The sequence below is a fragment of the Argiope bruennichi genome, chromosome 7 (genome assembly GCF_947563725.1).
Source record: "Argiope bruennichi chromosome 7, qqArgBrue1.1, whole genome shotgun sequence".
Taxonomy (NCBI): domain Eukaryota; kingdom Metazoa; phylum Arthropoda; class Arachnida; order Araneae; family Araneidae; genus Argiope; species Argiope bruennichi.
Window position 1 is genome coordinate 84,740,708 of NC_079157.1, and position 144,179 is coordinate 84,884,886.

The following is a 144,179-nucleotide window of genomic DNA, read 5'->3' on the forward strand; positions in this document are numbered from 1 at the left end:
TTTTCGACAGTTAACTGCAAAATGCAATATATTCGGTATTAAATATCTTATCTGCATGCTCTCAACAGTGACTTCTTATCACTCTTGAAATAAAATGAGAATTTTAATTTTAATCCTTCACAAATTTATCTCTATTTATTAGTTCTTACAGAAAAATAATTTGACAATTGTTTTTCCATCTAACAACTTTAAACGAACAATTCTTGTCCATATATATATATACATATATAGTATTTTGTGTGTATTTCGGAAATGGATCTATCGATTTGGATCAAATTTTATACTTAGATAAGGTTGTGCTTTTTAACTTTATCTATATAGATATCTTTTCTGATAAAGCCCAATTTTACATACACAAAAAAACTATATAAATAATTATTCGTCCCTTTTTTTTTTATCTGCTCTCATACTAACAATGTCTTATAGCGCCATCTCGTAAATTGTAGTGGTATTTGCATTGTTGCCGTAGGATGACAACCTACTGGTACCTCAAAATTTTGTGAGATGGGGCAAGATGACATTTCCGAATACGAATATGTTCTACTCACATCCAATAGCAACAATGTAATTATTGTGTTAACCGATTCGAATAACATGTTAAGTTAAGTACATTCATGATTTTGTTTATTTAAATGACCAGTTCATGAGCAGGTAAGATTGAAAAATATTCATATGTCATCAGTGTTGATTTATACTAAATATTCTCGCCAAAAAAACACAATTTTTCATTAAAAAAACTTTCTAGCGAAACTCGGTCTTTCTGGTATTTATTATTAGATACGATGTCTTTCACACTTTTTTGACGTCATTCTCTTGTCAATAATGATAGCAATTTATCATCTCCACTACTAATAAAGGATGAATGTGTGTCTGTCGGTGTTCAACACATCAGTCATCAAATATGATTCAAATATTCTTTGGCACACACCTCGGAGCGATTATTTTTTCTGTGAAATTTAAATCAGAAGTAAAATTCAACCAGGTTCTCCCCATGGCTTGAGCGGGTAATTCGGATTATTTTTCTAATAAGATGCTCTTTCTGCGCAATTTCGTAATTTTATATTAAAAAAAACACAGAAAGTACAGTACTATTTAAGAAAATGTCACCTAATTAAAACGAAGTTGCGAAATAATTATATAGTAAGTGTGAATAGTAAATGTAGGTGTTCAGTTTTTTACTTTCTCTTATAGGAAGTACAGATAATGTATTGAATTTGGTGAAAAAATTGAACTCAAGAGTTTGACTAATTTCTACGTTTCAGATTTTCTACAAAATTTCGGTTCAAAAGTTCAAAAAACACATTTTTTCGCTTTGTGTCTCTCTGTGAATACGATAATTGAAAAACTCTTTGAGCTAGTCAGATAATATTTAATATACTGATTTTAAAATAAGCAATTGGTAGATTTCTATCATGTTTTGAACAGAATCCACGTCTGGAAGGTCCTGGCCTAGGGTTAGCGAGTCTTCCCCGTGATCGAGTCCTGGTTCGGGCACGGTTGTTCTCTTCCTTGTGTTCTCTCTGTGAGGTGCGTGAATGAGCCCCCCTGTAAAAAAGGGTTGTGTAAATGTGTGTGTGTGTGTGTTTGCAACTATCTTCATTTGAGCTAGAAGTCAGACTTCTGCCCTCGGGTGCTCAGGGGTCTTTACCCTCAGAAGCTACTGCACAAAATTTGGCTTAAAATAGTCACACGACAAAAAAAAAAAAAAAGAATCCATTCCCAGGATATTTATAACATCTGGCTTTTCGAGAACAAATCAACCTGATAACTACAAAACGAAAAGAGCTAAGTATATGAAATTTGGTATACAAATTTAACATCTAAAATATAGCTTCTAATCAAATTTTGAACCAAATCTGTCAAAAGGATTGACCGTCTGTATCTCATATTTTCGTCTGTATGCAAACGCAATAACTCAAAACGAAATGACTTAAATGAATGCAATTTCGTATGTTATCTTGTGACTGCAACTGTAATTCCTTGTCTGATTTTGTTTTCAGTCGATTGGTAAAAAGTTGTTAAAAATAGATATTCATGCGCTAAATTCAGCAAAAATATTTAAATTTAAATTAAATATTTATATTTAGTAATTATTGTTCTTTAATGTCATGCATTGTTGATGCCATGTTCTCAATTTTATAAGATGTGGAAACGAAAAATTAGAATTTAATTGGAGCGCATGCACAAAAGTTTCGGGGAGATTTCCCCCGATGTTTTTTGCTGTGTTTAAACCTTTTCTTCTAATAATTACTTGCAATGTTATCAAAATAATCGTCTTCAATCATGGTGCGTTATTCGTAATTCGATATTTATGATTTGCGAACATTTGGTTCCCTGAGATTAAAAGACATTAACATTTTCAATAAAATTTGTCATGTAATGCCTTCTTAATGACTTCTTCGGTAAAATATTGTTAATATTTACATTTTGTTTATTGTTTATGTTGTATTATTTTGAAAGTCTTACATCATTTTTTTATTGCACTGTGCATTTTACTAATTTTCTGCCATTTTCTATAAAACTTCAACTTTGATTTGAAACTTCAATAAATAGAAAAACTTTTTTGCTTAAACTGAGAAGTTAAGAAAAAACTCGGTTAAGCATGTTTTTTTTAATTACAAGTACAGAAAATAATATCATTCAGCGTTGAGCTTTTATACGACATGCTGAATATTTGTTATGAGTTATGCTATTTCTTAAGGATTTTTCTGATTCATCATACAATTCAGTGTTAAGTTTCACTTTCAAAAGGATTTAAATGTAAATAATAATAATTTATTTCATTTCAGTCAATAAATGTACTACTTCTTCTTGCGTATAGCTGACCACCCCGCCGCCACAAAACGTAATAGTATCGACAGGATTTGTTGTGGCCGACTGCTATCTTTGGCATTGTCCCTCCTTGCATTGACCGATTTGCTAAACTGACATTCTCTTCGAGGTAATTGGCCACAAAGTGGTAAATTACTATCCTTCTTCCTTATCTAGAAACTCTCAAATAGTTGGTAAAAAACTGTCAATTTTTGTCAATAAATGTACTACTGAGAGAATTATAAAGCCTTTATTTTACACTGAAATTTTGAATTATATTCAGATAAATATTTTGGGCCTTTTAAATCGAGAAACGTTTCAAAATTCTGCGACCAAATCTAACGGAGTAATGAAGAATATCATTATTTAAAGACAATCAACAATTTTATTACTTTAGGGTACTTAGACTTGAAGAAACTCAGGCTCTGAGGGATGTACTTTCCTCCATGCGGTGAATGAAGCAGTCTAAACTTGTACAATTTTATAGAAGAGTGGTAATGAATTTTTCATAATTCAAACCAGATCTTTTCGTAAAAGAACGGGCATTTTTAAAAATTTGTGTTTCAAGAATATTTTAGGACCGAGAGTCTGTTTTAAAATATAAAATTCGTAATTTATCAGAACATTTATTTGACTCCCACTACATAAAATAATATTATTTAATTCATTTAAGCCGTTGTTTTTATTAACCCATTTTTATGCCTATTACTAATGGTAGCTAATAAGTATAACAATATTAATGGTATGCCTATTATTAATTAGCTGTTAAACTTCGATTAGTTTCGATTTGTTTCTTCAAACTGATGATACCATCACGGAAAGCTCTTGTTGGTTGGTGCTTCTTTTCCGCAATGATTTCTAAATGCACATTGCACCGAAATGGCTGAAGAAACCCGTGCATACACTAATATGCAAAAACTCTTCTCTGTCAAAGTCGTCATTTTTGGATTTCAATATCAGCGATTAGTGAATGTACTGCCATTTGTTGAATAACGATTAAAAACTTGGTATATTTCTCTTTAAATTCATGTATCACTTATTGTGATATATGGTGCAGTTTGTTTCGAAAATATGATTTTTTTATTCGGTTCCATCATTTGTAATTTATTTGCAATTCATTAAACTTCTAATTAAATTTGTAAGAAAATAATTTTGAGGTGCACATTTCTGTCCTCTAAAGTATATATGCCCTATGTCGGCGTCCTGGCCTAGGGGTAGCGCGTCTTCCCCGTGATCTGGTCGTCCCGGTTCGAGGTCTGGTTGTTCCTTATCCTGTGTTCTGTGAAGTGTATGAAAGAGCCCCCCCCCCCTGTAAAAAGGGGTTGTGCAAGCAAGTGTGTGTCATCTTCATATGAGCTAAAGTCAGACTTCTGCCCTTGAACTTCATATTCAAGGCTCCTTACCCTCAGAAGCTGCTACACCCTTCTTTCCCCGATTTCTTACTTGGTTTGAATTGGAGTTCAATCCAAGGAGGATAAGTACTATGTTTCTTAACTCTGGATTAAGTAGGCTATCCCGTGGATCACCAAAGCACAGATAGATATACATTCATTTTTACTATAAGTAGAGATTAAAAATGCAGATTAATTCTTCATTTCTTAGATTAAAAAACACTTTTCTTCTGCTGAAACTGGTATAAATAAAATAGATACAAAAAAGTACCCACATATTGATAATGGCACTTCGAATAAACCCTTCAGCGATGTCTTCACATGAAAATCACGAAAGTAATCACCAATGAAACGAAAACCTGCGATTTCCCGTTACAGATAAGTATGGAGAATATCAGCCATTGTTATCTTTTCCTCGATGTGTTTTACCTTTTGAAAACAGATCCGCAGCAGCACTCAAGAAGATTAGAGTGCTTGAACTCAAGTGCTAGTTAGATAACCGATAGCTCTTAAAGATTAGTAAAATAATGTAATAGCTGTCGGTTAAATTGTTTTTTTTCCTTATTTAATTTGTTATAAATCGCTACTAATAATAAATAAGAAGATATGTATCTCTGTTTGTGTTGACGCTCTACAGGACATATCAATAGACGCAAAGCTTCTAAACTTTACACAAGCCCACTTTGGAAGTAGCAATGTGAACCTTAGATCAATTTTTCTGAAATTTTAGTTAAAATTTAATTATAACAATAAGTGTGATTTCAAAGTTTTCTTTCATAATTGTCACGAAATTTAAGCTCTCAAATTTTATGAAGAATAATGATTTTTACATTATTTCAAAACTTTAAAAAAATTAATGTTAAAAATTTTAATTTCGGCAACTTCTTAAAATTAGTTTTTTTGTCACATTTTCAACGATTGATTGCAAAGAGAATTTCAGGCCTTCCAGTATTCTGTGGTGCAGATTCGAATATTCTAAAGAATAAAAGCATTGATGAAGAAATGAGGATATTCAAAGAAATGATCTCATTTTTATTTTAAACGCTCATTGCTCAATGGTATGGCAAATGGCCAGTTTCAACCATGATTTCTAAAATATTATTTCCTTATAAATTAGAAAATAATAAAAATCTTATCATTACGAACAGTTATTGCATAATGCATAGAGATTCATATTTGAATCATATAGAATAAATGTGTTTTTTTTCCCCTTAAAAAATCCATTAATTGAATCAAATACTTTGCTTTGAATGCTAAGAGTTTTTCATCATTCATCCTGTATAGCCTATGATTATAAGCAGTCTTAATGTAACATCTGAATTAATATCATTTTAAAACAAAAGAAAAGAAATTATTTAGGAGTTAATATAAAAGGTAACATAAAAATTCAAAAGGTTTATTACTTTTATACCATAACATTTAACATTTCTATATACAGTCGCAGATATTTAAGATTGTTGGTCTGTTGTTTTAACACACATCAGGGCATAATCGTATTTTAAATGCAAACATAAGAAAATCTTCATTCCTGCAAAAATAAAATAAAATGAATTAAAAAGTTGCATTTAATCATACAAAAACTGAAAGGTGAGCTAAAAAGTGCGAAATAACCATATGTAAAATATACTGAGTTGAAAGGAACTTAAATATAATATATTTACTTATTTGTATAAAATTGTAAGAAAAAGAAACGGTAATCGTTGTTTATAGTTTCCTTTCTTTTTTACATTAAAAGCTTCAAGTAAACATCTTTTAACTTTATAAAAAGGATACAAGTGGGGTAAAATATATATATATATATATATATATATATATATATATATATATATATATATATATATATATATATATATATGCAAAAATCGTTACTTATTAATATTTTATTAAAAGAAAGCAGTAGATGGGACTAGTTATTTCAATGTAGTTATTGACAGTAGTCTCTGATTTCAGGCAAGTTATGCTAATGGAATGCAACAACTTATAGCAACAACTCGCCTCACTAATCTAGTCTAACTTCGAAGTGAACTAACTAAATTACTCACATTTTGAGCCACGCGAATGAGATTTCGTACATGGTCTTTACATAAAATTTGCATGCAGATATATATATACAGGGTGTCTCAAAAACCTTTACCACGGCTTTTATTCCTTAAATATTGATCGTAGACATATACGGTAAATTACAAGTTGCGTAAAAAAAAGGTACAAAATGCTATGAAATCGATTAAAATTTTCAGGGGATTAAACTTTAAAAAATACAAAATTTAAATTTTTATAGGGACCCAGTACAAAAAAAATCCCAATGAATAAAATGTGCCCCATCCTCTAAGGTCATGTACAAAATTTCACAATTTTATCATGAAAATTCTCAAAGATATGTTAAAACAAAGTTGGAGAAGGAACAATCACAAATTAAAATTCAAATGCTTAAAGCTTCAGTGCAGATGACGCGAAACAGGAAGGCATCATAAGAAAATTAAATATGCTTCATATCTTTAGTTTTAAATGCAAATTTTAAAATCTATGTTTCCTGAAATATACTTTAAAATTTTATATCATGAATTACAAAATTTAATTTAAAAATAGCAGAGGCAGTGAATTTGTAAAGATCTTATGCAATATTTCATTAAAGTAATCTTTCTTTATGTAATCTTTACTTTAAGTTATTATTTCTACACATTTTTAATACTTTCGAACCAATAAACAATAAAATTATTATTTATTTATTTAATCATTACTATCTTTGTTAATTTGTGCACGACCCCTAAAACACGAACATCCGGCATGATTTTTTACCTTTGCGAACTCATATCCAGGCATCGAAAAGTGGTTTAAGTCAGCATTTATGTAGTTTCATATCTTTGAGACTTTTTGTGATAAAATGCTGAAATTTCTTACATGGCCTTATTAGAGGATGCGGCACATTGTACTCACAGGGAATTTTTTGTACGGGGTCAGTATAAAAATTTAAATTTTGTATTTTTTAAAGTTTAATCCCCTGAAAACTTTAATCGATTTCATAGCAATTTGCACCTTTTTATTACGCAACTTGGTAATTTACAGTATATGTCTACGATCAATATTTAAGGAATAAAAGCCACTGTCAAGGTTTTTGAAACACCCTGTGTATATATATATATATATATATATATATATAATTGAGAAATGTAGCAGCTTAGGTAAATGAAATTTGTTTCATAGTTTTAACAGCTAAAGCATAGATTATAATCAAATTTTGAACATCATATGTTAAAGGATTAACTGTCTGTTTGTCTGTATTTTCACAAAAGTGTAACAGCGATAACTCAAAAGGACCAATTATTTAAATTTATGAAATTTGGTGTGTGATATTATGACTTCACTCCTTGACTTGTGTCAAACTTTACTATCAATCGGTTTAAAACAATGACTTACAAAATATGTTTTCGGATTTCTATTACTAATGTATTCAGGCGATAAATCACCAAAATTATCACCAAAGATAGAATGATATAATGCTTCTTCATAACAATTATTCTCAAATGACATACAATTATTAATACACAATTGCGTTTATTAAAGAGTACATCGAAAAATTTCGGACTCCCGCAAGCTGTATTTTAAACCTGCTGTGTTGTTTACCCGCACTTTTTTATATGATCAGATCACATAACTTGACATTTGTATGAAAAATGGAACTGCATGCATTATGATACATCTAAAGATATATTTACTTGATAGATATATTATAGATATACTAAAGATATATTTACTTGATAGATATATTATAGATATACTAAAGATATATTTACTTGATAGATATATTATAGCTATATTAAAGATATATTTACTTGATAGATATATTATAGATATACTTAAGATATATTTACTTGATAGATATATTATAGATATACTAAAGATATATTTACTTGATAGATATATTATAGATATACTAAAGATATATTTACTTGATAGATATATTATAGCTATACTAAAGATATATTTACTTGATAGATATATTATAGCTATACTAAAGATATATTTACTTGATAGATATATTATAGATATACTAAAGATATATTTACTTGATAGATATATTATAGATATACTAAAGATATATTTACTTGATAGATATATTATAGCTATACTAAAGATATATTTACTTGATAGATATATTATAGCTATATTAAAGATATATTTACTTGATAGATATATTATAGATATACTAAAGATATATTTACTTGATAGATATATTATAGATATACTAAAGATATATTTACTTGATAGATATATTATAGATATACTAAAGATATATTTACTTGATAGATATATTATAGATATACTAAAGATATATTTACTTGATAGATATATTATAGATATACTAAAGATATATTTACTTGATAGATATATTATAGATATACTAAAGATATATTTACTTGATAGATATATTATAGATATACTAAAGATATATTTACTTGATAGATATATTATAGATATACTAAAGATAAATTTACTTGATAGATATATTATAGATATACTAAAGATATATTTACTTGATAGATAAAGTACTTGAAGTTCACTTTCACATCTCTTATATTATATACGCAGTTGATTGTTAAGAGAGACTAAGAGGGTGTAGCGTATTTTACTTGCTTTATATGAAGACATGTAATAGTATGTTAGGTGAATTATTGCTCATAAGGAAATTCAGGTGAATTGTAATCTTTTAACGTATTGAACATATTACATAGGGAACAGATTTAAAAAGTGTTATAAAAGAATTTGATGAAATAAATAACATTTCAAATATTTATTAGGAATCGTACAAAACCCCCATTTCTTAGTTTCCAACAAGAGAAGAGAATAATATAATTAAATATTTCAAGGAACAATTAAAGTATTTAAAATTAATATATTGATGTCAATAAAGCTCGTTTCATTAACAAAATTAATTTCTATCTTAAAGAGAAACGTTTTTAAAACTTTAAAGTCACACAAATTCTTTTTTTTTTATATGAATTTGAAAATTTTCAACATTAAAAAAGTTTTGCTTCTAACTGTATATTTCCATCTGCTATATTATATTTGAAGTAAAATTAATAGCTGTCTGTCCAATGGTCTGCCCTGTACCCCGCCAAATAACAAATGCATTCTCACTCATATTCACTTTTACTAATAGCAGCAATTTAATTTTTAAAAATATTTATAATAATTTAATTTAAATGATTTAATAATTAAAATGTTTTAAAGTACTGAAATGAAATAAATTCAAATAAAGAAGAAAATTTCTTCCTATTTTTGTGTTTAACACTTGCACTTTAAGTTTAGGTTCTAAAAGATAATAATTTTAATTAATTAACTATATTTAAAATGAACAAAATATTAAAAATTAATTTTTTTAACGATTAATCCAAGAAATATAAAATGTTACAATAATATAATATTGCTTTATACATTGATTTTGTAGTATTGATTAATTATTTATAATTAATTAATTATTTATTCCAAGTATAATATAATTAAATATCTTGAAATATGTTAATGTAGATTTAGTTAAAAAAATCAAACTTACTTTCTTTTTATTCAAATGAATATAACAGAGCGTCCCACTTAACATCATTATTAAAATGCAAAAAAATGTAAGGATTCCAATAAACATGGGTTTATCTGAAAAATACGAGAATAAGAATTAGAATGAAAAATTTTACTTTAATGCAAATATTAAAAATAATTGATGAATTTTAGAGATATTTTTTCACCAATACGTTTTACTCTATATGTGGGGATCAAGAAAATTATTTTTCGAATGCCTTACTTATATGGATTACTTTTTAACTTTTTCGATGCTAATACAATTGTGGAATAAAATATTCCTAAATGGGTTGCGGAAGTTATTGACTTTTAGCAATTAGCCAAATATTTCTTTTCGATTTCATGTCATCAATAAAATGGAAGAAATTACAAAAAAATCAATATCTTTTGTTTGAATAAGATAAAAAGACATTATTAATCTTTCAGATATAACATAAAATTATTTTTATGTAAAATATAGAAAAATTTAATTTAATTCATTAAATTAAATTAAATTTTTTTAATTTAATTAAGTACAGTTTGTCTGTACTTAGAAATGAATAGTGGTTACAAAGGGAAAATTTTCTCTCTGAAGACATTTTGCAAATATAAATCCACATATTTATCTTTCAAAGCACAAAATCGTTAATCTGTTTAAGTCATCCATACATATAATATTATACGATATTAAACAATATTCATAATACTGTACAATTATTGAATAGTAAATAATATAATATAGTACAATATTATGCCATATTCTGGTGTACTTGGGCTATACAAGAAGTTGAAGGTGAGAACCCATTTTCTTTTGAAAATAGATACAGCAATATAAATTCTTCTGGGGTTTTAAAAATATATTCAATCTAAATTCGAAGAGAATAAATTTAAACAATTACGTGTGTGATGTAAATAATCTAGAATGCTTCATTTTTTTTAAAAAAAATGCTATAAAAATACTTATAGAAAAAAAGAAAAATATTCTGCCGTCAATAAAATAAAAGTTGAACAGTCAGACTCATAATTTTCAAAACAATTTTCTTTAATCTATTAATATTTTTCATCATTTTAAAGATATTATATTATATATATATATATAAGCAACAATTAATGGAGGAATGTTTTCTTATATAGTTTAAAAAAAATTTAACTTACTTGATTCAATCTCAATTTTAGTTTTTACTTCAATATTATCTTCACAAAAAGGACCAACAAATCCTTCATCACATCTGAAAATATTCGTTCAAAAATTAGAATTAAAAAGTAGGATGCTATCGTTCATAAAACTTCCTAAATGTGCAACATTATCATTCTAAAAATGGAAAGTAAAGCTGAAAAGTAAATTAAAATGTCTTTGTAACTCTAGCATTCTTAAATAAAAAAGGTTGTATTGACAATATACAGGATATCTGTGACATAAAATTGGATTTTATAATCGGGGAATCGCATCATTTGCCATAGAAAGAAGGCCACCGTTCATTCACAGAAACATAACTGAAGAAAATACTTCCTGTTGGAGGAACTCCAGTTTTCCGCAGATAGAAGAGTTGGCGCTACTTCGGTGTAGTGTATTTTGGATAAGTCTTTGTGGTGTATTCATCACTAAGAAATATGTATATAGGATTTGGCGCTATATTAGCCACATATCAGCGATTGATTGCCAAAAATATCACCAAAACTCTCTTGCTAATAGACTCTCAAAACTAACGGGAATGTGGTTAATGCATAAGTACCGAGATTCGCCAACAAGGATTTGAAAAGATTTGTTGGTTTTTGGAAAGACTGGAGTGAAAGAGTGAATATAAAGGAAAATTATCAAGGTAGTTAACTCAAAAATTCAAAAAAAAAAAGTATAAATAAATATAAAAATACATGAGCGGAACCACAATCTACAGGGTGGTTATAATTAAACTTCTCCTATAAACAGCCTCATGAAACACAAAAGGGTGGACGAATTGCAACGGAATTTAGTATACAGACTATACACGGGATGCGCTTGCAGAGTTTTGAAGGAAAAAAAAATAGTTCCAAAATGTCCACCAGATGGCGCCTTTTCTGGAAAAACATTAATTTTAATACAAAAAAGTACAAATAAATATAAAAATACAGGAGCGGAAACACAATCAACAGGGTGGTTATAATTAAACTACCCCTATAAACAGCATCATAGAACGCAAACGGGTGGACGGATTGCAACGAAATTTGGCATACGGACTATACACGGGATGGGCTTACAGAGTTTTGAAAAAAAGAATTAGTTCGAAAATGTCCACCAGATGGCGTTTTTTCTGGAAAAACATTAATTTTAACACAAACTACCTAAACGGAATACAGAAACAATATTAACATTTATTAACTTGTTTCTGATCTCTTTGTCCTTGAACCTATCAAGTAAAGGCAAGGGAAAAATAACAGTACGCTGTTTGAGAAAAACAGATCATTTTGTAAAAACAAGAACAGATTAGGACGAAATTGCACAAGAGGAGTCCGGGATGAAGTAGGGAAAGATGCTCCATGTGGCCACCCACATTCACTTGCAAAATTTCAAGTCGATGGACAGTGCGTTCAACAGCAGTTCGTAACTGATCAGTTGTGATGCTTCGCGCATGAAGAGTTATGAAGTTCTTTAAGTCATTCAATGTCGCAATACCGTCGCAACAAGATACCGTCATTATTGCAGCCGGAAACATCGACATAACACATGACGACGACAAACTTTTTTCATCCTAACCTGTTTTGCATAAAGCTTCCTCTTCTTCGCAAGCATGCAAATATCGACATTTTTTTCCTTTTTTTTCAACAGTTTTCCCAGTTTTTACATCTTATTTCTCATCAATAATATTGTTTCTGTATTCCGTTTTGGGCCTTTATTGTGTTAAATTTAATGCTTTTCCGGAAAAGGCGCCCTCTGGTGGACATTTTGAAATTTTTTTTTTCAAAATTCCCTGAGCGCATCTCGTGCGTTGCCTATATAAGGGGAAGTTTAATTATAACCACCCTGTACAATTATTGTAGAGGCCCTGTGACAAGGAACCAGCAATCCGTGCTGGTTCCTTAAGTCTAAGGGATGGTAAAATATTATAGGAAAATCTTTCAATGCATCCATATTCTGAATACTGGTCTATTTCTTCTAAATAATCTATTGTCAACGGATTGCAGCTCATTCTATTTTAAATACTGGTTTCTTACTCTGTGATGTATTTCCTAATAAAAAAACACGGAATCTTTAAAACCGTAAATGTGTCTACAGTATATAATATTAAAAAAATAAATACATATGTGGAAAAATTTAAATATACGGGTTTTTCTATACTATTTTGCATTTCATAATGAGAAAAATATTTAAACATTAAAAATTAAGGAAAAAAGAAAAAAAAATATGTTTTAAGTAAAAAGTATTACAAGTATTCATTCTACTTACTTGCAATAAATCGAATAATCTTCAAATATTTGGCAAGTACCATTTCCGCAAGGGTTTGGATCACACAAACCTGAAAGTGTGCATTTTCAGTTTTAGATGTGACTTTTTATATATAGTTAAATCTTTGACATGTTTTTGGAATTGTGTTAGCTATTTATTTTTCAGATATGTCGCTAGAATTGTTATGAAAAACTTCTACGTTGAGTAAACGGTGAAAAGTGCAAGAAGCTTGATAACATATGACGATGCTTTATACCACAAGAAAACATAAAAAACAAATAGCGAAACACATTAGAAACATATATAGACAGCACTTGTAAAAATTAAAAACACACACGCAATGCGAATTACTAATTACATGACGATACAGAGCAATGGAGCTCAGATTAAAGCTAGAGAGTATTCCTTCGATTTCTTTCTTTCATTCCTTTCAGCTTAAGTAGGTTTTCTAGAAGAATCGCTGGATCTCGACTCCTAATAAAGATAACACAATAATTTTTGTATTTTCCAGAACCTTTATTTTTATCACTGAATGTTCTCTAATATCGGGGTACTCATTAAATAACTATAAACATTTCCCCCTCATTATAAAATTCAATGGGATGATTCAAGAGATTTCCGCTCCTTGAAAAAAGCAGTCTGTTTATAATTAATTTTCAAAAAAAAATTATCCTATAGAAAAAATTTTTACAGAAAAAAAATATGCAAAACAATAAGACAAAAATTCAAACTAATAAGTTTTGAGCATCTACATCATTAATGATAAAACCTAATAAATATACCAGGTGAATTGATATTTTCACATGGAAATAACAGAAAAGTAAATACAATGAGTGAAAATCAGAACCGCATGTAAACTATCAATAAAATTTCAGAATTTACTTATTGCCTTAGAGAACAATTCTTTACAGAAAAAAAAGTCATCTTATTCTCAACTCTTTTCTATTTTTTGGATTTGTAATTATGTATTTTTTTTTATTTGAAGAAAACCTACCCTCCTTTTATTCTGACATTACATAATTCATAAAATTTCTAATTTTTTTCAAACTACCTGTCTACGGCTCTCCATTAGGCCTGCGGTCTTAATTAGTAGCCTACCTTACCTAGACAGAACTTCGACACTGAAAACAGATAAATGGGTTGTTAATTTTAAGAGAAAGAAGCCAAACAATTGCTATTAAAATATTTTGTATTTGTTTTTCATTTTGGAAAATGTATTATGCATTATTGTAACGTGAAATTATGAATTTTTTTTATATGGTAAGGTATTTTAACAAGATTTTCAACATATTTTCATAAATAAAGTCGCGTGTAATTTGTAACATATCCAATAAAACTTCGGGCACAGTTTGTATTTGGCAGTTTCCGTGTTCAAATTCATTAGCATTGCATATGGTTACGAATCTATAATACTACTTTCCTTTGACGTATGTCCAATAGAAAAGAGAAATTAGCAGCGATTTTTAGTGGCTGCTCAATAAATGTCAGATCATACTGACTATTGCGATTATTTGAAAAAAATATTCATAGTGAAAAAGATAAGAATCTTTATATCTCTAATAAGACCCGAGATCTAGAGATTCTTCTGGAAAATTTCATACTCTGTCGGAAAAATATATAAAAGATTAAGCATTCATACTACATTTAATTGTTTTTTAATGTTATTGCATTGCCATGGTGCATATAGTGTTATTGTAATTTAATTAGGATTTTCTGTTTGCTTGTCTATTGTTAATATTGTTACAAATCTGTAACTTTGCTACCCGGCATGAATAGTGTCATCGTGAGAAAGACCGTTGGAAGATCTGTGCTGAGCAGCTGCCGCGTAAATGACCTGAGAGCTTGGCGAGCATTTGGCGACTTGGCGACGAATTTGGCGAGTTTGGCGACTAAATGGATACTACTGGAAAGTTCGAGAACTTTCACGATCCATCCACTAAGACCCGAGATACAGCCAGGTGCGCCCTGATTGGTCTGAAGATTCCAGCCCCGCCTCCCGGAACTATAAAAGACAGACCTCTGAAGCTGGAGAAGTAGTCGTGTGGATCGTCAAAAGTTGTGTGTGTGAGAGTGGTCAGAGTCGCCGATGAGTAAGAGGTCTTGGAGGATTAGACAGCAAGAAAGCTGCTGAACTATAGCAATTAAATGTGCTGCGTCATTACGATTGATCGACGGTATTCTGCTGTATAGAAAAATTTTGTAACAATATCTACTAGTATTATTTTCTGTGAGCACTTCGCCTGTGTTTTTGCTATCTTTTTTGTTTTTCGATGAATAAATTTAGTTTACTCTTATCCAGGTTGTTATAATAGATTGACTGTAGGCCCATAGATGATTTCGTTATAAAACTGAGCTAATTTCAAACCTTAGCCATAGATAATTTTTTTAATTGCACGATGGTTCATTCTCGAATTCGAAAAATCTTATACTATGGAAAGAGAAGAAACATGTTTTTTAAATATGAATCACAATGCAAGGAAAAGTAAAACCCAATTCAAATGAACAATTTTAAATTATGCAGCATTATAAAATTACAATAATGGAACGATTTTAAACAAGATCGCTTTGTAATTAGATTCTAATTTCAAGTTTAATATTTGATGGATTTTAAAGAAGCAACTTAGCTAATAAATAAATAAGATAAACGTACAAATATTTATAAATAAAAAAAATTAATTAAATATTTTCTTTGTCAGCATTTCGTGCGTGTCCATGCAAATTTCATTGATGAAAATTGAAAAATAAATTACCAATGCATGGCTTCTTGTCCATCACAAGGAAGCGATTCTCATCCTTTTTATAACCTGGCTTGCATTGGCAGTAATAATCTCCTTGCGTGTTTATGCAGATTGTGTTATTTGGGCAGTTGTGAATACCTTCAGAGCATTCGTCAATGTCTAAAGTTGTAAAAAAGAAATCAGATTACAATAATTAAATAAAATTAAGCTGCTTCTATACGATGCGTTGAACTATAATTTCACATCTTGATCTCACATTTGTGTCGAATGATTTGTCAATCGCTTAAACTTTATCGCTTTTTAATGCTTTAAGTAACCATATTTGCGAGATTTTGGCGGGAAACGAATTTGCAATTATTGCTATTTCATTGTAACGACTGTCTTGTTACTTTCTTGTATACGTAGAAAGAGAAAGTATTATAATCGTTAAAAAATTCGAACTCGAGATTTCGAGGAGTCTCCATGTTTTAGAGTTCGAAAAACACATTTTTGGAATAAGTCCGTCTGCCTGTCTGTGACAAAGATAACTTAAAAACGCTTTGCGGTAGACGGCTGACATTTGGTATGCGATCTCTACACCAAATGTGTGGCTTTCAATCGAATTTCAACCAAAATTCGTTCAGAGGCAATCTGTCTGCCCGGATATGCGAATATAGCTAAACACGATATCTACAAAATGAAGAGAGCTAGATGCTTAAAATCAGGTACACATATTTAATATCTATAGTTTAGACACCTACCAAATTTTGAGCCAAATCCAATGAGGGGGTGATCATCTGTTGGTCTGTACTATTAAAAACATACAAAGGCAATAACTCATTGACGCAGTGACTTAAATATATTGTAACATTCTCCGTTTCCCAGTACTGATAAGACATTTACAGCCAGCTGTGTCGTCACTGTTACTTACTAAATTCCTCGAGATAGCCAGATGGTGGATCTTTTCACCTGGGTGGTCTTGCATCTGTTCATTAGCGACTACAATGAAAGACCACACGCGGAATTCCTCGTCCAAGAGGTAAAGATAGTACCTTCAAAAAGAAAGGGGTATCCAAACATCTGGATGCTAGATGTTTCTCTTTGTGAAAGGACCTTGCCACGACCCACTGGCGCCGCTGAGAGAGCATATTGCTGAACCCCGATTGGCCGAAAAAGAGCTCAAATGACCAATGTAAATTAAGAGGTGGAGATTGTCGCCGAAATAAAGTACGGATATTTTTTTTGGGGGGGGGAGAAGAAACAAATTGCAGGCGGACTGTTGGACTACGCCCACGAGTTCGGAGTCCGAGAAATAACTGATTTTCAAGAATGCCTTCGACTTTGACTGTTGTGTCTCCTACTACAGGTGTAAATAACTATTTATTTAACCAAGATTAGAACAAGTTGTTCTTTTGTATATATAGGGCTGTAAAATAAAGAATTGTCTGGAAATTCTGCTTCGTTATTCGATCAGTCTAGATCAAGACATTACAATATCAAATTTGGTGTGGTATTTTGTAATTACTAAATATAAAATTTTGAATCAAAGTTTTGTTGCAATCGGTTTGAAAAATCAAATTCAATTTCAGTATGCTATTAACCGCATGCCAAAGATGAATCGTCAAAACACTCGCCAAGGATGACACGACAGATCCAGCAAAAATGTCAAATTGAAGCCAAAGGTTGATATTTCATGATTATTATAAGCCATCTCCCTGGGAGGCATTTTCTGATATAACACTTTTATTAGAGAGGATACAAGAATGTTTTGGAAAGATCATTCACCAAAACATTTTAATTGGTGGTTGAACCAATTAAAACATTGGTTTTAATTTGTTTGTTCAAATAACGATTATTTACGTGGTTAACGATGGTAAAGTGACTCGTGCTATGAAGCCGTTTGCTCATTCAAACAAATAATTTGCAACAAATATTCGAGATTTAATTTGATAAGAATCTAAGAGATCGACAGCCACGGAATTTCTCCAATGAAAATGCCCTTCACTTGACATTCAAAATTTTATGGGTAGAAGTTTCATCACATAGCTGTACAAACTATCTAATATCACAGTTGAAGGGTGTCTGTAGCATAGTCATAAACAAGGAATAATGTAAATGTCTAAAATATGATGTTATTTTAGATATTTAAATTATTTTTTGCAGCACCAGCTTGATATCTAAATTTTGGATTCATAATCAGTTACTATGCATACTCTGAACCGCAAATTTTCTTGAATCACATTAACCCCTTCTAGGGCCGTGGGAAATATATTTCCCACCAAATTTATCAATCTTTGTATGAAATTATGTAGGTTGGCATAAGTTCTGACACATTTTTTTAGAAAGGCAGAAATTTAGATGCTTCAGTTCTTTATCTCATACAAAATAATGTGTCTTGATTTGTTACTTAATTATTAATGAACCAAATGAATTAATGAATCAAATTAAATTTATCTAATAAGCTAAATGAATCCCGTTTCTTATTCTAATTTCAAGCCTAAAAATGTTTTAACATAATATGACTAGAAAAAAATGGCCCTTTAAAGGGTTAAGTCATTAAAGATTGCCATTCTTGAACGGATCATTCAAAATTCATCCAAATAAATGCATGTCCAATATGCGTATCCTCATTATTTGAGAAAACAACCAATATCAACCCTGGAATCTTCAACTATTTGATAGTCAATAGTTTAATAGTTAAATTATTTTTTGATTCTCATATTAAAGCAACTAAAATCAAATTTTAGATTATTGCATATAGTGGGATTCAGGCAAAATGATTTGTCAGAGTCGGAGACAGTTTTATTTTTATATATAGATAACAGATTTTCTTTCAAACACGCAGACAAACGTTGATGAATGTGGTTCCACTTTTCATATTAATTATTCCTTCCTAAGTCCTTTACAAATGAATTTTTTAAGCCGGTAATCTGCTTCCCAGCCTACTGCCATTTTTAAAGCAGAGGCGTTTTTATGATTATCGTCTTATTCATTTCGTTATTGCGTAAATTCTGCTTAGGTGACATAAAAATCAAGCCAACAAGAAGTTATGTGGTATTTCAGATGTGAAAATAAGTAGCTGCCATATAAATAAGGTAATTCTTGGCTCCCTTGGAGTAAATGTTGTCACAGTCGGTTTACCACCCATTCGTCTATACTGAGAAGTATCTCCTTACGTAAACTCCATTGTTCGTATTAAAGTTCATTTATCAAGTTTGTCAGGACCCGTTTTATTTACTTGTATTTGTTCGGTCAGTCAGCTTTTTTTTTCTTATGTATATATAACATGATAGGATGAATTTTCTTTGTTACATGGAAATCAAATGAAAAAAAAAACATATGCGTATTATTCATATTTTATGGATTTCACATTGTTTTAAAATTTTCTCCAATAAAATATTCAGTGAATATTTAAATAAACTTCTACGGTCATTTTGGCTGGTTTCATGTGAGCTTGATTAAATAAATTGCCAAAGTGCCTCAGTTAAGTAATTATTTCTCATCTACTTATTCATTTTCTTAAGTGAAACACTTACTCAAGAAAATAAACATTTAGAAATGCTTGAAATATTACTTGCCTGATTGGTTGTTTTACTTCCTTGAGAATATTTATAGCTGATTTGATCCCAAATACTTCATAGAGTTAAAAAAAGCGCTTCGTTTTCAAATTTCGGTCACCAGTAAAAGTATAATAAAATTAAAAGTAGGCATTTTTCAAAGTCGATAAATAATTCAGTTGCTGTTACTAAATAAAAGTTGTGTGATTGGCAACTGATTAATAATGTAATATCTATTACATATTAATTTAATGGTTATTCCGATTCGTTTTATTTAGACATTGTGATCAGTTGTTATTTTCCGTGTTGTACATACACTCACCTCAGAATTATGCAAGAAAATCATTGTACCAATAAAAATTCCAAACATGTCAATCACTATGGATCCTTCTTTTGGTATTAAATCAGAAAATAGGAATTTTCTACCTACCTTCGCATCTCAGAATGCGTCTCTCTCCTGATACTTTTATTGTAGAATCTATGACTCTGAAACCGGGAGCGCAATCACACTTGTTGTCATAGCAAATGGAACCAGTGCCACAAACTAATTGAAACACGGAACTGGAGCAGAGAGTCAGTTCTTCTTCTATCACTATGAAAATAAATATGCAAAGCTTATCGAACCAAATTAACTAGAATTTAAACAAATTAACTATAGTTTTAACATCATCAAAATGACTAACTAATAATGCAGAATCAACTATTGGTTATAGAAATAAGAGAAATAAACAGTAAATGAGTTCTACCCTTTTATTTTTTCTTATGAGTCCCCATGCTGCGATATAATCAAAGAGTTAAACATTTAATCACTGTGAAATACATTATAGATATCACATTCATAGCGACTCATTTTATTCTAAGCACACTGAATTACTTCAGAAATTTAATACATTGAGTCATCATAATCATTGGTACAGCGATGCAATTAAATAAAAGTAGGTAATGTGTTCCAATCTTCTAAAAATGCTATTTAATTAAAAAAATCCAAGAAGAGGCCTGAAAAATAATTACAGAGAGTTCACTAATTAATTAGAGCCAAGATTTACATTTAGCTATAAATGGAGCACACCGAATAGCAGCATTCTAAGTATATATCAAGAGAACAGTCACTAATCTTCGTCAAAAGTAATTGTTGATGCTACTTTGTGCTACAAATGTTTTACTTGTTTAATTATTTTAATAACAATTTTGAAGGAACATCGTGGAGCTCGACTAGTATAACGTCCCGCTGCCAAAGTTTAATACTTTTAGAAATTTCTCGCCGTATATATATATATATACACATTGGGCATGTCAAATATATTTATTTTCTTTCTTTTCTTGAGAATTTTTATTCAACTTTAAAAGCCGTTTGCTACTATTTCTTGTACCCGTCCAAGATTTTTGATCATCTTTCGAAAGACTTTTGATTGTCTTTCGGATGATTGACATGATTTAATTAAGTTTGGCGAAAAACTGGCATTTTTAAAAAAAATCTTATCTGTTTTGGCGCAGATGCTCTTCTTGGAATGTTTTGGCTATTAAATTGTTACTTGTCACATATTCTATAGCAATATATCCATCGATCGAATTATTGGCTTATCTGAGTTATACCTGAATACATGATTAAAATTTACCTGCTTCTATGTTATCACGATCCAGAAGAAGTCTCGGTGGTAAAATGAGTTGATTTCTCGTTTCAATGAGCTGAAATTTCCAACGCTGAACTTCTGAAGTCGCTCTGAATGAGTCTGGGAGATGAGGGTTAAACTGGAGCCAGACATCGCAAAAAAGAACATCTTCGTCAATTCTTTTAAAAGAAAAAAAATGCACAATATCACATTTTACATTTATTTCAATTTAAGGCACTTCTATAATAATACCATACCATTGGAAAAACAGTCAAATCATAAGAATGGCTAATATGACATTTTTAACAACTAACTATTGGTCTGTGATTAAGATAGAAGGAATCTGTTTGTCATCTTTTCAATGTTCTGCTAAATCAAAATCGCTTATAAGACAAAATAATTCATTATTAGATATTCTGAAAGTTGTCTATACTAGAATTTCTCTACTCTAATCAAATTTATTTTGTTACTTCCAATCATGAATACTTTTCTTCGGTCATTTTTAATCAAATTTCGGAAGATTTTAAAGTGACAGGAAAAATAGTACCAAACTCAGCACAGAAAAAAAAGCATCTCTTTAGTATCGCCTACATTTAATGCTGAACGATTACAATAAATGTTAACTATACAACAAAATTTGCTTTAAAAAATCCACCTTCTGATTATTTAAATATGCAAAAAAAAAAAAAAAAATCCTTTAAAACAATTATTTTTTTTTTATGTTAACATAACCGAGTTTTAAACATAATATGAAAAGATAGAAGGATAGCACATAAGTAAGCACATAAATAAGCACTGATGAATATAATTCTAATGATGAAATAGTATGTAAAATTTCATCTTTCAAACTGGTTGTACTTATAATTTTTCGACAACCTATGCATGCGGATTAAAAAAACGTAACAAAACACCATCTTGTGCCCGGATGCCTATAACACTGAGTTATCTAACTAGTTGGATGCGCACAGGATGAAAAAAAAAGAAAAAAAAGAGAAGAAAATAAAGAAAGAAACGAAAAACCGTCCAGGGAGAATCCCATCGGTGTCAAATCCTACACGGCTGTATTTAATGTTTTAGCGAAGTAATAACTAAATGAAGGGAATAAGAATACTTTAAAACAAATGGTGACAATGTGCTGAACTGACAAATAAATAAGATTACTAATTGAAAAGGGAAAAAAATTGATAAATAACATTGAAAATATCTATATGACATGTATAAACATATAAACAAACATTGTAGAATCAAAAAACTATAGCGTTCGTATGGGTCCTGTGGTTTTGATTTCCTTCTTGGGAACGTGGTTAGTGGTTTCTGGGGGGTATTGCAGTTATGAGGGCATCATTTCAACTGATTTTGACAAGTGACATTTTGGTTTTAGCTATTGTGTGGACTTGAAGAGATCTTGGTATTTATGAATATGAATGGCTATAGCGTGAATCTTGCCACGTGAAAGGGTAATCGATGCAACTTTCCTGTACCATTCTTCCTCGAGACTTGTTTCTGGCTTTCTCATGTGCCATGAGAGAGTCAACAAGCAATCTGTGGCAAGTGAATTAGGTATCCTATCTCCCCCCAGCTACAGAACATCTGTTCTGTTCCCTGATTTTAAAAAATGTGGATGCCCAATAACAGAATTAGCAGAAATATAAAAGTTTCGTAAGAAGAATATATACAAAAATGTCTTTTTTTTTTTTTTTTGGTAATTGTAAATTGTGATTCTTACATACTGACCAGAAAGCAAATAAAGGTAAAGAAATTAGAATTTTTTTTTTCCGACTGAAAGAAATCTAACACATTGAAATCCCTGAAACTATAAATGAGTAAATTTTCTGCCGAATACAATACTTTCGCCTTATGTATTTTATTTCATTTAGTGAAAAAGTTTTTAAAAAATGTAGAAAAAAAAAAAAAAACTCAGCTATCTTTTTTTCCACTCATTTTCAGAATTTGGCGATGTATTTCAAAACAGAAATATTTTAAGTACAATTCTACTTGCCTACGAACTTCGCTGCCTGCACAGCACACACATATTAATGATCATATTTTAAAACCCATAAACTTAAGGCCCTCGTGGATTTTATATTGCAATATAAGCATGATATAAATTATATAAAAATATCACGCATTATTTATAAGTTGAATAATAAGTATCAAGTTATTAATGCATCAAAGTGGAGCTACCGAGCTTGACGAATAATAGTCGTCACATCAGTACTGAGAGTTAAGGTCGAATCCTAAGGATCATCACCGGTCATGTTACAACCAAATACTGCCTTTTCGGGTCTCATCATGGATGTGAAGATAAATCAAAATTAATACGCCTACCCGGAGAAACAATCTCCATACCGGAAGCGGTTGATTCCTATATCTTAAAGGGTCCCAGAGGAAACAAGTCATTTATCACTTATTATTATGGCATTATCAAATGAGAACACTGCTTCTGTTAGTTAAAACTAAATCTGTAACGCTTAAGTTTCATGATTTATTCCAGAAAAATAATTTATGTGTTAAATTGTGACAGGCAATTTTAATGTCAATCCTCAACTTATATATGTGCAAGTTTGGTAGTCCAGAGACAAAAGGTCTGACCTGTAGAGTGCCAACATACACATTCATCTGTAGTATTAATAGTAGAAATCTAAATCATATATATTAAAATAAATTTTTCTTTTTTTGTCTTCTTATAATGGAAGAAAAATCACGCAATTAAATATTTGATGTTCGGATTTTAGTGTAACACTATAATTTAAAATTGAGCATATTTTTTAAAAAAATTGCACAACTTTTAAATTGCTATCATTAAAAAGATGATTTTTTTTATCTTAATGGTATTAAGATCAATTTTGTGCAATAATACTTTTGAAGTTATCGTAGGAAAATGAGAAAATTTCTCATTTACTAATTAATTAAAATTTCAAAAAAATAACTCGTATCAATTCTTTCAAAATATATTGCTACGTTTGACAGCTCTTGCTCTTGACAGCTCTTAGAATAAAGATTACTGAAATCAAGCGTTAAGTTAACCCCTATCTAACCTCTGATTTTTTAAATTTTTTTTTGTATTAAAACAAAATTTTATTTTCATAATTTGGTCTAACTAGAGCAACTAACTCAAGAAATATTTTAATAATATAATCATCGAAATCAACATAACTATCAAAATATTGAATAAACTTACCTATAATTGAAAACATGAGCAAAATCTAAGTTATTAAAAGTTTGCATCATCTGAAAAAAAAAGAGAAATTTTAATAATTTTGGTCTTAATTTAATTCTTTTAAAGTATTGATCACAAAAGATTTATATGATTTAATGATTTTTTCTGAAATTATTATTATAGTTTTTACTTCCATATGTACAAAATTAACAAAGAGATAATTTCGTAATCGTCAAAAAAAAAAAAAAAAATCGAATACGAGATTTTAACGAAACTTCAATTTTTTTAATCATGTCCCCATTTTTGGGTTTTCGTCTATCAATATGTGTATCAGCATGGGGCGCCATCTACCCACACCAACCAAAAGTCGTCAGACTCACTTGACGCAACAGTAATCACACACGCTCGCCATAACGCTTGGCGCTACTGAAATGGGTTCAGGCAATTAGACTCAACAGCTAATAATACATCACCACTTAACAGCCATATCGTTCACCTCACTGGAGGGAGAGTCTGTGGTGAAAGCTTATGAGCCAGTTAACAGCTACGCTATACGAGCAATTGCTTTTGTATTGTGGTCATATTATTCGGCTGCGAACCACAAGGTCCCAGGTTCTATCCTCGCTCGTTTCAATTCGCCACAAACACGATAACTGAAAAACGCTTTCAACTAGAACAGATTATATTTATATGATCTAGTCCAAATGTGTTCATTTTTTTTATCAAATTTTAAAAGAAATTCATTTAAAGGAATTTTTTTTTTCAGAATGCAAGTTAAAATGGTAATTACACCAAATGGAAAGAGATGAATAAAATTTTGCACTCAGATTTAATATTTACAATGTAAATCCACATTAAATGTAGAACCAAATTCATCGAAACGTTATCTGTATTTTCACGAGCACGTAAATACAGTAGTTCATAAATGCAATGATTAAAATACGACATTTGCATGTGATTTTGTGAATATTTCTATAGTACACTATCAAGTTTTGGTTTTAATAGGCCAAAAAAGAGTGGTTATTCTTTGTCAATTTCTCTTTCTATTTGTTTTGCATTGCTTTCTGTGTGAGTCGTTTTACAGGGTTTTTTTGTGTGTGATTGTAGCTAGTTAATATTTAAAATTACAGAGTTTTTTTTTTTTTGCAGCGTAAGGGAGGCTTTTAGTTATTCAAGAACTATAGAAAACACTGGGTGAAATTAGTGTAGTTTTAAATTGCCTATTTCTAAAAGAATGACATATTCATAGCCAGGCATATTGACAAAATGTATGAACAATGCATGAAAAGGGAATTATAGCTATTCACATAAATAGAGCTGCACTCACTCAGCAACAATTTTTTTATTATTATTCTTAGAAATGTCATCTTTTTCCCCATTAAAACTAGAGTTATACGCATAAATAGAGCTGCACTCACTCAGCAACAATTTTTTTATTATTATTCTTAGAAATGTCATCTTTTTTCCCATTAAAACTAGAGTTACACACATAAATAGAGCTGCACTCACTCAGCAACATTTTTTTTAATGTTATTCTTAGAAATGTCATCTTTTTCCCCATTAAAACTAGAGTTATACACATAAATAGAACTGCACTCACTCAGCAACAATTTTTTTATTATTATTCTTAGAAATGTCATCTTTTTTCCCATTAAAACTAGAGTTATACACATAAATAGAGCTGCACTCACTCAGTAACAGGTTTTTTTTTTTTTTTAATATTATTCTCCAAAATTTTATCTTTTTCCGCAGATTCAAATAAATAGAGCTGTATTCACTCAGTAACATGTTTATTTAAATATTATTCTCAGAAAGTTCATCTTTTTCCTCAGTTAGAACTATAGTTATTCACATAATTAGAACTCTATGCACTCAGGAACATGTTTTTTTAATATTATTCTCAGAAATATCATACTTTTCCTAAGTGCTTGTTTCAGTAGTTCAGTATTTTAACCAGATATCAAAATTATGAAAATATTTCAAAATGTTAAAACGCAAAAATAATGTCATCTTATAATGAAATGCAACTCTTCTGACACTGTATCAAATGGCCTACTTAGACTGTATCAATCTATACTATCAAACTATGGTACCGATGCTCAGTAATATTTCCTTATTACTATTTTCAGAGATTTCTATTGCTAAAACATGACAATAAACAGAGCACATGCTAAAAGCAAAAATAATGCCTTTTAACGAAATAGAGCTCAAGGTTTTACTTATGTATAAAATAATTTCAGAAATTATGATATCAATGTTTAGTAGCATTTTTTTATTATTATTTTCGACGACTTCATTTCTTTTCTTTAAAACTACTCCAATTCGCATAACAAGATTATAATAATATTTCAAAGTGCTTCGTCTCAAAAATAGTATAGTTTTATAATAAAACACAGCTCTATATATGTATCAAATACTTCTATAATTTATGATATGGAGTTTCAAATAGCACTTTATTATTTTTGTTCCTTGCAACTTTATACCTTTTTTTTTAATACTTCTCTAGTCAAATGGCAAAATTATGGAAATATTTCAAATGTTAAAATACAAAGTATTGTCGTCTTTGAACACGATATATCCCAACTTATACATTTCACATACTTACAGATGTTATGGCGTCGCGGCTCAGCAATACTTGATTGATATTATTCTCAGCGAATTCATACATTTTCTTCAAGACTGGTAACCTCCGGATCATAAATGTATTGTTACCTAAAAGTTATGCATGATAATCAATGTCAAATGAGTACTATACATAAATAGAAACAACATAAAATCTTTATGCCGGATGTAAGAAAATGACTATCGGAATTTTAGTTGTGTGCGGCAACTCTTGGATATGATACTGTTATGGAATTTCCGGGGTTCGTTTGGATAGTGGGAGTTATATGGTGTGAAGAACGCTCAATCAGCAGTAGAAAATGAAACAACGACCTTTATTCACACGAAGACACACAGGACAGCACAAAGATGACAACTATATACAGCACGCAATTATCTTCAGCCGAGACGTGCAGACAACAGCACACAACAGACTCTAATGCAGACCGTAGCGCACAACTTAATTCAGCACTCACTTGACTCCGTCGCTGCTCCGCTAATCTCTGGAAGGGCAGTTCTTTCTGTCAATTCCGACTACTCTCCGACTCCACTGGTCCACGACTCAATTCACCGTCGGTTCACCACTACTACGACTCCACTGGTCCACGACCACTCTTCTCTGTCGCTTCCGACTACTCAATTCACCACTCGACTCACCACTGGTTCACAACCCAATTCACGACGACGACTCTGGTTCACTCTACTCTGCTCTGCCGCTTCCGACTTCTCAATTCACCGTCCCGGTTCACGACTGCCCGGCAGCTGCGGCTACTTCCTTTTATAGGTCTCAGGAGGCGGGGCTAAACGCCTCTCAACCAATCAGGAACGTTCGAGGCGTATCTCCGTTCCTACTCGACGGATCGGGAAAATTCTCGATATTTCGGGTATAATCTATTTTGGCGCCAAAGTCGCCAAATTCGTCGCCAAATGGTCGCCAAGCTCTGGGACCTCCTATGGCACCCACTATGCTGGGAAGCCGCATCGCAGGTTCGTAACAATACGCTGTAATGACTCAACTCTAGAGTGAATACTGAAAAGACCCATTTCAGTTGACTGCTTATCTCTTTCAGTACGGGCGTGTCGTATATGCATCAACTACGAATTGCTCTCACAGCCGGGCGTACCACCCGTGCATCGCTAAAAGTTGAGCTCAGAGAACGGATATGCATATGTGCATTTGTTGGAATGATTTTTAAAGGCCACTGCTTAGTTTCAGTATCCTGACTTTCAGTTAGCTCATATTCTTCTTCACTTCAATATTGTATTCATCAGCTGTTGCGGGGGAGGGAGTAACCGTAATGTAAATAAACAGATCTGGTTTCTTTAACTTTCGAAAGGATAGAAACATTATCGCATTTCTTGTCTTACTCCGAATTCATTTATTATTATTATTATTTTATATTTGCTATTACGCAAGATATCTTTGAGTTTTACCGTCAGTTCTGCTGCATTTATCTGAGAATTCATATACGTTACGCGTACTTCTATTTTTTTAATGTCTTTGATTTGTTATAAGAAAACGTTATTTATCTTAAGAAGGAAGTCTCGCATTAGGAATAAAGCAGTTAATAGCACAGATAAGAGTGATGATCCATGGTCTAAAGAATTAGAAATAGAGATTTTGAGTGATTCTGATACGGATATTTTATCAGAATCTGAGCTCACTGCGTGCCTGCCTTCTACTCATTTTCATTGTATATTTGAATTCCTTAATATTCGTTTTAAAGTTTAATAATGTATTTTGTCCATTAAAACTTCAGAATAATTTGAATAGGACTTCTGAAAACTATATCGCAGCTTAAATTAGTTTTTTTCAAATATATTTCAATGTAAATTAAAAAGAAAAGACTAATCAATGCCAATTTTAACGTATATGACAGCTGAACCAATAATCTATATAGGTATCAAAAAATACGACTTTCGGAATTAAACTTTAGTTTTTGCGATTTTTTTTTTTCAAAATTATGTTTGGCCGCGCAAACCTCCTGTGGGATGATTCAAGTTGCGTACTCATTTAGAATAGAGATATTCCATCCAGAAAGGGATATACATAACTTTGATCTCTAATAATGACCTTGTAATTACTGGATCCAGTACACATGAGTCCTCCTCTCAACGTTTTCGCCTATTTAGACAATTCTGCATCTTTTTCCTCTCCATCAGCTATACGTATAGCCAGCGGAGTGAGGGATGCGCTTGGAGGAAGGTAGTTAATTCTCTAAGGGCAAGGCAGCCCGTAAGTTAAAATGACCCATTCCCCTACTTCCGCATGTTGCGACGCAGTATGGCGCAATTTACAGCTGAAGATATAATGAAAGGAATATAGAAGAAAGTAGACACAACCTTGAAGGCCTCGATAAGCCGCAAGCGGGAGTTCACTCCGATATCCGAATTCTTTGATGCATTATGGTGCATTTTATGGCTAAAGATATATTGAGGTTAGGATAATGTAGAAAAAGTGAGGCACAACCTTGAAGGCTACCACAGACCGTAAGTAGTAGCGCCTACTCTTCGATTTTCGAATTCTTTGAGGCAGCATGGTGCATTTTACAGCTGAAGATATAGTGAGGATAATGTAGAAGAAAGGAATCACAACCTCGAAGACCTCGATAGGCCGTAAGCGGGAGTTCATTTCAATTTCCAAAATCTTTGATACAGTATGGTGCATTTTACGGCTGAAGATATAGTGAGGATAATGTAGAAGAAAGGAATCACAACCTCGAAGACCTCGATAGGCCGTTAGCGGGAGTTCATTTCAATTTCCAAAATCTTTGATACAGTATGTTGCATTTTACGGCTGAAGATATAGCGAGGATAATGTAGAGGAAAGGAATCACAACCTCGAAGACCTCGATAGGCCGTAAGCGGGAGTTCATTTCAATTTCCAAAATCTTTGATACAGTATGGTGCATTTTACGGCTGAAGATATAGTGAGGATAATGTAGAAGAAAGGAATCACAACCTCGAAGACCTCGATAGGCCGTAAGCGGGAGTTCATTTCAATTTCCAAAATCTTTGATACAGTATGGTGCATTTTACGGCTGAAGATATAGTGAGGATAATGTAGAAGAAAGGAATCACAACCTCGAAGACCTCGATAGGCCGTTAGCGGGAGTTCATTTCAATTTCCAAAATCTTTGATACAGTATGTTGCATTTTACGGCTGAAGATATAGCGAGGATAATGTAGAGGAATGGAATCACAACCTCGAAGACCTCGATAGGCCGTAAGCGGGAGTTCATTTCAATTTCCAAAATCTTTGATACAGTATGGTGCATTTTACGGCTGAAGATATAGTGAGGATAATGTAGAAGAAAGGAAACACAACCTCGAAGACCTCGATAGGCCGTAAGCGGGAGTTCATTTCAATTTCCAAAATCTTTGATACAGTATGGTGCATTTTACGGCTGAAGATATAGTGAGGATAATGTAGAAGAAAGGAATCACAACCTCGAAGACCTCGATAGGCCGTTAGCGGGAGTTCATTTCAATTTCCAAAATCTTTGATACAGTATGGTGCATTTTACGGCTGAAGATATAGTGAGGATAATGTAGAAGAAAGGAATCACAACCTCGAAGACCTCGATAGGCCGTTAGCGGGAGTTCATTTCAATTTCCAAAATCTTTGATAGAGTATGGTGCATTTTACGGCTGAAGATATAGTGAGGATAATGTAGAAGAAAGGAATCACAACCTCGAAGACCTCTATAGGCCGTTAGCGGGAGTTCATTTCAATTTCCAAAATCTTTGATACAGTATGGTGCATTTTACGGCTGAAGATATAGTGAGGATAATGTAGAAGAAAGGAATCACAACCTCGAAGACCTCGATAGGCCGTAAGCGGGAGTTCATTTCAATTTCCAAAATCTTTGATACAGTATGGTGCATTTTACGGCTGAAGATATAGTGAGGATAATGTAGAAGAAAGGAATCACAACCTCGAAGACCTCGATAGGCCGTAAGCGGGAGTTCATTTCAATTTCCAAAATCTTTGATACAGTATGGTGCATTTTACGGCTGAAGATATAATGAGGCTAGAATAATGTAGAAGAAAGGAGGTTCCTAAATTTATATCAACTTCAATATTTTTTATATCCGATTTGGATTGACAGAAAATACATACAACATATTTAATGGCATGTTTTTGTCATTGTCAAGTGAAGGAAGAAGCATGTTTGCTTACCCTAATTTCATTTTTGCATCCAATTTAACATTTTCAAAAAAGTCCACAAGAAGCAATGAGTGGCAGCCTGCATGTCATTCCTTTCTCGCCACCGTACTATATCCACATTCAATGGAGTGCATATCAATGATGAAAAGTATTCCAAAGCGTTCCAAACATTGATTATCACACGGGATACTGTCCCTCACAGCGCAAAACCATTTATGCACTCACGCAAGCTTATGCTTTCTGTCTGGTGGACTAGTCGTCAAGTTTTCACTCTGAGCTGCTACCAAGGAGTCAAACATCAATGTGATCCGGTACTCGTGTAACAGGCAATGCAACAGAAGGAACCAGCATCGGTGAATCTCAAAAATATACTCTTCTTGATTGACAGCGCCCGACCGCATGTCGCGCGAAAGATTAGGGATACCGTACAGCGGCTTATTTAGGAGAATTTGTGCCATCCACCATACTCACCTGAAATTGCACCGTCAGATTATCACCTCTTCCACTCTCTGGACAATAACTTTGATGGAAAAATCCATCAACAATAAAGGATATTTGTGTGAAGCACTCGTGGATTTCTTTGCGTCCAAAACCCACGAGTTTTACCGCAAGAACATTGTACAGCTAGTGACACGTTGGCAAAAGGTGCTGGATGCTGATGGAGATTACATCAAGGACTAAGAATGAGCTACACTTTTTGAAAATTATTTTCTCTTTCGCCATTGAAAACAGAAAGTACATAGCAAAGTGACTATATATTAACTTTCCTTATTAGCAGGCATCAGATACTGAAACTAATTGAGAGAATGAAACCAAGTTTTACATGCATTTTGTGGAAGTCGTGGGGAGATGTACTCAAATTTTAGGCTTTGCTAAATTTAACAATATCAGTGTTCTTTTTTTATCTTCGTTTTAGATATCAAAGTCTTACTTACTGCTCTTGCATGTTTTTGTCATTGTATCATAAGTGAAGGTGGGGGGACATCTACAATCACCAACTCTATCCTTGATTCCAATATAACACAACTGTCCCTGAACGGAACAGGTATCCTTCATCATATTCACACTGCACGGATCTGAAACAAGCACAGAATATCAGAAAAAGACCGATTTGAGAAAAAAAAATGATATGTAGTTTTCAAACACAACTAAATTTCTCTAATTCAATCGATTTTAATTTGTATCCATTGGCGATTCGATATTTTATTTTTCTGATACTTTTAGTTTTACATTAACATAATATAAAAATACCTTCTAAATTCGAATTTATTTTACTTAATTAAAAGTCGAAACCAAAAATAATATAATATTACCTTTATTTCCTAATAATACAACAAGAGAGTATTTTTTTGCCCACCGAGCTTATTATTTTATTTTATTTTAATAGGCAGCTATCGGTTGGCCAATAAATTTTAGTGTGGAAGTTCTCTATCTTTCAAATTTCATATATTTATTATAATTATTTTTGATTAAATATTATTTTATTTTTGACGTTTACTTGCAATTTAAGAAAAGTTATCTTTAATCGCTTTACCTTAGTTTTATCCATGATTCTGAGACATTATTTCTGATACGTAACTGATTTGACTAAATGATAGGTTGGAAATTACTTCTTGCTTCATTGTTTCGTTATCTACATTCGTCATATTCTGTATAAGAAGATTACATACTGCTGCTATTCGCGTGATGCGATATTGCAAAAATTTTTGCAAATCTTCACTACTCCTGGTGTCTGAAATCTAAAGCCACTAAAGTGTATATACATATTATCTTTTATCTTGAAGCGATCAATTCTTGTATATATATTTATTTGATGTATCTCGAAAACGGTTCTAACAATTTAAATCATTTTTTTTTACTTAAATAAGGTTTGGCTTTTTAAGTTTACCTATATAGGTGTTTCTCCTGAAAAAAAAAGGCAATTTTACACACAAAAAACATTTTTTATAGCTAACTTTTTGAGTCTTTTTCTATCTGTTCTCATGCTGACAATGTCACGTAGCGCCATCTCGGACTCGATCTCACCATAGTAAAACTGAGTGTAAATTCAAAAATAAAAGTAATGATAAACTGTAAAATGAATATTCTAATGTAGAAAATTGTTTCGTACAATATGTTAAACTAAGTGCATTCATGATTTTTTTTACTTAAAAGACCAGTTCATAAGTTGGTAAGATGAAAAATATTCCTATGTAATCAGCATGTGATTTGTATATAAATATTTTCTCAAAAAACAGAATTTTACGTTTTTAATAGAGCTAGGATGTTATTAAATTGGTCTCCATTAGAAGAAAATAATATGCACGCAATGAACAGACAACTGAAATATCAGTGTTAGTGGATGCCTGATAATTTAAGGCATCATATCTAAACTATTGAAAGGAAATTAACCGCAACGAATACTCCCTGAGGCAACTAGTATAATAATGAAAAAGGAATTAAATGCTAAACAGTAGAAAATAATTTAAATAAAAATAATTTCTGCTTTTTAAATTATTATTAAAAGTTTCTAAAAACTTTTACTATTTTCCTTTAAAGTCCTTTTAAGAATGTTAACATGTGACATTTTCAGTATTTTTCTTTTCGTTTTTTAGAATAAATATATTATAGTAATTACCGATGCAGCCTTTAATCTTATGATCCATATATCCTAAAGGACAAACACATCTGTACCCATCATGTTTCCAATTATCCACGCACTTCTCTGCTCGTCTGGATTTGCATTCACGCAGCACATCTTCATCAGAGCAGGATTTTACTAAAAAAGGAAATAATTACTTAAAAAGCTTTTATATCAACCATTAAAGTAATCTCAAATGAAAAAAATGATAAATGCAACTGAGATTATCCAACTAAATATAGAGAATTAATATTTCCCCCGATAGATGGCGAAAAATTCTATCTCTTTTGGCATTCGCAGCCAATGACTTTATTCCTGTTGTAGAATAAAACCCGTTTTCGGCTATCAGTTCCATAACGGATTCCACCAGATTATTGCAGATATCTGTAAATAATTTCTTCTTGCAGAACTTTTAAATCCGTTTATTTCAGAAAATTATTCCACTTGCAAGCAACATTTTCACAGAAAGTCTACGAAGCATCGCATATATATCCCCATTATCTCCGCTTGAGATTAACACATTTTAATATCATCAAAAATCACAGGTGAATTATTCATACATGACAGGGAAGTGGACAAACTGGCAATACTAGATTTTGTGAGGTCCTCGCACATATTTAGGGGAGAAGACCTTGAAAATCAATCTCATTATTATTGCTAATTCTCAAGTTACAATTATGCTTTGATTATTTTATAATAGTACTGTACAATGTCTAGTCAGGGTACTTTAAGGCCCTCGACAATTGATATTTTACTGTCCTTCCGCTCTGTAGTTAAGCTACCGAGTATATTATATCATGGAAATTGGGATTTGCCAGCAACCGATCCTTTCTATATGCTGCTTTAATGTGAAGGACAGAAAGAGAAAACACCTTTGGTGTATCAACCAGAGATGTGAAGTTCTACACATTCTTACGCATGGTAAGTGATTTGGTTCTAGGCACCATCTGCCGTCATCGTGGTTGAAGTAAGTCAACCTTGAACCAAAATTTTATTCCGTGCCTGTGATATTTACGGTCTCATATATTAGGATAGTGTGTGTGTGTGTGTGTGTGTGGGTGGGTGGGTGATCTTTTTCCCATTATATTACGAACGTTTTACCCATAAAAAGTAGTCGAGTTATTAAATCCCTGTAGAGTTATTAAATCTAGGAAGGAAAATATACATACATTCACAAGTAATTCCATTTTTGGCGAGTTTGTATTTTCCGGTGCAACTGCATTTGCTATCGCCATCTCTTCTTCTCATTGGGCAGACAACTGATTTTAAGACGCATCTATCTGAAAGAAGAATCATAATACCTTACATTAGGCCAAAAATAACTCAAAAAACCGTAAACGGAAGATATAATAAAAATATGAACCCTATTCACAGTGACATCTCTGAGAAGGTCTCAAAGGCAGCTTCTGAAAAAAAAAAAAAAAAAAATCTGACAAAAAAAAAAATCACGTAAGTAAGTAAGCAGGGAATTCGAGTATTTTCTCGAATTCCCTGCTAGGTAGGAATAATGTTCTTCGAAAATGTTGACCTTGGTGTCCAAAGTCCAGAGTTGGTATATAGTGTTACGAATCTGTAATGTTGCTTCCTAGGACGGTTAGTTCCTTCGTAAAGACCGTTTTACTATAGGATGCTGATCGGATGCTGAATTAATGACACCCGGTCTTGGCGCCGAATTTAGCGACTTTGGAGACAAAATGAATGATACTAGGATTTTTAGGAATTTTGGTTTTAGGACCAATGAGAGGCAAGTTATGTTTGATTCTTTAAGAACCTTCTCTGCCCTGCTCCGGAAACTATAAAAGTCCGGCTGTATAAGCCGAAATCTCTCTTCCTGCTGAGTTCTGTCTGCAGTAATTATTTGCTATCGATTACTACTTGTGAGCTGCTGTTTGTTTCAAGTGTGAGGCTGGATTTTGTGTGTGTATGACTCAGCTGTGTTTCGTCATCTGTGCATTCGCGTCTTCGTGTTAATGAAGGTCATTATTTGTTATTGAGACCTGTTGACTGTGTCACCCACTACAGCAAACCCTTTGAGTTTAGCAGATTTTCCTTAACCAAGATATATTGACGGACTGATCCCTGCAAAATCATCAATCTAAAATCCCTATATAGTCGAGATTCCAATGGTACAAAAGGGCCGACAAGTTCAAACTTTCCAAAGTTTAACCCTCTGGTAAGCTTGTTATTGTTTCATGACTTCTTCATTCTTCTTCATATGTTCTCTAATTCATCCGGGTAGTGTTTCAAATTGTGTATTAATGTGTGATTCGAGATATCTTAATGTTTTCAAACTCTCCTAATAGTTTAGTTTTCCTGATAGACTGATCTGTGTGCCCGAAATAAATTCAACTTGTGTTGTAACAAATTCGTATAGTTAAATAGTAATAGGTTAACTATAGATATCACGCTGTGGGTTCTGAATATGATTTAAATTCAGCATGAACTGTAACGTATTCTATGGTAAAGCAATCAAAGGGGAACTACAAAAAAATGGACTAACTACCTGTACACAAAGTAAATTCAACATGTGTTATAACGTGCTTATACTGTAAAAAATTAGGAAGCAATTTAATTACTGTACTTAAGAATTATATTTGAACAATTTAATATTAAATTAATGAATATTCTATTACTTAATATTAAAAAAATAAGCAACAAAGAATGTTAGATCCTCTTGTCTAAGTTGTATGGGAATTAAATTCAACAAGAGTGGTAACATACAGCCTGAGTAAAAACTTTAAGGCCAGTAAAAATTTTTGAGAAAATGGAAACATATAAACTGAGGAATTAAAATACCATTTGATTGATAATTATTGAGCTTAAATAAAAGTAAAAAAAGTAGAAAATTAATTTGCAAATATTTTACTATTAGAAAATATTACAGAACACACAGATGAATATTTGAGCCTGAGTAAAAACTTTAAGGCCAACAGAGAAAATAACATATAAGAAAAAAATTACAAATTCTTAGAAGGTTGTGTAAGAGCCATTTCTTCGAATTACTTCAAATATTCCTGTTTTCATGGATGAAACGAGTTTTTGACAAAGGGTGGGGTCGGTTTTATACCATTCAACTTCGATAGTAGATTTCAGCTCTGTTGTTGATGTAAAATGTCTCCAATTTGCATAAACTTTTCTTGCTAAGTCACCCCAAAGGTTCTCGATTGGGTTGAGGTCAGGTCATCTAGCTGGCCATTTTACAGTTTCAACATTGTTGACTTGGAACCAATTTTTTGTGCTGTTACTCGAATGGATCGATTCATTGTCTTGCTGATATTTCCAATTTTCTCCAGCAAGACATTCAGCATTTGGCAAAAGATGATTTGTTAGGACATTTTGGTATCCTTGTGAATTCATTCTACCTCTAACGAATGCAATTGAGCCCACACCATTGTAAGCAAAACAGCCCAAGTCATGACAGACCCTCCACCTAATTGGCGCTTGGAGAATATTTCTTTTTCATTTCTTATATCATGCCAATAGAAATTCCAGCCATCTGGTCCATCCAAATTACATTTTTTTTCGTTAGAAAAAATAATTTCTAACCATTGGTTGTCCCAGGGCATGACTTTCTGGTCAAAGTTCAAACGCTCTATTTTGTGTCTCTGCAGTAACTGAGGCTTAGTCAATTTTGCTGTATAAGTGAACCTTCCAGACCTTCTAATTCTGTTATAAATCGTTTTTTGACAAACTTTTAAACCTGTCGTCGGAATCAGTTTCCTGGTTGAGTACTTTCCAGTAGATGCAAGTTGGCAAACTCTTCTTTCATCACGTGAGGACAAAGCTTTAGGTCTTCCCCCAGTATTCTTTTTACCATAATTGGCTTTCAATTTTAAAAAAATTGTTGACTACAGTCTTTGATCTTCCTATCTTTATCGCAATAGCACGACTACTCATTCCTGTTGAAGACAAAGCTTCGATCTGTCCTCTTTCACAATCAGTTAACTTCTTACCCTTCCCCATCTTCACAAAGATAACCAATACTTCGAAGAAACGTATGACAAATATGAAAATTGCAGCGTTGTCACAAGCTAGTAGTTGCAATGGTAATTACACGATTATATTATATTTATTTTTAAAAAATGACTGGTGGCCTTAAAGTTTTTACTCAGGCAGAAATACTAACTTTGTAAATAACCACATGTTTCTCATAATTATGTATTTACAAATTATGTTTATGGCATTTATTTCTTATCAATGAACTTTGATAATTAATATTATTTGAATCCCTTTTATTTCATTTTACATTTTCTCAAAATTTTTTACTGGCCTTAAAGTTTTTACTCAGGCTGTATACTTATTGTAAAGTAATAATGCTGTAACTATTAAAGATGGACGGATCGCACTGTGTATTTTGTATGCCAAATAAATTCAAAATATGTTGTAACATATTTTACGGTAAAGCAATCAAGAAAAACTACAAAGAAATGTCGGAAGTGTAAGTTTTATGCAAAATGAATTCAATATGTATTGTAGCATATTAGAATTGTAAACTAATAACGGAGTAAATATAAAGAAGTTTACAATCAAAAATGAAATAAAATACCTGTCATTGGATCCTTTTCAGCATAATTAGGGTCGCACACGCATTTCTGAATAGAATCAGAAACCCTATAGCACCATCCAAGGAACCCGCAATCTTTATCACATTTATTTTCTTCCCTACGAAGCTCTGAAAAGTCAATTAGAAAATTTGAAAAAACCATTTAAAAGACATTGAATTCAATACAGATTCATTCTGAATAATAAGTTCTTCATAATTTAAGTCTGATGTCTACTAGAGAATTTAGTTTTAATAAAGTTTTCAAACTTCAAAATTGAAGCTTTAAATTAGAAAACAAAATAGTACAAGTCTGTCGGAATTCCTGCGTTAAAAAAGTAAATGATAGACTGAATGTTCTCTTTAACAAAGTTTTATTTTTAATTCTTACAGCTCAAACTGATTATTTGTTAACGAATTTTTTCATTAATGAAGAAAGCCCGATTTACGAAAATGGATAGGCAAATTTGAAAGAGCTTCTTTTAATCTTTTTGAGAGCCCAATGCCTTTAGAAGTCTTGAAAAAGTACAAGACGAAAGCCTGATTTAAGAAAATGGATAGGCAAATTTGAAAGAGTTTCTTTTAATCTTTTTGAGAGCCCTATGCCTTTAGAAGTCTTGAACAAGTACAAGACGAAAGCCTGATTTAAGAAAAGGGATAGGCAAATTTGAAAGAGTTTCTTTTAATCTTTTTGAGAGCCCTATGCCTTTAGAAGTCTTGAACAAGTACAAGACGAAAGCCTGATTTAAGAAAATGGATAGGCAAATTTGAAAGAGTTTCTTTTAATCTTTTTGAGAGCCCAATGCCTTTAGAAGTCTTGAACAAGTACAAGACGAAAGCCTGGTTTAAGAAAATGGATAGGCAAATTTGAAAGAGTTTCTTTTAATCTTTTTGAGAGCCCAATGCCTTTAGAAGTCTTGAACAAGTACAAGACGAAAGCCTGATTTAAGAAAATGGATAGGCAAATTTGAAAGAGTTTCTTTTAATCTTTTTGAGAGCCCAATGCCTTTAGAAGTCTTGAACAAGTACAAGACGAAAGCCTGATTTAAGAAAATGGATAGGCAAATTTGAAAGAGTTTCTTTTAATCTATTGAGAGCCCTATGCCTTTAGAAGTCTTGAACAAGTACAAGACGAAAGCCTGATTTAAGAAAATGGATAGGCAAATTTGAAAGAGTTTCTTTTAATCTTTTTGAGAGCCCTATGCCTTTAGAAGTCTTGAACAAGTACAAGACGAAAGCCTGATTTAAGAAAATGGATAGGCAAATTTGAAAGAGTTTCTTTTAATCTTTTTGAGAGCCCTATGCCTTTAGAAGTCTTGAACAAGTACAAGACGAAAGCCTGATTTAAGAAAATGGATAGGCAAATTTGAAAGAGTTTCTTTTAATCTTTTTGAGAGCCCTAAGCCTTTAGAAGTCTTGAACAAGTACAAGACGAATAAAATTTTGGGAGAAGTAAAAAATTATAATTAAATAAAATTTTATAATAAAACGTTTGCATTTCAAGTTTTCGAATGCATACAAATAGCGAGGCCAATACAAACAAATGAAAAATGTGTTATTTGAGATAAGTCTATAATAATAAAAATAAATATTGTGCTATCTTCTATAAATCTATCTCATTGAATTTTCGAGTTATTTTGCTCAAGTATTCATAAACGGCAGTCCCATTTTTCTGGGAGAGAAATATTAGTTATGGCACTTAGACAAGTGCGCTGACGAACCATGACCGATTTAAATAATTGGCTTCTAAGCGTAAAGGCCCTTGAGAACCCGAGGGCAGAAGTCTGACTTCTAGCTCACATGAAGATGACACTCATACCCACACTTGGACAACCTTTTTTTACAGGGGGGGGGGGACTCTTTCACACACCTAACAGATAGAACACAGGGTAAGGAACAATCGTGCCCGAGCCAGGACTCGAACACGGGACACCCAGATCAAGGGGAAAACGCTGTACGCCTAGGCCAGGACGCCGGCCAACAAATATTTAATACAAATATACAATTACAGATAAAAGACCGCAAGATAAATTTAATTAGTCAAAATATTGTGGCTGTATTATTTCAGTGCTTTAAATGCGAGAAAGTAAAAAGAGATATTTTATAAAATAAGCGTAAAAGTCAAAACAATTCCATTGAAAAAGTACTATCTATTCTAAATATCAAATATAGATGCTTCTTTTTTTGTTATGATACTTACCGCATTCGCCATTTATACGAGTCATTCCTGCTGGACAAGATTTCTTGCAATCTTTTCTTTGACCAGGCAAGAAACAACTGCCATCTATGCAGTGGAGAAGAAATTGTTAAGTATTCTGTGCAATTGTATGAAGATGCATGGATAAGCAGCAGTGATACAAAAAACGTAAAATAGTATTTTTTTTACTATATTAAAATACGTTTTGCATGAAATTATATATATGCATACATTAGTTTTTAGAAATTAGTTACTGTCCTAAGATTAAACCGGACATTCTGTGTAAATAAATTAATTTAAATACACAAATAAAATGCAAACAGATATTTTATAAATTCTCCTTGCTTTGAGAGGATATATGCATCATATAATGATTGACATCATATATCATTTAACAAAACCACACTTTTTCTTTGTATATTAAGGATTTCACACTTTTATCAAAGAAAGTTTGAGAATGTCTTCCAGAAGTAAAACTAAAAATGAAATTATTACCTAGACATTTTCCATTAAGGTAAAATTCGGTATCAGATTTACAAAAACATCTCACTCTGCCGAAATTATTGTCTTCTTCACATCTTGCACCAATAAAGCACTTGTTAAATTCACACAAATCCATGCCTGAAAAATATTAACAGAAAAATAATGTTCAAGTGAATGAATATATAAGAATAGAAACGAGAAATCAGAAAGCTAAAACTACTATTCCTCTTTCAAAAAATATGGTTCATAATTCGAAAAAAAAAAAAAAAATTCTTAATTTATTTTATACATTTACAAAAAAAAAATTAATAAAGAGGACTTGTCTGATAGTATAAGGGGTATCCATCTCTCAGGGTGATCTAGAACAGGAGGATTGCAGGTTCGAGACCTGATTCCACGAAGAACCGTCATGTAAATGGATGTGGCGCACGTTAATCTTTTGGGGCCAAAGTTCCTCCCGCTGATGTGATGTGGAAGTTTGGGGATGGGGGGTGCCAACTCAGGTATCGTCCTCGTCATCTGACTGCGGTTCAAAATTACGAGGTACATTCCAAAAATTAGCCCTTGTGTTGCTTTAAAACAGAACGTTAATATAACTAAACTAAACTAAGCTCAGGGTGATTGTTGCATACACGACATCGCTTATTGCTGAACTTTGATGAAAATCTAATTTTAGATCGCTGTGATTTCGGAATTTTTGAAACTGAAAAAAATTTTACGCTAAATCCATTCAGAGAAAATGTATCAGTCCGGCTGTCTGAGTATAAATTAAGATTGTAACTGCACAACGAAAAGAGCTAGATTCCTAATTTGATGCACACATTTAGCATCGAAAATATAGATACTTATTAAACTTTGAGCCAAATCTGACAAAGAGTTCACTATCTGTTGGTCTGTACTTTCACGAGCATGTAAACATCATAACTCAAAAAACGCCTTGAACCTAAATATTCGAAATCTGCCATGTATTTTATGACTAAAATTGTAATTCTGTAAATGTTGGTTTCAATCGGTTGGAAACAATGTATCTACCACATGAATTCAATTTCGGGTACGTATCTTTAAGATACAAAGGATTAATCGTCAAAAAAGAAAAATGATCGCCAATGACCACACTATAAAGTCAATAAAAATGTTAAATCCATGCCAAAGATCAATATTTCGCCAAAGATTATGATGCAAGGCATTCCTTGTCTTACTCATAATCGAAACCCCCGGGGGGCACCTTGAAATGTTGATGAGATGCTTCCGGCATGGTGGTTGGATCTCGCCACCCTGGAGGGTACGCTAATATGTGGGGGATCTGACTCCTCCCATCGATGACGTGACGTACTTCCTTCGGGGAAGGTTGTACCGTGGACGGTGACTGCCCTTAGGACTCAACCACAGTGCCCGCCAATGTTGCTGTAGCGGCGGTCTGGTCATTCAGTTTTATGGTTTAAATCCGTGTGGTTTCGTGGCGGGTCGGAGAGTTAGATGGTTGACTTACTCGTAATAGACAATTTAATGCAGGGGAGGGATAGCAACTTTATTAGAAAACGTACGAGAAAGTTTTGGGGAGACATTTACCGCTGGTTTTAAAACAAAGTAGTGTAAGGTTACAATTTGTGAAAGTTAACAAATTAGACAAAAAGCGACACTTACTCTCGCATGTTCCGTTCCATATCTTGTAATTTTCATCGCATTTACACATTCCATTGCTGCAGATTTGATTCTCCCGACATTCCACACTGAAGCAAGGATCAATCCCTAAAGAATAAAAAAAAAAATTAATAGAGATGTAGCATCTGTCCTATTTTGTCGTTAGAAGAGAAAGAGATCCCAAACAAAATATAGCTACTTTATGAGCTTTACTAATTCGTAAAAGCCTATAATGTTGGTGGGGTCTATAGTTTGTATTATTTGGCTTATCCCACCTGGTCTACAGTAACATCAAACCAGGTCCATGAACCCGAACGCCTTCAAACAATGTAGCACAGTCTCGCAGTGTACTCATTGCCTCCTAATCGACGAGTCATGAGAAAAGGGCTTAAAATGCAGCTTCTAGAGGTCAAGGACCCAGAGGCACCAAAGGCTGAAGTTTGACTTTGCCTCATGTCTGCATTGCATTTAGCTGTTTTTGTTGTTTCATTTCAACCTATTTTATTAAAATAAACGCCTCCTGACTAATGCGCAAAAGCGCAGATAATTAATAAAATTACAGTATACTTATATAAATCCGTAAATCTCCTTTATAACCATATGTACATATGATGCTAACGTCGAAAGGAAGCTATATTATAGATTTATAACATTTTTTTTATTTAAAATTTCTTTTCTATAATATCCTTTCATAGCAGAAGAGACAGAAGTGTTCAATAGATTCTACAATGTCTGAAATTCACTCCGTATTATAAAATATTTTCTTTTAAGCTTTTCCTCGCTTTGTTTTTCTGGAATCAGCTGTGACATGCTTATTGTTTACAATACCAGGGAAGGCACCAGTCATATCCCTTCAATACAAATTTCCATCAGCCTTTGAGATCTGAAGGTAGTCGGCACCAGAATGCAGTTGCACATGGATACTTCTTTTATATAAGGAATAGTGAAGAAGGCCGCCGCCTGTACTCTTCACTATTTCTATGAGTTATGTCACTAATTGACTTATGTAATCCCCAGTGGAACTTGGACAGCTGTTAGCACAATTACAAATTTAATGACAAATTCTTTCCATGAACTTCTGAAGCTATCCCATGTGAAAAGCTGGCCGCGGTGGCCTGGTGGTAAGGTCTCGGATTCGAACAGGAGGATTTCAAGTACGAGACTCGATTCCACCGAAGAATCAAAGTAAGCGGATCTGGTATACGTTAAATCCGTCGGGCCATCCTGGTGGTGTGGTGTGGTGTGGTGTGGAAGTTTGGAGATGGGAGTGACAGCTCAAGTGTCTTTCTCGTCATCTACCCGCGGTTCAAAATGACCAAATAGCCTTAGTGTTGCTTTAAAACGGGACGTTAATATAACTATACCCGCGTGAAAAATCGATTCGTCAGTGTGAAGTATACCGTTTCTCCCCTGAAGACTCGCTTTACATCCTGAACCTTGCGTTTGAAACAGAAACTGACCCACAATTATAAAACTTGCACCGCTAGATTGGATAGGGTTAATACTGCGATAGTTAAGAATTAATGAAAACCGTTACTTCCAGTTTTAACAGCACCGTGGCAAGTAAGTGAATTCATAAGAATACGCAGTAGATTTTTATAAGCTGGAATGACGAGTTAACTTGGCATCCGAAGCTTTGACAAAACAAATGCATGTCGAAAGTATGTCATGAAATACTTTATAGAAGTTAAATAAAAAAAAAAAGAAATATTTCCGGTTAACCAGTTGACCAGATATTTAAAAAAAAAAATCTTAATTCTTTAAGAAATTACTGTATTTGTGGTTATTAGAAAGAAATAATGCTTTATTACTTATCGCATAATCATGGTACACAACTTACTGAGGCAAATTTTCTTCGAGTAGTCGTAATATGTATTCGCATCACGGCATTTACAAATTCCAACTCCATTTCTGTACTCACATATGCTGACTGCGGAGTTGCATCCGTCTAAGCACCATTTGGCTGTTTCGAAAATAAATAAATAAAAATTGACAACAAAAACAATTTTTGAGAACATGCCAGAGTACATTGAAATGTGTATTTTTTGATAGGCTTATTACTATTTTTATAAATTTTTCATTTATAATTCACTATTATGAAGTATTATGAAATCTTGAGATCAATCTTTTTTCTGATTTCCCAACCATGTGCTTTCACAGAATTTAATGATAAAAGAGTCTGATAGTAGTACAATAATGTAATGTCATCGAGAGTATACAAATTTTCATGCTTACATATGTAAACAAATTTTCAAAAATTTAAAACTAGGATAGCGAAAAATCGATTAAGAATTTCCATCTATTTACGAATTAAGGGGTAATTATTACCTTTAACATATATCAAACAGGAAATATTTTTTATTAAAAATTTCTACTGCTATGAAAACCTTATAAAATCGAATCTCTTTTCAGAAGATTAAGGAAACCTCATCAATTACCGGAAAATGATTATTCCGGATAATTGAAATACATCTCAAGAACTCAAGCCATTCAATTTTTGCGATGCATTCCATAATATGCGATGTCTGTCAGTTATCTTTTCTGATCTTTTTACAACAATTATAAATAAAATATCGAAGATACTACATAATATGCCGGCGTCCTGGCATAGGGGTAGCGCGTCTTCCCCGTGATCTGGGCATCCCGGGTTCGAGTCCCGGTTTGGGCATGGTTGTTCTTCTGTTGTTCTATCTGTGAGATGTGTGAATGTGCCCTCCTGTAAAAAGGGGTTGTGCAAGCGAATGAGTGATGCGTGAGTAGCAAAGTCGTACTCTTGGCCCTAGTTGGCGCTGCTATAAAAAATAAGAGACGTCCCCCTCAGGCTTAAATCGCTGTCTTCGTAACAGCGGGCTTGTCAGTGGCAAGTGCCATAAGAAACAAACAAACTACATAATATTAAAAAATAAAGGCACACATTTAATTACATATTTCTGAAAAGAATGAACTCTTTCTATAATGAAGTGCCCGAAACGCCCGCTCCATTAAATAATACCTACTTTCCGAATACCTCTGAATTATTGAATACATAAGAGGCTCGCATTTTGGTCAGAATGACTCATACTGAGCGAAAGAAGAAAACGACTTTTCAATTGCCGAAATTCTTTCGATCATCATCGGATAAATAATCTTCTTTTGCGTATCAACTTCTTAAGGATTGGAATTATCATAGTGATTTTTCAGCAGAGTTCGAAATTTCTCTTATTTTTGAAACTCTGGCGTTTCAGTATTTTATTTTCAATATTTTTAATTATTATTATAATTATTTAACAAGGCTTTCAACAATCAGAAGATTAAGCCGTACTGCTTTGTTTGGTGACACATTACTTCGAAAAGCTGTTTACAAGATTATCACCAGAATTTTATAAAGTTTCTTATATATATGTTATATTATTATAGCCATGTGGCATCATTTACTATGGTAGATAATCATTACTTGGAAAATTACCAGAAAGTACACAAACCTTTTTTTCCCCCACTTTTTTCCGCCTTTTTAGGTCTGTCCCATTCTTCTTGCTTCTCATCATTTATCTCTTTTCTCTGAATTATTATTATTATTTCATCTTCATCAAGCAAAAGTGTGACAAGAACAGTACATCAACGCATACCTCTATCTATTTTCTACTATTTTGATGTATACATTTTTTTTAATCTTATAAATTTTTCATTTTTAATTTAAAGTTATATCTTTAAGAATTTATATATTATTTAATTTATATATTAACTAGCCGCCTTTGGCGACCAGCCGGTTCACCAATCTTAATGTTCGTTAAAATTTTAATAATTAAATATTTTAGGCAATTCCAACTTCAATAGATTCTTCAGCAAAATATTTTAAAACTTCAAATTTTGATAGTCATATAATTCACTCATAATATTATAAAGGCCTTCAGTCATAACGTGATATGTATCTCACTCATTTTCTGTTACCCCTCGTAGAATTTATGCTTTAAATTAAAGTGTAAATGATTAATCTGCAATTAATATAATAATATTTTTTACTGAAACAAAGCATTTTTTTAATAATATGATTACTGATAATAGAGTCACTGAGCGTTTAAACTTTATGGGCACTAATGAATATCTTTCTTAATTTATGTAATATCTCAAGAATTTGTCAACAAAATTTTCTCAGATTCATCATGAACAGATCGATTAATGAACAATGTTTCATTTTAAATGCATTAAACACTAAGAAAATAAAATGAATCGTTTAAAATAATCGGTCTAAAACAGGTTTATAAAAACTACTTAAAAAACGATGTACTTAAAACTATAAGCATATACAAAAAAATATATAACTAACATAAATACAATTTAATTACAAAAGCATGCAACTAACCTAAAAATAATTTAAATCATTGAAAACAGGTTAAAAAAAACTACTTAAAAAACGATGTACTTAAAACTATAAGCATATACAAAAAATATATGACTAACATAAATACAATTTACTTACAAAAGCATGCAACTAACTTAAAAATAATTTAAATCATCCGTTGAAAGTGGTTGTCATGACAACAATCAGAACAATGCGCATGCGTGAATTTTCTTCGCCAGTTACGGTAACGCAAATGCGTGAATTTTTCTACGCCAGTTGGGGTAACGCAATGCAGATTATACATTTTTAATTTCCTTTATTCTGTGTTATTTTAATTCAAAAGTACTTCAGAATGAATCTGAAACATGGATTATTTAACAATGTTTAATTTTAAATGCATAAAACATTAAGAAAATAAACAGAATCGTTTAAAATAATCCGCCGAAAAATATTAACCCTAGCCTCATTACTGTTGGGAGAAAAAATCTGAAGCCTTACTCATTTGGCGGTGGGGAAAATGGAAGATTTTTTTGGCGGGAAAGTTAGTTTTTAATTAATAATTAAAATTCTAATTAAAATTTCAAAAAAAGGGACCCCAGGTGCACATTCCCGACCTCTAAGGAATACATGTACGAAATATGATAGCTGTAGGTCAAACGGTCTGGCCTGTAGAGCGCCAACACACACACACACACATTGATCTTTATTATAAGTATAGATTTAATTTTTGCTTCGACATTACCCATGAAATAATAGGAATCGATCCCCAAGTTGTACTCCCAAAACAACTTTACGATCAATTAAGTCACAGACATATGAAACTTCGTTGTTTACAGTGTTAATGTTTCAACAATATAATTTTATGTACTAAATCTAATATATAAAAATGAATTTTTATTTGTTCGCATTTTATGCGAGCCGTACAGTTCATCCGATTCCGATAAAACTTTGCCAACTTTTTGCTGGCACTTGCGTACAGGTTATAAGGATAGTACAATTATTATGTGTAGTATATAAAAATAATTTTAGTTTGTTCGTATTTGAAGTGCCACCGTACCATTCATCCAATTACGATAAAACTTTGCCAACTTATTGCTTTGAACTTAGATAATCCATGTTTTTCACATGGCCAGTTGTATGTTGGATGCTCACGAGTCGGACAGTCATGAAATTTATTTGTTGTTGGTGAAGACAGAAAAATAATTAAAAGATATTTTTTACCTTAAAGTTTACTTGAATAATAAAGTCAAAAACAGAATAAATATTATTTATACTTCAAATTTATATATCATTCCATTTCATTGAATATATTTATTGTCGACAAGAAAATAAATTATTATTCTTTGTATCATTCCTAGTTAAGAACGATAACTATTTCAAACGATATTTCCAAAATTATTTCTTCTGAGGCAGCAACTTGTCGGGTACCAGCTAGTATGATATATAATTATATCTATTAAATATGATTAAAAAGACCTGAGAACTGGATAAAATTTTAAAAATTTTTTCAAGAAGTATATATTTTGACTTAAACTAAATAAAAAAACAGTTTACATCATTTAAAACATTTTTTCGATTGACAATGCATACCGGTCTGAAATTATTCGGAAATTAATTATTGCGCCGTAATTAGAATAAATATCTAGTGTATCAAAAAATAAGACTTTTTATTTCTGCATTAGAAAATGTGAGACTAAATAAATTGGGAGAAAAAATCTCTTCATTTAAAAATTTATACAATACAGATTCTTAAAAAAATATAAAAACATATGATCTAAATATTCCTATAGTCAAATCAGAGAGTAAAAATTTTACTTACGGTTACATTTCCCGTTGTTATAATAGTAATTATCATCAAAGCATGAACAAGTTGGTTGCTGTGTGTTGACATCATAAACGCATCCGGCAATTATGTCTCCACACTTGAGAGACTCGCAGCCTTCGATGTATTCGCATTTGTCTCCATAGGTTTTAGGTTTGCAAAAACAGAACTCTGTTTCAGGATCGCATTTACCTCCGTTATAGCAATCAGTATCGTCCCAGCAGTTTTCTGAATAAAAAAGCAAAACAATTCTATACTAAATAAGCAAATATCAATGACAAATTCTCAAGCTCATAGTTTTACTTAATGAATGATTTTACGGTTTTTCTTTTAATTCAGCTTTTTGAAAGAAAAAAAACATTCTACTTAATTATTACAAACCAATGACTAAAATTTGATCACAATAAAATTTTAATTCTTATATCAGAGTATCCGGAAAATCTTATATACGAGTTTTTCATATGCCTTAACTCCAAAAGTGCTAAAATGCCCCACGCGCTTTTTCAGTAAAATCATGATGGACGTCCGAGACGTTTCGATATTATTATGTAATTTCCTCTCCTTTTGTTAGGTGTAATTAATTGATTGGGCAGCCGTGGAGCGTGCTTTGTTCACTAGAGGCCCAATTCCTGGTGGGAGAGCAAAAGATCTCCTGAGAAATCTCTAAGAATATTAGAACGTATAATAGCTTAATAGCCATAAGCAATGAAGGTCTTCTTCTGTATATCAACTTTTTAAAAACACGCGGTGCCGTTACAGTTTTTGAGGGGAGGGAAGGTAGAGAATTGTTCTTTTCTTTGAAAGAGAAACTTGGACATTCCAGTATTCTGAGGCAAATGATATCGAATTATCTCTTGAGAGGAGGGGGAGTTTGAAAAACTGTTCGTGCAAATGATGCCTATCTAAATGTCGGCTGAGGGTTGAGATGTAGTTTTGGTAAAAAAATGAAAAGAAAAAAAAAGAATCTGAGAATATAACTAGAATGGACCTGAAATCTTTCGTGATAACAGTTTGCGATATTATTTCCATTGCACTTGAATTTCATTTCTCGAAATTGGGTAACTTAATTTGAACTGTCATTATTATACTAGGGTTGTTCAAATGAAAAGGTAAGAAACGTCACTGTGGGTATAAAGGAAGACTTTATTCAAAGTATACACCATTGGCCTGAACACAACGATCCCATTGATTAACGAGCCAAAGGATCCTTGTTCCCAGAATTCTGTGGCCGTGACGAGACCCAGTCCTTCACAGCGTCCTGGAGTTCGCCGTTCGAGTTGATGTGCTTCTCTTTTAGTGTTTTTTTCAGGGAACTAAACACATAAAAATCCCAGGGCGACATATCCAGTCTATAGGGTGGATGGTCAAGTCAAGCTGCTTCCTCTTGAATTTGGCCAGCTCCGCGTGTGTAACCCTGGAGACGTGTAGATGCGTGTTATCATTGAACAGAACCACACCCTCCATGAGTAGTCCCGGTCTTTTGTTTTTGATGAACCTGCGTAGTCTTCGGAGTGTCTCACAGTACACGTCAGAGTTAATGGTTCGTCTGTGCTCTAGGAATTAAACAAGTAGCAAACCTTGGACGTCGAAAAAGACGGTGCGCAACACTTTGCCTGCTGACGCAACGTCTTTAAACTTTTTAGGGAGGTGATGACGTATGCTTCCAATGAATGCTGTCTCCCTTTGTCTCTGGCTCGTAGTGATAGCACCAGCTCTCATCACCACCTCCAGGAAAGCGGGGTCTTCATGATACTGAAACAGATGTTGAAATGCTAGCCCTATACGCAGTTCCTTTTCCTGGTCAGCAAGCAGCTTCAGAACCTACTGCGCGCACACCTTCCGATAACGAAACCTGTCGTGAACAATTGTCCACACTGTTCCAACGTTGACATCCACCTTCACCGCCAACATTCGCAATGTGGCGGTGAAGGTGGCCGATCACTTCTAACTAGGTCGTCAAACTTGTCGATGAGATCGACCGTGATGAACGTGTTTGTCCGGCCTGGTCTCGGATCATCAACCAAACTCTCACGGCCTACACGAAAACGGGCATTCCATTTTCTCACTGACTTGTCTAACACAGTATTCCTCGTACGCGGTGACCATCCGGCGATGAATAACGGCCGGTGTAACACTTTCCGCTGTCAGAAATCGGATAACACTGCGTTGCTCCTCAATCGTCGAATTTTGCAATGTGAACGCCATCCTGTCTTTACATGCACTGCCACGTCAAATGGATGGCTCTCTTTATAAGAGCCTGTGCTCTCATCTGCGCATGCGGGAGCCCGCGCATGCTCCGATCTACTCCGGAGACTCCAATCGCATCCCTAGATGTCTCACTACGTTCTCCCATAGTGGCATAGACACATATGCTAACGGTTACGTTGTTACAACATTTCGTACCTTTTCATTTGAACACTTCTTGTAGCTTACCTTAATGCAGATTTGGAGAAGTATGATAGGAAATTCAAAAATTTAATGATATTATCAGATGAGATATGAAAGCAGATTAAAAAGGTCTTCTTTCATCCTAAAAAAGAATTAAGATTGAAAGGACATAAAATTAAATGATCGTAAGAAATGTTGCATTGATAAAGCCCAGCTCAAAAAAGAAATGTACTGATGAAAACAGCGATGAGTCTTCTTATATTAATTTTACTCTCTCTGTAGTAAGCATAAAGAGAAAGTATAGTAACCGTGAAAAAAATATTTTTCGGCATTTTAATGAATCTTTACATGTTGGATCTTCTTAAAGCATAGTGCAAGGGCAAAACATATGTCATCTCGATTTATTCTGATCTGTATGTGTGCACAAGAAAACTCGAAAATGCAAATAGCTTGAACGATGATATTTGGTTTCTGCACTTCACAATCTGCAGATTCTTATAAAAATTTATATCAAATCTCATTTTCTGACCATCTACTTGTGCACACGATGAATAAAAAAAAACTTACAATAATGTAAAGATAAAAATGTAACCTTATAAAAATAAATTTATCATTATAATTGAAATTGTGTATTAAAGTTTGGATAAAGCAAGTAATAAAGGAGTGGATATCAGTTTATTTAAATATTCGCTTATATGTGAATATAATTATTCAGAATCTCACTAACTTACATAAATAAATTCTTCGAGTACACTCTTTGCAGAATCTTTGCATCTCATGCAGATCTTTGTCAAATTTTCGACCCAAAACGTGTGAAAGAGGCTACCAAAGTGCACGCGCATTTTTCTTCATTATATTATGAAGCACAAACGTCTCATACTGCTTCACCAGATGTCGAAATAAGAGACGAGACGCTCATGTTTGGAGACTTCCGGGACTTTGAAGGATCTATCACCTACATTGCCCGAGCACTGTTTTATGTTACAAGATGATAGAAATAGAATAGTAAAGAAGATGATATCTATCTATACTTATAATAAAGCTCAATGTGTGTGTGTGTGTGTGTGTTGGCGCTCTACAGGCCAGGTTATTTGGCATACAGATATCAAATTTGGTACATGTATACCTTAGAGGTCGGGAATGTGCACCTGGGGTCCCTTTTTTTGAAATTTTAATTAGAATTTTAATTATTAATTAAAAACTAACTTTCCCGCCAAAAAATCTTCCATTTTCCCCACCGCCAACTTTTCCGCCAAAAAAATCTTCCATTTTCGCCACCGCCAAATCAGTAAGGCATTCGTTTATTTTTTCTCCCAACAGTAATGAGGCTAGGGTTAGTATTTTTCGGCGGATTATTTCAAACGATTCTGTTTATTTTCTTAATGTTTGATGCATTTAAAATTAAACATTGTTAATGAATCGATCCTTTAGATTCATTCTGAAGTACTTTTGAATTAAAATAAAACAGAATAAAGGAAATTAAAAATGTCTAATCCGCATAGCGTTACCCCAACTGGCGTAGAAAAAAAAATCACGTATTTGCGTTACGTAACTGGCGTTGAAAATTCACGCATTCGCTTTGTGTTCTGAATTCCGCATTCTGTTGACGAATAATTATCAACGGATGCGGACTGGATTTAAATTCTTTTTAGGTTCGTTGCATGCTTTTGTAATTAAAATGTATTTATGTTAGTTATATATTTTTTGTATATGCTTATAGTTTTAAGTGCATCGTTTATTTAAGTAGTTTTTTTAAAACCTGTTTTAAACCGTCTATTTTAAACGATTCGTTTCATTTTCTTAGTGTTTAATGCATTTAAAAGTAAACATTGTTAATTAATCGATCTGCTCATGATGAATCTAAGAAAATTTTGTTGACAAATTCTTGAGATAATACGTAAATTGAAAAAGATATTCTTTAGTGCCCATAAAGTTTAAACGCTGAGTGACTCTATTTTCATTAATCAGATTATAAAAAAATTCTTTGTTTCAGTAAAAAATATTATTATACTAATTGCAGATTAATTCTTTCCACTTTAATTTAAGGCATAAATTCTACGGGTGCTAACAGAAAATGAGAGAGATACATATTACGTTATGACTGAAGGCCTTTATAATATTATGAGTGAATTATATGACTATCAAAATTTGAAGTTTTAAAATATTTTGATAAAGAAGCTATTAAAGTAGGAATTGCATGAAATATTTAAATATAAAAATTTTAACGAACATTAAGATTGGCGAACCGGCTGGTCGACAAATTCTTGAGATATTACATAAATTAAGATATTTTTTAGTTCCCATAAGGTTTAAATGCTCAATAACTCTGTTTTCGTTAATCATGTTATTAAAAAAATTTACATTTATTGACGAACACGAACACACTGATATTCACCGTGACTCTGATTAGATGTTATAAAATCTGAATAGATAAACATAAACGAGTAAACAGCTGTGCGCCGGTTTCTATGGCAACAGAGCTGGAAAGGGAAAAGGAGTTTCTAACACAGAACATCTGCTTTACACAATTTTATAGAATAACTTTTCCCCTTTTTCGTTTCATTTTTTTAAAAAAAATTACTTATTTAATAAGAACACCTGCTTTACCCAATTTTTTAGAATAGTTTTTTCCCCCTCTTCGCTTGCTTTAAAAAAACATCTATACTTATATATAAAGTTCAATGTGTGTGTGTGTGTGTTGGCGCTCCACAGAAAAGACCATTTGACCTACAGCTACCAAATTTGGTACATGTATCTTAGAGGTCGGGAATGTGCACCTAGGGTTCCTTTTTTGAATTTTTAATTAGAATTTTAATTATTAATTAAAAGCTAACTTTCTCGACAAAAAATTATTCATTTTCCCTACCACCAAATGAGTAAGAGTTCAGTTTTTTTTTCCCAACAGTAATGAGGCTAGGCTTAAGATTTTTCGGCTGATTATTTCAAAGGATTCTGTTTATTTTCGTAATGTTTGATGCATTTAAAATTAAACATTGTTAATTAATCGATGTTTCAGATTAATTCTGAAATACTTTTGAATTAAAATAAAACATAATAAAGGAAATAAAAATTTCTAATCTGCATAACGTTACCCCAACTGGCTTAGAAAAACTCACGCATTTGCGTTACCGTAACTAGCGTTGTAAATTCACGCATGCGCATTGTGTTCTGATTGTTGACATGACAACCAATATCAACGGACGATTTAAATTATTTTTAGATTAGTTGCATGCTTTTGTAATTAAAGTGTATTTATGTTAGTTATATATTTTTTGTGTATGCTTATAGTTTTAAGACCATCGTCTTTTAAGTAGTTTTTTTTAACCTGTTTTCAACGGATTATTTTAAACGATTCGTTTTATTTATTTTTTTTAGTGTTTGATGCATTTAAAATTAAACATTGTTAATGAATCAATCTGGTCATGATGAATCTGAGAAAATTTTGTTGACAAATTTTTGAAATATTACATAAATTAAGAAAGATATTCTTTAGTGCCCATAAAGTTTAAACACTCAGTGACTGTTTTCAATAATCATATTACAAAAAAAATATTTTGTTTCAGTAAAAAATATTATTATATTAAATGCAGATAAATCCTTTCCACTTTAATTTAAAGTATGAATTCTATGGGAGCCAACAGAAAATGAGAGAGATACATATTACGTTATGACTGAAGGCGTTTATAATATTATAAGTGAATTATATGTCTATCAAAATTTGAAGTTTTAAAATATTTTGATAAAGAAGCTATTAAAGTAGGAACTGCATAAAATATTTAATTATGAAAATTTTAACGAACATTAAGATTGGCGAACCGGCTGGTCGCCAAAGGCGGCTAGTACTTATAATAAAGCTCAATGTGTGTGTGTGTGTGTGTGTGTGTTGGCGCTCTACAGGCCAGGTCATTTGACATAAAGCTACCAAATTTGGTACATGTATACCTTAGAGGTCGGGAATGTGCACCTGGGGTCCCTTTTTTTGAAATTTTAATTAGAATTTTAATTATTAATTAAAAACTAACTCTCCTGCCAAAAAAATCTTCCATTTTCCCCACCGCCAACTTTCCCGCCAAAATAATCTCTCATTTTCCCCAACGCCAAATGATTTAGGCTTTAGTTCTTTTTTTTCTCCCAACAGTAATGAGGCTAGGGTTAAGATTTTTCGGCGGATTATTTCAAACGATTCTGTTTATTTTCTTAATGTTTTATGCATTTAAAATTAAACACTGTTAATTAATCCATGTTTCAGATTCATTCTGAAGTACTTTTGAATTAAAATAACACAGAATAAAGGAAATTAAAAATGTCTAATCTGCATAGCGTTACCCCAACTGGCGTAGAAAAATTCACGCATTTGCGTTACTGTAAAAGGCGAAGAAAATTCACGCATGCGCACTGTGTTCTGATTGTTGGCATGGCAACCATTATCAACGGACGATTTAAATTACTTTTAGGTTAGTTGTATGCTTTTGTAAGTAAATTGTATTTATGTTAGTTATATATTTTTTGTATATGCTTATAGTTTTAAGTACATCGTTTTTTAAGTAGTTTTTTTAAACCTGTTTTCGACCGATTATTTTAAACGATTCATTTTATTTTCTTAGTGTTTGATGCATTTAAAATGAAACATTGTTAATGAATCAATCTATTCATGATGAATCTGAGAAAATTTTGTTGACAAATTCTTGAGATATTACATAAATTAAGAAAGATATTCTTTAGTGCCCATAAAGTTTAAACGCTCAGTGACTCTATTATCAGTAATCATATTATTAAAAAAAATGCTTTGTTTCAGTAAAAAAATATTATATTAATTGCAGATTAATCCTTTACACTTTAATTTAAAGCATAAATTCTACGAGGGGTAACAGAAAATGAGAGAGATACATATCACGTTATGACTGAAGGCCTTTATAATATTATGAGTGAATTATATGACTATCAAAATTTGAAGTTTTAAAATATTTTGCTGAAGAATCTATTAAAGTTGGAATTGCATAAAATATTTAATTATTAAAATTTTAACGTACATTAAGATTGGCGAACCGGCTGGTCGCCAAAGGCGGCTAGTATTATATAAGTACGCGAGAGCAGAGTTGGAAGATTGAAGGAGAACAGTAAAGAAGGTGCTAGTTTAAGCAAATGATAACAAAAAATTATTGAAGGAGAACAGTGAAGAAGGAGCTAGACTGTCTAAGTACATGGGTTCAGAGGTGGAGGCTAGAAAAAGGACAGTAAAGAAGGTGCTAGACTGTTTAAGTAAACGATAGCAAAAAATGTTGGAAAGAGAACGGCAAACAAGGAATGACATTGTTTAAGTACATGAGAGGAATTAAGGAGAGAAAGAGAGCGGTAAAGAAAGAGTTAGATTGTCTAAATATGCGAAAGCAACGAAGACAGAACACACTTACTAGTCGATTCGAATAATGTTTTCATTTGCCTCTTCATATTTCTACTAACACCATATCATAAATTTCTTCTTTTTTTGTGAAATCTTCAATAGTTTTATTTAGTTACATTTTCAATAGTTACATAGTTACATTTTTAATAGTTTTCAGCTACAGGTAAAATTTAGAGCTAATCGATATTTTAAGAATTTCGAAAACTGCCAATTTTCTGACGATTAAAGTTTCTTTCTTACAGTTGAAAGAAGTTCCCGTTATAGACTCAATTGAGTATATGTCGAACCGTTTTTGTTTTGTTTTTCAGTTCCTCGACAGTTCAATTTTCATGTAGAAAATGGAATATATTTGCATTCGAGGTTTAATTGAATGCAACCGTTCCTGAATTTTCATTTTCTGCTTCTTTATTACAGTAATATCATACGAAAAGTTTCTTCTTTTTGAAATGTTCAACACAATTCTGACCGCTATTAGTTGTAGCTAAAATCTAAAGATGATGGATACCGGAGGGCTTTTGACTTAATACACTTTCTCTACATTTAAATTTTTTCATTGCAAATAGAAGAAATTTTGAATGTGGGCTCAATAAAATGTGTTAAACTATTATTTCTACAATCAAGTATCAGTTAATTGGGATGGAGGAAAATAGATTATTGAGATTGTACTCACTCTTGATCATCTCCTTACTGCGCTGCTATTAAGTATTTCTATCTTTTTTTTTCTCATCTCTTTGTAAACTCTTGAAAAATTATTATAAATTACTTTGCAACTCCAGAAACAGCTTTTAAAATTCGCAAAAACGATTAAAATAAAATACCTACAAATTGTCATTTCAAAGGCAGATGTTTAAAAATAATCTTATAACATTTACTTACCTCTACAAGCTGAATCCCGTGGATCAAATTTCTTATCATAAGGACACTTGCAGATGGCCTTGATACCATCGAAATAGCAAAGACCTCCAGACTCGGCGCATTTCCTGAATTTCCCCCAAAGACACTCTGTGATTATTTCACACTTGTCTCCTTCTATTCCAGATTTGCATTTACAGAATTTTTTTTCTTCCCGCTCAATACATTTGCCTCCAATCCCACATTCATCATCGCTGTCACAGGTTTCTGTGAAAATATTTCAGAAAATTTAGAGTTCAAGGAGTCGGAATTTGTTTGAACATTTAGTTAAACAAAGAAAAATAAGCAAAAGAAACTGCTTTTCTATAAGAATAGCACTCAAAAACTCATTTCCCCCCTCTTTTTTCGACGCCATTTTCAAGGAATTAAAATTTTATGACGCTTTTTTTATCTGAAAAATTCATACGCCAACGCCAAATTGCCAACGGATTCTAACATCCCCCACATTCAATTCAACAAAACAGAGGTGAGAGGAAAGATGAAAGGAGGAGATGTTTACATTTAACAATGAATCGAATTCCAGAAAGGCGCCCATTCTTCCGCGTCTCAACCTTTAATGTGATAGAATCGTCAAAAAGCGGTTATTTCAGGGTACTGAAACGAACGGTATCCCAAAACTGTACCAGAGTAACTAGACATTTGTCCATACTCCCTAAAACATGTACTTGCGTATCATTAATCATTTGCCATTGGAGAACAAAAACAACGAAAGAGTCGAATCTTCACCGGGGTTTTTTTCCCATGTTCTGGCCGTTAGTAGCTGGTATGTGGTTATTGCAGAAGAACCAAAAAATTGATAGTGTGTGTTTTTTTCCAACATTTTTCTCTCACTAGTTTAAAAACCAAATTTAATAAAGAACTTCAATTCTACTAATAATATCACATGCAAAATTTAATTTGATTGGGTTATCATCGTTATAGCGATGACACAAACGCGCATATGAAAGCAGATATTAACAGATTTAATCTGAAATTAGCAACATATCTATATTTTATATGGTAAATTTAAATACCAAATATTATACATTCATCTCTCTTCGTTATATTCAACCATTCGTTATATTCTTTATTATTAGTAAAAATGCGAAGAATTATCTAGTAATGAGTCAGCATATTTCAAAATATGCTATGCAATATTATTGAAATATAACTGCTCTTTTTCTATGTGGGAATAACAGTTTCTACTATATAATTTTGTAGGCTATTAGAAAATATTGCTTAAACTCTTCTTCATCAGTTACATTAACTTAATGGAAGCACAATCTTAATGGAATAATAAATGGAAACTTAATCATATACGTACCAACACATATTTGTTTAGTACCCACATTCATGACTGAAAACCCCTCGTCACAATCACATGTTTTATTTCCGTCATCATCAAAGGAACAATCGCCATTCATCCCACAATCGCATTCTAAAAAATAAAAATGAATTAAATCTGTTCATCTATCGTATAAAACAGAAAATGCATTCATCTGCCTATTAACAAGAGCTCATGAACGTTGAAAAATAATCCCGCGAATTTTGTACATGCTACTCAAAGGTATATATGTAGAGAAAATCTGTTAAAAGTTAATTTATTCTCAAACTATTTAATTAAGTTTAGTTTCGTTATATTAACGTCCCGTTTGAAAGCAACACTAGGGCTATTCAGGGACTCGTCATTTTAAACTGTGGTCAAATGACTGGAGAAACAGGGAAAATGCAAAAACTGCAATGCTGAAAGAGGAACATGCTATTATGACAAAGAGAACCAAGAAGCTGTTTGCGGATACGAGGACAAAAAAGCGCTTGATTCAGTACCTAACAACTGCCTAGGTTATTATTCCACTTAGTCTTTTTCATAGTCATTACTTTCTTTTTCAAATGTATTCATATGTTTTCCATAATTAATGACTAGCCGTATTTGACGATTTCTTATGCATAATATTAACATCAATCATTCTCTAAAAAATATATATTTTAACAATTTTATTGGATTCTCACGATTCCCAGCTTACCCAAAAAGGGGTGTCGAATCTAAAGAAGGAGGGGCGGATAGAGAAGCACTGCAATTTTAATTTAGTTATATTAACTTCTGGTTTTAAAGCAACACTAGGGCTATTTAGGGACGGACCTCGAAATTTTTAACCGCGATCAGAGAACGGAGATGGCACCTGAACTGGCAACATCCGTCTCCAACATTTCGCGCCACACCAATGGGAGGATATTTGGTATCGACGGATTTTAAGTGCACCAGATCCACTTACCCGACGGTTCTTAGGTGGAATCGGGTAGCGAAGCTGAAGCCCTCCGTTTGGACCAGCCCACAATGGCCCCTGTCTGTTTAATTAAGTAAAAAATTTAAGTCCTTTATTATCAATATTTCTCAATGTTTCAAAAAATAACTTTTGAAATACTTATCGCACGAATGAAATGATATTGATTGGAAAGCTATTTTTAATTCTTTGTCGATTTAATTTAAATTTGTAATGCCATATTAAAGAGTTCTCGTATTACCTTTTACCCTCTTCTTGCTCTTCTCTCATGTCATTGCAACATTGCAAGTATGGAGGAAAGGGAAAGCTATTTTCTTTTCTTTATAACTGTGAGAAAATGAGAAATACAACGTCCAGCATCATTCCCGGCCTATTGAGCTGGAGGGTGCATCTACAAACTCGGTAGCAATTTTCACCCACTCTACAGTATATTATTCATCGGCACAGATAAAAAAATATTCTAATTATCCAGTTCGCAAAAAAAATTTCTAAAAAGTGCCATCTTGCAATCCAAAGATCGAATTTCCAGCATACATTGCATGGCAATTGGCTTTTCTCCAGTACCCCGATTTTTGAAACATCCTGCATATACTGCTTTGAATTGTATAAAAACTACCAATGAAAGTAAAATAACTGAATAACTTTTTTTTTATTTTCAAAATCCTATACATAAGAACTTATTTCCAAACATTCGTCAAGTGAGGCGAGAAAACATGAGGGTTGGATTGGGACGAGGAAATAGGTGCTGTCACTTTTTAATCTAATCGAAAAAAATTATAAAAATATATCTAAAAGAAATTTGAAATTTGCAAATATTTCCAAAGATAGAAGTTTTTTAAAAATGAAATTATCGAAATTTTTTCAAAGACAGGCTATCAAATATAGAGTTCCTCAAGGCAAATGTAGAGGTAGTATCAAATGTAGTGTGTATGTAAAAGGTAGTATCAAATGTAGTGTGTATGTAAAAGGTAGTATCAAATGTAGTGTGTATGTAAAAGGTAGTATCAAATGTAGTGTGTATGTAAAAGGTAGTATCAAATGTAGTGTGTATGTAAAAGGTAGTATCAAATGTAGTGTGTATGTGAAAGGTAGTATCAAATGTAGTGTGTATGTGAAAGGTAGTATCAAATGTAGTGTGTATGTGAAAGGTAGTATCAAATGTAGTGTGTATGTGAAAGGTAGTATCAAATGTAGTGTGTATGTGAAAGGTAGTATCAAATGTAGTGTGTATGTGAAAGGTAGTATCAAATGTAGTGTGTATGTAAAAGGTAGTATCAAATGTAGTGTGTATGTAAAAGGTAGTATCAAATGTAGTGTGTATGTAAAAGGTAGTATCAAATGTAGTGTGTATGTAAAAGGTAGTATCAAATGTAGTGTGTATGTAAAAGGTAGTATCAAATGTAGTGTGTATGTAAAAGGTAGTATCAAATGTAGTGTGTATGTAAAAGGTAGTATCAAATGTAGTGTGTATGTAAAAGGTAGTATCAAATGTAGAGTATATGAAAAAAAGCATTTATATGTTGAAAAATGGGGATACCTTGAAGTATTTTACAACACACAAATATCTAGCTGATTGCAATAAAAAAGATACAATTGCTGTAAATCTCTAAAATAGTTCCGTACCACTTCTACCTGCTGACACGACGAGACTTAGAGTCGTTTTAATGAATGTTAAAACTGAGTGCTACAACCTTTTCGTCTTTGTAAAAAATTGAGTGATTAGACAATAAAAGTATTGAAGATTCTAAACAAATGCAAAAGTTATGACTGTATCTTTCTTAAGAACCAAAATCTGAGGGTTCTTCTAGAAAATTCCATTTGATATTACACTCTGTCAGGAGACAATATGAACCCATGGATTGCAAACAAGTTAATCTTTCCTTAGAATTCTGAGCGCCATACGCTTTCGTTAGTACTATAGCTGTTTGATTATTAATGATTTGCTATCTGCTTGTGTTTTTAATTTGTACAAAAGCGGTTCTTTAAATACATCTTGGTTGTTTTTCTGTTATCAGTAATTCTTGTATTCTGAAATATTTGTGGAGCGAAGAATCATTTTCCATAATCTAGCGTGTGAACTAGAATCATCGGAAAATTTCCCATAAGACTACCGGAAGCCATAATGAGAAAATTTGGAGATTTGTTCACAAAAACTAATGAAGGTTTTAATAGGGAAAATATGGTCTATAGATTTTGTTAGAAAACGTGAAAAAAAATATTTAGAAGATTGGTTGTGCTAAGATGAACTTTAACTTAAATGCTGATATCCAAAATATAATATCTAGAAATTGGTGAATCAAGATATCAAATTGTTTTTTCTTTGAATTTACATAAGAGCAGCAACATTTATTTTTAAATTTCATGAAAGTAATATAAGTTTCACTTCAAGTGCTGGTAAAAAAGGGAAACTGGGAAAGTTTTCTCTTAAATGAATAACATATCTTGTGCATTAATTATATCTTTTTTACCTCTACATCTCCCATATTGTACTCGAAAACCTCGGTTGCAGTTGCAGTTTTTCTCGCCATTTTCAAAAAAGCATATACCTTGTGGGCCACAGTCGCATTCTAAAAAAATGAAGGCTAAATAAATTTTTGAACGCAATAAATGCTAAATATCAAAATTTTTCAACAGAATGTCAGATATCTTTCCCAGTGAATAAATTGGCTTTAAAATTTATTTTTATTAATGGCATTTGAAATATATGTTTCTTGGTATGAAATTAATTTTGTATCCGAATTCAAAGAACAGTTTTAAATATTTGAATAAGGTCAATCTAAAAATTTTTTTAAAAGAAAGTAGAACTGTCGGCTAAAGTTAAGGAAACTATCGAAATTGAACTTATAATAAATTTTTAAACTTATTAAACCTGATATATCAGGATTTTTCATAAATTAGAAATTTTCTCAAAAATTACAAATGTTTCAGTTTTACTAAATTTATATCATTAGGTACATAATAAGCACTTATTTTTGGAAAAATGTAAAATTTATTTCATGTCCCCATTTAAATATATATACAATATTTGAGAAATATTAAACTGTTAGTAGAAAATAAAACTTTGATGAAACTTTCTTAAAAATATACAATATATCCTGAGAATGAACTTTATCATTTTTACCTATGCACTTCCCATCCTTTTCTTGATACCCGGCTATGCAGTGGCAGTTTTTCTCACCATATTCAAAATCGCAAATTCCATTTAGACCACAATCGCATTCTACAAAATAATTAATTAAATAAATGAATAAACAGCAATGAATTTTCAAAATCTGTTAAACTGAAATATAAGAATGTTTAGAATATAACACAAAAATCAGATATTCTTCTCCGTAATTAATAGTGCCTTCAATTTTGCAAAATTTTTTCATTGGTATTTTAAATATTAATTTTTTTTAATTTAAAAAATTCATATAATTCCACATTCTAATATGTAGAATATTGGAGTTAATTCAATATTCAACTAACACATCAACTCTATCAATACTGAAACTCCCCAAACACTCGTTCAGCCATACTACAGCAGTTGCCTAAAACTTTTGGATAACTTTTCTTTCCTTTCGTGAAATGTGATTAGTTGAATATCGAAAGCACGTGATTTGTACCTTAGGTACGTTAGCCTGAATGGATTTGTGAGACAGAGATGTTTTTCGGGGTTTCAATATTCTGAGGTATGTGAACTCGAATGATGTTAGGAATAACAGGATTGAAGAAGTTTGAGCAGAAAACAGAAAAATTAAGGCGACTCCTTTTATTAGGCCTAATACAATTTCCGAATTAACAGTACTATATTATTCCTCATAACTTTCTTGGCTGAAGACTTTTTTCCATAAATAATACATAAACGCATGTTTGTTCAAGAGCCAATTGTATTGTATCGGAAAATAAAAAGAGGAATGAATTTATAAATTTTTTAGACTCAAATATCAGAATATTTTGAGTATAACACGGAAATTAGATATTCTTTCCATTTATTAAAATGCTTTTTTTTTTCAAAATTTTTGCAACTGATATTTGAGACACCAGTATATTTTATTAAATATAAAATATATTGCTTATCCACATTCACAGGTTTCGAGTTTAGTTATATCACCATCCCGTTTTAAAGCAACACTAGGGCTATTTTGGGACAGACCTCGTAATTTTCAACCATGGTCAGATGATGAGAACGACACCTGAGATGGCACCCCCTCTCCAAACTTCCAAACCATATCAGCGAAAGGATATTTGGCTACGACGGATTTAGCGTGCACCAGACCCACGTACACGACGGTTCTTCGGTGGAATCGGGTCTCGAACTTAAAACCTTCCAGTTCCGATGCCGAAATTCAACCTCCAGGCTACCGTGGCCCTTCACAGGTCTCGAATGTCTAAATTTAGTCAATGTTCGGCTAATGTATTTGACTTTTAACAGGAATAATAATAATAACAGGAATGATAAATCTCATATTATGATGCTTCACACATCTTGTGAATTGACTTTGTCATTTTACCTTCACAGTTCCCGTTGTCCCGTTGTTTATATCCTTCTTCGCAGACGCATTTTCTCTCACCATATTCGACGAAGCAAACTCCTTTAGGACCACAATTGCATTCTACAAAAAAGTTAAAAACAGTACTGAGTTTTTAAATATAATTTTAAGTGAATTAAAGCCGAAATCAAGACAGCATTTTCTGTGAGTAAAAGCATTTACATTTTTACATTGTTTTGTGATTTAAAAATTTTTTAATAAAACTTTGAATTGAAATCTATATATTGTTAACACGTTAGAATATCAATAAAAAGAGGAGGAAGCTATTTTTGACAGCTCACAGTTTTTTTTTACATTCAAAAGTTATTTTGCATATATCTTGATTAAAGATTAATTTATCCATTTTTCCGTGCATATATGCCATTTGTATACGGTGACGGTTATTCGCAAGAGCATTGTTTCTGTCCATTTTCAAAGCTGCAAATTTCTCTATGATAGCAGCTACATTCTTCATAAAATAAAGACAATTCCAAATTTTTCTAATCCATATTACATAATTAAGATTTTTTCCGAGTAAATAAAAATGATTCATATTTCTAAAATATTGTTAATTCTATTTCAATTACTCATTTGCCTAAAATAAATATAAAATTTTCTTCATATCCAGATTCAAAGATGCCTTTACAAATATTTAAATAGTGTTCATATCTAGGAATTCTTGTTCATACACTGGTGTGCAAAACTCAAATAATAATGTAAATTTTACGCTTGTAGCCATGAAATGGCAGAAAAGGGGTTATTGCGATCAGTACAATTAATGCGCAATTCAGTAGAAAGATGATGTGAATACAAATGTCAGGAATAAAACATCATAGGCGACGTGAGTTTTCGCAAGACGCGGACAGTCGGCTCTCTCAACTCAAGACTACAAGGAAAGAAAGAAAGGTGGAGCAATTAAAGACATTCGCTGTAAGTGCAAGTGAGTTCTATCGTGAAATATGGTTAAAAGAAATCACCTGGACGTCTTCACACGTGGAAGAATGATCGGAAAGCTGGGGGAGGGGCACAGTTTGACCAGTGTAGTTGAAGAATTCGGAATCAACAAAAGTTTCATTTTGCACGGTAGGAAAGCCTTCAAAACCAAAGGTGCAGTTGTTAGAAAGGCTGGTGGTGGTGGTCCTAGGAAAAAACTGATACCGATATATCGTTCTGCAGGCGAAAAGATCCTGATAATCGGCAGGCGCCTATTCACCTCCCCCACCTATGGTGGCCTATTCACCTTCCGTCCTGAACGCTGCATCCCTTGAAAGTTGGCCATCGGTGACATGTTTAGAGTAGTGTAAAGAGCATAAAAACTGGATATCTCATCAATGGAGTCGTGTCCTCTTCACAGATGAGAGTTGTTTCAGTGCCACAAGTAATTCTCAACGCCAGTTGATTTAGAGAGTGTCAGGACACGGTTTCGTCCCAGTAACAGCATGGAAAGAGACCGCTACGGTGGTTCTGGAGTTGTCGTCGATGAGGCATTATGCTGAACGGGCGGACTGAGCTCCATGATTTTGACAGAGGCTCTGTAAACGGAGATCGCTATTGGAAGGAGGGGATCCTTCTCCATCTGCGTCTGTTCCGAGGTGCTATTGGATCAGACTTCGTTTTTGTGGATGGCAATGCACGGCCATACCGAAATGCTGATGTTTCAGCAGCTACTGGAAAGTGAAGATATCACTCGAATGGTTTGGGCAGCATTCTCTCCTGATTTGAATCTCATAGAACATGTGTGGGATATTTTGGGGAGACACCTTGCGGCAAGATTACATCTACCGGGGAACACCCAACAACTGAAACAGATGCTGAGTGAGGAATGGGCACTGTTACCTCAAAAACTGTTGGACAATCTGGTGCTGAGTATGGAGATACGGAGCGAAGCAACCATTGCAATAGTTCAAGTTATCATGTGAGAACATTATTACTTTTTAAATCATTATTTGTCTTAATTAATTTAAGTCATTAACCAGTTTAAACCGGCTTGAAATAATCACGAGACTTCTCTATCGGTCTCTCTCTCTCTCTCTCTCTCTATATATATATATATATATATATATATATATAAATTTTAACTTTTGTTTATAATTTTTTTAGCTGGCAAACAAAATTTTGGAGCTCGACCGAATTCGAGATGAATCAACAGCTATGATGTCATAGTTCTACATCAAACATTTAAAAACGCATCTGCTGTCAAAGAATCACAAGTAATAATAAAGCAATACTGGTAAAAGCATGTCAACATTTTAAAAATGCATCTGCTTTGAAAGAAGCATACATAATAATAATGCAATGCTGGTAAAAGCAAGTAAAAAAAAATACGCGATTAAAATATAATTATGAAAATTGCCATTTATGCTTTCTTCATTGCTTACACGATTTCGAGCTTCAAAACCCGCTAAGCAAAACAACATCATGTTCTCACATGATAATAAAATGATGTTTGCTGAATAACTGAAAGAAAGATGATTATTAAACCAGGATTTACACTCGGCCAGTTATAAGACGGCCAGTTGGCAGCGCATGCGTAGAAAGGCTGAAAAATGCCTTTCGGACGATGATAAGTAATTGTCCAACAGCACACTGTTGTATTGCATTTTTTTTTCTTACTGCGCATGCGTTTGTAGAATTTGAATTGGGGGGGGGGGGGTTGGTGTGAAAAAATCCAGCACTTAACAATGATTAATAACTTTTTTTTGTTGCTGTTGTTCTTTCTGATGTGAGGTTGTGTGGGGGTTTTTTTTAACATTTTTTTCCCATTTTCTTTCTATTGTTTTCCAAATTTACGAATTTTGAATTTAATTTAATTTTTAACTTATTTTAATATGTCTCTTTGTGCAAATATCTATCATCTTAATACGATACGCAATGAAAAAGAAAAATTCATTGACGCCAAAACGGCAATTTATAGCCAAGCATGGAATGCCTGAAGCTATCTTATAAAATAGTGGCAAACATAAATCAGTCTCTATCTGCGCTTACGCTGCTTACTGGTCGAGTGAAAAACCGGCATTATAAATCATTTGCGTATTCTTGAATATGGGATTTGTGGCGGCTTTGGGATAAATGAGGATATAACCTGGGACCTTGTGGTTCGCAGCCGATTAATATGACCACAATACAAAAGCAATCGTTCGGGTAGCGTAGCTGTTAACTGGCTTACATGCTATTCACCACAGACTCTCCCTCCAATGACTCGGAGGTGAGATGAACGATATGGATGTTGAGTGGTGATGTATTAGCCGTTGAATCTAATGCGCCTATATCCATTTGAGAAGCGCCAAGCATTCTGGCTAGCGTGTGTTGGTGAGTGGTTGCTGTTGCGCCAAGTGAGTCTGACGGCTTTGTGTTGCTGCGTCAAGTGAGTCTGACGACTTTAGTTTGATGTGGGTAGATGGCGCCACAACAGCTGTACGAAGGTTGAAGGGTCATCGTCCGAGGTCACCAGTGTAGCGTATTGGTATGAGCGAGAACAGAACCTGGGACCTTGTGGTTCGAAGTCCAGTAAAATGACCACTATACAAAGGCAATTGCTCATGTAGCGTAGCTATTAACTGGCGTATAAGCTTTCACCACAGATTTATTATAATCTCAATCTCTCAAATAACATTGATAAAGACTACCTTATAGTTTCGGTTCCCGTATCTCACAATCTATACTTATATATAAAGCTCAATGTGTGTGTGTGGGTGTGTGTGTGTGTGTGTGTAATTTGGCGGTCTACAGAAAAGACCATTTGACCTAGAGCTACCAAATTTGGTACATGTATACCTTACAGGTCGGGAATGTGCACCTGGTGTCCCTTTTTTTGAATTTGTAATTAGAATTTTAATTAATTATTAAAAACTAACTTTCCCACCAAAAAATCGTTTCATTTTCCCCAACGCCAAATGAGTAAGGCTTCTTCAGTTTTTTCCCCAACAGTAATGAGGCTAGGGTAAACATTTTTCGGTCGATTATTTCAAACGATTCTGTTTATTTTTTTAATGTTTCATGCATTTAAAATTAAACATTGTTAAATAATCGATCTTTCAGATTCATTCTGAAGTACTTTTTAATTAAAATAACACCGAATAAAGGAAATTAAAAATTTCTAATCTGCATAGCGTTACCCCAACTGGCGTAGAAAAATTCACGCGTTTGCGTTACCGTAACTGGCGTTGAAAATTCATGCATGCGCATTGTGTTCTGATTGTTGACAATATTATCAACAGATGATTCTTGATTTAAATTATTTTTAGGTTAGTTGCATGCTTTTGTAATTAAATTGTATTTATGTTAGTTATATATTTTTTGTATATGCTTATAGTTTTAAGTACATCGTTTTTTAAGTAGTTTTTTAAAACCTGTTTTCGACCGATTATTTTAAACAATTCCTTTTATTTTCTTAGTGTTTTATGCATTTAAACATTAATCGATCGATTAATATTTAAATGTATTTAAAACATTGTTAATCAATCGATTAATTAATAACATTGTTAATGAATCGATCTGTTCATGACGAATCCGAGAAAATTTTGTTGACAAATTCTTGAAAAATTAAGAAAGATATTCTTTAGTGCCCATAAAGTTTAAACACTCAGTGACTCTGTTATCAGTAATCATATTCTAAAAAAAAGCTTTGTTTCAGTAAAAAATATTATTATATTAATTGCAGATTCATTCTTTCCACTTTAATTTAAAGCATGAATTCTACGAGAGCTAACAGAAAATGAGAGAGATACATATTACGTTATGACTGAAGGCATTTATAATATTATGAGTAAATTATCAAAATTTGGAGTTTTAAAATATTTTGATGAAGAATCTATTAAAGTAGGAATTGCGTCAAATATTTAATTATTAAAAATTAAACGAACATTAAGATTGGCGAACCGACTGGTTGCCAAAGGCGGCTAGTATATAATAAAATATAAAATAATAAATTGGCTAAAATATATTTAATTTTTCAAAGCAGAAATTTGAGATTTTTGGAAATAATTTACTTACTTAATGATGGCATCAAATTTCCAGTGGCATTAGTATCCTGCTTACTTTGTTTGTAATTGGGAGCACTAGACACATGTTTAAATAAAGTAATGACTGCAATGAAAAAAAGAATGGCTGGTAGTCTCAGTGCTTGCATTCTGGACATGTTTTGCTTAACTACTAATCAAAACAGAATATTTCTAAAATAACATATCTACGCTTTTTGAAAGTAACTTTGCTCTACGTATCATGGCATCACTAAAAAGTAGATAAGTGTCAAGTTAAAATAACTGATTAAAAAATGGCGTTATCAGCTGTTATAGAACGATCAAAGAAATGTAATCTGCTGCTAAAGTTTCACTTTAAGTAGAATGTTAAGTTAAATATTAAGAAAAAAAATCACTACTTATTCGAAAGACCTTGAAGTTATCTTTTGTCAATACAAATTCTTGCTGTTAAGCATAAAACAGGAATATGAACCCTGCAGCATTAAGCAACATAGAAAAAAACCGCTATGATAAAATAAAATCATTTCAATAAAAACTTTTCTTTTTAGGTAAAGAAACGTTTAGTTATTGAAAAGAAGTAAAATTTACATGAGAATACAAATTTGTAAAAATATAAAGCACTCATAAAAAAACTCTAAGAAGATTGGAATTTTTATCACAGATATAATATATTTTAATTTTTAATGTAAATTTAGATGCTTTTTCTTATAATACTTATTTTTTTAGAAAATAGTTTTTAAGACCTCACATTTCTAATGGACCGTAACAGAACATTACTTTCGATTCTTTAGTACATTAAAGAACTGTTCTTTAAAACGTTGTTTTACTTTTAATATTTTCTGCTATTTAGTATTCACGATATGTCATAGTATTTAATTTTAAAATGATGGAATTTTAAAATCAATATTTTCTAAAATCTACTACTAAATATTTCCACTTAGAAAGAACTAGTTTGAATATAAAAGACAATTTATTAGTTTAAATTTTGCATTTGAAATTCTTGCATTATGAACGGAAATATACTATTGTACGAAACAGGCGAAAATTCTATTTCAAGCAAACCAATCCATCGAAAAAAGAGAATGTTAACACTTACTTTGCACGATTCATGCGTAGTATCGTTGCAATTTTTATCGTCTTCAGCCATATTCACTCTAAAATAAAAGTCTCGGGTCACCGGTTGTTGGTCCCGATTCCAAATGAATCAGAACTTTGTTACTTTAAATAATTTTAATCCACATTTTACTTCAAAATAATCTTTATTACAACTCTTAATAACCGTACGTAATTTATATTTTTTCGAACAACAAAATTCTTTCGAATCTTTTCGTTGCCATTTCCAAAACACCAAAAACAAAAAATAAATTAATAAAACGATATTAACTGTTATTTTAAAGTTCCGTATAATTTCCAAGCCACAACAAAACCCTGTTTGCCTTAAATAAAACCGATTTATTGAATTAATATTGTGGATATATCAGAAAATCATAGAAAACTTTGTCTTCCATTTATTTTTTAGAAAATATTATTTATTTCATTTCATACAGACATGTGCTGAAAATCACACTTTTCTGGGTTTGCAGTAATATTTAACTTATTTTTTTAATTTGAGCTTTTGTAAATGTGATGGCAACTCGTTGAGTAAAATGAACTTTTCCCCATGCACGTGTAACGTGCTCGTGCAAGTTAAATTTATTTTTATTTTGAGCGAAATAAATTGTTGAAGAATAAGATTAAAGATATGCAGAACGTTTATAAAGCGGTATTTTTGTTAAAGTTGTACAGGAAGGTTTCAGGAGAATTTACTCAACAGATAATTTCTGTTTCTTTTTTACTTTCCTTCCCTCCAAGTTGGGGATTTTCAAACGACCGTTGTGGTTTTTCTTTTCATCACAATTTCTTCCAATCATCTTTAAGCAGAAGAATCTCCCTTCATCGACAGAAGTATAGATGATCCTCAGATGGCGCTACGTAGCAGAATTGATAATTCATCTATACCTGAGAAAGCGTCGGAAGTAGAAGCAAATAAATTCTTCATTTTGGAAGCTCAAAACGGTAGCCTTCCAAAATTTATCCTAAATCCTTAAAAGAAAATATTTGTCAAAAGGTTACTGCAGCAAAATATATCGCTTAAAACTCAAAATCGACACACAGCTAAAGAATTATGCTATATTCAAGCTTTTATGGGTATTCCAATTAGATCTAAAATATAACTAAAGTACGTTGCCGTGATTTTTACTGGATAACAATAAACAGACTACTGACCTCTGCGATTTGGATGGAAAATTAGAAACAGAAAATAATATCAAAATCTACGAATAAAGATGTTTTGGATCTAGGAGAAACGCAAATAATTCCTCAGAATCTCTATTAGACTCAATTTTTGGTATCATCATTCCAGATTACATTACAGTATGACTAACAAGACAAAGAGGAAATTGGTTGACAATCCAAGGTGCTTTTCTTTTTTGTATAAAACAAAGAAATGTGAGAAAGATACAACATGTGAGAAATGCTGTGGAATATTCTAAGGGAATGATTGCTTTTGTAACACTTCCACTTTTAAATGCATTGATTTCTCGAATATAAAGCGACAAACACTAACTATCCGAAAAGTTTAAGTTTGATGAGCCCTATGCATTGGGAAAAGCTGGAGAACATTTAGATTTTTTAGACTTTTACAGAAATAAATTTTGGCTTATTCTTTTATTTACTGTTGACGCAGGTATATTTAATGACTTTGAAATTTCTTACTGCGTCAGTGGGTAATAAATTTTATTTTAGAATTATATGAAACGTGTTTTTTCCGGGAATTCTTTCGGAGACTTCTTTTCATACGAAAGTAATAGGAGTATTTTTCCCTTTCCGATTTCTCAATAATTTTGAGTTAGGCAATAGGAAAATTTCTTTTTTGAAAGCGTAAGAGCATATCCTTCAATCAATCCACAGTTTGTTTATGCGCGATATTTTGAAAGAAGAATAAAATTAGCAGACGATATTTCCCATTCTAAATAATAAGTTGTTGCCAGAAATTTTTTCCCAAATGATTCTATTATGCAATATTCATTATCGAAATCGTTCTAAAATGTGAAAAAAAAAATCCCACTTTTTCTGAACTTTGAAACATGAAATTTTGAATAAAAGCTGTGACAAACATTTTACACTCTTCCTCGTGTAAAAGAAGTGAAATTTGAATAATAAGGTAAAATAACTTATTAGGAAGTATCTTATAAGTGTCAAAAATATTTTTATTTTAATCTTATTATCTTTATTTTAAATTTTAAATTGAAACACATTTAATGTAAACTTAAGTCTTAATATATTAAGAAAAATTTCTAAAAAGTTGACATAAAAACGAAGATACCATCTACATGCTTGAGAAATTTTTCATATTTCATAATATTTATAACCATGAATTATAAAACACATTAAATATTAAAAAATGAAAATAGGATTTTACTGGCCATTTCATTCATGTAAGAAATGCAGGGAATTTTTTAAAATCGAAAATGAATGAGCACATTGTAAAGAGATTAAGGCAATGTAATCAGAAATAATTTCTTGTATTTTCAATAAAAATTAAAAAATATATTATAAAAGCGATTAAAATTTCAAATTATCTAAAATAGTCCCTTCAGCTTTTTACATTTTTAGAGTATTGCTTTAAGATCCATATTTTGTTAAAACAACTTAAAACAAGAACTTATTATAAGATAGTATTAAAACATTTATGCTTGGAAAGAATTATTACTATTATTATGAATTAAATTATTACATTTTGCAGAAAAATATTAAATATATTTACCAATTAGAATTTTTATAGCGTTAGATTTAAATGCTTATTCTCCATGTTTCCTAAAATACAATTTGCCGTTAAGTAAGCTGTCAAAAATGCGCCTACGTCATGTGCTAGACCTGTGCGGCATGCATGCTTCTATGTAGAGAATTATTCGGATGGTGTTGTTCTTTTTAAATAATTTACCGTAATGTACCCATGTGTGTTTTTTTTCTGTATAGAATAAATGCTTTTAATGTTTTGCAAATGGTCACTGCATAAAGCTCCCATGAGTAGAAATCTAATGAACAGTATTTTTTTTTCGCCGAGAAAACTGTTCTTTTCCCTGTTAAAGCTACGGGGCTTTTTTCTGTTTCTAATCAACAGAATATTACAAGAATCAAAGTTCCAATTTTTTAGTAACATTTAACTGCGTTAGGAACGCAAATACGATTTCAGTTCATTGGAAGCTTTTCTATCTATACTTCACATATTGTGATTTTTATTTTGACTTAAAGATTTTATCAAATTATTTTTCCTTTAATACAGTGATAAAATGTTTAAATTTATAATTGTGTAGTTCTTATTTATATTAAATTACCTAGTTTAACGATCCTTGCTTAGTAGTCAGTCATTTAATTTTGCAACTAAGAAATTTGATACCGACTGCGGATTTGATGCGGCAAATTAGATACCGACAGGAAGAAATCGAATTTTTACAATAGTGAAAATTCAATTTATTCATTATATACAAATCTAAAACAAAAGAGTAAAAATCAGTGTATCAAGAGAAAACAAGTGACATTTAAATGCGTTAATAAATGTAATATTTAATAAATTACCGATTTTAACAAAAAATTTAACTTATTTTCAGATAAATTCTTACATGAAAATCGATCAATACTACAATGAAATTTCAAAACAAATGTTACAATTCCCATCAAACACTCAAAGTATTAAAAAATGCTTTTTTCCAAGTTAAGGACCTCAAACCATTTAGGAATCAGGAACGAACATACAAGTAGATTTTAGCTTTAAATTCGAATGTAGACGAATCCGATTTTAATACACTGAAATTTCTATAAACATAATGTTAAAAAGAACCAGACAAAAATTCCAATTCGTTCATTTCTACTACAATATTTCTAGGGCATGACCCATTTCTAATTTATCTTATCTATACTCCGCAATCAAATTAAAGAAATAAATTCTGATGACTTGCAATTAAATTTTAACTAATAAAATGATTTCAGATAAAGTATTGAAAAAAAATATTAATTAATATTGTGTCTACTTTTAATTTGAATTATAAAATTCTTCAAACAACTTGGAGATTGAAGATATATATCTTCAAACAACTTGGAGATACATTATATATAGTCTTAAATCGGCATACGAATTTGTTAGAACATTAATTCTAGAAAATTTAAAACTTTTGACAAAACAATTATTGGAAAGACGACAAAAATATTTTATAATTAAATAATACACAAGCTTTATTTGCAAATTTAATATACAAAAACTGATCATTTACAAGATTATAACAAAAAATAGAATATTAATACATTGAATTAAGAATCCAGTACAGGTATCAACTTAATTTAAGTTTAACAGATATGAAATTGTATAAAATAGCAATCAGCTTAACAAGAATTCAAAAAGTTTTAAAAGTAAAGTTTTCTTTTAACATAAAATCGATATACTGGAATTGGGAAATTTAATACAAGCATTGTTTCTTAAAATATAATTAAAGAAGCACAACACATTTATATAAATTATAATATAAGAATAGAATGTAATTTGAATATTAAATTTTTGCAATGCACATTTCAACTTTAATATTTCAAATAATTTAGAATAAACATCAAAATTCAATGATTCTGCAAAGCTGATAATTCTGAATCCCTAATTTTCTCGTATTTTATTAATAAAAGAAAGTCATCTACACTACATTATTCACTATTCGTCGCATCCATTCACTTTTTTTCTCAACACATATTTCATTATAATCGCCTACATTTTTTTTAGAATTTTGATTCAATTTAATCATGCTCGAGAATCACTTTCTTCGAAGGCATATTGATCATTGTGGTGATCAGGCACAATGATCAAATGCTTTCGAAGAATCGAATGACATTTTGATTGGCTGGCCGGCCGAGCCAATCAAAGTATCCTCTATCCGCGGCTGTACACATTTAAGTAATACCGAAAGACAAAACTGAGATTTAGAAATTGTGATTTAGTACTTCAAATTTACCATTAATCTTATAACTATTACACATTTATTATTTAAAAAAAATAAATTTAACAAGAATAAAATCCTGATTTAAAAAAATAACTGCAAATGGATACAATGAACCGATACTTATTTAATATAGCTGTAAGGATTATGTTAATATTTTTCTTAGTGTTGAAGTTAGATTTCAATTAATGAACATTGATAGATACCCCGTTTTAAAATTGATGTTATGCATTTTATGTAATTTTATCATATAATTTAAGAAAAATTAAAGTTTCGAAAATCAAATTCAAAATGTAGTCATAAAACATCTTACCAATGCACACTGCTGTTTCATGTGCACAAAGTTTAAGAGAATATTTTCTATTAATATTTTTCAAGCTCAATCTTTAAGAAGGCAAAGCAAGAATGTTTACATTGCAAATTTTGTCTTTTCTTTCATACAGAGTATAGATACATCCCCCTCTAGATAGTAGGAACTATTCAAGTATTTTAAATTAGACAAACATATTCCATATAATATTAAATTTCATTGTTATAAATCTTTCTTTAAAGTCAAAATATTTCTAGAATATTTTGAAATCTTGAGACCACATAACGGACGTTCAGCATAAAACAATATTTCAAAAGCGAATATGAAAATTCTTATGAAAAGCAAAATACATTGATATTAGAACTATACACATACGATCATTAGAGTAAATATATTGAATTTGTGCTAACTCATTTCAGAAGCAAAATGTGAAGTTCTAGAAATGAATGAAATAATGAAATTGTTTTCCCCAGCATTGACATTAAGTACAAAACAAAAATACAGAATTCCAGTTTCATAAAATTTCTTAATAAATTAAAAACTATTCAGAAAACAGTTATCCTAATTCGAAGAAATATGAGCTAATGAGTTGATAATTAGAATTTAAATTTTTAGATTATGTTATTACAACAGATGAAAAGTAATCTTAATAAATCACAAGCGTAAAGATGCATTCTCTATTGACAATGATTGAGAAATGTACCATGAAAATTAAGTCTATTCTTTATTTTATGTAATTACAGTACTATGGCAGTCGTTGGGATCCTGCCTATATTTCTGTATCAGCAACAGTTATGCTTGTTAACTTACCAGAATGTAACAAGAGATTATGGTTGCACATGAAATTCATACATGTGGAAAAGAATTAAACTTTTAGTATTATTGAAAATTGGATTTAGATAAAGAAACAAAATATACTATCAAATTGAAATTTACCGAGATAATTTTTCAGAAATTTATATTGTTTTCAAAAATGCTTGTTTCTAAAGGAGTAGAAAACAAACGTCAACTTTGAAGAAATAAAATGTACCGAAATCTATTAAGTTGGTATATGAATAACAATTTCCAAGTTTTTTTTTAAAGATGAAATATTGATTCATATGCTAAACATGTTCTGAATGATGTACATTCTCTGCTCTTAAATGTTTTTTAAAGTTCAAAGAGAATTACTGCATTAATTGAAAGAATTCTCCAAAAATATATAAATACTCAACACCTTAAAACTGGAAGAATAAAACATTAGGTGTATTGAAATCCTCAAATAATGTTAACTGCATATGTATTCACATTTCCACTATGTAGATCATTGTTAATATTTCGGTACAATACAAGCATTTTGGGTTTGGTCTAATATTATAAACTGCGTATGTTGGATCTCCTTCCAATACTTCATTGTTCCCAATTCCAATATGCACTTGCTGAAGATTCCGGATGTCACCCACTGTATCATTTGATCGTTTCAGTCAAAACAATATCTGTATATATATATTAAATATCTGATTGTCAGTATCTGAAAAGATTAAATATTTGAATTAATATAGATCTAAAAATATCATTAAATACTGAAATAGAAGCGACTTAATTTTGCTCTTTAAATTAATGATTCAAAAGTCTAAAAAAAAGGGAACTGTTTTACCATTTCGTTATTCATAGAAGTGATAATAAAAATTTTAAAATGTAGATTTGCTAATACCTCGCTTTATGTACCTTTTAGTGTTTTGAAAGTGAAATTCATAATTTTAAAAATTGTATTTAAATCATTAGCTAAAAAAAATCGTTCAGAATCTTCCGTTTGTTCTGAAATGTTTCTCTGAGGATGAGAAGTGGCGCGAATAATGAACGCTCAAATAGTCGTCCAGTAGTCACAGTCATTGATTACACGTCTGAATATAATAGGTTATTTGGCTAAGTCCTCAAAAAATTCTCAAAATCATCTTGGGCTCTCTAAACATATGCATTCGTGCAGAGGAAAAAAGCATGACCCAAAGTTCAGCTTGAAAAAAATTTCTTTCATAGGTTTGTAGATGAAATTTTCTTTGATGTCATTTTTAAGTATTTAAATGACTAGCGACCTTACTAATATCAGTATGTCCCGATTACTACGGTTAAAGAAGATTCTAAATTTTAAATACTAATGGCAGTAAGTCTAGTTCGTTTTAAAAAAATGGAGGATGAAAGAAGACACGAAACAAAATTACACGTAAACATCTTTTACCTATCTCGCATATGCGAAGGAAAAGATTTCTGGCCATGCAACGCATCTTTTGTTAATACAAGTAACCAATCTAAAGTAAGAAAAAGTTTGAAAACGAAACTAAAATGAAAACGAAACAAAACAGTTTCGAAATCGCAACTAAAATTTATTACCTATTTAAACTAAAACCAAAACGGAACTTCATAGTATTTAGAGAGCGCAATTGCAGCTACTTCTAAAACACAGATGAATTGATACAAAAGTATTAGAATCAAGTTAATAGGAAAAAAAAAAAAACCAAATAAAAATTTTTTTAATATTTTTTAATAATTTTTTTGGTTTAATTTTTATTTGGTTTTTTTTTTTCCTATTAACTTGATTCTAATACTTTTGTTAATACAACATGCGAGGGACTTTGATTTCTAGAAAGTAATTGTTTAGGTATCTTTACTGCTTCAGGACATATTTTTGAAGGTCCTAAATAAAAGGATTCGCCAATGTCAAATCTTTGAGATTATTATAATTCAGGAACTTACCACGTCCTTGAATGTCATCTTAAGAGAACATCTTCCCCGAATTAAGCACAATGTGTTTTGATGGCTAGAGTATAGAATCGAAAAAGCCATGATACCAAGTTCTGATGGGTTTTTTCCTAGAAAAATGGAATCCATAAGCTGTCTATCCAAAAAAATAAAAAGTACATTTTTATTCATTTGATTGTCAAATCAAATGATTGTATCCAATCTTCATTTATATACGATAATTATAAATCTGCACCACTTACCGAAATCACAACAGTACCATTCTTTCCTGGGCATCCAGACATTCTCTATACATAGAATTTGTAGCTGGAACTATAAAGACCATTCATTCTGCAGCGGGGAGCACCGTTATGGTGCTGTTCAAATTAATGTCGTCACACATTCTTTGCACTGTATGTTGCTGTAGTATCAAATGCATATGATGTTAATTTACGAGACGCTCTGCTTCATTTTGTATAAGCAAAGTGGTGCAAACGGATGTTATCTCAAACTCTTAATGGCACGACTCCAAAACTCATTTCAATTCACATTTGTTCCTTTGTTGACAACAGTATCAGAAGAAACCGCCATGATTCGTCTCTCCTATCATAGATTACACATTTTAAATCTGCATAACTCTGACCTCGTCACTTAGAAGTCACTTGTCTGGAATAAGGAGAGATTATAAACGTTTCTTTCGCCTTCAGTCCACTGTGCAGATTGGGTTTAAGTTCTATAATTTGTGAGTACTAAAGATGAGTCATTTTTGAACTTGGTTTAGTATTTCAAGCTTTTAAAGAACTATCAATTAAATCTGTCGGATCTCCGTACATAATTTAATTTCGAAAAGGTTCCAAATTCCAATATCCGCTTGAAAGCTCCAGATAGTTCTTGTTGAGAAGTGATCATTTCTGTCAATATCTGAAAAAAAAAAAAGTTAAACAATTTGAAGTTACGGATATACAACTACCCATCAAGAATACCATGAAATGCAGAAATATATGCAATTTAGTTTAGATCCTTCAATCTACATCAATAATTTAAAAACGAGAAAAGAATTTGCTTGAGATTTTCATTGATGAAAGGAGATGAAATCGGTTTTAATTAGAAAAATCTCTTGAAGCTCGCATCTGCTCATCTTTCCTTTAAAAATGGAAATATTCGCATTATTTGAAATACCTCCATAAAACAATTCATCTAATCATTTCATTTATTCTATCTAAAAAAGAGACTCCATTTCATTCCCCGAGAGATAGACGTATTCATTTAAAAAAATAAATGGAATACTCAATTTATTAATTTTCCTTTAAACACAATTATTGATTATATACGATATAATTATAAGGTTAATTCGCCAACAAGATCTACAACATGCCTAGACCTAAAATATGAAATTTCTGATTTAAGAACAATTCCATTTTATTTGTCAGATTTCAATTAAAATTTTATAGGATATATTATTTAAATGCTTAAAAAAGAGAATTATGACCTTACCAAAAAGTCTATTAACTTCCGATAGTTGAAGGTTCAAAATATAATTTATTGATTTTTTAAATAATAGTAATTTTTTGGAATGACCACAAACGTATAAGTTTAATGCCAACCACACAGAGACAAAACAAACTCACCTAAAAGTTTTTTTTTTTTTTTGCTTTATCATAAACGTTGGAATAGATCTAAAGTGGTCCTGCCCAAGCAATATTTCAGTAGCGCCGATGACAACACATGCTGACTCCATTCTCAGGCAAACAATTACTTAAATGCCCAAGCATAGGCTCATCAAAAATCAATCTCACGGTATAACATGTATTTTAATTCCTGTAGTTCTTAAGTTGGAAGTATCTGAAAAAAATTGATAAACGTTTCCAAAGAATTATGTTTCACATCTTTTTGTAGTCTCCAGAAATTTTTTTTTCTGTACGAACCAATTATATTTCCAAAATCCATATCGTTTTGTCAGTTTAATACAATTCGAAAACTTACTGTTTCCTTGAATTTCTGATGCTCCAATATCATTTTGCATGTAGATGGATGTTATGGATGTAGATGGATGGCGTGTATATGGAACTGAGAAAATACTGGTGGTAAACGCACTGCGTTTATCAAGCAGAATAGCATTGATGCAGAGTCCTACGTTGTCAAGTCTGAATAATTAACGAAATAAAATGAGTAAATTTTTATAATTCTGATAAATCAAAGGATTGTATTTAACTTTCATTTCATTATGTTAATTATCTGAAATAGCATAACTTACCGATATTACTTCTGTGCCAAACTGAAAACGAAAACGTTTTCTGGGCATCCGGATAGCTGTTATCTATGCTATTTGTCTACGGCTGAAAAAAGCGACTCTACATATGAGAAATGACGTTATGCCATTGTTCCAGTAAACACAAATGCCTATAGTTAAATGCTCCAATAACAATTGTAGGCAGATTGGCTTCGTTGATGATTTCTATATATTTGCATTTCATTTAAATGAGTGAAAAAATTAATGATTTCAACAGAAATTATGTTATATCAGTGAAACAGTTTAAATTAAAGATTTGTAATGTTCCTATTATTTTTATGCAAAGAACTAGCCAAATTCACTCAGCACATTTGTAGAAAATGGCACAGGAAAACAAACGTCATGGTTCTTGCCCCTGCCGTTTTGAAACTGTACCATGTAAAATCCATATAATTGTGGTATTCACGTCGTTTACAAGCAACATGTATGGAATATCCAGATATAATAAATATTTCTTCCACATTCAATCTAGACTTCAACCGTGCAGATTTTAATTAAAGTTACACTTTCAAATTATTTTAAAAGGCATCTAACTGTTAAAGATTACAGTTTTCAGATATATGTGGGTATTATTCTGACGGAAGATCCTTTTGTAAAATAAACTGAACCGATTGTGTCTATTCAGAAAGTGAAGACTACCACCGTTTTTTTTTTTAAATTTTTGAAGTTGAAGACCTACAGAAATGTGATCACGTCGTGGTTTGTTTTAATATACAATAATAAAAATTGGGTTCAAATAGAAGAAACAGCTTTGTCTTAAAGCAGTATTTTATATTATATTTTTTAAGTTCTGTGAAATGAACAATTTTCTTTATATACTTAAGTATAGAGAACTGTGATACGATATTTGTCTAAATAAGTCCAGAAAAGCTTCATTAAGACGTTTTTAACCCGAATACTTAATAAATTAACCTCGAATGCTTACTTAATGCAATTGTTTAAATTTTCCCTATGCCTGTTCTAGCCGATTATTGACTTTGAATTCAAATAAAATTAAAGTTCCCCCGCATTCGATATATGAGGTTATTCAAAATCCCTTTTGATTGTGATACGAAACAAATGAAATTATTTCTAAATGCTGGTAGTTGAGAAGTTCAAACAGACTCGGCTACTATATCAAGAAGAAATTACATTCCTTCTATCGAAAAAAAAAGCTTATTTCAGGATTGACCGATATGCAAGACCGAATCAAACTGTTTTTTATGGGATGCCAAGTTATTACGTCAACTAGAGGAATAGTTAATACATAGAATAACAAAAAACAGTGGCCCACAAGATTACTTGTGCATTAAAGATGCTGATTTTAATTCCAACACCGAGAAAGAAAAGTGGTTAAAAGACCAAAATGCTTCAGAATTAAACATTACGGAAGCATAGCTATTATTGTTCTAGATAGCAAGAAATACTAGCAAAAATTTAAAACAGGATTAAAAGGCAACTTTCAATCGGAGTTCTAAAAATTGAAATAATTTTGGGCGCAATTCCAGTTAGCGATCACCTGCTTCAATGCCTCCGAAAGGAGAATAAGCAAATATTATTAAAAAAATTGTAAATATTTGAAAAGGGCAACAAAAAAATATTTTAATTAAATTTAATGAGGATTATTAGTATTTTTATCGGATTCCGTAACAGATAAGCTTTGGATTTCATATCAGCTAAATCTCGAATGAAACGAAATATGAATTTGAATAGATCCCGCTTCTCAGAAAGTATGTATTAAAATGCTACGAGTCGATTCTTCTTGCATTATACAGAAATTCAGTTATTGATTGCAATTATTACACATTGCATTTATTGACTTGACCTTCGAGTTTTCATTACTAGAGAATTTTTGAAATAATGTCAGGAAACAAATTACAATAGTTGAGTCGATTTACATTTTCATTTCTTGCTTAATCTGTCTGTTGATTTGAGATTATTCTAAAGCAAAATGGGAATTTGTCATTATTATTCAGTCTAATAGCCATCAGAAAAAAAAACCCGTAACAGCTGGTTTAGTGGTTAAAATAAAAGTTATCAACAAAGCCCTTAAATATTAAACCCAGTTTAGTTCTAAATTGCCTAATCATTTTTTTTTCATTATATTTATGCTTCAAGGCAAGGCTTCAAACGCTTCTTACTTTCTATCGAAATATTGTTCCTTGATGTGAAAATAAATTAGGCTGAATTAAAACAAGTATTGCATTTTTGGATAGTACACAATTATAGCACTGTTTTTTCATTTATCATTTTAAATTTTTACAATCCGAACTCAAGCAAACCAGCACATGTTATCTACATCACTAACAAAAGTTCCGAAACAATACACACACACACACACCAAGCCACCACTCCTCCGAAACCTTGCGCATTACCTACCCCCGCCGCCAACACCACTCTCGAAATCGCAATTCATACACACTCACTATCCACACCGCTACAATCACAATTCATACACAATTATCCACACCACTCCAGAAATCACAATTCAGGCATTACCCACGCCGCAGCCATCACCACTCTCGTAATCACAATTCAGGCATTACCCACGCCGCAGCCATCACCACTCTCGTAATCCCAATTTCAGGCATTACCCACGCCGCAGCCATCACCACTCTCGTAATCCCAATTTCAGGCATTACCCACGCCGCCGCCAACGTCACTCTCGTAATCCCAATTTCAGGCATTACCCACGCCGCCGCCAACGTCACTCTCGTAATCCCAATTTCAGGCATTACCCACGCCGCCGCCAACGTCACTCTCGTAATCCCAATTTCAGGCATTACCCACGCCGCCGCCAACGTCACTCTCGTAATCCCAATTTCAGGCATTACCCACGCCGCCGCCAACGTCACTCTCGTAATCCCAATTTCAGGCATTACCAACGCCGCCGCCAACGTCACTCTCGTAATCCCAATTTCAGGCATTACCAACGCCGCCGCCAACGTCACTCTCGTAATCCCAATTTCAGGCATTACCCACGCCGCCGCCAACGTCACTCTCGTAATCCCAATTTCAGGCATTACCCACGCCACCACCAACACCCCATTCGAAACCATTCAGGCATTACCCACGCCACCACCAACACCCCATTCGAAACCATTCAGGCATTACCCACGCCACCACCAACACCCCATTCGAAACCATTCAGGCATTACCCACGCCACCACCAACACCACATTCGAAACCATTCAGGCATTACCCACGCCACCACCAACACCACATTCGAAACAATTCAGGCATTACCCACGCCACCACCAACACCACATTCGAAACAATTCAGGCATTACCCACGCCACCACCAACACCACATTCGAAACAATTCAGGCATTACCCACGCCAACACCAACACCACATTCGAAACAATTCACACACATATTGCACACTCTACCGCCAATACCATCGTCGAAACCACAATTTATGCATTACTCACGCCACCTCCAACATGTCTGAAAATCAGAATTCACGATCATTACCGAAACCGCTGCCAACATCACCCTCGTAAATACAATCCATGCACACAACTTCGTCACGGCTAAACAACTTCGAAACAATTCACACATTATAAAGCCACCATCTACACCTCCAGCCCATGATACACCTAAAGTGTCATCCGCACCGCCAACACGAACTCCAGTCCACAATTCTCATATCGTCATGCAATTATTACTTATGCTGTTAACTCCACAAACTCCCAATTCTCAACATTAAAGACAATATTCGATAATTGGTCGAGCTAATCATTTCTATCCCTAGCCGATGAGGAAGTAACCGATCAAGCTTTCGTATCTCCCATTGTCCATTTCCATATTCGACTGTGTTGTAATTACTGCATACTTTATTCAATGCATAATGCGCCATTGCAGAGATTAGGTGTCAAATACAATACCCAAATAAAGTACATTAATTTTCTACCGTACAATACATCTATGCGTAACACGAGACTTGGAAAAATTTACGCCACTACATAATTTTCTCATTAGCATTATGCATTTCAAACTATGAACAAAACATACGACAGTACCCCTCCCCCTCATTGCGCCAATTAGATCAAATATTTTGCATTGAAATTAACACCAAAACTGAATTTAAAAAAATACTGAACCCAGTGGTTTTTATGCTAGCTTTGATGAGCGGCAGATTTATTAAAGCAAGGAAACAGTCAATAAAACAAGTTGCGTCATTTGTTTGAAAGCATTAACTTTCGAAATTACACAAGATTTTTATACTTTGTACTGCCTTCCCTGACAATTTATAAATTTTAATGTTACATTTATCTCAAAGCGCAACGCCAGCGTGTCCATATATGATCTCTACCAATTCCCGATTATGTCTCGAAATTCTGAACAAATTCGATTCATTGCAATTAAAATGCATTATTAATAAATCAAATTTTCATTAAAGCGCCGTTTGTAATTAATAATTCAACAATGATTTGATTCTTAAATTTAAAAATAAGTATTCAGATGCACGCATCTGGCGTGAGGCATGAAGCACTATTATTAATATTTTTCTTGACATTTTTAAGTTATTATTTCAAAATACACGATCTGAAAATATTTCAAATATAGGTGGTGCTCAGATGGATACAAATATAGATTTACATTTCTAAATTTCAGATAACAGTTTAAATTCTAACATTAATTTAACGAAGTTAGTTTCAGGCGGAAAGTGATAAAAATTCACTTTAACTGAAATGTTATAACAACTAATTTCATGTGTTAGCATGTCTGAAAATACACGATTTGGACGAATAAAGAAAAACCGTAAGAAATGAAATTGAATACTAAGTAAATAGCGCTAGATATAATATACAAGAACTCAAAAATACGAAATATGTTAATGCAATTTAGATTTTCTTCTATTGATATAATATATATTCTATTAATATTAATATAAGTCTAGACGAATGATATCAAAATAAATTGGGAAAACCTATACTACTAATAAAAAGAAATTTAAAGAATAATTTCATTTTTATGTGAAAAAGGATTGCGCAATTAAAGAAAGAGAAACAAAGAATTAGTTCAAACAGCAAGAGAATGTTTGAGGTAACGATCGGCAATTTCAATATGCACTAAGGATTCCAAATACAAATTAACGAGGAGAATTTCATTCCTTCTCTATTTACAAAACAATGCCATTAAACCCTTCGAAGTGATAAAGAAATTAGTTAAAATTTCAATAATTTTTTTTATATTTTTCTGCCCCTATTTATGATAGAATTGAAAAAGTTGACTTATTACTCATTAGGAATTGAATTCAAAAATCGACAAAACCATTTTCAACGCTAAAAAAATTTTCCCTATTTGCTTTTACATTTTTACAATCCAGAAGGAAAGTTTCGTTTCCATCACACATATTTTAATCTTGAAGTTTCCGAAATGTTCTTAGGCATTTAACACTAAATCATTTTTTAAATATAGAATGTATGAAATCCTTCAGTTCTATCGTGCAGGAAATTAATAGCATTAATGCTTGGAGTTTTAAAATATGTACCAATATTTTATTCCTCTTCTTACAAAACTGTTCTTGGATTCGTTAAAATTCTGCCTTGACAATGACATCAAGTTTACACTATAAAATTCCTTTTTAGGTGCAACAACACACAAATCCATCTTTCGATTAAGTATTCAAACTTACTTCGACAATTAATTTCTTCAGTTCAAAAATTTAATTTGTACTACTCAATCTGCGATTTTCCCATATCACAATTCATAAGCAAAAGTTTGAATAACAGCATATAATCAACAAAACTAGATCACGTTATAATATATTGTCTGAAATAAGTAAAAGCGGTATTAGGAAGCAACTACAGGAATTGTAGTAAACAAGTTCGATGAAATTTTCGGTATTAATTAGAAATATACCGAGGAGAAACTATACCGGGATTTAAATAAATGCCCTTTATGAAGAATCCATATTGGGGGTATAGTTGATCTCCAAAGAAAAAATAGCGAAAATTACTGGAATAAAACTGAATAACATTTTGCGTGATTTAGAAAATTCACTTTAATGATTTGAATAATTGTTGTTCCAGAAAAATATTCAACTTCGTTTTTAACTTCAGGGGATTATAATTATTTCCAGGTTACTCTTGCTTTGCGGTTCATTCATTTCTGAGAGTGGACTCGATTGCTCCGTATTCAAATTGCCTTTCGTGTATTTTTAAAATTATTTCGATTATTCAAATCATTAAACCTAAAACTCTAGTATCTTGAAAGAATAAAGAAGAAATATTTACAACTTCTGAATATTCGATGCATGCAATCTCTAAACGGGCGAGATACCACAATTATATAGACATACCTGGTTAGTCTAATGCGATAGAGTAGGAAATGAATAAGAAAATATCTTCCTCATTCATCTAAAAATGGCATGGCGCGGCGTACTGCGATTCATTTGGCGTTCTTTCCTCAAACCAGCCTGGATCCAGTATTACTTCTTCAGTCGAGAAATGAGTAGAGCGAAACTTGCAGAAACTACAGTTTTGATATATATTCAATCCATCACATAATGAGAATCGGGTGTGAAGATGAAGTTGTCACGTCGTTGTAGTCCAAATTATTTTTTGCAGAATGTTGAGCTGGAAAGGAAATTGAGATTAATGTTTGCGTAAATTATAAATTGCTTAAGAATTACTTTTTTCCTTCAATTTTTTTTTTCGAATTGGAACATGGCCATTTTATCTCCATTCACACAGAAAACATATTTTTGCTTCACGAGTATTTCGCATTACGAATAAAATTATGGAACGATATATGCTTGACAAGTGGGATTTCACTGTTTCTCTAAAATTAGGCCACCAATCCGTTGTTTACAATATTAAAAATTCATTCTTGAGTTTATTTAGCTTTACAATAACATATGAAATATAAAAGAATGAATGAATAATTTTTCATGGCACAAGGCTAGAACTGACCAAGCTGCACCAAATGATGATGCAACATCTACGTTAAAACCGGAATAGAATATTAAAATATATGTACATCTCACTGCATGTTAAAACACATGATCTTTTCCTAACATATCAAGATATTATAGTCCTATGATTTTAATAACACTTTACATAAGATGAAGGAAATATAAATGAACTTTCATCCGCAGGACTAAAAATATTTTCGCATAAATACGTTTTAAAAGTTTCTTTTTGGAAAGTTTTGCTTCTTTTACAGGATTTTCCTGCAGTGCCATAGTGAGCTTTTTTTCATACGATAAATATAAATTTGAAATATTATTTACAAGAAATAAATTGTGGTATATAAACACGTTTTGATAATTTTATTTCAAAAGAGTCATCCGTGACGCCCACGGCTTTGAACGAGTTTAAAAAATCTTATGATAATGAAATTGAGATATAAATTTCTCTAATTCTAATTATTTAAGAAAACCACGTCTTTGGAAAAATTCTATTGGCAATAAAGTGGCATTAGAGAATTCTATTTTGAAAAATGTAATAATTTCTTTATGCAATTGTATTTTACAAAGTTATTTAAAAAAATCCCCAAATTCTGCTTCATTCTTAGCAAAGATTTTAATTAAATTTTTTAAAAAATCTGTCTGAGATGCTTATTTGTACCCTTTAAAGTATACATGCACGAAATTTAATCGCTATAGTTCAAAGGGTTCGTTATGGAGAGTGTCGATACATACCTGATCTTTTCTATTAGTAGAATTGTAGATAACTGCATCTTAAAATATTTTCATTGAAGGGAAACGTTGCCTTGCTAATTTTATATTATTTTAATTCTAGGCTGCCACAAGTACATTCATTTAGTTCGTGGATATCAAATCCCTCAGACAAGAATCTATCATTATTGCTAGTTTTACCATAAGGAAGACAAACCCTTTCTATTTTGCTGAAAAAAACGGCGATGTTTTCGAAACTCAAAAAGCTTGAAGTGAGCTTTAGCTAAATTCAGGAAGATTTCACAATGCACCGTTTTACACAGAAATTGAACTACTCGCATAAGTACAGATGTCGATATAGCAAAGTAAAGCAAATTAATTTAGATTAGAAGTAAAATTATCGAAAATTGCGACATTAAATTTTTTCTTCTTTTAACTTTGAAATGAACAGGGATTATTCACAGGAAAATTAAAAATGAAGCTACTAAGGCCTTAGTCGAATGACGAGCTGAATTACGCACATTTCCTGTCTAGGTCTCCTCTAAGGCATTAAAATAAATGATTTTTTAATAGAAGACATACGGAAAAATCGAGGAATTGTAACAACATTAATAGGAGTTCTACGCAAAACTAATATGAATATACATATATATATTATTTTGTTTCCATAAGATTTCTTCAGTTTTATAAAAATTAAAAATTCAGTGAAGTTTTTATATTTCAGATTGGTTCGTTCCGCCGTCTAGTAAAGGATAGTGACATTTAAATAGTAATAGTTTGCACAAGAATTCTTTACAAAGGCAAAAACTCTATTTTCCAAGAAATGAACTCTTTGAATTATTGATAGTAATAAACATTCTCGCAGAAAAAAAAATATTCGGAATTAATATTTCAATACAAAAATTTTCGACTCTTCAATTAATAAAAATTTGTAACTATATTCATTTGTATTCAAATGAATATAGTATTTTGTTACTATATTCATTTGAACTAGAAAAAAACCCATTACTTACCCATTATCATTCAGTCCGGCATCAATGATGATCAAAGTTTAAAAACAAATATGATGCTAATCACTTACAAATATTTAAAATATTCAGAAATACAAAGAACATTAATAAAGAGTATTATCTTTCCAGTTGAAATACATTCAGACATTTTATGCAATTTACAAAATGAGCCTTCAACCTTATACAAGGAATGACAAAATGAAAACTGCCAAATCTTCTAAGTTTTTATCAGTTTCTAAAAGTCTTGAAATTTCTCATAAACACTTCTCTTCTTCCAAGGTGGCAACTCAATAAGCCGATATTAAAAAATGGGTTACAAAATTAGTTATCCAAATTCGAACCCGGAAGAGGCAAATGCAGAATATATAAAAATATTATTATATAAGCAACAATAATTTCGATATATTTAAAAAGAAATCTTTCGAATTTTGCAGAAAATTATCGCAAAGTAAGACAGAGGTGGCCTGTAAAATTTTTATCAATCATATGTGATTATTTTCTGTGCTATTAGCGGTCTTTCACATAAGGGACATTAAAAAGTGATGGCCTAGTAGCGTAGGTGTCAATGAAGATATACCATGATATTGTTTGGCTCCGAATTCTAACTAATATTTTCTGAAATGTTTCGGCAAAACTTCTTTAGATATTTCAAAGAGTACGAAGCTCGTGGACAGATCGGCAGAACGAACCACTTAGTTTTGCTGGTCTTCAGTTCAAGTCTCGAAAATAAGAATTTTTTTAATATTTAATGTCAAACATTTCTATATTCAAGAGAAGTTTTTAAGAGTAAAGGTTACGCACATGCGCAGAATTCATTCCTATTCAAATCATTGTGCTTTTAAACCAAATTGACACCGTCCTAAAACTTTTAGTGGATAATAATAATGAGAGTCTTAGACCACTCAGACGTTCACTGGGTACGAAACTTCGCGTCCTATTCGGCAGAACTAGCCACTTAGTTTTGCTGGTCTTCAATTCGAGTCTTGAAATTGAGAATTTATTCAATATATTTATCTTTTATTTTTTTTTTAAATTTATTTTAGGTATTTTTATTCATTATTCCCATACTTACTAGGAAAAATTAAAAATCCTATACTTCCAAAATAAAATTTAATGTCAAACATTTGTATATTCAAGAGAAGTTTTTAAGAGTCAAGTTCACGAACATGCGCAGAATTCATTCCTGTTCAAAGCATTGTGCGTTTAGACCAGATTGACTCAATGTTAAAATTTCAGTGGATAATCATAATGAGAGTCTTAGACCACTCAGACGCTCTTTTGGTACGAAGCTTCGTGGCCAGATCGGCAGAACGAGCCACTTAGTTTTGCTGGTCTTCAGTTCGAGTCTCGAAAATGAGAATTTTTTCAAAATATTTTTCTTTTATTTTTTTTTAAATTTGTTTTAGGTATTTTTATCCATTATTCCCATACATACTATGAACTATTCCAAATCTTATACTTCTAAAATAATATTTAATGTCAAACATTTCTATATTCTTGTGAAATTTTTAAGAGTCAAGTTCATGCACATGCGCAGAATTCATTCCTATTCAAAGTATTGTGCTTTTAGACCAGATTGACTCAATGTTAAAACTTTTAGTGGATAATCTGTAACGAGAGTGTTAGAACATTCAGACGCTCACCGGGTACGAATCTTCGTGGCCAGGTCGGCAGAACGAGCCACTTAGTTTTGCTGGTCTTCAGTTCGAGTCTCGAAAATGAGAATTTTTTCAAAATATTTTTCTTTTATTTTTTTAAAAATTTATTTTATGTATTTTTATCCATTATTCCCATACTTACTATGAACTATTCCAAATCTTATACTTCTAAAATAAAATTTAATGTCAAACATTTCTAAATTCAAGAGAAATTTTTAAGAGGCAAGTTTACGCACATGCGCAGAATTCATTCCTATTCAAAGCATTGTGCGTTTAGACCAGATTGACTCAATGTTAAAACTTTTAGTGGATAATGATAATGAGAGTCTTAGACCACTCAGACGCTCTTTTGGTACAAAGCTTCGGGGCCAGATCGGCAGAACGAGCCACTTAGTTTTGCTGGTCTTCAGTTCGAGTCTCGAAAATGAGAATTTTTTCAAAATATTTTTCTTTTATTTTTTTTTAAATTTATTTTAGGTATTTATATCCATTATTCCCATGCTTACTATGAACTATTCCAAATCTTATACTTCTAAAATAAAATTTAATGTCAAACATTTCTAAATTCAAGAGAAGTTTTTAAGAGTCAAGTTCACGAACATGCGCAGAATTCATTCTTATTCAAAGCATTGTGCGTTTAGACCAGATTGACTCAATGTTAAAACTTTTAGTGGATAATTATAATGAGAGTCTTAGACCACTCAGACGCTCTTTTGGTAGGAAGCTTCGTGGCCAGATCGGCAGAACGAGCCACTTAGTTTTGCTGGTCTTCAGTTCGAGTCTCGAAAATGAGAATTTTTTCAAAATATTTTTCTTTTATTTTTTTTAAAATTTATTTTAGGTATTTATATCCATTATTCCCATACTTACTATGAACTATTCCAAATCTTATACTTCTAAAATAAAATTTAATGTCAAACATTTCTAAATTCAAGAGAAATTTTTAAGAGTCAAGTTCACGCACATGCGCAGAATTCATTCCTATTCAAAGCATTGTGCGTTTAGACCAGATTGACTCAATGTTAAATTTTTTAGTGGATAATCATAATGAGAGTGTTAGAAGATTCAGATGCTCAGCGGGTACGAATCTTCGTGGCCAGGTCGGCAGAACGAGCCAATTAGTTTTGCTGGTCTTCAATTCGAGTCTCGAAAATGAGAATTTTTTCAAAATATTTTTCTTTTATTTTTTTTAGGTATTTTTATCCATTATTCAAATACTTACTATGAACTATTCCAAATATTATACTTCTAATATAAAATTTAATGTCAAACATTTCTAAATTCAAGAGAAATTTTTAAGAGTCAAGTTCACGCACATGCGCAGAATTCATTCCTATTCAAAGCATATGTGCTTTTAGACCAGATTGACTCAATGTTAAAACTTTTAGTGGATAATCATAATGAGAGAGTTAGAAGATTCTGACGCTCAGCGGGTACGAATCTTCGTGGCCAGGTCGGCAGAACGAGCCAATTAGTTTTGCTGGTCTTCAGTTCGAGTCTCGAAAATGAGAATTTTTTCAAAATATTTTTCTTTTCTTTTTTTTTAAATTTTTTTTAGGTATTTTTATCCATTATTCCCATACTTACTATGAACTATTCCAAATTTTATACTTCTAAAATAAAATTTAATGTCAAACATTTCTAAATTCAAGAGAAATTTTTAAGAATCAAGTTCACGGACATGCGCAGAATTCATTCCTATTCAAAGCATTGTGCGTTTAGACCAGATTGACTCAATGTTAAAACTTTTAGTGGATAATCATAATGAGAGTCTTAGACCACTCAGACGCTATTTGGTACGAAGCTTCGTGGCCAGATCGGCAGAACGTGCCACTTAGTTTTGCTGGTCTTCAGTTCGAGTCTCGAAAACGAGAATTTTTACAAAATATTTTTCTTTTATTTGTTTTTAAATTTATTTTATGTATTTTTATCCATTATTCCCATACTTACTATGAACTATTCCAAATCTTATACTTCTAAAATAAAATTTAATGTCAAACATTTCTAAATTCAAGAGAAATTTTTAAGAGTCAAGTTCACGCACATGCGCAGAATTCATTCCTATTCAAAGCATATGTGCTTTTAGACCAGAGTGACTCAATGTTAAAACTTTTAGTGGATAATCATAATGAGAGTGTTAGAAGATTCAGACGCTCAGCGGGTACGAATCTTCGTGGCCAGGTCGGCAGAACGAGCCAATTAGTTTTGCTGGTCTTCAGTTCGAGTCTCGAAAACGAGAATTTTTACAAAATATTTTTCATTTATTTTTTTTGAAATTTATTTTATGTATTTTTATCCATTATTCCCATACTTACTATGAACTATTCCAAATCTTATACTTCTAAAATAAAATTTAATGTCAAACATTTCTAAATTCAAGGGAAATTTTTAAGAGTCAAATTCACGCACATGCGCAGAATTCATTCCTATTCAAAGCATTGTGTGTTTAGACCAGATTGACTCAATGTTAAAACTTTTAGTGGATAATCATAATGAGAGTCTTAGACCACTCAGACGCTCTTTTGGTACGAAGCTTCGTGGCCAGATCGGCAGAACGAGCCACTTAGTTTTGCTGGTCTTCAGTTCGAGTCTCGAAAATGAGAATTTTTTCAAAATATTTTTCTTTTATTTTTTTAAAATTTATTTTATGTATTTTTATCCATTATTCCCATACTTACTATGAACTATTCCAAATCTTATACTTCTAAAACAAAATTTAATGTCAAACATTTCTAAATTCAAAAGAAATTTTTAAGAGTCGAATTCACGCAGATGAGCAGAATTCATTCCAATTCAAAACATTGTGAGTTTAGACCAGATTGACTCAATGTTAAAACTTTTAGTGGATAATCATAATGAGAGTCTTAGACCACTCAGACGCTCTTTTGGTACGAAGCTTCGTGGCCAGATCGGCAGAACGAGCCACTTAGTTTTGCTGGTCTTCAGTTCGAGTCTCGAAAATGAGAATTTTTTCAAAATATTTTTCTTTTATTTTTTTTTAAATTTATTTTAGGTATTTTTATCCATTATTCCCATACCTACTATGAACTATTCCAAATCTTATACTTCTAAAATAAAATTTAATGTCAAACATTTCTAAATTCAAGAGAAATTTCTAAGAGTCAAGTTCACGCACATGCGCAGAATTCATTCCAATTCAAAGCATTGTGCGTTTAGACCAGATTGACTCAATGTTAAAACTTTTAGTGGATAATCATAATGAGAGTCTTACACCACTCAGACGCTCTTTTGGCACGAAGCTTCGTGGCCAGATCGGCAGAACGAGCCATTTAGTTTTGCTGGTCTTCAGTTCGAGTCTCGAAAATGAGAATTTTTTCAAAATATTTTTCTTTTATTTTTTAAAAATTTATTTTAGGTATTTTTATCCATTATTCCCATACTTACTATGAACTATTCCAAATCTTATACTTCTAAGATAAAATTTAATGTCAAACATTTCTAAATTCAAGAGAAATTTCTAAGAGTCAAGTTCACGCACATGCGCAGAATTCATTCCTATTTAAAGCATTGTGAGTTTAGACCAGATTGACTCAATGTTAAAACTTTTAGTGGATAATCATAATGAGAGTCTTAGACCACTCAGACGCTCTTTTGGTACGAAGCTTTGTGGCCAGATCGGCAGAACGAGCCACTTAGTTTTGCTGGTCTTCAGTTCGAGTCTCGAAAATGAGAATTTTTTCAAAATATTTTTCTTTTATTTTTTTTAAAATTTATTTTAGGTATTTTTATCCATTATTCCCATACCTACTATGAACTATTCCAAATCTTATACTTCTAAAATAAAATTTAATGTCAAACATTTCTAAATTCAAGAGAAATTTCTAAGAGTCAAGTTCACGCACATGCGCAGAATTCATTCCAATTCAAAGCATTGTGCGTTTAGACCAGATTGACTCAATGTTAAAACTTTTAGTGGATAATCATAATGAGAGTCTTACACCACTCAGACGCTCTTTTGGCACGAAGCTTCGTGGCCAGATCGGCAGAACGAGCCATTTAGTTTTGCTGGTCTTCAGTTCGAGTCTCGAAAATGAGAATTTTTTCAAAATATTTTTCTTTTATTTTTTAAAAATTTATTTTAGGTATTTTTATCCATTATTCCCATACTTACTATGAACTATTCCAAATCTTATACTTCTAAGATAAAATTTAATGTCAAACATTTCTAAATTCAAGAGAAATTTCTAAGAGTCAAGTTCACGCACATGCGCAGAATTCATTCCTATTTAAAGCATTGTGAGTTTAGACCAGATTGACTCAATGTTAAAACTTTTAGTGGATAATCATAATGAGAGTCTTAGACCACTCAGACGCTCTTTTGGTACGAAGCTTTGTGGCCAGATCGGCAGAACGAGCCACTTAGTTTTGCTGGTCTTCAGTTCGAGTCTCGAAAATGAGAATTTTTTCAAAATATTTTTCTTTTATTTTTTTTAAAATTTATTTTAGGTATTTTTATCCATTATTCCCATACCTACTATGAACTATTCCAAATCTTATACTTCTAAAATAAAATTTAATGTCAAACATTTCTAAATTCAAGAGAAATTTCTAAGAGTCAAGTTCACGCACATGCGCAGAATTCATTCCAATTCAAAGCATTGTGCGTTTAGACCAGATTGACTCAATGTTAAAACTTTTAGTGGATAATCATAATGAGAGTCTTACACCACTCAGACGCTCTTTTGGCACGAAGCTTCGTGGCCAGATCGGCAGAACGAGCTATTTAGTTTTGCTGGTCTTCAGTTCGAGTCTCGAAAATGAGAATTTTTTCAAAATATTTTTCTTTTATTTTTTTTTAAATTTATTTTAGGTATTTTTATCCATTATTCCCATACTTACTATGAACTATTCCAAATCTTATACTTCTAAAATAAAATTTAATGTCAAACATTTCTAAATTCAAGAGAAATTTTTAAGAGTCAAGTTCACGCACATGCGCAGAATTCATTCCTATTCAAAGCATATGTGCTTTTAGACCAGAGTGACTCAATGTTAAAACTTTTAGTGGATAATCATAATGAGAGTGTTAGAAGATTCAGACGCTCAGCGGGTACGAATCTTCGTGGCCAGGTCGGCAGAACGAGCCAATTAATTTTGCTGGTCTTCAGTTCGAGTCTCGAAAACGAGAATTTTTACAAAATATTTTTCATTTATTTTTTTTGAAATTTATTTTATGTATTTTTATCCATTATTCCCATACTTACTATGAACTATTCCAAATCTTATACTTCTAAAATAAAATTTAATGTCAAACATTTCTAAATTCAAGGGAAATTTTTAAGAGTCAAATTCACGCACATGCGCAGAATTCATTCCTATTCAAAGCATTGTGTGTTTAGACCAGATTGACTCAATGTTAAAACTTTTAGTGGATAATCATAATGAGAGTCTTAGACCACTCAGACGCTCTTTTGGTACGAAGCTTCGTGGCCAGATCGGCAGAACGAGCCACTTAGTTTTGCTGGTCTTCAGTTCGAGTCTCGAAAATGAGAATTTTTTCAAAATATTTTTCTTTTATTTTTTTAAAATTTATTTTATGTATTTTTATCCATTATTCCCATACTTACTATGAACTATTCCAAATCTTATACTTCTAAAACAAAATTTAATGTCAAACATTTCTAAATTCAAAAGAAATTTTTAAGAGTCGAATTCACGCAGATGAGCAGAATTCATTCCAATTCAAAACATTGTGAGTTTAGACCAGATTGACTCAATGTTAAAACTTTTAGTGGATAATCATAATGAGAGTCTTAGACCACTCAGACGCTCTTTTGGTACGAAGCTTCGTGGCCAGATCGGCAGAACGAGCCACTTAGTTTTGCTGGTCTTCAGTTCGAGTCTCGAAAATGAGAATTTTTTCAAAATATTTTTCTTTTATTTTTTTTTAAATTTATTTTAGGTATTTTTATCCATTATTCCCATACCTACTATGAACTATTCCAAATCTTATACTTCTAAAATAAAATTTAATGTCAAACATTTCTAAATTCAAGAGAAATTTCTAAGAGTCAAGTTCACGCACATGCGCAGAATTCATTCCAATTCAAAGCATTGTGCGTTTAGACCAGATTGACTCAATGTTAAAACTTTTAGTGGATAATCATAATGAGAGTCTTACACCACTCAGACGCTCTTTTGGCACGAAGCTTCGTGGCCAGATCGGCAGAACGAGCCATTTAGTTTTGCTGGTCTTCAGTTCGAGTCTCGAAAATGAGAATTTTTTCAAAATATTTTTCTTTTATTTTTTAAAAATTTATTTTAGGTATTTTTATCCATTATTCCCATACTTACTATGAACTATTCCAAATCTTATACTTCTAAGATAAAATTTAATGTCAAACATTTCTAAATTCAAGAGAAATTTCTAAGAGTCAAGTTCACGCACATGCGCAGAATTCATTCCTATTTAAAGCATTGTGAGTTTAGACCAGATTGACTCAATGTTAAAACTTTTAGTGGATAATCATAATGAGAGTCTTAGACCACTCAGACGCTCTTTTGGTACGAAGCTTTGTGGCCAGATCGGCAGAACGAGCCACTTAGTTTTGCTGGTCTTCAGTTCGAGTCTCGAAAATGAGAATTTTTTCAAAATATTTTTCTTTTATTTTTTTTAAAATTTATTTTAGGTATTTTTATCCATTATTCCCATACCTACTATGAACTATTCCAAATCTTATACTTCTAAAATAAAATTTAATGTCAAACATTTCTAAATTCAAGAGAAATTTCTAAGAGTCAAGTTCACGCACATGCGCAGAATTCATTCCAATTCAAAGCATTGTGCGTTTAGACCAGATTGACTCAATGTTAAAACTTTTAGTGGATAATCATAATGAGAGTCTTACACCACTCAGACGCTCTTTTGGCACGAAGCTTCGTGGCCAGATCGGCAGAACGAGCCATTTAGTTTTGCTGGTCTTCAGTTCGAGTCTCGAAAATGAGAATTTTTTCAAAATATTTTTCTTTTATTTTTTTTTAAATTTATTTTAGGTATTTTTATCCATTATTCCCATACTTACTATGAACTATTCCAAATCTTATACTTCTAAAATAAAATTTAATGTCAAACATTTCTAAATTCAAGAGAAATTTTTAAGAGTCAAGTTCACGCACATGCGCAGAATTCATTCCTATTCAAAGCATATGTGCTTTTAGACCAGAGTGACTCAATGTTAAAACTTTTAGTGGATAATCATAATGAGAGTGTTAGAAGATTCAGACGCTCAGCGGGTACGAATCTTCGTGGCCAGGTCGGCAGAACGAGCCAATTAGTTTTGCTGGTCTTCAGTTCGAGTCTCGAAAACGAGAATTTTTACAAAATATTTTTCATTTATTTTTTTTGAAATTTATTTTATGTATTTTTATCCATTATTCCCATACTTACTATGAACTATTCCAAATCTTATACTTCTAAAATAAAATTTAATGTCAAACATTTCTAAATTCAAGGGAAATTTTTAAGAGTCAAATTCACGCACATGCGCAGAATTCATTCCTATTCAAAGCATTGTGTGTTTAGACCAGATTGACTCAATGTTAAAACTTTTAGTGGATAATCATAATGAGAGTCTTAGACCACTCAGACGCTCTTTTGGTACGAAGCTTCGTGGCCAGATCGGCAGAACGAGCCACTTAGTTTTGCTGGTCTTCAGTTCGAGTCTCGAAAATGAGAATTTTTTCAAAATATTTTTCTTTTATTTTTTTAAAATTTATTTTATGTATTTTTATCCATTATTCCCATACTTACTATGAACTATTCCAAATCTTATACTTCTAAAACAAAATTTAATGTCAAACATTTCTAAATTCAAAAGAAATTTTTAAGAGTCGAATTCACGCAGATGAGCAGAATTCATTCCAATTCAAAACATTGTGAGTTTAGACCAGATTGACTCAATGTTAAAACTTTTAGTGGATAATCATAATGAGAGTCTTAGACCACTCAGACGCTCTTTTGGTACGAAGCTTCGTGGCCAGATCGGCAGAACGAGCCACTTAGTTTTGCTGGTCTTCAGTTCGAGTCTCGAAAATGAGAATTTTTTCAAAATATTTTTCTTTTATTTTTTTTTAAATTTATTTTAGGTATTTTTATCCATTATTCCCATACCTACTATGAACTATTCCAAATCTTATACTTCTAAAATAAAATTTAATGTCAAACATTTCTAAATTCAAGAGAAATTTCTAAGAGTCAAGTTCACGCACATGCGCAGAATTCATTCCAATTCAAAGCATTGTGCGTTTAGACCAGATTGACTCAATGTTAAAACTTTTAGTGGATAATCATAATGAGAGTCTTACACCACTCAGACGCTCTTTTGGCACGAAGCTTCGTGGCCAGATCGGCAGAACGAGCCATTTAGTTTTGCTGGTCTTCAGTTCGAGTCTCGAAAATGAGAATTTTTTCAAAATATTTTTCTTTTATTTTTTAAAAATTTATTTTAGGTATTTTTATCCATTATTCCCATACTTACTATGAACTATTCCAAATCTTATACTTCTAAGATAAAATTTAATGTCAAACATTTCTAAATTCAAGAGAAATTTCTAAGAGTCAAGTTCACGCACATGCGCAGAATTCATTCCTATTTAAAGCATTGTGAGTTTAGACCAGATTGACTCAATGTTAAAACTTTTAGTGGATAATCATAATGAGAGTCTTAGACCACTCAGACGCTCTTTTGGTACGAAGCTTTGTGGCCAGATCGGCAGAACGAGCCACTTAGTTTTGCTGGTCTTCAGTTCGAGTCTCGAAAATGAGAATTTTTTCAAAATATTTTTCTTTTATTTTTTTTAAAATTTATTTTAGGTATTTTTATCCATTATTCCCATACCTACTATGAACTATTCCAAATCTTATACTTCTAAAATAAAATTTAATGTCAAACATTTCTAAATTCAAGAGAAATTTCTAAGAGTCAAGTTCACGCACATGCGCAGAATTCATTCCAATTCAAAGCATTGTGCGTTTAGACCAGATTGACTCAATGTTAAAACTTTTAGTGGATAATCATAATGAGAGTCTTACACCACTCAGACGCTCTTTTGGCACGAAGCTTCGTGGCCAGATCGGCAGAACGAGCCATTTAGTTTTGCTGGTCTTCAGTTCGAGTCTCGAAAATGAGAATTTTTTCAAAATATTTTTCTTTTATTTTTTAAAAATTTATTTTAGGTATTTTTATCCATTATTCCCATACTTACTATGAACTATTCCAAATCTTATACTTCTAAGATAAAATTTAATGTCAAACATTTCTAAATTCAAGAGAAATTTCTAAGAGTCAAGTTCACGCACATGCGCAGAATTCATTCCTATTGAAAGCATTGTGTGTTTAGACCAGATTGACTCAATGTTAAAACTTTTAGTGGATAATCATAATGAGAGTCTTAGACCACTCAGACGCTCTTTTGGTACGAAGCTTCGTGGCCAGATCGGCAGAACGAGCCACTTAGTTTTGCTGGTCTTCAGTTCGAGTCTCGAAAATGAGAATTTTTTCAAAATATTTTTCTTTTATTTTTTTAAAATTTATTTTATGTATTTTTATCCATTATTCCCATACTTACTATGAACTATTCCAAATCTTATACTTCTAAAACAAAATTTAATGTCAAACATTTCTAAATTCAAAAGAAATTTTTAAGAGTCTAGTTCACGTACATGCGCAGAATTCATTCCAATTCAAAGCATTGTGCGTTTAGACCAGATTGACTCAATGTTAAAACTTTTAGTGGATAATCATAATGAGAGTCTTAGACCACTCAGACGCTCTTTTGGTACGAAGCTTCGTGGCCAGATCGGCAGAACGAGCTACTTAGTTTTGCTGGTCTTCAGTTCGAGTCTCGAAAACGAGAATTTTTACAAAATATTTTTCTTTTATTTTTTTAAAATTTATTTTAGGTATTTTTATCCATTATTCCCATACTTACTATGAACTATTCCAAATCTTATACTTCTAAAATAAAATTTAATGTCAAACATTTCTAAATTCAAGAGAAATTTTTAAGAGTCAAGTTCACGCACATGCGCAGAATTCATTCCTATTCAAAGCATATGTGCTTTTAGACCAGATTGACTCAATGTTAAAACTTTTAGTGGATAATCATAATGAGAGTGTTAGAAGATTCAGACGCTCAGCGGGTGCGAATCTTCGTGGCCAGGTCGGCAGAACGAGCCAATTAGTTTTGCTGGTCTTCAGTTCGAGTCTCGAAAACGAGAATTTTTACAAAATATTTTTCATTTATTTTTTTTTAAATTTATTTTATGTATTTTTATCCATTATTCCCATACTTACTATGAACTATTCCAAATCTTATACTTCTAAAATAAAATTTAATGTCAAACATTTCTAAATTCAAGGGAAATTTTTAAGAGTCAAATTCACGCAGATGAGCAGAATTCATTCCAATTCAAAACATTGTGAGTTTAGACCAGATTGACTCAATGTTAAAACTTTTAGTGGATAATCATAATGAGAGTCTTAGACCACTCAGACGCTATTTTGGTACGAAGCTTCGTGGCCAGATCGGCAGAACGAGCCACTTAGTTTTGCTGGTCTTCAGTTCGAGTCTCGAAAATAAGAATTTTTTCAAAATATTTTTATTTTATTTTTTTTTAAATTTATTTTAGGTATTTTTATCCATTATTCCCATACTTACTATGAACTATTCCAAATCTTATACTTCTAAAATAAAATTTAATGTCAAACATTTCTAAATTCAAGGGAAATTTTTAAGAGTCAAATTCACGCAGATGAGCAGAATTCATTCCAATTCAAAACATTGTGAGTTTAGACCAGATTGACTCAATGTTAAAACTTTTAGTGGATAATCATAATGAGAGTCTTAGACCACTCAGACGCTCTTTTGGTACGAAGCTTCGTGGCCAGATCGGCAGAACGAGCCACTTAGTTTTGCTGGTCTTCAGTACGAGTCTCGAAAATGAGAATTTTTTCAAAATATTTTTCTTTTATTTTTTTAAAAATTTATTTTAGGTATTTTTTTCCATTATTCCCATACTTACTATGAACTATTCCAAATCTTATACTTCTAAAATAAAATTTAATGTCAAACATTTCTAAATTCAAGAGAAATTTTTAAGAGTCAAGATCACGCACATGCGTAGAATTCTTTCCAATTCAAAGCATTGTGCGTTTAGACCAGATTGACTCAATGTTAAAACTTTTAGTGGATAATCATAATGAGAGTATTAGAAGATTGAGACGCTCAGAGGGTACGAATCTTCGTGGCCAGATCGGCAGAATGAGCCACTTAGTTTTGCTGGTCTTCAGTTCGAGTCTCGAAAATAAGAATTTTTTCAAAATATTTTTCTTTTATTTTTTTTTAAATTTATTTTAGGTATTTTTATCCATTATTCCCATACTTACTATGAACTATTCCAAATCTTATACTTCTAAAATAAAATTTAATGTCAAACATTTCTAAATTCAAGAGAAATTTTTAAGAGTCAAGTTCACGCAAATGCGCAGAATTCATTCCTATTCAAAGCATATGAGCTTTTAGACCAGATTGACTCAATGTTTAAACTTTTAGTGGATAATCATAATGAGAGTGTTAGAAGATTCAGACGCTCAGCGGGTACGAATCTTCGTGGCCAGGTCGGCAGAACGAGCCAATTAGTTTTGCTGGTCTTCAGTTCGAGTCTCGAAAACGAGAATTTTTACAAAATATTTTTCATTTATTTTTTTTAAAATTTATTTTATGTATTTTTATCCATTATTCCCATACTTACTATGAACTATTCCAAATCTTATACTTCTAAAATAAAATTTAATGTCAAACATTTCTAAATTCAAGAGAAATTTTTAAGAGTCAAATTCACGCAGATGCGCAGAATTCATTCCAATTCAAAACATTGTGAGTTTAGACCAGATTGACTCAATGTTAAAACTTTTAGTGGATAATCATAATGAGAGTCTTAGACCACTCAGACGCTCTTTTGGTACGAAGCTTCGTGGCCAGATCGGCAGAACGAGCCACTTAGTTTTGCTGGTCTTCAGTTCGAGTCTCGAAAACGAGAATTTTTACAAAATAGTTTCATTTTATTTTTTTAAAATTTATTTTATGTATTTTTATCCATTATTCCCATACTTACTATGAACTATTCCAAATCTTATACTTCTAAAATAAAATTTAATGTCAAACATTTCTAAATTCAAGAGAAATTTCTAAGAGTCAAGTTCACGCACATGCGCAGAATTCATTCCAATTCAAAGCATTGTGCGTTTAGACCAGATTGACTCAATGTTAAAACTTTTAGTGGATAATCATAATGAGAGTCTTACACCACTCAGACGCTCTTTTGGCACGAAGCTTCGTGGCCAGATCGGCAGAACGAGCCATTTAGTTTTGCTGGTCTTCAGTTCGAGTCTCGAAAATGAGAATTTTTTCAAAATATTTTTCTTTTATTTTTTAAAAATTTATTTTAGGTATTTTTATCCATTATTCCCATACTTACTATGAACTATTCCAAATCTTATACTTCTAAGATAAAATTTAATGTCAAACATTTCTAAATTCAAGAGAAATTTCTAAGAGTCAAGTTCACGCACATGCGCAGAATTCATTCCTATTGAAAGCATTGTGTGTTTAGACCAGATTGACTCAATGTTAAAACTTTCAGTGGATAATCATTATGAGAGTCTTAGACCACTCAGACGCTCTTTTGGTACGAAGCTTCGTGGCCAGATCGGCAGAACGAGCCACTTAGTTTTGCTGGTCTTCAGTTCGAGTCTCGAAAATGAGAATTTTTTCAAAATATTTTTCTTTTATTTTTTTAAAATTTATTTTATGTATTTTTATCCATTATTCCCATACTTACTATGAACTATTCCAAATCTTATACTTCTAAAATAAAATTTAATGTCAAACATTTCTAAATTCAAGAGAAATTTTTAAGAGTCAAGTTAACGTACATGCGCAGAATTCATTCCAATTCAAAACATTGTGCGTTTAGACCAGATTGACTCAATGTTAAAACTTTTAGTGGATAATCATAATGAGAATCTTAGACCACTCAGACGCTCTTTTGGCACGAAACTTCGTGGCCAGATCGGCAGAACGAGCCATTTACTTTTGCTGGTCTTCAGTTCGAGTCTCAAAAATGAGAATTTTTTCAAAATATTTTTCTTTTATTTTTTTTAAAATTTATTTTAGGTATTTTTATCCATTATTCCCATACTTACTATGAACTATTCCAAATCTTATACTTCTAAAATAAAATTTAATGTCAAACATTTCTAAATTCAAGAGAAATTTTTAAGAGTCAAGTTCACGCACATGCGCAGAATTCATTCCTATTCAAAGCATATGTGCTTTTAGACCAGATTGACTCAATGTTAAAACTTTTAGTGGATAATCATAATGAGAGTGTTAGAAGATTCAGACGCTCAGCGGGTGCGAATCTTCGTGGCCAGGTCGGCAGAACGAGTCAATTAGTTTTGCTGGTCTTCAGTTCGAGTCTCGAAAACGAGAAGTTTTACAAAATATTTTTCATTTATTTTTTTTTAAATTTATTTTATGTATTTTTATCCATTATTCCCATACTTACTATGAACTATTCCAAATCTTATACTTCTAAAATAAAATTTAATGTCAAACATTTCTAAATTCAAGGGAAATTTTTAAGAGTCAAATTCACGCAGATGAGCAGAATTCATTCCAATTCAAAACATTGTGAGTTTAGACCAGATTGACTCAATGTTAAAACTTTTAGTGGATAATCATAATGAGAGTCTTAGACCACTCAGACGCTATTTTGGTACGAAGCTTCGTGGCCAGATCGGCAGAACGAGCCACTTAGTTTTGCTGGTCTTCAGTTCGAGTCTCGAAAATGAGAATTTTTTCAAAATATTTTTCTTTTATTTTTTTTAGGTATTTTTATCCATTATTCCCATACTTACTATGAACTATTCCAAATCTTATACTTCTAAAATAAAATTTAATGTCAAACATTTCTAAATTCAAGAGAAATTTCTAAGAGTCAAGTTCACGCACATGCGCAGAATTCATTCCAATTCAAAGCATTGTGCGTTTAGACCAGATTGACTCAATGTTAAAACTTTTAGTGGATAATCATAATGAGAGTCTTACACCACTCAGACGCTCTTTTGGCACGAAGCTTCGTGGCCAGATCGGCAGAACGAGCCATTTAGTTTTGCTGGTCTTCAGTTCGAGTCTCGAAAATGAGAATTTTTTCAAAATATTTTTCTTTTATTTTTTTAAAATTTATTTTATGTATTTTTATCCATTATTCCCATACTTACTATGAACTATTCCAAATCTTATACTTCTAAAATAAAATTTAATGTCAAACATTTCTAAATTCAAGAGAAATTTTTAAGAGTCAAGTTAACGTACATGCGCAGAATTCATTCCAATTCAAAACATTGTGCGTTAAGACCAGATTGACTCAATGTTAAAACTTTTAGTGGATAATCATAATGAGAATCTTAGACCACTCAGACGCTCTTTTGGCACGAAACTTCGTGGCCAGATCGGCAGAACGAGCCATTTACTTTTGCTGGTCTTCAGTTCGAGTCTCAAAAATGAGAATTTTTTCAAAATATTTTTCTTTTATTTTTTTTAAAATTTATTTTAGGTATTTTTATCCATTATTCCCATACTTACTATGAACTATTCCAAATCTTATACTTCTAAAATAAAATTTAATGTCAAACATTTCTAAATTCAAGAGAAATTTTTAAGAGTCAAGTTCACGCACATGCGCAGAATTCATTCCTATTCAAAGCATATGTGCTTTTAGACCAGATTGATTCAATGTTAAAACTTTTATTGGATAATCATAATGAGAGTGTTAGAAGATTCAGACGCTCAGCGGGTACGAATCTTCGTGGCCAGGTCGGCAGAACGAGCCAATTAGTTTTGCTGGTCTTCAGTTCGAGTCTCGAAAACGAGAATTTTTACAAAATATTTTTCTTTTATTTTTTTAAAATTTATTTTAGGTATTTTTATCCATTATTCCCATACTTACTATGAACTATTCCAAATCTTATACTTCTAAAATAAAATTTAATGTCAAACATTTCTAAATTCAAGAGAAATTTTTAAGAGTCAAGTTCACGCACATGCGCAGAATTCATTCCTATTCAAAGCATATGTGCTTTTAGACCAGATTGACTCAATGTTAAAACTTTTAGTGGATAATCATAATGAGAGTGTTAGAAGATTCAGACGCTCAGCGGGTGCGAATCTTCGTGGCCAGGTCGGCAGAACGAGTCAATTAGTTTTGCTGGTCTTCAGTTCGAGTCTCGAAAACGAGAAGTTTTACAAAATATTTTTCATTTATTTTTTTTAAATTTATTTTATGTATTTTTATCCATTATTCCCATACTTACTATGAACTATTCCAAATCTTATACTTCTAAAATAAAATTTAATGTCAAACATTTCTAAATTCAAGGGAAATTTTTAAGAGTCAAATTCACGCAGATGAGCAGAATTCATTCCAATTCAAAACATTGTGAGTTTAGACCAGATTGACTCAATGTTAAAACTTTTAGTGGATAATCATAATGAGAGTCTTAGACCACTCAGACGCTATTTTGGTACGAAGCTTCGTGGCCAGATCGGCAGAACGAGCCACTTAGTTTTGCTGGTCTTCAGTTCGAGTCTCGAAAATAAGAATTTTTTCAAAATATTTTTCTTTTATTTTTTTTTAATTTATTTTAGGTATTTTTATCCATTATTCCCATACTTACTATGAACTATTCCAAATCTTATACTTCTAAAATAAAATTTAATGTCAAACATTTCTAAATTCAAGAGAAATTTTTAAGAGTCAAGTTCACGCAAATGCGCAGAATTCATTCCTATTCAAAGCATATGAGCTTTTAGACCAGATTGACTCAATGTTTAAACTTTTAGTGGATAATCATAATGAGAGTGTTAGAAGATTCAGACGCTCAGCGGGTACGAATCTTCGTGGCCAGGTCGGCAGAACGAGCCAATTAGTTTTGCTGGTCTTCAGTTCGAGTCTCGAAAACGAGAATTTTTACAAAATATTTTTCATTTATTTTTTTTAAAATTTATTTTATGTATTTTTATCCATTATTCCCATACTTACTATGAACTATTCCAAATCTTATACTTCTAAAATAAAATTTAATGTCAAACATTTCTAAATTCAAGAGAAATTTTTAAGAGTCAAACTCACGCAGATGCGCAGAATTCATTCCAATTCAAAACATTGTGAGTTTAGACCAGATTGACTCAATATTAAAACTTTTAGTGGATAATCATAATGAGAGTCTTAGACCACTCAGACGCTCTTTTGGTACGAAGCTTCGTGGCCAGATCGGCAGAACGAGCCACTTAGTTTTGCTGGTCTTCAGTTCGAGTCTCGAAAACGAGAATTTTTACAAAATATTTTTATTTTATTTTTTTTAAATTTATTTTAAGTATTTTTATCCATTATTCCCATACTTACTATGAACTATTCCAAATCTTATACTTCTAAAATAAAATTTAATGTCAAACATTTCTAAATTCAAGAGAAATTTTTAAGAGTCAAGTTCACGCACATGCGCAGAATTCATTCCAATTCAAAACATTGTGCGTTTAGACCAGATTGACTCAATGTTAAAACTTTTAGTGGATAATCATAATGAGAGTCTTAGACCACTCAGACGCTCTTTTGGTACGAAGCTTCGTGGCCAGATTGGCAGAACGAGCCACTTAGTTTTGCTGGTCTTCAGTTCGAGTCTCGAAAATGAGAATTTTTTCAAAATATTTTTATTTTTATTTTTTTTTAAATTTATTTTTGGTATTTTTATCCATTATTCCCATACTTACTATGAACTATTCCAAATCTTATACTTCTAAAATAAAATTTAATGTCAAACATTTCTAAATTCAAGAGAAATTTTTAAGAGTCAAGTTCACGCACATGCGCAGAATTCATTCCTATTCAAAGCATATGTGCTTTTAGACCAGATTGACTCAATGTTAAAACTTTTAGTGGATAATCATAATGAGAGTGTTAGAAGATTCAGACGCTCAGCGGGTACGAATCTTCGTGGCCAGGTCGGCAGAACGAGCCAATTAGTTTTGCTGGTCTTCAGTTCGAGTCTCGAAAACGAGAATTTTTACAAAATATTTTTCATTTATTTTTTTTTTAAATTTATTTTATGTATTTTTATCCATTATTCCCATACTTACTATGAACTATTCCAAATCTTATACTTCTAAAATAAAATTTAATGTCAAACATTTCTAAGTTCAAGGGAAATTTTTAAGAGTCGAATTCACGCAGATGAGCAGAATTCATTCCAATTCAAAACATTGTGAGTTTAGACCAGATTGATTCAATGTTAAAACTTTTAGTGGAAAATCATAATGAGAGTCTTAGACCACTCAGACGCTCTTTTGGTACGAAGCTTCGTGGCCAGATCGGCAGAACGAGCCACTTAGTTTTGCTGGTCTTCAGTTCGGGTCTCGAAAATGAGAATTTTTTCAAAATATTTTTCTTTTATTTTTTTTTAAATTTATTTTAGGTATTTTTATCCATTATTCCCATACCTACTATGAACTATTCCAAATCTTATACTTCTAAAATAAAATTTAATGTCAAACATTTCTAAATTCAAGAGAAATTTCTAAGAGTCAAGTTCACGCACATGCGCAGAATTCATTCCAATTCAAAGCATTGTGCGTTTAGACCAGATTGACTCAATGTTAAAACTTTTAGTGGATAATCATAATGAGAGTCTTACACCACTCAGACGCTCTTTTGGCACGAAGCTTCGTGGCCAGATCGGCAGAACGAGCCATTTAGTTTTGCTGGTCTTCAGTTCGAGTCTCGAAAATAAGAATTTTTTCAAAATATTTTTCTTTTATTTTTTTTTAAATTTATTTTAGGTATTTTTATCCATTATTCCCATACTTACTATGAACTATTCCAAATCTTATACTTCTAAAATAAAATTTAATGTCAAACATTTCTAAATTCAAGAGAAATTTTTAAGAGTCAAGTTCACGCAAATGCGCAGAATTCATTCCTATTCAAAGCATATGAGCTTTTAGACCAGATTGACTCAATGTTTAAACTTTTAGTGGATAATCATAATGAGAGTGTTAGAAGATTCAGACGCTCAGCGGGTACGAATCTTCGTGGCCAGGTCGGCAGAACGAGCCAATTAGTTTTGCTGGTCTTCAGTTCGAGTCTCGAAAACGAGAATTTTTACAAAATATTTTTCATTTATTTTTTTTAAAATTTATTTTATGTATTTTTATCCATTATTCCCATACTTACTATGAACTATTCCAAATCTTATACTTCTAAAATAAAATTTAATGTCAAACATTTCTAAATTCAAGAGAAATTTTTAAGAGTCAAATTCACGCAGATGCGCAGAATTCATTCCAATTCAAAACATTGTGAGTTTAGACCAGATTGACTCAATGTTAAAACTTTTAGTGGATAATCATAATGAGAGTCTTAGACCACTCAGACGCTCTTTTGGTACGAAGCTTCGTGGCCAGATCGGCAGAACGAGCCACTTAGTTTTGCTGTTCTTCAGTTCGAGTCTCGAAAACGAGAATTTTTACAAAATATTTTTATTTTATTTTTTTTAAATTTATTTTATGTATTTTTATCCATTATTCCCATACCTACTATGAACTATTCCAAATCTTATACTTCTAAAATAAAATTTAATGTCAAACATTTCTAAATTCAAGAGAAATTTTTAAGAGTCAAGTTCACGCAAATGCGCAGAATTCATTCCTATTCAAAGCATATGAGCTTTTAGACCAGATTGACTCAATGTTTAAACTTTTAGTGGATAATCATAATGAGAGTGTTAGAAGATTCAGACGCTCAGCGGGTACGAATCTTCGTGGCCTGGTCGGCAGAACGAGCCAATTAGTTTTGCTGGTCTTCAGTTCGAGTCTCGAAAACGAGAATTTTTACAAAATATTTTTCATTTATTTTTTTTTAAATTTATTTTATGTATTTTTATCCATTATTCCCATACTTACTATGAACTATTCCAAATCTTATACTTCTAAAATAAAATTTAATGTCAAACATTTCTAAATTCAAGAGAAATTTTTAAGAGTCAAGTTCACGCACATGCGCAGAATTCATTCCAATTCAAAACATTGTGCGTTTAGACCAGATTGACTCAATGTTAAAACTTTTAGTGGATAATCATAATAAGAGTCTTAGACCACTCAGACGCTCTTTTGGTACGAAGCTTCGTGGCCAGATCGGCAGAACGAGCCACTTAGTTTTGCTGGTCTTCAGTTCGAGTCTCGAAAATGAGAATTTTTTCAAAATATTTTTATTTTTATTTTTTTTTAAATTTATTTTTGGTATTTTTATCCATTATTCCCATACTTACTATGAACTATTCCAAATCTTATACTTCTAAAATAAAATTTAATGTCAAACATTTCTAAATTCAAGAGAAATTTCTAAGAGTCAAGTTCACGCACATGCGCAGAATTCATTACAATTCAAAACATTGTGCGTTTAGAGCAGATTGACTCAATGTTAAAACTTTTAGTGGATAATCATAATGAGAGTCTTAGACCACTCAGACGCTCTTTTGGTACGAAGCTTCGTGGCCAGATCGGCAGTACGAGCCACTTAGTTTTGCTGGTCTTCAGTTCGAGTCTCGAAAATAAGAATTTTTTCAAAATATTTTTCATTTATTTTTTTTAAAATTTATTTTATGTATTTTTATCCATTATTCCCATACTTACTATGAACTATTCCAAATCTTATACTTCTAAAATAAAATTTAATGTCAAACATTTCTAAATTCAAGAGAAATTTTTAAGAGTCAAATTCACGCACATGCGCAGAATTCATTCCAATTCAAAACATTGTGCGTTTAGACCAGATTGACTCAATGTTAAAACTTTTAGTGGATAATCATAATGAGAGTCTTAGACCACTCAGACGCTCTTTTGGTACGAAGCTTCGTGGCCAGATCGGCAGAACGAGCCACTTAGTTTTGCTGGTCTTCAGTTCGAATCTCGAAAATGAGAATTTTTTCAAAATATTTTTATTTTATTTTTTTTTTAAATTTATTTTATGTATTTTTATCCATTATTCCCATACTTACTATGAACTATTCCAAATCTTATACTTCTAAAATAAAATTTAATGTCAAACATTTCTAAATTCAAGAGAAATTTTTAAGAGTCAAGTTCACGCACATGCGCAGAATTCATTCCTATTCAAAGCATTGTGCGTTTAGACCAGATTGACTCAATGTTAAAACTTTTAGTGGATAATCATAATGAGAGTCTTAGACCACTCAGACGCTCTTTTGGTACGTCGCTTCGTGGCCACATCGGCAGAACGAGCCACTTAGTTTTGCTGGTCTTCAGTTAAAGTCTCGAAAACGAGAATTTTTACAAAATATTTTTATTTTATTTTTTTTAAAATTTATTTTATGTATTTTTATCCATTATTCCCATACTTACTATGAACTATTCCAAATCTTATACTTCTAAAATAAAATTTAATGTCAAACATTTCTAAATTCAAGAGAAATTTTTAAGAGTCAAGTTCACGCACATTCGCAGAATTCATTCCTATTCAAAGCATATGTGCTTTTAGACCAGATTGACTCCATGTTAAAACTTTTATTGGATAATCATAATGAGAGTGTTAGAAGATTCAGACGCTCAGCGGGTACGAATCTACGTGGCCAGGTAGGCAGAACGAGCCAATTAGTTTTGCTGGTCTTCAGTTCTAGTCTCGAAAACAAGAATTTTTACAAAATATTTTTCATTTATTTTTTTTTAAATTTATTTTATGTATTTTTATCCATTATTCCCATACTTACTATGAACTATTCCAAATCTAATACTTCTAAAATAAAATTTAATGTCAAACATTTCTAAATTCAAGGGAAATTTTTAAGAGTCAAATTCACGCAGATGCGCAGAATTCATTCCAATTCAAAACATTGTGAGTTTAGACCAGATTGACTCAATGTTAAAACTTTTAGTGGATAATCATAATGAGAGTCTTAGACCACTCAGACGCGCTTTTGGTACGAAGCTTCGTGGCCAGATCGGCAGAACGAGCCACTTAGTTTTGCTGGTCTTCAGTTCGAGTCTCGAAAATGAGAATTTTTTCAAAATATTTTTCTTTTATTTTTTTTTAAATTTATTTTTGGTATTTTTATCCATTATTCCCATACTTACTATGAACTATTGCAAATCTTATACTTCTAAAATAAAATTTAATGTCAAACATTTCTAAATTCAAGAGAAATTTTTAAGAGTCAAGTTCACGCACATGCGCAGAATTCATTCCTATTCAAAGCATTGTGCGTTTAGACCAGATTGACTCAATCTTAAAACTTTTAGTGGATAATCATAATGAGAGTCTTAGACCACTCAGACGCTCTTTTGGTACGTCGCTTCGTGGCCACATCGGCAGAACGAGCCACTTAGTTTTGCTGGTCTTCAGTTAAAGTCTCGAAAACGAGAATTTTTACAAAATATTTTTATTTTATTTTTTTTAAAATTTATTTTATGTATTTTTATCCATTATTCCCATACTTACTATGAACTATTCCAAATCTTATACTTCTAAAATAAAATTTAATGTCAAACATTTCTAAATTCAAGAGAAATTTTTAAGAGTCAAGTTCACGCACATTCGCAGAATTCATTCCTATTCAAAGCATATGTGCTTTTAGACCAGATTGACTCCATGTTAAAACTTTTATTGGATAATCATAATGAGAGTGTTAGAAGATTCAGACGCTCAGCGGGTACGAATCTACGTGGCCAGGTAGGCAGAACGAGCCAATTAGTTTTGCTGGTCTTCAGTTCGAGTCTCGAAAACAAGAATTTTTACAAAATATTTTTCTTTTATTTTTTTTTAAATTTATTTTTGGTATTTTTATCCATTATTCCCATACTTACTATGAACTATTCCAAATCTTATACTTCTAAAATAAAATTTAATGTCAAACATTTCTAAATTCAAGAGAAATTTTTAAGAGTCAAGTTCACGCACATGCGCAGAATTCATTCCTATTCAAAGCATTGTGCGTTTAGACCAGATTGACTCAATGTTAAAACTTTTAGTGGATAATCATAATGAGAGTCTTAGACCACTCAGACGCTCTTTTGGTACGAAGCTTCGTGGCCAGATCGGCAGAACGAGCGACTTAGTTTTGCTGGTCTTCAGTTCGAGTCTCGAAAATGAGAATTTTTTCAAAATATTTTTCTTTTATTTTTTTTTAAATTTATTTTTGGTATTTTTATCCATTATTCCCATACTTACTATGAACAATTCCAAATCTTATACTTCTAAAATAAAATTTAATGTCAAACATTTCTAAATTCAAGAGAAATTTTTAAGAGTCAAGTTCACGCACATTCGCAGAATTCATTCCTATTCAAAGCATATGTGCTTTTAGACCAGATTGACTCCATGTTAAAACTTTTATTGGATAATCATAATGAGAGTGTTAGAAGATTCAGACGCTCAGCGGGTACGAATCTACGTGGCCAGGTAGGCAGAACGAGCCAATTAGTTTTGCTGGTCTTCAGTTCGAGTCTCGAAAACAAGAATTTTTACAAAATATTTTTCATTTATTTTTTTTTTAATTTATTTTATGTATTTTTATCCATTATTCCCATACTTACTATGAACTATTCCAAATCTTATACTTCTAAAATAAAATTTAATGTCAAACATTTCTAAATTCAAGGGAAATTTTTAAGAGTCAAATTCACGCAGATGCGCAGAATTCATTCCAATTCAAAACATTGTGAGTTTAGACCAGATTGACTCAATGTTAAAACTTTTAGTGGATAATCATAATGAGAGTCTTAGACCACTCAGACGCGCTTTTGGTACGAAGCTTCGTGGCCAGATCGGCAGAACGAGCCACTTAGTTTTGCTGGTCTTCAGTTCGAGTCTCGAAAATGAGAATTTCTTCAAAATATTTTTCTTTTATTTTTTTTTAAATTTATTTTTGGTATTTTTATCCATTATTCCCATACTTACTATGAACTATTGCAAATCTTATACTTCTAAAATAAAATTTAATGTCAAACATTTCTAAATTCAAGAGAAATTTTTAAGAGTCAAGTTCACGCACATGCGCAGAATTCATTCCTATTCAAAGCATTGTGCGTTTAGACCAGATTGACTCAATGTTAAAACTTTTAGTGGATAATCATAATGAGAGTCTTAGACCACTCAGACGCTCTTTTGGTACGAAGCTTCGTGGCCAGATCGGCAGAACGAGCGACTTAGTTTTGCTGGTCTTCAGTTCGAGTCTCGAAAATGAGAATTTTTTCAAAATATTTTTCTTTTATTTTTTTTAAAATTTATTTTTGGTATTTTTATCCATTATTCCCATACTTACTATGAACTATTCCAAATCTTATACTTCTAAAATAAAATTTAATGTCAAACATTTCTAAATTCAAGAGAAATTTTTAAGAGTCAAGTTCACGCACATGCGCAGAATTCATTCCTATTCAAAGCATTGTGCGTTTAGACCAGATTGACTCAATGTTAAAACTTTTAGTGGATAATCATAATGAGAGTCTTAGATCACTCAGACGCTCTTTTGGTACGAAGCTTCGTGGCCAGATCGGCAGAACGAGCCACTTAGTTTTGCTGGTCTTCAGTTCGAGTCTCGAAAACGAGAATTTTTACAAAATATTTTTATTTTATTTTTTTTGAAATTTATTTTATGTATTTTTATCCATTATTCCCATACTTACTATGAACTATTCCAAATCTTATACTTCTAAAATAAAATTTAATGTCAAACATTTCTAAATTCAAGAGAAATTTTTAAGAGTCAAGTTCACGCACATTCGCAGAATTCATTCCTATTCAAAGCATATGTGCTTTTAGACCAGATTGACTCCATGTTAAAACTTTTATTGGATAATCATAATGAGAGTGTTAGAAGATTCAGACGCTCAGCGGGTACGAATCTTCGTGGCCAGGTCGGCAGAACGAGCCAATTAGTTTTACTGGTCTTCAGTTCGAGTCTCGAAAACAAGAATTTTTACAAAATATTTTTCATTTATTTTTTTTTTAATTTATTTTATGTATTTTTATCCATTATTCCCATACTTACTATGAACTATTGCAAATCTTATACTTATAAAATAAAATTTAATGTCAAACATTTCTAAATTCAAGGGAAATTTTTAAGAGTCAAATTCACGCAGATGCGCAGAATTCATTCCAATTCAAAACATTGTGAGTTTAGACCAGATTGACTCAATGTTAAAACTTTTAGTGGATAATCATAATGAGAGTCTTAGACCACTCAGACGCGCATTTGGTACGAAGCTTCGTGGCCATATCGGCAGAACGAGCCACTTAGTTTTGCTGGTCTTCAGTTCGAGTCTCGAAAATGAGAATTTTTTTAAAATATTTTTCTTTTATTTTTTTTTAAATTTTTTTTTGGTATTTTTATCCATTATTCCCATACTTACTATGAACTATTGCAAATCTTATACTTCTAAAATAAAATTTAATGTCAAACATTTCTAAATTCAAGGGAAATTTTTAAGAGTCAAATTCACGCAGATGCGCAGAATTCATTCCAATTCAAAACATTGTGAGTTTAGACCAGATTGACTCAATGTTAAAACTTTTAGTGGATAATCATAATGAGAGTCTTAGACCACTCAGACGCGCTTTTGGTACGAAGCTTCGTGGCCAGATCGGCAGAACGAGCCACTTAGTTTTGCTGGTCTTCAGTTCGAGTCTCGAAAATGAGAATTTTTTCAAAATATTTTTCTTTTATTTTTTTTTAAATTTATTTTTGGTATTTTTATCCATTATTCCCATACTTACTATGAACTATTGCAAATCTTATACTTCTAAAAAAAAATTTAATGTCAAACATTTCTAAATTCAAGAGAAATTTTTAAGAGTCAAGTTCACGCACATGCGCAGAATTCATTCCTATTCAAAGCATTGTGCGTTTAGACCAGATTGACTCAATCTTAAAACTTTTAGTGGATAATCATAATGAGAGTCTTAGACCACTCAGACGCTCTTTTGGTACGTCGCTTCGTGGCCACATCGACAGAACGAGCCACTTAGTTTTGCTGGTCTTCAGTTAAAGTCTCGAAAACGAGAATTTTTACAAAATATTTTTATTTTATTTTTTTTAAAATTTATTTTATGTATTTTTATCCATTATTCCCATACTTACTATGAACTATTCCAAATCTTATACTTCTAAAATAAAATTTAATGTCAAACATTTCTAAATTCAAGAGAAATTTTTAAGAGTCAAGTTCACGCACATTCGCAGAATTCATTCCTATTCAAAGCATATGTGCTTTTAGACCAGATTGACTCCATGTTAAAACTTTTATTGGATAATCATAATGAGAGTGTTAGAAGATTCAGACGCTCAGCGGGTACGAATCTACGTGGCCAGGTAGGCAGAACGAGCCAATTAGTTTTGCTGGTCTTCAGTTCGAGTCTCGAAAACAAGAATTTTTACAAAATATTTTTCATTTATTTTTTTTTAAATTTATTTTATGTATTTTTATCCATTATTCCCATACTTACTATGAACTATTCCAAATCTTATACTTCTAAAATAAAATTTAATGTCAAACATTTCTAAATTCAAGGGAAATTTTTAAGAGTCAAATTCACGCAGATGCGCAGAATTCATTCCAATTCAAAACATTGTGAGTTTAGACCAGATTGACTCAATGTTAAAACTTTTAGTGGATAATCATAATGAGAGTCTTAGACCACTCAGACGCGCTTTTGGTACGAAGCTTCGTGGCCAGATCGGCAGAACGAGCCACTTAGTTTTGCTGGTCTTCAGTTCGAGTCTCGAAAATGAGAATTTCTTCAAAATATTTTTCTTTTATTTTTTTTTAAATTTATTTTTGGTATTTTTATCCATTATTCCCATACTTACTATGAACTATTGCAAATCTTATACTTCTAAAATAAAATTTAATGTCAAACATTTCTAAATTCAAGAGAAATTTTTAAGAGTCAAGTTCACGCACATGCGCAGAATTCATTCCTATTCAAAGCATTGTGCGTTTAGACCAGATTGACTCAATGTTAAAACTTTTAGTGGATAATCATAATGAGAGTCTTAGACCACTCAGACGCTCTTTTGGTACGAAGCTTCGTGGCCAGATCGGCAGAACGAGCGACTTAGTTTTGCTGGTCTTCAGTTCGAGTCTCGAAAATGAGAATTTTTTCAAAATATTTTTCTTTTATTTTTTTTTAAATTTATTTTTGGTATTTTTATCCATTATTCCCATACTTACTATGAACAATTCCAAATCTTATACTTCTAAAATAAAATTTAATGTCAAACATTTCTAAATTCAAGAGAAATTTTTAAGAGTCAAGTTCACGCACATTCGCAGAATTCATTCCTATTCAAAGCATATGTGCTTTTAGACCAGATTGACTCCATGTTAAAACTTTTATTGGATAATCATAATGAGAGTGTTAGAAGATTCAGACGCTCAGCGGGTACGAATCTACGTGGCCAGGTAGGCAGAACGAGCCAATTAGTTTTGCTGGTCTTCAGTTCGAGTCTCGAAAACAAGAATTTTTACAAAATATTTTTCATTTATTTTTTTTTTAATTTATTTTATGTATTTTTATCCATTATTCCCATACTTACTATGAACTATTCCAAATCTTATACTTCTAAAATAAAATTTAATGTCAAACATTTCTAAATTCAAGGGAAATTTTTAAGAGTCAAATTCACGCAGATGCGCAGAATTCATTCCAATTCAAAACATTGTGAGTTTAGACCAGATTGACTCAATGTTAAAACTTTTAGTGGATAATCATAATGAGAGTCTTAGACCACTCAGACGCGCTTTTGGTACGAAGCTTCGTGGCCAGATCGGCAGAACGAGCCACTTAGTTTTGCTGGTCTTCAGTTCGAGTCTCGAAAATGAGAATTTCTTCAAAATATTTTTCTTTTATTTTTTTTTAAATTTATTTTTGGTATTTTTATCCATTATTCCCATACTTACTATGAACTATTGCAAATCTTATACTTCTAAAATAAAATTTAATGTCAAACATTTCTAAATTCAAGAGAAATTTTTAAGAGTCAAGTTCACGCACATGCGCAGAATTCATTCCTATTCAAAGCATTGTGCGTTTAGACCAGATTGACTCAATGTTAAAACTTTTAGTGGATAATCATAATGAGAGTCTTAGACCACTCAGACGCTCTTTTGGTACGAAGCTTCGTGGCCAGATCGGCAGAACGAGCGACTTAGTTTTGCTGGTCTTCAGTTCGAGTCTCGAAAATGAGAATTTTTTCAAAATATTTTTCTTTTATTTTTTTTTAAATTTATTTTTGGTATTTTTATCCATTATTCCCATACTTACTATGAACTATTCCAAATCTTATACTTCTAAAATAATATTTAATGTCAAACATTTCTATATTCTTGTGAAATTTTTAAGAGTCAAGTTCATGCACATGCGCAGAATTCATTCCTATTCAAAGTATTGTGCTTTTAGACCAGATTGACTCAATGTTAAAACTTTTAGTGGATAATCTGTAACGAGAGTGTTAGAACATTCAGACGCTCTTTTGGTACGAAGCTTCGTGGCCAGATCGGCAGAACGAGCCACTTAGTTTTGCTGGTCTTCAGTTCGAGTCTCGAAAATGAGAATTTTTTCAAAATATTTTTATTTTATTTTTTTTAAAATTTATTTTAGGTATTTTTATCCATTTTTCCCATACTTACTATGAACTATTCCAAATCTTATACTTCTAAAATAAAATTTAATGTCAAACATTTCTAAATTCAAGAGAAATTTTTAAGAGTCAAGTTCACGCACATGCGCAGAATTCATTCCTATTCAAAGCATTGTGCGTTTAGACCAGATTGACTCAATGTTAAAACTTTTAGTGGATAATCATAATGAGAGTCTTAGACCACTCAGACGCTCTTTTGGTACGAAGCTTCGTGGCCAGATCGGCAGAACGAGCGACTTAGTTTTGCTGGTCTTCAGTTCGAGTCTCGAAAATGAGAATTTTTTCAAAATATTTTTATTTTATTTTTTTTGAAATTTATTTTATGTATTTTTATCCATTATTCCCATACTTACTATGAACTATTCCAAATCTTATACTTCTAAAATAATATTTAATGTCAAACATTTCTATATTCTTGTGAAATTTTTAAGAGTCAAGTTCATGCACATGCGCAGAATTCATTCCTATTCAAAGTATTGTGCTTTTAGACCAGATTGACTCAATGTTAAAACTTTTAGTGGATAATCTGTAACGAGAGTGTTAGAACATTCAGACGCTCACCGGGTACGAATCTTCGTGGCCAGGTCGGCAGAACGAGCCACTTAGTTTTGCTGGTCTTCAGTTCGAGTCTCGAAAATGAGAATTTTTTCAAAATATTTTTCTTTTATTTTTTTTTAAATTTATTTTATGTATTTTTATCCATTATTCCCATACTTACTATGAACTATTCCAAATCTTATACTTCTAAAATAAAATTTAATGTCAAACATTTCTAAATTCAAGGGAAATTTTTAAGAGTCAAATTCACGCAGATGCGCAGAATTCATTCCAATTCAAAACATTGTGAGTTTAGACCAGATTGACTCAATGTTAAAACTTTTAGTGGATAATCATAATGAGAGTCTTAGACCACTCAGACGCGCTTTTGGTACGAAGCTTCGTGGCCAGATCGGCAGAACGAGCCACTTAGTTTTGCTGGTCTTCAGTTCGAGTCTCGAAAATGAGAATTTCTTCAAAATATTTTTCTTTTATTTTTTTTAAAATTTATTTTTGGTATTTTTATCCATTATTCCCATACTTACTATGAACTATTGCAAATCTTATACTTCTAAAATAAAATTTAATGTCAAACATTTCTAAATTCAAGAGAAATTTTTAAGAGTCAAGTTCACGCACATGCGCAGAATTCATTCCTATTCAAAGCATTGTGCGTTTAGACCAGATTGACTCAATGTTAAAACTTTTAGTGGATAATCATAATGAGAGTCTTAGACCACTCAGACGCTCTTTTGGTACGAAGCTTCGTGGCCAGATCGGCAGAACGAGCGACTTAGTTTTGCTGGTCTTCAGTTCGAGTCTCGAAAATGAGAATTTTTTCAAAATATTTTTCTTTTATTTTTTTTTAAATTTATTTTTGGTATTTTTATCCATTATTCCCATACTTACTATGAACTATTCCAAATCTTATACTTCTAAAATAAAATTTAATGTCAAACATTTCTAAATTCAAGAGAAATTTTTAAGAGTCAAGTTCACGCACATGCGCAGAATTCATTCCTATTCAAAGCATTGTGCGTTTAGACCAGATTGACTCAATGTTAAAACTTTTAGTGGATAATCATAATGAGAGTCTTAGATCACTCAGACGCTCTTTTGGTACGAAGCTTCGTGGCCAGATCGGCAGAACGAGCCACTTAGTTTTGCTGGTCTTCAGTTCGAGTCTCGAAAACGAGAATTTTTACAAAATATTTTTATTTTATTTTTTTTGAAATTTATTTTATGTATTTTTATCCATTATTCCCATACTTACTATGAACTATTCCAAATCTTATACTTCTAAAATAAAATTTAATGTCAAACATTTCTAAATTCAAGAGAAATTTTTAAGAGTCAAGTTCACGCACATTCGCAGAATTCATTCCTATTCAAAGCATATGTGCTTTTAGACCAGATTGACTCCATGTTAAAACTTTTATTGGATAATCATAATGAGAGTGTTAGAAGATTCAGACGCTCAGCGGGTACGAATCTTCGTGGCCAGGTCGGCAGAACGAGCCAATTAGTTTTGCTGGTCTTCAGTTCGAGTCTCGAAAACAAGAATTTTTACAAAATATTTTTCATTTATTTTTTTTTTAATTTATTTTATGTATTTTTATCCATTATTCCCATACTTACTATGAACTATTGCAAATCTTATACTTATAAAATAAAATTTAATGTCAAACATTTCTAAATTCAAGGGAAATTTTTAAGAGTCAAATTCACGCAGATGCGCAGAATTCATTCCAATTCAAAACATTGTGAGTTTAGACCAGATTGACTCAATGTTAAAACTTTTAGTGGATAATCATAATGAGAGTCTTAGACCACTCAGACGCGCATTTGGTACGAAGCTTCGTGGCCATATCGGCAGAACGAGCCACTTAGTTTTGCTGGTCTTCAGTTCGAGTCTCGAAAATGAGAATTTTTTTAAAATATTTTTCTTTTATTTTTTTTTAAATTTATTTTTGGTATTTTTATCCATTATTCCCATACTTACTATGAACTATTGCAAATCTTATACTTCTAAAATAAAATTTAATGTCAAACATTTCTAAATTCAAGAGAAATTTTTAAGAGTCAAGTTCACGCACATGCGCAGAATTCATTCCTATTCAAAGCATTGTGCGTTTAGACCAGATTGACTCAATGTTAAAACTTTTAGTGGATAATCATAATGAGAGTCTTAGACCACTCAGACGCTCTTTTGGTACGAAGCTTCGTGGCCAGATCGGCAGAACGAGCCACTTAGTTTTGCTGGTCTTCAGTTCGAGTCTCGAAAACGAGAATTTTTACAAAATATTTTTATTTTATTTTTTTTTTATATTTTTTTTATGTATTTTTATCCATTATTCACATACTTACTATGAACTATTCCAAATCTTATACTTCTAAAATAAAATTTAATGTCAAACATTTCTAAATTCAAGAGAAATTTTTAAGAGTCAAGTTCACGCACATGCGCAGAATTCATTCCTATTCAAAGCATATGTGCTTTTAGACCAGATTGACTCAATGTTAAAACTTTTATTGGATAATCATAATGAGAGTGTTAGAAGATTCAGACGCTCAGCGGGTACGAATCTTCGTGGCCAGGTCGGCAGAACGAGCCAATTAGTTTTGCTGGTCTTCAGTTCGAGTCTCGAAATCAAGAATTTTTACAAAATATTTTTCATTTATTTTTTTTTAAATTTATTTTATGTATTTTTATCCATTATTCCCAAACTTACTATGAACTATTCCAAATCTTATACTTCTAAAATAAAATTTAATGTCAAACATTTCTAAATTCAAGGGAAATTTTTAAGAGTCAAATTCACGCAGATGCGCAGAATTCATTCCAATTCAAAACATTGTGAGTTTAGACCAGATTGACTCAATGTTAAAACTTTTAGTGGATAATCATAATGAGAGTCTTAGACCACTCAGACGCTCTTTTGGTACGAAGCTTCGTGGCCAGATCGGCAGAACGAGCCACTTAGTTTTGCTGGTCTTCAGTTCGAGTCTCGAAAATGAGAATTTTTTCAAAATATTTTTCTTTTATTTTTTTTTAAATTTATTTTTGGTATTTTTATCCATTATTCCCATACTTACTATGAACTATTCCAAATCTTATACTTCTAAAATAAAATTTAATGTCAAACATTTCTAAATTCAAGAGAAATTTTTAAGAGTCAAGTTCACGCACATGCGCAGAATTCATTCCTATTCAAAGCATTGTGCGTTTAGACCAGATTGACTCAATGTTAAAACTTTTAGTGGATAATCATAATGAGAGTGTTAGAAGATTCAGACGCTCAGCGGGTACGAATCTTCGTGGCCAGGTCGGCAGAACGAGCCAATTAGTTTTGCTGGTCTTCAGTTCGAGTCTCGAAATCAAGAATTTTTACAAAATATTTTTCATTTATTTTTTTTTAAATTTATTTTATGTATTTTTATCCATTATTCCCAAACTTACTATGAACTATTCCAAATCTTATACTTCTAAAATAAAATTTAATGTCAAACATTTCTAAATTCAAGGGAAATTTTTAAGAGTCAAATTCACGCAGATGCGCAGAATTCATTCCAATTCAAAACATTGTGAGTTTAGACCAGATTGACTCAATGTTAAAACTTTTAGTGGATAATCATAATGAGAGTCTTAGACCACTCAGACGCTCTTTTGGTACGAAGCTTCGTGGCCAGATCGGCAGAACGAGCCACTTAGTTTTGCTGGTCTTCAGTTCGAGTCTCGAAAATGAGAATTTTTTCAAAATATTTTTCTTTTATTTTTTTTTAAATTTCTTTTTGGTATTTTTATCCATTATTCCCATACTTACTATGAACTATTCCAAATCTTATACTTCTAAAATAAAATTTAATGTCAAACATTTCTAGATTCAAGAGAAATTTCTAAGAGTCAAGTTCACGCACATGCGCAGAATTCATTCCAATTCAAAACATTGTGCGTTTAGACCAGATTGACTCAATGTTAAAACTTTTAGTGGATAATCATAATGAGAGTCTTAGACCACTCAGACGCTCTTTTGGTACGAAGCTTCGTGGCCAGATCGGCAGAACGAGCCACTTAGTTTTGCTGGTCTTCAGTTCGAGTCTCGAAAATGAGAATTTTTTCAAAATATTTTTCTTTTATTTTTTTTTTAAATTTATTTTAGGTATTTTTATCCATTATTCCCATACTTACTATGAACTATTCCAAATCTTATACTTCTAAAATAAAATTTAATGTCAAACATTTCTAAATTCAAGAGAAATTTTTAAGAGTCAAGTTCACGCACATGCGCAGAATTCATTCCTATTCAAAGCATATGTGCTTTTAGACCAGATTGACTCAATGTTTAAACTTTTAGTGGATAATCATAATGAGAGTGTTAGAAGATTCAGACGCTCAGCGGGGACGAATGTTCGTGGCCAGGTCGGCAGAACGAGCCAATTAGTTTTGCTGGTCTTCAGTTCGAGTCTCGAAAACAAGAATTTTTACAAAATATTTTTCATTTTTTTTTTTTAATTTATTTTATGTATTTTTATCCATTATTCCCATACTTACTATGAACTATTCCAAATCTTCTACTTCTAAAATAAAATTTAATGTCAAACATTTCTAAATTCAAGGGAAATTTTTAAGAGTCAAATTCACGCAGATGCGCAGAATTCATTCCAATTCAAAACATTGTGAGTTTAGACCAGATTGACTCAATGTTAAAACTTTTAGTGGATAATCATAATGAGAGTCTTAGACCACTCAGACTCTCTTTTGGTACGAAGCTTCGTGGCCAGATCGGCAGAACGAGCCACTTAGTTTTGCTGGTCTTCAGTTCGAGTCTCGAAAATGAGAATTTTTTCAAAATATTTTTTATTTATTTTTTTTTAAATTTATTTTATGTATTTTTATCCATTATTCCCATACTTACTATGAACTATTCCAAATCTTATACTTCTAAAATAAAATTTAATGTCAAACATTTCTAAATTCAAGAGAAATTTTTAAGAGTCAAGTTCACGCACATGCGCAGAATTCATTCCTATTCAAAGCATATGTGCTTTTAGACCAGATTGACTCAATGTTTAAACTTTTAGTGGATAATCATAATGAGAGTGTTAGAAGATTCAGACGCTCAGCGGGTACGAATCTTCGTGGCCAGGTCGGCAGAACGAGCCAATTAGTTTTGCTGGTCTTCAGTTCGAGTCTCGAAAACGAGAATTTTTACAAAATATTTTTCATTTATTTTTTTTGAAATTTATTTTATGTATTTTTATCCATTATTCTCATACTTACTATGAACTATTCCAAATCTTATACTTCTAAAATAAAATGTAATGTCAAACATTTCTAAATTCAAGGGAAATTTTTAAGAGTCAAATTCACGCAGATGCGCAGAATTCATTCCAATTCAAAACATTGTGAGTTTAGACCAGATTGACTCAATGTTAAAACTTTTAGTGGATAATCATAATGAGAGTCTTAGACCACTCAGACGCTCTTTTGGTACGAAGCTTCGTGGCCAGATCGGCAAAACAAGCCACTTAGTTTTGCTGGTCTTCAGTTCGAGTCTCGAAAATGAGAATTTTTTCAAAATATTTTTATTTTATTTTTTTTTAAATTTATTTTATGTATTTTTATCCATTATTCCCATACTTACTATGAACTATTCCAAATCTTATACTTCTAAAATAAAATTTAATGTCAAACATTTCTAAATTCAAGAGAAATTTTTAAGAGTCAAGTTCACGCACTTGCGCAGAATTCATTCCTATTCAAAGCATTGTGTGTTTAGACCAGATTGACTCAATGTTAAAACTTTTAGTGGATAATCATAATGAGAGTCTTAGACCACTCGGACGCTCTTTTGGTACGAAGCTTCGTGGCCAGATCGGCAGAACGAGCCACTTAGTTTTGCTGGTCTTCAGTTCGAGTCTCGAAAATGAGAATTTTTTCAAAATATTTTTCTTTTATTTTTTTTAAATTTATTTTTGGTATTTTTATCCATTATTCCCATACTTACTATGAACTATTCAAAATCTTATACTTCTAAAATAAAATTTAATGTCAAACATTTCTAAATTCAAGAGAAATTTTTAAGAGTCAAGTTCACGCACATGCGCAGAATTCATTCCTATTCAAAGCATTGTGGGTTTAGACCATATTGACTCAATGTTAAAACTTTTAGTGGATAATCATAATGAGAGTCTTAGACCACTCAGACGCTCTTTTGGTACGAAGCTTCGTGGCCAGATCGGCAGAACGAGCCACTTAGTTTTGCTGGTCTTCAGTTCGAGTCTCGAAAACGAGAATTTTTACAAAATATTTTTTTTTATTTTTTTTTTAAATTTATTTTATGTATTTTTATCCATTATTCCCATACTTACTATGAACTATTCCAAATCTTATACTTCTAAAATAAAATTTAATGTCAAACATTTCTAAATTCAAGGGAAATTTTTAAGAGTCAAATTCACGCAGATGCGCAGAATTCATTCCAATTCAAAACATTGTGAGTTTAGACCAGATTGACTCAATGTTAAAACTTTTAGTGGATAATCATAATGAGAGTCTTAGACCACTCAGACGCTCTTTTGGTACGAAGCTTCGTGGCCAGATCGGCAGAACGAGCCACTTAGTTTTGCTGGTCTTCAGTTCGAGTCTCGAAAATGAGAATTTTTACAAAATATTTTTTTTTATTTTTTTTTAAATTTATTTTATGTATTTTTATCCATTATTCCCATACTTACTATGAACTATTCCAAATCTTATACTTCTAAAATAAAATTTAATGTCAAACATTTCTAAATTCAAGAGAAGTTTCTAAGAGTCAAGTTCACGCACATGCGCAGAATTCATTCCTATTCAAAGCATTGTGTGTTTAGACCAGATTGACTCAATGTTAAAACTTTTAGTGGATAATCATAATGAGAGTCTTAGACCACTCAGACGCTCTTTTGGTACGAAGCTTCGTGGCCAGATCGGCAGAACGAGCCACTTAGTTTTGCTGGTCTTCAGTTCGAGTCTCGAAAATGAGAATTTTTTCAAAATATTTTTCTTTTATTTTTTTAAAAATTTATTTTAGGTATTTTTATCCATTTTTCCCATACTTACTATGAACTATTTCAAATCTTATACTTCTAAAATAAAATTTAATGTCAAACATTTCTAAATTCAAGAGACGTTTCTAAGAGTCAAGTTCACGCACATGCGCAGAATTCATTCCTATTCAAAGCATTGTGTGTTTAGACCAGATTGACTCAATGTTAAATCTTTTAGTGGATAATCATAATGAGAGTCTTAGACCACTCAGACGCTCTTTTGGTACGAAGCTTCGTGGCCAGATCGGCAGAAGGAACCACTTAGTTTTGCTGGTCTTCAGTTCGAGTCTCGAAAATGAGAATTTTTTCAAAATATTTTTATTTTATTTTTTTTAAAATTTATTTTAGGTATTTTTATCCATTATTCCCATACTTACTATGAACTATTCCAAATCTTATACTTCTAAAATAAAATTTAATGTCAAACATTTCTAAATTCCAGAGAAATTTTTAAGAGTCAAGTTCACGCACATGCGCAGAATTCTTTCCAATTCAAAGCATTGTGCGTTTAGACCAGATTGACTCAATGTTAAAACTTTTAGTGGATAATCATAATGAGAGTCTTATACCACTCAGACGCTCTTTTGGTACGAAGCTTCGTGGCCAGATCGGCAGAACGAGCCACTTAGTTTTGCTGGTCTTCAGTTCGAGTCTCGAAAATGAGAATTTTTTCAAAATATTTTTATTTTATTTTTTTTAAAATTTATTTTAGGTATTTTTATCCATTTTTCCCATACTTACTATGAACTATTCCAAATCTTATACTTCTAAAATAAAATTTAATGTCAAACATTTCTAAATTCAAGAGAAATATCTAAGAGTCAAGTTCACGCACATGCGCAGAATTCATTCCAATTCAAAACATTGTGCGTTTAGACCAGATTGACACAATGTTAAAACTTTTAGTGGATAATCATAATGAGAGTCTTAGACCACTCAGACTCTCTTTTGGTACGAAGCTACGTGGCCAGATCGGCAGAACGAGCCACTTAGTTTTGCTGGTCTTCAGTTCGAGTCTTGAAAATAAGAATTTTTTCAAAATATTTTTCTTTTTTTTTTTTTAAATTTATTTTAGGTATTTTTATCCATTATTCAGATACTTACTATGAACTATTCCAAATCTTATACTTCTAAAATAAAATTTAACGTCAAACATTTCTAAATTCAAGAGAAATTTCTAAGAGTCAAGTTCACGCACATGCGCAGAATTCATTCCTATTCAAAGCATTGTGTGTTTAGACCAGATTGACTCAATGTTAAAACTTTTAGTGGATAATCATAATGAGAGTCTTAGACCACTCAGACGCTCTTATGTTACGAAGCTTCGTGGCCAGATCGGCAGAAGGAACCACTTAGTTTTGCTGGTCTTCAGTTCGAGTCTCGAAAATGAGAATTTTTCAAAATATTTTTCTTTTCTTTTTTTCTTTTTATTTTTTTTAGTTATTTTTATCCATTATTCAGATACTTACTATGAACTATTCCAAATCTTATACTTCTAAAATAAAATTTAATGTCAAACATTTCTAAATTCAAGAGAAATTTTTAAGAGTCAAGTTCACGCACATGCGCAGAATTCATTCCTATTCAAAGCATATGTGCTTTTAGACCAGATTGACTCAATGTTAAAACTTTTAGTGGATAATCATAATGAGAGTATTAGAAGATTCAGACGCTCAGAGGGTACGAATCTTCGTGGCCAGGTCGGCAGAACGAGCCAATTAGTTTTGCTGGTCTTCAGTTCGAGTCTCGAAAATGAGAATTTTTTCAAAATATTTTTCTTTTATTTTTTTAAAAATTTATTTTAGGTATTTTTATCCATTTTTCCCATACTTACTATGAACTATTCCAAATCTTATACTTCTAAAATAAAATTTAATGTCAAACATTTCTAAATTCAAGAGAAATTTTTAAGAGTCAAGTTCACGCACATGCGTAGAATTCTTTCCAATTCTAAGCATTGTGCGTTTAGACCAGATTGACTCAATGTTAAAACTTTTAGTGGATAATCATAATGAGAGTCTTAGACCACTCAGACGCTCTTTGGGTACGAAGCTTCGTGGCCAGATCGGCAGAACGAGCCACTTAGTTTTGCTGATCTTCAGTTCGAGTCTCGAAAATGAGAATTGTTTCAAAATATTTTTATTTTATTTTTTTTAAAATTTATTTTAGGTATTTTTATCCATTATTCCCATACTTACTATGAACTATTCCAAATCTTATACTTCTAAAATAAAATTTAATGTCAAACATTTCTAAATTCAAGAGAAATTTTTAAGAGTCAAGTTCACGCACATGCGCAGAATTCTTTCCAATTCAAAGCATTGTGCGTTTAGACCAGATTGACTCAATGTTAAAACTTTTAGTGGATAATCATAATGAGAGTCTTATACCACTCAGACGTTCTTTTGGTACGAAGCTTCGTGGCCAGATCGGCAGAACGAGCCACTTAGTTTTGCTGGTCTTCAGTTCGAGTCTCAAAAATGAGAATTTTTTCAAAATATTTTTATTTTATTTTTTTTTAGGTATTTTTATCCATTTTTCCCATACTTACTATGAACTATTCCAAATCTTATACTTCTAAAATAAAATTTAATGTCAAACATTTCTAAATTCAAGAGAAATTTCTAAGAGTCAAGTTCACGCACATGCGCAGAATTCATTCCAATTCAAAACATTGTGCGTTTAGGCCAGATTGACTCAATGTTAAAACTTTTATTGGATAATCATAATGAGAGTCTTAGACCACTCAGACGCTCTTTTGATACGAAGCTTCGTGGCCAGATCGGCAGAACGAGCCACTTAGTTTTGCTGGTCTTCAGTTCGAGTCTCGAAAATGAGAATTTTTTCAAAATATTTTTCTTTTATTTTTTTAAAAATTTATTTTAGGTATTTTTATCCATTATTCCCATACTTACTATGAACTATTCCAAAACTTATACTTCTAAAATAAAATTTAATGTCAAACATTTCTAAATTCAAGAGAAATTTTTAAGAGTCAAGTTCACGCACATGCGTAGAATTCTTTCCAATTCAAAGCATTGTGCGTTTAGACCAGATTGACTCAATGTTAAAACTTTTAGTGGATAATCATAATGAGAGTCTTAGACCACTCAGACGCTCTTTTGGCACGAAGCTTCGTGGTCAGATCGGCAGAACGAGCCGCTTAGTTTTGCTGGTCTTCAGTTCGAGTCTCGAAAATGAGAATTTTTTCAAAATATTTTTATTTTATTTTTTTTTAATTTATTTTATGTATTTTTATCCATTATTCCCATACTTACTATGACCCATTCCAAATCTTATACTTCTAAAATAAAATTTAATGTCAAACTTTTCTAAATTCAAGAGAAATTTTTAAGAGTCAAGTTCACGCACATGCGTAGAATTCTTTCCAATTCAAAGCATTGTGCGTTTAGACCAGATTGACTCAATGTTAAAACTTTTAGTGGATAATCATAATGAGAGTCTTAGACCACTCAGACGCTCTTTTGGCACGAAGCTTCGTGGCCAGATCGGCAGAACGAGCCACTTAGTTTTGCTGGTCTTCAGTTCGAGTCTCGAAAATGAGAATTTTTTCAAAATATTTTTCTTTTATTTTTTTTAGGTATTTTTATCCATTATTCCCATACTTACTATGAACTATTCCAAATCTTATACTTCTAAAACAAAATTTAATGTCAAACATTTCTAAATTCAAGAGAAATTTTTAAGAGTCAAGTTCACGCACATGCGCAGAATTCATTCCAATTCAAAGCATTGTGCGTTTAGACCAGATTGACTCAATGTTAAAACTTTTAGTGGATAATCATAATGAGAGTCTTAGACCACTCAGACGCTCTTTTGGTACGAAGCTTCGTGGCCAGATCGGCAGAAGGAACCACTTAGTTTTGCTGGTCTTCAGTTCGAGTCTCGAAAATGAGAATTTTTTCAAAATATTTTTATTTTATTTTTTTTTAATTTTATTTTAGGTATTTTTATCCATTATTCCCATACTTACTATGAACTATTCCAAATCTTATACTTCTAAAATAAAATTTAATGTCAAACATTTCTAAATTCCAGAGAAATTTTTAAGAGTCAAGTTCACGCACATGCGCAGAATTCTTTCCAATTCAAAGCATTGTGCGTTTAGACCAGATTGACTCAATGTTAAAACTTTTAGTGGATAATCATAATGAGAGTCTTAGACCACTCAGACGCTCTTTTGGCACGAAGCTTCGTGGCCAGATCGGCAGAACGAGCCACTTAGTTTTGCTGGTCTTCAGTTCGAGTCTCGAAAATGAGAATTTTTTCAAAATATTTTTTTTTAATTTTATTTTAGGTATTTTTATCCATTATTCCCATACTTACTATGAACTATTCCAAATCTTATACTTCTAAAATAAAATTTAATGTCAAACATTTCTAAATTCCAGAGAAATTTTTAAGAGTCAAGTTCACGCACATGCGCAGAATTCTTTCCAATTCAAAGCATTGTGCGTTTAGACCAGATTGACTCAATGTTAAAACTTTTAGTGGATAATCATAATGAGAGTCTTAGACCACTCAGACGCTCTTTTGGCACGAAGCTTCGTGGCCAGATCGGCAGAACGAGCCACTTAGTTTTGCTGGTCTTCAGTTCGAGTCTCGAAAATGAGAATTTTTTCAAAATATTTTTCTTTTATTTTTTTTAGGTATTTTTATCCATTATTCCCATACTTACTATGAACTATTCCAAATCTTATACTTCTAAAACAAAATTTAATGTCAAACATTTCTAAATTCAAGAGAAATTTTTAAGAGTCAAGTTCACGCACATGCGCAGAATTCATTCCAATTCAAAGCATTGTGCGTTTAGACCAGATTGACTCAATGTTAAAACTTTTAGTGGATAATCATAATGAGAGTCTTAGACCACTCAGACGCTCTTTTGGTACAAAGCTTCGTGGCCAGATCGGCAGAAGGAACCACTTAGTTTTGCTGGTCTTCAGTTCGAGTCTCGAAAATGAGAATTTTTTCAAAATATTTTTATTTTATTTTTTTTTAATTTTATTTTAGGTATTTTTATCCATTATTCCCATACTTACTATGAACTATTCCAAATCTTATACTTCTAAAATAAAATTTAATGTCAAACATTTCTAAATTCCAGAGAAATTTTTAAGAGTCAAGTTCACGCACATGCGCAGAATTCTTTCCAATTCAAAGCATTGTGCGTTTAGACCAGATTGACTCAATGTTAAAACTTTTAGTGGATAATCATAATGAGAGTCTTAGACCACTCAGACTCTCTTTTGGTACGAAGCTTCGTGGCCAGATCGGCAGAACGAGCCACTTAGTTTTGCTGGTCTTCAGTTCGAGTCTCGAAAATGAGAATTTTTTCAAAATATTTTTCTTTTATTTTTTTTAGGTATTTTTATCCATTATTCCCATACTTACTATGAACTATTCCAAATCTTATACTTCTAAAATAAAATTTAACGTCAAACATTTCTAAATTCAAGAGAAATTTCTAAGAGTCAAGTTCACGCACATGCGCAGAATTCATTCCAATTCAAAGCATTGTGCGTTTAGACCAGATTGACTCAATGTTAAAACTTTTAGTGGATAATCATAATGAGAGTCTTAGACCACTCAGACGCTCTTTTGGTACGAAGCTTCGTGGCCAGATCGGCAGAAGGAACCACTTAGTTTTGCTGGTCTTCAGTTCGAGTCTCGAAAATGAGAATTTTTTCAAAATATTTTTATTTTATTTTTTTTTAATTTTATTTTAGGTATTTTTATCCATTATTCCCATACTTACTATGAACTATTCCAAATCTTATACTTCTAAAATAAAATTTAATGTCAAACATTTCTAAATTCCAGAGAAATTTTTAAGAGTCAAGTTCACGCACATGCGCAGAATTCTTTCCAATTCAAAGCATTGTGCGTTTAGACCAGATTGACTCAATGTTAAAACTTTTATTGGATAATCATAATGAGAGTCTTAGACCACTCAGACGCTCTTTTGATACGAAGCTTCGTGGCCAGATCGGCAGAACGAGCCACTTAGTTTTGCTGGTCTTCAGTTCGAGTCTCAAAAATGAGAATTTTTTCAAAATATTTTTATTTTATTTTTTTTTAGGTATTTTTATCCATTTTTCCCATACTTACTATGAACTATTCCAAATCTTATACTTCTAAAATAAAATTTAATGTCAAACATTTCTAAATTCAAGAGAAATTTCTAAGAGTCAAGTTCACGCACATGCGCAGAATTCATTCCAATTCAAAACATTGTGCGTTTAGGCCAGATTGACTCAATGTTAAAACTTTTATTGGATAATCATAATGAGAGTCTTAGACCACTCAGACGCTCTTTTGATACGAAGCTTCGTGGCCAGATCGGCAGAACGAGCCACTTAGTTTTGCTGGTCTTCAGTTCGAGTCTCGAAAATGAGAATTTTTTCAAAATATTTTTCTTTTATTTTTTTAAAAATTTATTTTAGGTATTTTTATCCATTATTCCCATACTTACTATGAACTATTCCAAAACTTATACTTCTAAAATAAAATTTAATGTCAAACATTTCTAAATTCAAGAGAAATTTTTAAGAGTCAAGTTCACGCACATGCGTAGAATTCTTTCCAATTCAAAGCATTGTGCGTTTAGACCAGATTGACTCAATGTTAAAACTTTTAGTGGATAATCATAATGAGAGTCTTAGACCACTCAGACGCTCTTTTGGCACGAAGCTTCGTGGTCAGATCGGCAGAAGGAACCACTTAGTTTTGCTGGTCTTCAGTTCGAGTCTCGAAAATGAGAATTTTTTCAAAATATTTTTATTTTATTTTTTTTTAATTTTATTTTAGGTATTTTTATCCATTATTCCCATACTTACTATGAACTATTCCAAATCTTATACTTCTAAAATAAAATTTAATGTCAAACATTTCTAAATTCCAGAGAAATTTTTAAGAGTCAAGTTCACGCACATGCGCAGAATTCTTTCCAATTCAAAGCATTGTGCGTTTAGACCAGATTGACTCAATGTTAAAACTTTTATTGGATAATCATAATGAGAGTCTTAGACCACTCAGACGCTCTTTTGATACGAAGCTTCGTGGCCAGATCGGCAGAACGAGCCACTTAGTTTTGCTGGTCTTCAGTTCGAGTCTCAAAAATGAGAATTTTTTCAAAATATTTTTATTTTATTTTTTTTTAGGTATTTTTATCCATTTTTCCCATACTTACTATGAACTATTCCAAATCTTATACTTCTAAAATAAAATTTAATGTCAAACATTTCTAAATTCAAGAGAAATTTCTAAGAGTCAAGTTCACGCACATGCGCAGAATTCATTCCAATTCAAAACATTGTGCGTTTAGGCCAGATTGACTCAATGTTAAAACTTTTATTGGATAATCATAATGAGAGTCTTAGACCACTCAGACGCTCTTTTGATACGAAGCTTCGTGGCCAGATCGGCAGAACGAGCCACTTAGTTTTGCTGGTCTTCAGTTCGAGTCTCGAAAATGAGAATTTTTTCAAAATATTTTTCTTTTATTTTTTTAAAAATTTATTTTAGGTATTTTTATCCATTATTCCCATACTTACTATGAACTATTCCAAAACTTATACTTCTAAAATAAAATTTAATGTCAAACATTTCTAAATTCAAGAGAAATTTTTAAGAGTCAAGTTCACGCACAAGCGTAGAATTCTTTCCAATTCAAAGCATTGTGCGTTTAGACCAGATTGACTCAATGTTAAAACTTTTAGTGGATAATCATAATGAGAGTCTTAGACCACTCAGACGCTCTTTTGGCACGAAGCTTCGTGGTCAGATCGGCAGAACGAGCCGCTTAGTTTTGCTGGTCTTCAGTTCGAGTCTCGAAAATGAGAATTTTTTCAAAATATTTTTATTTTATTTTTTTTTAATTTATTTTATGTATTTTTATCCATTATTCCCATACTTACTATGAACCATTCCAAATCTTATACTTCTAAAATAAAATTTAATGTCAAACTTTTCTAAATTCAAGAGAAATTTTTAAGAGTCAAGTTCACGCACATGCGTAGAATTCTTTCCAATTCAAAGCATTGTGCGTTTAGACCAGATTGACTCAATGTTAAAACTTTTAGTGGATAATCATAATGAGAGTCTTAGACCACTCAGACGCTCTTTTGGCACGAAGCTTCGTGGCCAGATCGGCAGAACGAGCCACTTAGTTTTGCTGGTCTTCAGTTCGAGTCTCGAAAATGAGAATTTTTTCAAAATATTTTTCTTTTATTTTTTTTAGGTATTTTTATCCATTATTCCCATACTTACTATGAACTATTCCAAATCTTATACTTCTAAAACAAAATTTAATGTCAAACATTTCTAAATTCAAGAGAAATTTTTAAGAGTCAAGTTCACGCACATGCGCAGAATTCATTCCAATTCAAAGCATTGTGCGTTTAGACCAGATTGACTCAATGTTAAAACTTTTAGTGGATAATCATAATGAGAGTCTTAGACCACTCAGACGCTCTTTTGGTACGAAGCTTCGTGGCCAGATCGGCAGAAGGAACCACTTAGTTTTGCTGGTCTTCAGTTCGAGTCTCGAAAATGAGAATTTTTTCAAAATATTTTTATTTTATTTTTTTTTAATTTTATTTTAGGTATTTTTATCCATTATTCCCATACTTACTATGAACTATTCCAAATCTTATACTTCTAAAATAAAATTTAATGTCAAACATTTCTAAATTCCAGAGAAATTTTTAAGAGTCAAGTTCACGCACATGCGCAGAATTCTTTCCAATTCAAAGCATTGTGCGTTTAGACCAGATTGACTCAATGTTAAAACTTTTAGTGGATAATCATAATGAGAGTCTTAGACCACTCAGACTCTCTTTTGGTACGAAGCTTCGTGGCCAGATCGGCAGAACGAGCCACTTAGTTTTGCTGGTCTTCAGTTCGAGTCTCGAAAATGAGAATTTTTTCAAAATATTTTTCTTTTATTTTTTTTAGGTATTTTTATCCATTATTCCCATACTTACTATGAACTATTCCAAATCTTATACTTCTAAAATAAAATTTAACGTCAAACATTTCTAAATTCAAGAGAAATTTCTAAGAGTCAAGTTCACGCACATGCGCAGAATTCATTCCAATTCAAAGCATTGTGCGTTTAGACCAGATTGACTCAATGTTAAAACTTTTAGTGGATAATCATAATGAGAGTCTTAGACCACTCAGACGCTCTTTTGGCACGAAGCTTCGTGGTCAGATCGGCAGAACGAGCCGCTTAGTTTTGCTGGTCTTCAGTTCGAGTCTCGAAAATGAGAATTTTTTCAAAATATTTTTCTTTTATTTTTTTAAAAATTTATTTTAGGTATTTTTATCCATTATTCCCATACTTACTATGAACTATTCCAAAACTTATACTTCTAAAATAAAATTTAATGTCAAACATTTCTAAATTCAAGAGAAATTTTTAAGAGTCAAGTTCACGCACAAGCGTAGAATTCTTTCCAATTCAAAGCATTGTGCGTTTAGACCAGATTGACTCAATGTTAAAACTTTTAGTGGATAATCATAATGAGAGTCTTAGACCACTCAGACGCTCTTTTGGCACGAAGCTTCGTGGTCAGATCGGCAGAACGAGCCGCTTAGTTTTGCTGGTCTTCAGTTCGAGTCTCGAAAATGAGAATTTTTTCAAAATATTTTTATTTTATTTTTTTTTAATTTATTTTATGTATTTTTATCCATTATTCCCATACTTACTATGAACCATTCCAAATCTTATACTTCTAAAATAAAATTTAATGTCAAACTTTTCTAAATTCAAGAGAAATTTTTAAGAGTCAAGTTCACGCACATGCGTAGAATTCTTTCCAATTCAAAGCATTGTGCGTTTAGACCAGATTGACTCAATGTTAAAACTTTTAGTGGATAATCATAATGAGAGTCTTAGACCACTCAGACGCTCTTTTGGCACGAAGCTTCGTGGCCAGATCGGCAGAACGAGCCACTTAGTTTTGCTGGTCTTCAGTTCGAGTCTCGAAAATGAGAATTTTTTCAAAATATTTTTCTTTTATTTTTTTTAGGTATTTTTATCCATTATTCCCATACTTACTATGAACTATTCCAAATCTTATACTTCTAAAACAAAATTTAATGTCAAACATTTCTAAATTCAAGAGAAATTTTTAAGAGTCAAGTTCACGCACATGCGCAGAATTCATTCCAATTCAAAGCATTGTGCGTTTAGACCAGATTGACTCAATGTTAAAACTTTTAGTGGATAATCATAATGAGAGTCTTAGACCACTCAGACGCTCTTTTGGTACGAAGCTTCGTGGCCAGATCGGCAGAAGGAACCACTTAGTTTTGCTGGTCTTCAGTTCGAGTCTCGAAAATGAGAATTTTTTCAAAATATTTTTATTTTATTTTTTTTTAATTTTATTTTAGGTATTTTTATCCATTATTCCCATACTTACTATGAACTATTCCAAATCTTATACTTCTAAAATAAAATTTAATGTCAAACATTTCTAAATTCCAGAGAAATTTTTAAGAGTCAAGTTCACGCACATGCGCAGAATTCTTTCCAATTCAAAGCATTGTGCGTTTAGACCAGATTGACTCAATGTTAAAACTTTTAGTGGATAATCATAATGAGAGTCTTAGACCACTCAGACTCTCTTTTGGTACGAAGCTTCGTGGCCAGATCGGCAGAACGAGCCACTTAGTTTTGCTGGTCTTCAGTTCGAGTCTCGAAAATGAGAATTTTTTCAAAATATTTTTCTTTTATTTTTTTTAGGTATTTTTATCCATTATTCCCATACTTACTATGAACTATTCCAAATCTTATACTTCTAAAATAAAATTTAACGTCAAACATTTCTAAATTCAAGAGAAATTTCTAAGAGTCAAGTTCACGCACATGCGCAGAATTCATTCCAATTCAAAGCATTGTGCGTTTAGACCAGATTGACTCAATGTTAAAACTTTTAGTGGATAATCATAATGAGAGTCTTAGACCACTCAGACGCTCTTTTGGTACGAAGCTTCGTGGCCAGATCGGCAGAAGGAACCACTTAGTTTTGCTGGTCTTCAGTTCGAGTCTCGAAAATGAGAATTTTTTCAAAATATTTTTATTTTATTTTTTTTTAATTTTATTTTAGGTATTTTTATCCATTATTCCCATACTTACTATGAACTATTCCAAATCTTATACTTCTAAAATAAAATTTAATGTCAAACATTTCTAAATTCCAGAGAAATTTTTAAGAGTCAAGTTCACGCACATGCGCAGAATTCTTTCCAATTCAAAGCATTGTGCGTTTAGACCAGATTGACTCAATGTTAAAACTTTTATTGGATAATCATAATGAGAGTCTTAGACCACTCAGACGCTCTTTTGATACGAAGCTTCGTGGCCAGATCGGCAGAACGAGCCACTTAGTTTTGCTGGTCTTCAGTTCGAGTCTCAAAAATGAGAATTTTTTCAAAATATTTTTATTTTATTTTTTTTTAGGTATTTTTATCCATTTTTCCCATACTTACTATGAACTATTCCAAATCTTATACTTCTAAAATAAAATTTAATGTCAAACATTTCTAAATTCAAGAGAAATTTCTAAGAGTCAAGTTCACGCACATGCGCAGAATTCATTCCAATTCAAAACATTGTGCGTTTAGGCCAGATTGACTCAATGTTAAAACTTTTATTGGATAATCATAATGAGAGTCTTAGACCACTCAGACGCTCTTTTGATACGACGCTTCGTGGCCAGATCGGCAGGAGGAACCACTTAGTTTTGCTGGTCTTCAGTTCGAGTCTCGAAAATGAGAATTTTTTCAAAATATTTTTCTTTTCTTTTTTTCTTTTTATTTTTTTTAGTTATTTTTATCCATTATTCAAATACTTACTATGAACTATTCCAAATCTTATACTTCTAAAATAAAATTTAATGTCAAACATTTCTAAATTCAAGAGAAATTTTTAAGAGTCAAGTTCACGCACATGCGTAGAATTCTTTCCAATTCAAAACATTGTGCGTTTAGACCAGATTGACTCAATGTTAAAACTTTTAGTGGATAATCATAATGAGAGTCTTAGACCACTCAGACGCTCTTTTGGTACGAAGCTTCGTAGCCAGATCGGCAGAACGAGCCACTTAGTTTTGCTGGTCTTCAGTTCGAGTCTCAAAAATGAGAATTTTTTCAAAATATTTTTATTTTATTTTTTTTTAGGTATTTTTATCCATTTTTCCCATACTTACTATGAACTATTCCAAATCTTATACTTCTAAAATAAAATTTAATGTCAAACATTTCTAAATTCAAGAGAAATTTTTAAGAGTCAAGTTCACGCACATGCGTAGAATTCTTTCCAATTCAAAGCATTGTGCGTTTAGACCAGATTGACTCAATGTTAAAACTTTTAGTGGATAATCATAAAGAGAGTCTTAGACCACTCAGACGCTCTTTTGGTACGAAGCTTCGTGGTCAGATCGGCAGAACGAGCCGCTTAGTTTTGCTGGTCTTCAGTTCGAGTCTCGAAAATGAGAATTTTTTCAAAATATTTTTATTTTATTTTTTTTTTAATTTTTTTTATGTATTTTTATCCATTATTCCCATACTTACTATGAACCATTCCAAATCTTATACTTCTAAAATAAAATTTAATGTCAAACTTTTCTAAATTCAAGAGAATTTTCTAAGAGTCAAGTTCACGCACATGCGCAGAATTCATTCGAATTCAAAACATTGTGCGTTTAGACCAGATTGACTCAATGTTAAAACTTTTAGTGGATAATCATAATGAGAGTCTTAGACCACTCAGACGCCCTTTTGGTACGAAGCTTCGTGGCCAGATCGGCAGAACGAGCCACTTAGTTTTGCTGGTCTTCAGTTCGAGTCTCGAAAATGAGAATTTTTTCAAAATATTTTTCTTTTATTTTTTTTAGGTATTTTTATCCATTATTCCCATACTTACTATGAACTATTCCAAATCTTATACTTCTAAAACAAAATTTAATGTCAAACATTTCTAAATTCAAGAGAAATTTTTAAGAGTCAAGTTCACGCACATGCGCAGAATTCATTCCAATTCAAAGCATTGTGCGTTTAGACCAGATTGACTCAATGTTAACACTTTTAGTGGATAATCATAATGAGAGTCTTAGACCACTCAGACGCTCTTTTGGTACGAAGCGTCGTGGCCAGATCGGCGGAACGAGCCACTTAGTTTTGCTGGTCTTCAGTTCGAGTCTCGAAAATGAGAATTTTTTCAAAATATTTTTCTTTTCTTTTTTTTTTTTTTTTAGGTATTTTTATCCATTATTCAAATACTTACTATGAACTATTCCAAATCTTATACTTCTAAAATAAAATTTAATGTCAAACATTTCTAAATTCAAGAGAAATTTCTAAGAGTCAAGTTCACGCACATGCGCAGAATTCATTCCTATTCAAAGCATTGTGTGTTTAGACCAGATTGACTCAATGTTAAAACTTTTAGTGTATAATCATAATGAGAGTCTTAGACCACTCAGACGCTCTTATGGTACGAAGCTTCGTGGCCAGATCGGCAGAACGAGCCACTTAGTTTTGCTGGTCTTCAGTTCGAGTCTCGAAAATGAGAATTTTTTCAAAATATTTTTCTTTTATTTTTTTTAGGTATTTTTATCCATTATTCCCATACTTACTATGAACTATTCCAAATCTTATACTTCTAAAACAAAATTTAATGTCAAACATTTCTAAATTCAAGAGAAATTTTTAAGAGTCAAGTTCACGCACATGCGCAGAATTCATTCCAATTCAAAGCATTGTGCGTTTAGACCAGATTGACTCAATGTTAACACTTTTAGTGGATAATCATAATGAGAGTCTTAGACCACTCAGACGCTCTTTTGGTACGAAGCGTCGTGGCCAGATCGGCGGAACGAGCCACTTAGTTTTGCTGGTCTTCAGTTCGAGTCTCGAAAATGAGAATTTTTTCAAAATATTTTTCTTTTCTTTTTTTTTTTTTAGGTATTTTTATCCATTATTCAAATACTTACTATGAACTATTCCAAATCTTATACTTCTAAAATAAAATTTAATGTCAAACATTTCTAAATTCAAGAGAAATTTCTAAGAGTCAAGTTCACGCACATGCGCAGAATTCATTCCTATTCAAAGCATTGTGTGTTTAGACCAGATTGACTCAATGTTAAAACTTTTAGTGTATAATCATAATGAGAGTCTTAGACCACTCAGACGCTCTTATGGTACGAAGCTTCGTGGCCAGATCGGCAGAACGAGCCACTTAGTTTTGCTGGTCTTCAGTTCGAGTCTCGAAAATGAGAATTTTTTCAAAATATTTTTATTTTATTTTTTTTTAAATTTATTTTAGGTATTTTTATCCATTATTCCCATACTTACTATGAACTATTCCAAATGTTATACTTCTAAAATAAAATTTAATGTCAAACATTTCTAAATTCCAGAGAAATTTTTAAGAGTCAAGTTCACGCACATGCGCAGAATTCTTTCCAATTCAAAGCATTGTGCGTTTAGACCAGATTGACTCAATGTTAAAACTTTTAGTGGATAATCATAATAAGAGTCTTAGACCACTCAGACTCTCCTTTGGTACGAAGCTTCGTGGCCAGATCGGCAGAACGAGCCACTTAGTTTTGCTGGTCTTCAGTTCGAGTCTCGAAAATGAGAATTTTTTCAAAATATTTTTCTTTTATTTTTTAAAAAATTTATTTTAGGTATTTTTATCCATTTTTCCCATACTTACTATGAACTATTCCAAATCTTATACTTCTAAAATAAAATTTAATGTCAAACATTTCTAAATTCAAGAGAAATTTTTAAGAGTCAAGTTCACGCACATGCGCAGAATTCATTCCAATTCAAAGCATTGTGCGTTTAGACCAGATTGACTCAATGTTAACACTTTTAGTGGATAATCATAATGAGAGTCTTAGACCACTCAGACGCTCTTTTGGTACGAAGCTTCGTGGCCAGATCGGCGGAACGAGCCACTTAGTTTTGCTGGTCTTCAGTTCGAGTCTCGAAAATGAGAATTTTTTCAAAATATTTTTCTTTTCTTTTTTTTTTTTTTTAGGTATTTTTATCCATTATTCAAATACTTACTATGAACTATTCCAAATCTTATACTTCTAAAATAAAATTTAATGTCAAACATTTCTAAATTCAAGAGAAATTTCTAAGAGTCAAGTTCACGCACATGCGCAGAATTCTTTCCAATTCAAAGCATTGTGCGTTTAGACCAGATTGACTCAATGTTAAAACTTTTAGTGGATAATCATAATAAGAGTCTTAGACCACTCAGACTCTCCTTTGGTACGAAGCTTCGTGGCCAGATCGGCAGAACGAGCCACTTAGTTTTGCTGGTCTTCAGTTCGAGTCTCGAAAATGAGAATTTTTTCAAAATATTTTTTTTTTTTTTAAAATTTATTTTAGGTATTTTTATCCATTATTCAGATACTTACTATGAACTATTCCAAATCTTATACTTCTAAAATAAAATTTAACGTCAAACATTTCTAAATTCAAGAGAAATTTCTAAGAGTCAAGTTCACGCACATGCGCAGAATTCATTCCTATTCAAAGCATTGTGTGTTTAGACCAGATTGACTCAATGTTAAAACTTTTAGTGGATAATCATAATGAGAGTCTTAGACCACTCAGACGCTCTTATGGTACGAAGCTTCGTGGCCAGATCGGCAGAACGAGCCACTTAGTTTTGCTGGTCTTCAGTTCGAGTCTCGAAAACGAGAATTTTTTCAAAATATTTTTATTTTATTTTTTTTTTAAATTTATTTTAGGTATTTTTATCCATTATTCCCATACTTACTATGAACTATTCCAAATCTTATACTTCTAAAATAAAATTTAATGTCAAACATTTCTAAATTCCAGAGAAATTTTTAAGAGTCAAGTTCACGCACATGCGCAGAATTCTTTCCAATTCAAAGCATTGTGCGTTTAGACCAGATTGACTCAATGTTAAAACTTTTAGTGGATAATCATAATGAGAGTATTAGAAGATTCAGACGCTCAGAGGGTACGAATCTTCGTGGCCAGGTCGGCAGAACGAGCCAATTAGTTTTGCTGGTCTTCAGTTCGAGTCTCGAAAATGAGAATTTTTTCAAAATATTTTTCTTTTATTTTTTAAAAAATTTATTTTAGGTATTTTTATCCATTTTTCCCATACTTACTATGAACTATTCCAAATCTTATACTTCTAAAATAAAATTTAATGTCAAACATTTCTAAATTCAAGAGAAATTTTTAAGAGTCAAGTTCACGCACATGCGCAGAATTCATTCCAATTCAAAGCATTGTGCGTTTAGACCAGATTGACTCAATGTTAACACTTTTAGTGGATAATCATAATGAGAGTCTTAGACCACTCAGACGCTCTTTTGGTACGAAGCTTCGTGGCCAGATCGGCGGAACGAGCCACTTAGTTTTGCTGGTCTTCAGTTCGAGTCTCGAAAATGAGAATTTTTTCAAAATATTTTTCTTTTCTTTTTTCTTTTTTTTAGGTATTTTTATCCATTATTCAAATACTTACTATGAACTATTCCAAATCTTATACTTCTAAAATAAAATTTAATGTCAAACATTTCTAAATTCAAGAGAAATTTCTAAGAGTCAAGTTCACGCACATGCGCAGAATTCATTCCTATTCAAAGCATTGTGTGTTTAGACCAGATTGACTCAATGTTAAAACTTTTAGTGGATAATCATAATGAGAGTCTTAGACCACTCAGACGCTCTTATGGTACGAAGCTTCGTGGCCAGATCGGCAGAACGAGCCACTTAGTTTTGCTGGTCTTCAGTTCGAGTCTCGAAAACGAGAATTTTTTCAAAATATTTTTATTTTATTTTTTTTTTAAATTTATTTTAGGTATTTTTATCCATTATTCCCATACTTACTATGAACTATTCCAAATCTTATACTTCTAAAATAAAATTTAATGTCAAACATTTCTAAATTCCAGAGAAATTTTTAAGAGTCAAGTTCACGCACATGCGCAGAATTCTTTCCAATTCAAAGCATTGTGCGTTTAGACCAGATTGACTCAATGTTAAAACTTTTAGTGGATAATCATAATGAGAGTATTAGAAGATTCAGACGCTCAGAGGGTACGAATCTTCGTGGCCAGGTCGGCAGAACGAGCCAATTAGTTTTGCTGGTCTTCAGTTCGAGTCTCGAAAATGAGAATTTTTTCAAAATATTTTTCTTTTATTTTTTAAAAAATTTATTTTAGGTATTTTTATCCATTTTTCCCATACTTACTATGAACTATTCCAAATCTTATACTTCTAAAATAAAATTTAATGTCAAACATTTCTAAATTCAAGAGAAATTTTTAAGAGTCAAGTTCACGCACATGCGCAGAATTCATTCCAATTCAAAACATTGTGCGTTTAGGCCAGATTGACTCAATGTTAAAACTTTTAGTGGATAATCATAATGAGATTCTTAGACCACTCAGACGCTCTTTTGGTACGAAGCTTCGTGGCCAGATCGGCAGAACGAGCCACTTAGTTTTGCTGGTCTTCAGTACGAGTCTCGAAAATGAGAATTTTTTCAAAATATTTTTCTTTTATTTTTTTAAAAATTTATTTTAGGTATTTTTATCCATTATTCCCATACTTACTATGAACTATTCCAAATCTTATACTTCTAAAATAAAATTTAATGTCAAACATTTCTAAATTCAAGAGAAATTTTTAAGAGTCAAGTTCACGCACATGCTCAGAATTCATTCCAATTCAAAACATTGTGCGTTTAGGCCAGATTGACTCAATGTTAAAACTTTTATTGGATAATCATAATGAGAGTCTTAGACCACTCAGACGCTCTTTTGGTACGAAGCCTCGTGGCCAGATCGGCAGAACGAGCCACTTAGTTTTGCTGGTCTTCAGTTCGAGTCTCGAAAATGAGAATTTTTTCAAAATATTTTTCTTTTATTTTTTTAAAAATTTATTTTAGGTATTTTTATCCATTATTCCCATACTTACTATGAACTATTCCAAATCTTATACTTCTAAAATAAAATTTAATGTCAAACATTTCTAAATTCAAGAGAAATTTT

General features: G+C 31.8%; 1 protein-coding gene across 3 annotated transcripts; it reads right to left on the reverse strand.

Annotated features, from left to right (window-relative positions):
- Nucleotides 1–5,596: 5,596 nt before the first annotated feature.
- On the reverse strand, nucleotides 5,597–69,302 carry LOC129975758 (fibrillin-2-like). Of its 3 annotated transcripts, XM_056088955.1 has the most exons (24): nucleotides 69,076–69,302; nucleotides 64,066–64,167; nucleotides 62,694–62,792; nucleotides 62,041–62,139; nucleotides 58,615–58,728; nucleotides 57,276–57,518; nucleotides 48,608–48,838; nucleotides 44,311–44,433; nucleotides 42,474–42,578; nucleotides 40,842–40,967; nucleotides 40,350–40,433; nucleotides 38,156–38,281; nucleotides 34,779–34,889; nucleotides 33,607–33,747; nucleotides 31,925–32,065; nucleotides 26,823–26,929; nucleotides 24,239–24,288; nucleotides 21,064–21,236; nucleotides 19,878–20,039; nucleotides 15,924–16,070; nucleotides 13,174–13,243; nucleotides 10,908–10,981; nucleotides 9,754–9,848; nucleotides 5,597–5,730 (listed from the first exon to the last, which is right to left on the reverse strand). In XM_056088955.1, exons 1-24 carry the CDS (start codon nucleotides 69,218–69,220, stop codon nucleotides 5,725–5,727), a joined length of 2,874 nt encoding a protein of 957 aa, XP_055944930.1. In that variant the 5' UTR covers nucleotides 69,221–69,302; the 3' UTR covers nucleotides 5,597–5,724. The 3 variants fall into 3 exon arrangements, with proteins under 3 accessions (XP_055944930.1, XP_055944931.1, XP_055944932.1); XM_056088956.1 differs by lacking the exon at nucleotides 64,066–64,167; XM_056088957.1 differs by lacking the exon at nucleotides 57,276–57,518.
- Between the last annotated feature and the right edge of the window lie 74,877 nt (nucleotides 69,303–144,179).

Excerpts from the sequence above, each read along its gene's own strand:
- LOC129975758 (XM_056088955.1), bottom strand. The coding sequence starts at position 69,220 with ATGTCCAGAATGCAAGCACTGAGACTACCAGCCATTCTTTTTTTCATT. Across the intron at positions 62,793-64,065 it reads GGACAACGGGAACTGTGAAG|AATGCGATTGTGGTCTAAAT; the intron begins GTAAAATGACAA and ends ATTATTTTGTAG. Across the intron at positions 57,519-58,614 it reads TACTAAACAAATATGTGTTG|AAACCTGTGACAGCGATGAT; the intron begins GTACGTATATGA and ends ATATTTTCACAG.